Genomic DNA, 144179 nt, shown 5'->3' on the forward strand with positions numbered 1-144179 from the left:
AAGAATAATTGACTATGCGGAACCAAATCCTCTCCATGGCATTCATAATGCTGCTCTGACGCCAACATGCACCAGTTCTAAATTGATAACCTGACAACGAGAAAATGGGAACAACTAGATCTAAGAGCAAGTTGTCCTTCCTCACCAGCCAACAATAAGACAAAATCAGAAGACATGTCACCCTTTGATCTGTGCAAAAGCCAAGATCGCTATATACAGATGATTGGTTGTTACAACCAGGACTAGACAGTATGCATCCCAGGACCAACATCAAAAACAACAACAACAACAACAACAACAACAACAAAGCTCTAACCTAGCTTTTGGTCTACTATCTGCTCAACAAACAAGATCTCCAATTCCAGAGGTCTGACTGAGACAACCACAACTGAATAGGTCTTCCAGAAACATAACGAAAGACTATCCCAGGCTCCATCCTAGGAGCAACATAATGAACAAGAACACCAACTACAGAAGATGGACTAAAATGACACTGAAGAAGCAGAACTGCTAGAACCACAAAGAAAGCCTTCATCATAAGCTCCATTCCTTGAGCTGCACAGTCACAGAGATCTCTAGATACAGAGGTCTGATTTTACCATCCATGATGAAGCAGAAGTCTTCCATACACCACAAAAGCACTGAGGGGAGAGTAAATGATCATGCAAGGAGTCTATAGTTAATCCCATGACAGTATACTTCAGGGGTGGAGAAACCCTGTATCTCCTAGGCCAAGGGTATTTCCTCTATATTATCCCCAATAGTTACTGTGCCTATGCAGGAGGAAAAAGGGAAAAAGCACAAAATAATCATTTTTACACACACACACACACACACACAGACACACACACACACACACATATTGATCAATTTTTTTAGCATCCTTATTTTGGTGTAGATATAGAAATTGATGTCTCCATTTTTATTTTATTTTATCTTATCTTTCTCTTTCTTTTTGCACTCTGGCATGATTTTAATTCAGAGACTATTGTGTGGTGCTTGTCTTTATTGCTGTAGTGCTCACTGGATATTTAATTTAACATTTCTTTCTGTATTGTAGTGGTGTTTCAATTACCTTTCTCATGTCCTCTCTCAAACTGAGGTTAATAACCTCTAGAAGGACTCTGCCCATTTTCAGCATATTTTATTTATTTTATTTAATTTTTTTCTTATTTTTTTTACCTCATTCTATTGCTTTTCTTTCCCTCAAACAAAACCACATAACTCGATGTATCTAGCTCAGCCTCTCAAGGGAGAAACAAGGGAGGGCACCAGGACCAAACAGATATATAATCACCAATAGTAAGCTAGACAAAGAGGAGACCACCTACTCTAGCAGCCTAGGGGGTGATAGTGGGGGATGTGGGTTGCAGGAAGGGAACGGGGATGGGGGGAGGACAAATTTGGTAATGGGCATTCCCCTGATTCAATGTTAATATGTACCTAAAATACTACTGTGAAAGATATGTAAGCCATTATGATCAAAATAAAAATTAAAAAAAAGAAAGAATAATTGACCATGATGATTTTATGTTCTCAGCTTAGTTTTGCTTAGGATTGCATGACAATAAAATTTATAAATATATTATTAATCAACAGCACTAATTATAAGAAAAAGACCCATCTATTGTCTTACGTTACCATGCATAATAAAATTTTCCTTAACTGCTTTCCCTTTATGTCATCTTGGAACACGTAGGTCTCTGGTACTAAGCATTGGTATAGGCAATAGGATTGCCTGCATTATTTTAGTCTAGCAATGAATAATACCAGATTATTAAAGTCACATCATGGATTGGATTTTTTGTTTGCTTTTAAAGCCACACCTAGCACTGCTCAGGAGTTACTATTTCTGGCTTTGTATTAAAAAATCACTCCTATCACACTCGGGGGACCATATGGGGTGACAGGAATCGAACCTGGGTCTGCCTCAGGTCAGCTGCATGCAAGGCAAATGACCTAGAGCTGATCTAGCATTGTGTCCTGGATTAGATATTATTAATGTCATTGGATTCACTACTGTCAGCAGAAAGAATCAGCAGTAGAGCACAAAGACTAAAGCGTAGTTATTGATCAAAATAACAATCATAACAAATGCTCTAAGCAAAATACTTGCTTCTTCAAATTGATTCTCACAAGTGTCAGAAGCAATGAATTAGGAAAGAGTTTAGAAATCATTGTTTTTCTTTTCCGGAATATATCTAATTTGTATTATCTTATATCACAAATAAGACTTTGAGCAGGGTAATTAATTATCTATGACTCTATTTCTTTATCTGAAAAATGAGTCTTTAATAATTGTCCTATGTCATAGGCTTTTACAAGATTTTGATACTTTCAAAAACTATTATTTTAAAGTCAGTGACTTTTAACTCAGTAAGTACTTTCCATTGGAATAGAATAGAAAATGTATATTAAAATTGTTTTATCTATTAGTGTATTTTGTATAATATAAAATGTGCATTTTTAATTATTGCTATATTATTATTTTTATTAAAAAGCATGACCTGTTTAACTTTATGGTTTTTAATTTATGTTTTGGGGCCACAACTGGTGGTGCTCAGAGATAACTCCTGGACTTTGTTTAGGAATCTATTCTGGTGAGGCTTAGGAGACCATATCAGGTGTCACAGTTCAATCCTAGGTTGGCTATTGCAAGGCAAGTACCCAGTGAGGCATCTCACTGCCTTTGCCTTTCAACTTAATGTATTTTGTGGTCTGCACAAGAAGTACTTAGAAATCCTGGGGCCCCCAAATTAGTCAACTAGACTGAATTTTCATTGTTAGTTCCTGGTGCTTTGATGCTTAAGATTTAAGGTAATTTGTGTCAATGGGGGAGGTTCTGAAATATTCAGGGACTTCCATAATATATCTAGTAATGTTCAAGTAGCATGCGGTACCTAGGATTGAATTTTGGTTCTTTACATGCATAGATCTTTACAACCCTAGCCACTGAGTTTTCTTTCTGGCCCCATCAGTTTACTTTAATACCACAGCTATAAGACTGAATACATGTCACCTCATTCATATTTTCTCTTTTTTTGTTCTATTTGTGTCTAATTATGAAAATTATAAAAATAAATTTGATCATATTTCTAACATACATTAAACTTTTACATATAAATCACTTAAAAAGCAAAAAGAAGCAGACCGAAAAAAAAGTTAAAGGAATAAATTGAGCAATTTTGTTATTTATAGGCTTGTCTTCTCCTCCTTGGGCTCACACTTGCATAGACTTTCCCTTGCACACAATTCTTCTTCCCCAACTAAAAATTTTTTTTAAGAATCAGAAGCCAATGTTTATATCTCCTTTTTATAGACTCAAGAGGTTACAGAGAGGATATTAAGTCCTGAACTTTTGGATAATTCTCCACTGTTTTTATTGTGAAGTCTCTCTTTTATTATATGAGTCTCACAGTTCATAAAAATTTCCTTGCAGTTATGTTCATTTGGATTACTGGCATGTGCACTTTGTTCAGCAAGGCAATGTTCGATGCTCTTTTCATCAAACTGAATAGATACTTATTCACATAATGACTGAACAAGCTTTATGTTTCTAATTCAACCTCAGCTGAATAGTTTTAGGATGTAAACATAAGATGTTGATAGGAAGCTCCCTACTGCTTTGTATACTGGTGAGATAGTAATAGTTACACAGTAAATAAAACAACTTACTGCAACCAGTTATATATTTGTGTTTTAAAATAGTTTTTACTGACCACTCTTTTAGGGTGTGAGTAGTTATGCACTATGATGAAAAGCTAGCAATTCAGCACTCATCACCTTGACTTGCAGATGAATATGTTATTTATTATCTTCCTTTTACAACATTATCAATTATTTCAGCAAGACTTCATCTTTCAGTTTTGCTAAGTATTGGGGCAAACAAAATCTGTCGCCTTTGAAGTTGTATGAGTAAAATATTTTGAAAATGAATGTATTGATACATATATTTTTCTCTTATCATTAAAAAATTTCTCCCAGCATTTTTTCTATCCACAATACCTCAATCCTAGTAGATTAACCTCCATCATTTTATTATTCTCATTTTCTTCCTAACCATTTAAATTTGACTTTCATAATTTATTGTAATTATGATGTAGGAACTTTGCTGATATTTCCTTATACCAACTTACATGACTTATGTTATCACTCCATTTATCAGCTTAAACAAAGGCACAATTAAAATTATTAACTTTCCTACACTTACACTAATGAAATATGACAGAATTAAGATTTAAATTTAATCAATGTGATTTTAAAACCACATTTCTAACCATGACACTGAGGATGTCACATAAAAATTTAAAATAATATATTTATTTTAGGGAATATATAAATATATCTCTATCACTTAATATTCTGGTGTTATTCTTAGCAATTTCTATAAGATGACAATATTACTAATGGGTTTATATTGGACAAAACATATTTGTCCAATATGTTTTACTTATATATACTTTATATATTGGAAAGTCTTTTATGTTACTTTTATTGTTAGTTCATCTGAACATGATATAAAAACAATAAATAAGGTTCAATTAAATATAAATATTGTTGGCTAATTGCTTAGCGAGTTATACAAGCAAGTCATTATGACCTAAGGATACATTAGATTTTGATTACTCCTTTTACCTTCCACATTTACATAAATACATGATCACATGGGAACATAAAATTGCTGAGAATACTGCTCATTAGTCTTTAGTTACTCAAAGTTTTAATTTATACACAATTCAGCGTCTTTTGTTTCTAGTTCAGTTCCAAACTGCAAACATACAATTAGAAAAAAGCAGTATTTTAATTATGAGATTTTTTGGTATTTTATTTTTTACAAATTAAAGTCACTTTAGGAAAAAAGTGATAAAATGTAAAATGATAAAATGATAAAATGTATTTCATTTATAAAAGGTTAAGATATATTTAAAATTTTTTAAATATATTTTAAAAATCCTACATAGACAATGCCTAACTAAAGATAGAAAACAAATATTGTTTTTGTTTTTTTTGGTTTTTTGGGCCACACCCGGTAACGCTCAGGGGTTACTCCTGGCTATGCGCTCAGAAGTTGCTCCTGGCTCGGGGGACCATATGGGACACCGGGGGATCGAACCGCGGTCCGTCCAAGGCTAGCGCAGGCAAGGCAGGCACCTTACCTTTAGCGCCACCACCCGGCCCACAAATATTGTTTTTATGTTATTTCTAGAGTATTGTAAACTCTGATAAATATGGAAAATAATCAATTTGTTTATACTTTTATTTGTTATACTTTCATTTATGCTTTCATAACTAAATGCAATTTAATATAAATTATTTTTCCATTATTGATATATTATTTAATTTTTCTCATATACCTTAAAATTCCAGGATGTGTGCATCACTTTAAGCATGAATCTTTTAAATGCATACCACTTATGACTTATATACATATGTCACATACATACAGTACAACAAAATGTGTTTAGTTATTTCAAAAATAGAATTTAATTTTAGAATGAAAACTCTTTCCCATTTTTAATTAGATATTTTTTATGTAACACTCTGATTCTAATTAAAAGTAGGGTGCTATTCATTATGTGTCTGCATTTACTGTAGTTTTGAGACACTTTGTCAACTCATTCCACCTTACCTTTTAATATTTTTCAATTGGTTTACAATAAATGTTTTTCTAATTATACTTAGTTGGAGTGATTTAGTAGTACAATCTACAAAGAACTATTTCTAAATTTAAAATATAAGATCGCAAAGAAAAATCAGAATGTTTATATTCAGAAAGTATATATCCCTTCCTCACATTCCAGTTACAAAACATGTCTTCTCAATAGTTGTAAAATTTCCCTCTTTATTAAATTTGAAGAAAATACAGCACCAAAATATGTAAAGTATGTAAAAAGTAGAATAATTAATCTGATAAGAACAGAAACTATAGCCCCTCCCCAAATAATACATTCCAGTGGCCGAGAAATACCACAATGGTAGTGTGTTTGCCTTGCATGCAGCCAACCCAGGATGGATGGTGGTTCGAATCCTGGCATTCCATATGGTCCCCTGTGCCTGCCAGGAGCTATTTCTGAGCGCAAAGCAAGCAGTAATCTATGGAGCGATGCCTGGTGTAACTCAAAAACAAACAAACAAACAAGCAAAAAACAAAACAAAATGAACAAAACTATACTTGATCTTAGCCAAAAGGCCCAGAAGTGATATGAATTCTACTTAACTATTTTTACTTTTATATAAAAGCCAGATGGGGTGGGAGGCTATATAAATATATGTATTTATAGTATGAGGTCTAGTAAGTAACTCTTCAGAAAAAAAGACTAGGTGGCCAGAGAGACATCACAGTAGATATGGCATTCAAGTTTGAATCTCCACATCCCATAGGATACCCCAAGTCTGTCAGGAATGAAGCCAGTCACCAGGGGTGGCCCAACACAAATAAACAGAACAACATGAAAAACAAAAACAAAAGGCAGAATAAGAATGAGAAATTTGGCTAAAGTTTACATAGTGTTTAAAGCAAATTTTCATAAGGTAACATTGGAAATTTTCCTTGGCTGAATTTTTAACTACATCACTAATTAAATACAATTTTAATATAATAAGTTAGCTGCAACTACTGAACTTTTATGTGCTTCCCAAGGTGAGAGAAAGGGATTTGAAGAGGTTGTTTGATGGGCCAGGGATAAGAAGTATGGGAATACTGGTGAGAATATTGGTGATAGGATTGGAGGTTACATATTTTATGCCTTGAAATCTAATATCAATAACAATAGCAATGACTCAACTTTAATTAAATCTTAAATATCATCACATCACCTTTGTAAAATACCTTATCTGAATTCTATAAATTGATACCTGAATTTATAAAATATTGCTAAAAACGTTAGGAATTGTTTGCCAGAATAAATGATCCTAGGTAAGTATAATTCTTGGAGAATTACTATCACTTGATTATCCTGGTAATCCTAAACATATAAGCGCATCAAAAGACAAAGGGAAGGTAGAGAATACATCATGTTTTATTAAATTATATGCCTCTTTAAAACACATTTTAAAGTGCTTTTGTTACATACATAAAATGAATTAATGTGTCAACTATTAATTGAATAAACAGGTGTTTTTTAAATTAACTGAGGGTAAAATTAAATATAAAATAAAAAATCGAGACCAGTAACTTGGCAACACTTTCTGTTATTTAAATAGTCTACCTTTCTATGATTTGAGCTGAGCTAATGGGTTAGATTCAGTAACTTAATTATACTAATGGGATGATGAATATTCATCCTTCTCAATATTTCTATTATAAATTCAATGACTTTAAATATATACTTGCACTTGATGCCCTATTGCTAATTTTCATAAGATGGAATTTATTAGGGTCAAATTAGTGCAAGTAAATTATTCACTGGCTGATATAGATTTCAAGTTGAAATGTTAGTTATTATTCATACTAAAATTATAAATAATTTTCAGAGGTAGTCTTATTTTAATAAAAATTATTCTTAGTTTCTATATTTAAAGCCCTGGTCTGACAAAATGCTAATGAGTAATTTCACAGGTAAAATAAATCCTTGCCATAATGTAATATGCAAATTAATTACCAAAATTATTCACTGATCTATTTTCTCCTCAAGAGTTCATAAAAATATTCCTAGGTTTCTGTTTCACATAGTTTCACTTTTCCTTCAATTTTAGTTATTGTTTTTTTTAAATTCAATGATTTATGTTCTAATTCTGCATTATAGTACTGGCTAATAATATTTTTCTGGTTAGAATGAAATTATGTTTTTAAAAAGAATTTACCTTTACTCTTTTGTTCAGTAAAAATTATTTAAATAACAATAACCATATACAAATACATACAAGCAAAAAAGTTCCTGGATTTCAAAAAATGCACTTAAAGAAACTAAAATCAATTGTTTACAGAATTTTGCTCTCAACTAATTTGACTGCAGAAAATGGAAAATTGAAATGATGAGTTATTAGAAAAAGTTGACATAAAATATAAATATTTTTAACTTTATTTAAGAACTATGTTCCTACAAGAAATTATTGAATCATAGTTCTTAATAACTTTTCCTGTCCCATTACCTCTGTAATATCAGTTTATCACATGTTGTTCATTTTGTCATATCTAAGGAGAGATATATTGATATTTGTGAGTGTATGTTTCAGAGCAAGTCACAAGGAGAATTTATAGTAATTTTTACTGTACTTCATTTATGCAATTTCACAGGCACAAATTTTTTTCAACAAATTGAAGATTTGTAGTTACTCTGAAGCTAGTCCAGCATGCCATTTTTTCTAATAATGTGCTCACTTTTATCTCACTTTTTAAATCACTAATGATTTAAATATTTCAGACATTTTGGCTACAGTTTTATTATGATGATGATTCATTGGGATTCTTTAGTAATTATATTAATTAAATAATTTGTTTAATTGACTAGTTAAATATTTGGTAAATCGCTAAATGTTTAGTACCAATTAACTATTAGAATTGTTTGGATTCCTATGATTTATGACCATGTAACACTAGCAAATTAATAGATAAATATTCCATGTGCACCAATTGCTCCACCCAAGAGCCATTAATGTTTCCTCCCTTTCTCTCTGAATTTTATTCCCTGAGATAAAATAGTGAAATTAACTCAAATAATAATCTTACAATGTCCCTAAGTGTTCAGTGAAATGAAAAGTGGGGTATCTCTCTACTTTAATAGATATCTAGAAATGATAAAAGTTCAGTAATAGGGGCTGGAGAGATAGCATGGAGGTAAGGCGTTTGCCTTTCATGCAAGAGGTCATCGGTTCGAATCCCAGCATCCCATATGGTCCCCCGTGCCTGCCAGGAGCAATTTCTGAGCATGGAGCCAGGAGTAACCCCTGAGCACTGCCGGGTGTGACCCAAAAACCACAAAAAAAAAAAAAAAAAAAAAAAAAAAAAGTTCAGTAATAAAGATATGCCAACATCTGGGAGACCAAAAGCAGGTATTCTTATGTGAAAAACAGTTGTGAATATAAAGTTGTGAATGTAAATTTCTTGTCATAAAGTAAAATTGCCATTGCAGTGAATGCTGAAAAAAGAAAAAATAAACGACGGGAAAAGGGTTTTTTGTTTTGTGTGTGTGTGTGTGTGTGTGTGTGTGTTTTTTTTTCGGTTTTTGGGCCACATCCGGTGACGCTCAGGGGTTACTCCTGGCTATGTGCTCAGAAGTCGCTCCTGGCTTGGGCGACCATAATGGGACGTAGGGGGATCGAACCGTGGTCCATCCTAGGCTAGCGCTAGCAAGGCAGACACCTTACTTCTAGCACCACTGCACCGGCCTCAAAAGCTTTATTCTTATATAGAAAACTTTTTAGCAGTTTAGTTACAATATCAATCAAGCTCCAATATTCTGCTAAGTAAAAGACAAAACCAAAGCAGGACCTAATTTTCTTAAATATTATGATTGAGAAAGGAAGAAAATCTGAATAACAGTTTGAAGCAATTAATTTAGATCTAAGGAAGGAATATGTCTTTTTAACTAGATGGATAAGCAGCAAATGTTGCAGCAATTAATCCAGAAGATATAGATAAGATCATTGATGTGTTTAGCTATATTAAAACATTTAAAATTTTTATTAAAGTTCCATGATTTATAAAATTATTTATAGTTGAGATTTAGACATACAATATTTCAGTACCAATTCTATCACCAGTGTCAATTTACTGCCATCAGTATTCCCAAGTTCCTCTCCATAAATTTTCCTACCAGCTTGTCATTCTGACAGGCACATTTTTAGGTTTGACTAGTGAAATTTGGGTCCCATGATTTCTGTATTGTTGACTCTGTGGTTTGGATATTTTCTTAGTCCTTATCACAGTTAATCTCTTTGACTCTTGCTTCTCTTACTTATCATCATCATTCTTTCTCCCTTCCTATTTTATTTCTTTTCTTCTAACCCTTATGATATAGTTTTTATAACTAATTTTATTTAATTAAATAGTCAAGGTTTACAAAATTAATTATATTTAAGTTTTAGGTGTATCATTTTTAAACACTAATCTCACCACAAGTGTCAACTCACATCCCCCATCTCTGCACAAATTGCCTGTCACGTGAACAGAAATATTACAAAGCTTGCTGGTTATAATATAGATCTCATGTTTTCAGTGTTGTTTAACCTGTTATTTTTTTAATACATACATATACCACTTAGCCACTTCACCAGTATAACCAAAGCCAAGACCCCTGTTCCCCCATTACTTCACTGCCTCATCTTTTCTTTCCTGCCTTGATTTCTTTCTTTCTCTATAATTATCCTTTCTAAATTCTAGGATCAAGAGTAATCTCAATTCCCTATTTAATACATTACATCTCCTCATCAGCTATTCTATAAACCACAGAAAAGTGAAATTGCCTTGTGTTTATTTGTCTTTTGTCTATGTTTTACATCACTTGATATATCTTTTAGTTCCAACTATGTTGCAGTTGTATAATGATTGCATGATCTCAAATTCCTTGCAGCTATATAGTATTTTGGTGTGTATATATATAGAACCAACTTATATTTTCTCCAAGTAAGAGTTTGTTCAAAAACATTACTGCTCCTTGTCTATATACCTGGTTACCCAGGCTAGATGAAATATACAAGGAAACTAATGTTGTTTGTTTGTATCCTTAGAAAACAAATATACAGTCAATGCTTAATGAATAATTTTTGTCAGAACTTATTTTTAATGTTTATTTAAATGAATTAGAACTATAGCTCTCTTAATTTAAATATAAACCCTAAAGGTAAAAGAGCTAGTCTCATGAGGTAGGAAATATTATTTAAATGCCACATATGGAGAAAGGTGAATGAAATCAGAGGCATTAGCAGTTTTCAAACAGCAGAAAATAAATACTGTGTGAGGCCCAAACAAATACTTAACAACTTATTTAGGATTTTCTAGTTTCCTTTGCTTATTTTTGCATAAAATAGGACTCACTTATCTTTAAATTGCAAGATAATTTTTAAAACCTTAGGCAGAGATATTCGATTCACAAGAAATTTTATGATTCATAGAAATATTATAAAATAACAAAGATACTGTGGTCCCATATAGCAGAACATTAAGTAATTAAGTTAAGGTCAGGTAAATAAAATTGTAAAATAGATATCTGTACTTAAATGTAAGACCACTCTTTAGTAATGATTCTACATATGTAAATAAAATATCTCTTTTGCTCTCTTAGTCTATGAACATTCCTGTTTCTTTATCTTATTTACTTTCTTATTCACTAACTCACTATCTAGTTTTTTTCCTTGTTTTTAATTATTTATTTCAAAAAAATCTCTCTTACCATTCTAATGAACCCATGACTCACTACCAAGTAGTGGTATGGGCCTTACAGTTTATTAATCAGAGGCATCAGAGGGTACAAAAATCCTGAGATTTTTTTTTATTTTGAACTTGAGTTTTTGCACAGGAGAGGTAGGAGCTTTAACCTTGAACTAATCTTCCTACCCAATAAATGTGGTGATTTATTTTTATGTCTTCTAAGTTTTCCAATTTTAATGTTGTGATAGTTTTATAGTTCCTCATGATATCAAAAGGTCATTGAGATGTTATATACCTTCCTCTATATATCTAGACTTTGTGTGTCACAACATTTAATTAATCTTTGAGATTTCTGTGATTACATGAAAGAAATGTATTTCAAAAAATTGGGTAATTTTTTTTTGGTATGTGCATGCCTGTTGACTTCATAACTTCAAATATTTCATTCAGGTTATTTTCTTATTTGCTATGTACTAATGGTCAATCTGTTGGTATAAGCAGTTTACTAAGTTGCTCTTCTATTTTTGTTATCGCTTTATATATTATGTTTAATGTTAATTAATGTTTATATTTAGGTTAACTTTCATTGGTGTATAAATATTAATTATAATTTTATGCCTACTTAGTCACCAAAGGTTATAATAAGAGTTTTATAGCTTTTCTGTATTTCTCACTGATTTTGTCTCCTCTAGATTAACAAACTTGTACTTATCTCCTGGCTTGTTTGCTAGAAATTGTAGGCACACAGTTTGACATAATATAATCTACATGCCTTGGAACATATTTATTTCTTATGTGACCTACTCTTAATATGATTATGTGAAAATATTTTATTTTTTCTAGTACTAGGAGTGATTAGTTACTCCTCACTATACAAAACTTCAATGGCTGTGTTTTATATATGGCTCCATATATTTGATGCTTATTTAATATGTAAAGCTAATCTATAATACACAATTTCACATTTTTATAGTTGATGTCTAAATATGTATTGAAAATATAAACACCCAAGAGAGTTAATAAAAATTGAGTCAAACTTAATAACAGCATGGTTACCATAAAGGCCACTTTTTATTTTTGTTTTTGCTATTATGCTTCTACTGATTTTTGGATTCAGTCCAAATCTGACTTTGCACCAAAGCTTTTCTGTGACTTCAATCCTATTTTCTTATTCTTTTATAATTTGCTGCTGCATCCAGTATCACAAAGTATAACATTGAGTCATTTCATGTAAACCATATTATTGTCTGCAGTCATATAAAAACCCCTCAAATTAGAAACAAGACAGTTTAAATTGTTTTAGTTCTTCTATTGCCATTTTCAGCTCATTCAATCCATGCTAATCTAATATGCTTCAAAAATTCACTGAATAAAAATTTTATTAGCCAAATGTTGAGTCTTATTTATCTACTTAATCTTTTAATAACTCAAAACAAATAAAATTCAGAGGAAACAAATATAATTAAAAAGAAAATAGAAACAGATTAGAGATTTCAATGCACATTTGGAGGACAGAGTACTGTATATAACAACATACTGATTGTAACTCTGAAGTTGAAAACTGTCACATAGAATTATACCAAAAAGAAATTGATTCCACATTAATTCATCCATATTTCATAAAACCTAAGCTACTATAAAAGGATATGATGGTGTACCAAATATTTGTAAGAAAAGTTCTTTGAGAATTGTTGATGTTCTGTTCTTTGGGAGGTATTGATGCTTTGCAGTGCATTTAGGGCAAGTATCAGAGGTGTGCCTGACCTCTAAAATTATTATAAAGGATTACAGTTGACCTTTATGTTTGTTTAATTAGATAACTGCCCCTGAGGCTACAGATATGATAACATATTGTTACAAAAATATTGACTTCTACTTCTTTTTATTTTGCTTTGTCCTGGAGATAGCTGTTTATTAATAAAATTAAGAACTTTATTGGTTACAATCATAATGCATCAAAAGGCATAAACTACTGGCAAGGACCAGAACATGAGTCTCTTGTGACACCTGCCAAAACCTGAGACCTAAAGAAAACAATGTTTAGGACAGATACTGCTGATGAGTTAGATTGAAGCAGAGAAAAATTGCAAAGATGGAATCCAACAGCACTACTTCCTGAGAGCATTCTGTGCCTCTTATGAGTGTGTCTGTATTTGTGTCAAGCGAAAGCTCCTAAATTAGAAAATAACTTTTTTACTTAAGGACTGCGAGAGTGTTTCTGTATGCAATTGATGCACTGATATTGAGTTCTATGTTCAACAATTGTTCCCTAGATATTTTCCAAAATTTAGATATGTTAGTCCCCATTTTATCTCATGCCTAGTGATCCGGGATAGTTTCTGAACACCAACTATGTAAGCTGGTTGCTGAGATATTAAAACATGGATGTCAGACTCATAAAAAAAAATTTCCTTCTTTTGAGATATTAGCACTTAGGAGTGCACAGCTCCTAAGTAGCTAGACTACAAAAATAGATAGTAATCCAATAGCCCATTCACGCATGTTAAATTAGATACCTGAACCTCAGGCAGACACATTAAGGTAATCAAATGAGCTTTTTTCTTGTAAAGTCTAGGAATCTTTCAATAGGCAACTTCTGATCTGTGCCTTATCATCAATTATTGTAAGCTCTTAAGCAGATTTTTTTGTTTGTTTATCCCTGTTGGTCTCATGGACATTGGCAATATTATCACATTGATTTTCAAATATTGATATTAAGAATTCTCATCTCTCAGATGCAGGTCTTAAAAAAGAATGAAGTTTGATATTGAGTACAAATCCTTTGCTCCTCTAAAAATACACTACTTCTGAATTATCTTCTTCTGCAGGTTGTAGTTCCAATAGGGTTATTGAAGGATTATGTAAAAGTATCCAGTAGAATGGTTTTACATTAAAATTCCACACTATAGAGCCATTAGACAGCCAACATGTTCAACAGAAACAATCTACCTAGAAGTTCTCAGTTTAAAAATCTGGTGAAATAGAAACCACAAACTTAATGAAAGTATTTCTTGAACAGAATACTCAGTACAAATGCAATGTAAAAATTTTCAAATAATAACTCCATAAACAAAGCAAATAACAGAAAGTAATGGTAAAACTCATGGCATACATTTCACAATATTCCAAAATATTTAAGTGACTTTAGTTAATATCTGAGATAGTCTTTCTTGCAACCATACTTTGTTGTATCCAGATCTTCCAAGAAAATTTAACAAATTTTATATTTTACTGAGTAATAAAAATATAATTAAGTTTCTTAGAAATCTTCTTTGTACTTCAATCTTGTCATGATAAACTTCTACAAAATATATCATATACCTATACGATGTGATTTCTAAGAATATTTAAAAAGGAACAGTAGAATACCTGTACTTCAAAATTTATTGTACACCATGTTAAGATATTTTAATATGGGGCCGGAGAGATAGCATGGGGTAAGGCGTTTGCCTTTCATGCAGAAGGTCATTGGTTCGAATCCCGGTGTCCCATATGGTCCCCCGTGCCTGCCGGGAGCAATTTCTGAGCATGGAGCCAGGAGTGGCCCCTGAGCACTGCTGGGTGTGACCCAAAAACCACAAAAAAAAGATATTTTAATATTTTATTTTAATTTAATAATTTAATTAACAAATAAATTAAATTTAATAATTTAATTAATATTTAATATTTTAATTGTATTAGCAATTAAATATGTAATTGCTCATGAAATTAAAATATGTAATATATTATCTCTAAACTTTACTGAAGAAATGGCTAGAATGATGCCATAGACATCAGTGACACCACAAATACTTGTTTCTCTATAGTCACCAAAATACTAGCTGCTACTTTGACATTTTTTATGGGAAATCTGAAAAGAAGATATAGTATAGTTATTGTGTTACTGACAGAATCTCTGAGGAACTTGTGAGAGTAGAATCTGTACTACTGAAGAGATAACAACTCAGATTCTGAGTGATACTACTTTGGCTACATAGGTTGCCTTCCATGTGGCCAACATAGATTTGATCATCAGACTATCAGACAACAACCTGACAATTCGGAAACAGCAAAAACTTGATTGAAGAAATGTTGCCTTATTGCATCAGCTAACGGTAAGATGAAATCAGGAAACATGCTGTCCTTTGATCTGTACAAAAACCAAGATCACTAATTACAGAAGACCAATTAAGACAACCATGACTGGACAGAAATTTTCCTGAGACCAATGAGAAAGATTCTAGCCTATGCGTTGGCCTAGGATTTATACAAAATCCATTATCTCTAATTCCAGAATTCTGACTTTGATAACTGACTGAGCAGAACTTCTGGTTTCATAACAAAAGACTCTAGCCTAGACTTCAACCTAGGATCTTTGCAAAAATCGAGATCACTAATTACGGAAGACTGACTACAACAAAGTGACAGAGCAGATTCTCTAGAACGATAAAAAAAAGACTCTATACTAGATGTTGTCCTATTATCTGTTGAAATACAAAGATCTCTAGCTACAGAGGATAGATTTTGTCATCCACAACTGAGCAGAAATTTTCTGGCACCAAAAAAAGACCTTAGGGTTTGAGAAAGAGCCTGTCCAGAGCCTGTAGTTGCTCCCATGACAGTGGGCTTTGAGGGCGGAGAAACTGTACCTCCTAGTATAAGAGAATTCCCTCTAACTTTTCTAATCCTTATTGTGACTATGCAAACACACACACACATACACACACATACACACAAACACACACTCATTCACCCTTGCCACGCCAAACCTTCTTTATTTTTTTCTTTCTTCTGGTTGTGGTTTCAGTGATGATTTTTTTGTTGCCGCTGATGTGTTTTTTTTTCCATTGTTATTTTTTTGTCATTGCTTGCTTTTTATTATTTCCTCCTCACCCCCACCCCCCCCCCCCCCGTTCTTCTTCTGAACTGCTATTTATGGCCTCTAGATGTATTCTTCCAGCGAATTTTTTCTTTTTTCTTCTTTCTCACTTCTTTTTCCAACAGAACCACAGAACTTGAATCATCTTGCCTCTCTCATAACTTGAGGGGAAAAAAATGGGTGGTACCTGGAAAAACCAGTCGTATGAAAATTGAGTGGAAATAAAAAATGATCAGGTTTTAACACCAAACCCAAAATCAATGGCACCAGAATTGATACCTAATCTACAGCAAGCTATACACAAATGAGACCTCTTACACTAGCAGTCCAAGGGGCAAAAAGGGGAAAGTATGGAATGCTTGCTGGGAACAGGGAGGGAGGACAACACTGGTAGTGGGAATGGCCCTAATTCTTTGTCACTATTTACCTTATATATTACTGTGAAAGAGTTATAATTCACTTTGGTCACAATAAAATTATAAAAAAATAAAAAACAATAATAAAGTAACTTACAGGAAAGTTTTCCAGTTCAAAGAGAGCACTAATTATGTGCCATTACTCTGAAAATTAGTAAATCAAACTTTACATTAAGAACAGAGTCTCTGTTTTGTAAAAATCATGAGTTGTAGGGGGATTATGCCTTCACATCCCCTACCATCATCAATTCTGCTATTTTCTTTTTTGGCAAAATGTCTGGGAGCCAGTCATCTACCATTTTAATGACTTTTCAGAGAAAGTAATTTCACATGAGCTATAAACATGATGTCTCTCAATGCACCAAATTTGTATATCTATTCTTCACTTGATGGGCAATTTTGTCATTTCCATTTGACTATTATACGTATAAATGATTTGAATATTCACACATTAGTTCACATACTATTTGTATGTGCATATGAATTTTAAAATTTTTCTGAGGTTTAGTTGGAAATGCTAAAACATATGGTAACTCTATGCATTATTAGTTGAACATCTATGAAATTGTTTTTTACAGTTTTCATATCATTTTATATTCTTTCCAGCAGTGTATTAGGATTCCAATTTTATACTTGCTTAAAAAGAATTTTCAATTTTTAAATAAACATACTAATATTTGTGCAGTATATCTTTATAACTGATTTGCTTTTTCTCATTAATAGTATTGAATATCTTTCCATGTGTTTATCATCATCTGTCTGTCTACCTGGGAAAAATGACTATTCAAAATCTTTGCTGAATATATCTAATTCCACTCAGAAATTTATCAGCCCATCAAATGATGAGCAAAAAATATGGCACATCTACATTATGGAACATTATTCAGTCAAATAGATGAATCTGGAAATAAGTAGTAATATAAAAATTCAGCCATAAAATGGTATGTTATATATAAATTCACTTGTGTGAAATATCCAAACTTAACAAAAAATATCCAGAGAGACAAAACATTAATGATTGCCAGAGAATGTGAGCCAAAGAATGTGAAAGGCAGGGGATTCAGAGTAACAACTATTTGGGCTTTGTTTAGTTATACAAAATTTTGAATATATACCATATGCTCAGTACAATGTAAAATTTAAATTATTTGTCACAAAATATATATGAATCTTATAATTCATGATTATTTTATTTCTAATAAAAATACAAAAAAACCCACCTAACTTAAAACAGATCCATACTCATAACTGTCCCTTTTTTGTCACTTTTGTTTTTAATCCCATAGAGCTTGCTTTCTAGAAGAATGACTGTCAGGCACATTTGAAGCATACATATAATTTTCAATATTGTTCCAACTCATGAAGTATAAGCCTTAGTACTGCTTGATGCAATATCAGAAGTGCTACCCTGGTACAATGTATGAGTACTGCAACAAAAGTTGTATGATTCTAAGATCAGATAAATAGCTTCAGATGGTGAATGCATCCTATGTATGTTGGAGGCACAATTTAGACCCTTGGCTTTGCATGTACCCCTTATCACCCCTGAGCATGATCCCAGAATACTACTGTGTATGGTTCCAAAACAAGATAAAAAGAAAAGATAATACTAAGTGTGTAGACATTCTAGCAAGTATGGCCTTCTAATATAAATAATAAACTAATACTTTTTAAAACATAAAAATATACACTTGGTTTATGTTTAAGTTTAATGTGTTGATGTTTATCTCAGAGCATATCCTATTGAGAATTTTAATGTAAGTGTATTGCAATAACTCAATAAATATTTGTTTTTTTATTTTTAAATTTTATTTAATCTTTTTATGCATACATATATATGCACCACCCATACTTATATTTTAATAGTATCCCACAAGACTTGGTTTATCTTTTTATTTTCTTTATTTCTTTTTTTCTTTTCTAATTGTTATATTGAAAATTTTATTTTGACCTGTCTTTGCTCATAATTTCTTTTTAGAAAATCATTGTTTTTAAGTTTTTTGCTTTATTAAGCATATTCAAATAAAGGTCTATCATTCTTTGATTGAGGAGTATGATATCTGGGTTTTCTCAAGTAGTGTCTATTGATTAATTTAACTATTTTGGGACCAGTTTATGTCATTCTTGTGTGTGTGTGTGTGTGTGTGTGTGTGTGTGTGTGTGTGTGTGTGTGACATTTAATGCTTTGAGTGCTCTTGTTACTATAATTCTTTTCTTTTTGTTGATGCTATCTTTATTTCCTTATGTAAGTGATTACTATGAACAAATGATTCAGTAAATAAATAGTAAATACATCATATTTAAACAATATGACAAATCTTAGTTTAATTATAAAATCAAAGTTATAAAATCACATAGATATTTTTTAGTTTATTTTCACTTCTAATAGTACAGATATATATTCTTTTCACATATACACTGATTGAATGCTTATATGCCAATTTGCTGCAGTTATAATTAGACCATTTTCACAATGTTTTATTAACCATATTAATATGAAGATATATATTAATGTTGTACATATATTATCATATACTTAACAGAATTATAAAGAGATTTCTATTTGTTTTTGCCTAAACCTTTGAGTATCATTCTAATATATACCTTTCTTGTTAATATTCTCTTGTGGTAGACAGATTAGTCCTTTGCAATCAATTTATACTATCAATTTATAAAATGGTACACAGAATATAAATAAAATCCAGTGATCACTAGAGACAATAATCACTAAATCCCATTAGTATGCAGAGAATAGCTATTAATATTATGAGATATAGATATGTAATATGGAGGAAGAAAAATACAGAGTGAACCTAACAACCTTCCTCTGGATCTTTGCGAATTGCTCTATTCAGACCCCAGACTAAAATACCTTAATCAAATGCTTTCCTAATTAACTTTTTCTAAGATTTGATCATTTTTACTAAAGTCCTAGAAAGTATTTTCATCTGGATCTATATTGACTTTCTTTCTTTTTTTTTTTTTTTCGGTTTTCTGGGCCACACCCGTTTGATGCTCAGGGGTTACTCCTGGCTAAGCGCTCAAAAATTGCCCCTGGCTTGGGGGACCATATGGAACACCAGGGATCGAACCGCAGTCCTTCCTTGGCTAGCGCTTGCAAGGCACACACCTTACCTCCAGCGCCACCTCGCAGGCCCCTATATTGACTTTCTTATGCTAATATTTCTTTTCCCATTTTAACCAAAAAGTGACTTTATTACAAAAAAGAACAGGTTGCTTAGGGGACACTGAAGCTACATTTTAAAAATTGTTTTTCTTTAGAATCAAATGAAATCAATTTTTCAGAAGTTATTTAAAAAGTCTTTCTGTTTGTTTGTTTTGGTCCACCTTTTGCAGTGCTAATAGATAACACTTGGTTCTGTGCTCAGGGATCACTACTGCATAAACTCAAAGGACCATTTGGGTACCAGGGATCAAAACGCAGGTTTGTATATGTAAAGTAAGCAGTCTACCTACTATATCATGTCTCCAACTTGCTATTTACATTTCTAATAAATATTTAATATTTAATATTAATTATAATAGTCACAAATACAAACATAGAAATCAAGAGACAAAGAACAGCATTTTTGTTCTTCTAGATTCCCTGTAGCATGGCTTTCATGCTATTCACTTTGTGTGTGTATATTAAGCATCTTTGAAAGGGAATCTATCCTAACCATAAAAATGTCTAGATTAAATCTAAAAGGTATCTGTGCAAATTGAAACTGGACTGCAAAAAACGGATGAATAAAAATGAATCCAAAACACAATAGTTGTAAAAACACTTTATATGTAAATCTAAATTAATTTATATTGTATTAAGGCATAGTATTGGGAAAAATCATAGTAAATACCATATTTTTCAATAATTCAATAGACTTGACTTTTAGAATATTTTGAATGTTTAGTAAAAACTTTTTTATTATTCTTTAAATTGTTATACTTGAGTTTTCATTTTCCTTTGCTGAAACATTTATTCTCCAACCCTATGCCATAGTCAGCTTTTCTTTTGCTTCTCTTAGTATAGAAACAGATTAATTCACCCTAAATAATTGTTTTGCATTCAGTTTCCAGGGAAGTTTAATAGTTTAACATTTTAACAGTTTCTGCTTTCACAGTTTGAATATTTTGTGAATAATGGCCATAAATTTGAGGCTGTCTCATTCTAATTCTGCATTTTCCATCAATCCATACTTTAATTTTTATTTTTTGAAGTTTCTATTTACATACTTAACTTACTTAATGAATAAAAGTTAAATCCAATATAGAATCATAATATCAATTGTCAGATTTTCTAAGGCTGGAGAAATAAATTATGAGATAAGGCACTCACTTTGAATGACCCTGGTTTGATCTCCAGCATGGATGTGGTATTTTAATAAATGAGATGTATCTTTGGTTTTGAATTTTGTTCTTTCCTGACTGTATTTCTTCATGATAGAAGTTTATTATTAAATCATATGTTTTAATATTCATTAAAATCATATATATGATATATATAAAATTTGTATTAAATTACTAATATTTTATGTTTTGTTTGTGGGTTTTTTTCATAAATATAGGAAATGTTTACTTCCTTTGCTATTGTTATGGTTTTGTTTGGGTGCCACATGCAGTAAGACTCAAGGATTGTTCCTGGCTTTGTGTTCAGAGTTTATTCTGACAGTGGAGCTGAAAGGATTGTATGGTTGCCAAGACTACAAACTGTAGTTTGTCAAGTATAAAGTAAGCACCTCTTGCCCTATACTATCTCTAGAGATATAGCTTACCCTTTAATTTTTTAATTTTATATATATTAAGTTTTGATTATTAAAGATAAGAAATCTTCTTCCTAGGTCAATTTCGTTTATGTTCTGTTAATTTGACTATTATTGCTTATCAGTACTATAAATCAAGAAAATCATAAAATCCTCATAACACTCTTTTAGAGATGTAAAAGCAATTAGTGTTCATAAATAAGAATAAATAAAAACAAAGAATTAGTTATTTAGAAAATAGAATAGAATACATCATGAATAAATGATGAAAAGTGGCTACTTTTAGTACAATAACCAGAGAATTTCTATGGTAGACTTTTGAATAGAGAACTTACATATAATGATTCAGGTTTTAAAATAATATGGTTTAAACTGAAAATCTGATTAAATATGAGATATATGTATGCATGTGTGTGTATTTTAAGATTTTGTTAGATACTGGAAAACTACTAAAAAATCAGTTGAAAAACTAAGAAATTTTTTTATCTTTCAAATAAATATTCAGTGTGCATTGAAACTAGAATTGACCTCTCTACCCAGCCATATGTTTGAAAACTGAAGCCCATTGTGATTTATTGCTTCTGCCATTTTTGTGTTGACAATACTATGACTTGAACCCAAGGCCTCAAAAGAGTTTTATATTTCTGATCCATATTTTCTCCCTCACGCTCGGTGGCAAAATTTCTAAGGGATGTATATGTTCAAGACACTTTAGAAAATATCAGATGCATTAATTTTCTTTGTTTCTTTTATTTGTATTCTAAAACCTTCTAAGATGTTACTGCAGAGTCTCCTGATCAGGAATGGAACTCTTATTTTATAGGTATAAACAAAGTTTCTAATAATAAGTGTTTGAAATGTTGAGCCTCATAAGTAGAAGATATTCTGCAGGCAATCAAGAATGTTTGTGAATGTGATATGCTCTTATAGTTATTGAATATTCTTCTGTAAGGCTTTTACAATTAAATGTTTGTATTTCAATTAGAAATTTATTTAAAAACTATGAATCATCTATTAATTTTCTCTTAACTCCTCAGTTCTCATTTGAGAAATGAAGGACTACAAATTAAATTGAAAAAATGCTTTGCACAATTTTACCAAGAAAGCAGATTAATGGACTCAGCATACTGCAATACTGTACTCTGATTGAATCCTTTTGCTTCCCAGAGTTGAATAAAGCAATCTATAACTAGGAACAAATTCTCCTGAAGGAAAAAATAACTAATTTACATTTAAATTTTGAAATCCCCTTTACATTTTTCATTGTAATTGCTAAGCGTGAGTATACTTAATAAATAAAATATTAATAACAGCACATATACAATTATTGGTCTTTCATTGTTATAGCATTTTGGGAATAATGTCTATTTAGTGTAAAATGATTAAATAAATAACGCTAAAATATGCCTTTGGAAGTTTAGAATCAATAAAAATTTCACTCATCAACTTCAAAAAGTCAGCTTTTATGTGATCTGCTCTTAAGAGAAACATTTGCACATTTAGACAAATATTAATTTGTTTCAAATATCTGAATTTCTGATATCCCACTGATTTGTATTACTCAAATGGAAAAACAATAATAGAAAAGCTTATATATAAAGAACTATTAACAATAAATTATATCTAGAATGTTTACAAATACTAATTTTTTTGGCCTGAGCATCTGATAATCTTTTTGTTCTCTTGGGAAGCTGTTTGTTGAAGAATTTCTGATATGAGGAAGCAGATACTTTCCTAGCATGCAGTATTTATTAATTTGTGTTTATAGAGGTAAGATACAGCCTGAACATTTCAGACCAAATTTTAGTTAAATATTTATTAAATTTTAATGTAAATTACAAATGTGATTCACCTTTTATTTTCTAAAATATGTTTTTTCCTCCCAAGAAGTCTTTCTTCTGTAGTTACTGACAGCTAAGATAAAGATGGAAAAGATAAAACAAAACATCTCTCAGACTGTTCTTGTTTAGGATCCTGGTTGAATGAAATAGTTAGATTTTATCAAGAAAGAGAGGTTATACCTACAGTCTTCAATCAGTATTATCAGGGCTTTGGTTCCTTGTTTAGCAGGGAGAGAAAACATTTATTTAGGGTCCTGTTTTAACTAGCCTCAGTGATAAGGGTGGGGAAGATCTATAATTATAAGATTCTTTTCTCTTTTTTTATTTATGTAAGAGAACTTTAAAGCACAGGTAGAGAAAAACCAGAAATCAAACAGAGAAAATTATGATAAATTATTAGAATTAAGTTCCAATCAGTTAGAATCTGTAAGAGGGAAGGCTTCCTTCTTTTTATTTTATGACTGGCACTCTTTAAGTTAACCTTCATTGAAATTAACATATTCTGAGAATGTACCTACCTGGGCTTCAAGCTTGAGATAAGAGTTTGCAACAAACACACACACACACACACACACACACACACACACACACACACGATGAAAATAAAACAACTTTTGAATCTTTTAATGTGTTTTCTGCATTTTTTTCAACTCTTCTTCACATCTTTCACCACTACCAAGTACCTCTCCTTTTTCTATACCTTATTGTTTTCTTCTTCCAAATGATTTTGACATATTACTTTTAAAATTTCAAGGACAAAGTAATATTATAAAATCCCATTTACAATGCCAATAAACTATGACTTTCCAGATCAGAAATGAGCTTAATGACCGGATGGGGCAAATTAGAAAATGGCCAGAGAATGAGAAAAACCAAAAACATAATGAAAAACATGATGATAACCTTTAATTTTTTTGTGTGTAAAAACAAAATAAAGAAAAATATGTAGTTACTTTTCTGATTTTAAAATTTTGTCAGCAAAATTTAATAAACTTCAAGTAGGTTTGGGGCTCCCAACAGTGAATTTTTCAGAAACTTCTTTGAGGAAGATCAAAGTGGGTCAAGCAAAAGGGAACAGTAGCAATATCTATTGAAACTACTGTCCTCCGAAATCCCCACATCTTCCACTTACATAATTTGAGGTATTATTCAAGATGTCCATTTCATTTTTTTATGATACACAGGAAAATGTTCAGTATTTTATTTTCATTAGCCACCTGGTTGAACAACTGGGGGTAATGACATTAAATTTAAGAAATGTCCATAAGTATTTCTGTTCAAACACAAATAATACCAACAGAAATCCTGAATTTAATTATTTGTTCACCATCTTCCTTTCCAAACTTTTTTCTTTTGGGGGGAGGAGGCACACCCCTGACACTCAGGGTTACTCCTTGGCTATATGCTCAGAAATAGCTCCTGGTTTGGGGGACCATAGGGATGCCCATAAATAGACCACAGTCCATCCTAGCCTAGCACGCGCAAGGCAGATGGCCTACCACTTGCACCACTGCTCCAGGCCCTTTTTGAAAATTTTTCATTGAATATTTATCATGCATAAATTATGTCCTGCATTGTGAATGAATAAATATATGTGAAACACTTTAGCATAGTTGCTTGAATGAGCAAATTACAATAGTGCTTGTTTTGAATGGCTCTTACCTTAGGAAAAGTCTGAATTTTACTTGTGGCTTATATAACCCTCACAGCAGCAGATAAAATTAAGTTCTGTGTTTGACTCAGTTTTAAAAATGATAAAACTAAGTCTTAGAGGAATTTAATTATTTATCCAATGCTCTATACAGGTTTGCGATGGACTCAGAAGTCTAATATAGTTCAGTTTCCACATTAGCAGATCTTAACCTTTGCACTCTCCTATATGGTATTACCACACATAATGCAGAAGTGGCTGCTTTGCTGAATCTCAATTTTCTGCTTGTCCTGTGCTGCAAGTCAGCCCCTGAAGAGGTTGACTGATGGAGGGATGGAGGATGAGGTCTTTCCCCTCCAGCTCGGAGCACGCGTCTGCCACCCTGTCCAGCCAAGGGTTTTGAGGTGAAAAGGCAGGTAAACAGCTCGCAGACAGTCAGGCTTGTGGAAATAAAAGCTTTATTCGGTGGACAAGACTGAAGTCCAAAGACTCAGCATCAGTTCCAGCCAAAAGCGTCTCGCCTTCCACAGACCCTTGTTTTTAGCCCCTAGAATCAGATACCGCCCAATGGTGGAAGCAGAATCAGGCACCACCCTAGGGTGGGGGCAGAATGCCAGGTCATACCCTAGGGTAGGGCACAATCACCAACCAGGGTGGGGTCAGTACATACACAATAGTCTTGCCTTCTACTTTTCTAAACTGTTACTTAGGTTGCAGAATGCTTTTTTTTTTTTTTTTTTTTTGCCTAAAATCTAAAACTTTTCTTTGAATGTAAATTGAATAAGATCATCTTTCCAAATGTCATTCAAGAGTCAAGAGTGGGACTGGATGGAATTGGTGCCGAGTGCTGACCAAATGACCATGCAGATTACATAATGCTAATCAGACCTTTATTATTTAGTACTGCATCCTACACTAACTAAACCCTAAGTCTAATACAATATTACATGGGTTATAATTGTCCTGCTGCCATACGATATCTCTGGAAGGATCCCTGACTGCTGGGTTTTGACGAGGAAGCTGAAAATGATGGCAGGTTCTGATAAATCAGTGGTCTGGTTTTTTTGTACTTCGACAGCAGCAACACAAGGGTATAACTGCAGTCAATATGAGGTTGTCAGTTCTCTGACAGGTCAATGTGAGATCACATCTGCACCTCTTTGCCCTTGTGGCACTCTGCCAAATTGGCGGCAGCCCTACCCTACTTTATTCTGTCTTTCGTGTTGCAATTAAACATCGAAAAGTTCTTATCACGCTTGGGTGTTTTCTGTAAAATCTGGTGGCCTGGTTGTGCCAGCTGTGGCTTCCCTCAATAGCATTATGATTCACTCACAGAAGTCTGCCTTTGGGAACTTCTCCTTATGCCAAGGAGCTTCCCTAATTAGCATTTCACTTCTTCATACTGGTCCTGTTGGGGTACCCAACATGCTGTGAGAACAATATTTTCATTGGGTTTGACAAAAAATTTTGAATTTTGAAAAAAAAAATCACTCAAGTTTAACACAAACATATCTCTGTCACAAACATAATTACTAAAATTCTTTCCACTGTACTCCTGTTTTTTATTATCCGTGTGTACCTGACTCTTTAGGTCCCTTAGCTATTTTTAGGCATCCATTACACTTAATCAGTGGTTCTGGAAGAAGCTGGGTTTTAATGTTGTGTGTATGTGGAAGTGCTGTTAACGCTTATAAATTTGCTATTCCCATAAGGACAGGATGTAGAATTCCCTTATTGCATGTTCTTCATCAGAGGATTGAGATTTTTCACTCAGTTATTTTAGAAAGAACCCTTAATATCTTCAATGTTGTTTTTAGTTTTTTAGGAGTTGAATATGTTTTGCTTATTGTATTTGATATAAAATTAATAGTGTCTTTCATATTATTATTATTTTATAATAATGAAACTGATGATGCTGGGCTCATTTAAGGTAGTTTGGCCAGAGAAACAGCAATAAATCTGTGTCACTTCAAGACACATTTAAGGAAAAAGAAATAATATTAGTAAATAAAGCTTATGTACCTATCCTATTTTTTAATATCTTTATTTAAGCATCATGATTAAAAACATGTCATGGTTGGATTTTAATTATATAAAGAAACACCCCCTCTTCACTAGTACAACATTCCCACCAGCAATGCCCCCAAACTCCTTCCTCCCCAACCCCTTGCCTGTGTTCGAGACAGGCATTCTATTTCTCTATCATTGTCATGATACTTGTCATTGTAGTTATTCCTTTAAATGGACTCACTACTCTGTGCGGTAAGCTTCATATCCTGGGCCAGTTTTTCCAGCCCTCATCTATAATGTCTCTGTTTATTACTAAATGATGTCTTTTGTTTTCTTAAAATCCATAGATTAGTGAGATTATTCTGTGTCTCTCTTCCTCTGATTTATTTCACTCACCATAATATTTTCCATGTTCATACTTTGAATGCATAGTATTCCATTGTATAGATGTACCACATTTTCTTTAGTCAATCATCTGTTGTTGAAAATCTGGGTTGTTTTCATATTCTGGATATTGTAAATAATGATGCAATGAATATAGGTGTGCAGAAGGCATTTTTTGTATTGTGTGTTTGTGTTCCTAGTGTACATAATTAGGACTGGAATAGCTAAATCATATAGGAGCTCAATTTCCAGATTTTTGAGGAATCTCCATATTGTTTTCCATAAAGACGGGACTATACAGCAATCCCACCAGTAGTGAGTAAGAATTCCTTTCTCTTCACATTCCTGCCAGGCACCGACTGTTCTTGTTCTTTGCAATGTGTGATAATCTATATGGAGTGAGATGGTGCTTCATTGTTGTTTTGATTTGCATCTCCCTCTTGATTAGTGATGTGGAATATTTTTATTGTGTCTTGGCCATTTGTATTTCTTCTTTGAGAAATTGCTCATTTCTTCTTCCCACTTTTTGAATGGATTAGATGTTTTGTGAAGATCTGTTATACCTTGTATGTAGGGTACCTATCTGAGACCCACCCATTTCTGGGAGAGATCTTGGGAACCGGATAATAGGTGTGACCTTACCTGCAAGACCCAGCCCATTCCTGGGAGGGGTCTTGGAATAGGTAGATAAACCCGGAAGCCAGGGGATTAAGGGTCTTTGCCTTTTGGCCCTGCTGGGCGCTCTGAGGAAGATGGCTAAAAGAGTTTAGACGCAGGATAGCCTGGAATGGCTGAATGCTTAAAAGGTTATGAGATAGGCCACACACACGTGGTGGCTAGGGCCTAAATAAAGATGATTCTTCCTGAAGCCTGCCTGTGAGTGAGTGATTTCGCGTTTCACCTGGGCCTGGAACTCGCCGGCTGGATGGGGGATGAAGCCACGTGGCTGGGGCCTAAGCACAAAGGCCTCCATCCATCGCCATCCAGCCCCATCGTTATTTATTTAACACAACACTTGTATATCTTAGATATTAGTCCCTTATCTGATGAGTATTGGATGAATAGTTTCTCCCATTGTGTGGGTGGCTTTGTATCCTAGGTACTATTTCCTTTGAGGTGCAGAAGCTTCTCAGCCTAATATAGTCCCAATTGTTTATCTCTGCTTCACTTGTTTGGAAAGAATTATTTCCTCCTTCAAGATGCCTTTAGTCTGAATGTCTTGGAAAGTTTTACCTATGCATTGTTCTATATATCTGGATCCGATATCAAGGTCTTTAATCCATGTACAATTGTTCTTTGTGCATAGATGGAGGTCTGAGTTCGCTTTTTTGTAAGTGGTGTCCCAACACCACTTGTTGAAGGGGCTTTCCTTGCTCCATTTTGCATTTCTTGTTCCTTTATCAAAGATTAAGTTATTATAGTCTGTGGAACATTCTCTAAATACTCAAGTCTATTCCACTGATCTGAGGGTCTGTATTTATTACAATACCATGCTCTTTTAAAGACTCTTGCTTAGTAGTACAATTTAAAGTTAGGAAAACTGATGCCTCCCATATTTTTCCTCTAAGGGTTGCTTCAGCTATTTGTAAGTCTTTATTGTTCCAGATGAATTTTAGGAGTGTTTGATCTACTTATTTGAATAATTTCATGGGTATCCTTAGAGAAATTATATTAAATCTGTACAAAGCTTTGGGGAGTATTAACATTTTAATGATGTTAATCCTTCAAATCCATGAAAAGGGTATGTGTCTTTATTTCCTTGTGTCCTTTTTTATTTCTTAAAGTTTCTTTGTAGTTTTCTTTGTATAGGTCATTCACCTTTTTTGTTAAGCTTACTCCAAGGTATTTGAGTTTTGTGTCAATAATGTGAATGGGATTGTTTTATTAGACTTTTTATTTTTATTTTTATTTTTTTGGTTTTTGGGGCCACACCTGGTGATGTTCAGGGGTTACTCCTGGCTATGTGCTCAGAAATCTCTCCTGTATTGGGGGAACATATGGGATGCTGGGAGGGGCGTGTTACTGAACTGCAGTCAGACGCATGAAATGCCCTATCAGTGTGGCACCTCTCCAGCCCTAGATTGTTTTTATAATGTCCATTTATTTCTTCTTTATCATTCATTGCGTATAAGAAGGCCATTGTTTTTTTATGTGTTAATTTTGTAGCTTGACACTTTGCTATATAAATGTATTATTTCTAGAAGCTTTTTGGTAGATATTTTAAGGTTTTCTAGATTTTATCATCCAGATCGAAGCAGAAGTCTTCCATCACCACAAAAGCACCAAGGGGAGAGTAAATGAACTTGAAAGGAGTCTATAGATAATTCCATGACATTATATTCTAAGGGTGGAGAAACCCTGTATCTCTTAGGTCAAGGGGATTCCTGTTTTGAATGACCCCAATATTTACTGTGCCTATGCAGGAGGGGAAAAAAAGAGACAAAAAGGACAAAATAATATTTTTCTTTTTTTTTTTCTTTTATCTAGTTTTTGTCAATTTGTTTTGGGGTGGATATTGAAGTAGTTGTCTATTTTTTTATTTATATATTTACTTTTTCTTTCTTCTTTTCTATTCTTCCTTTTTGTGCTCTGTCATGTTTTTTATCTCATGACCATGGCAATTATGTGGTGCATATCTTTATTGCTGCAGTGCTCACTGGATATCTTACTTTATACTTCTTTTTGAAGTGTTGTGATGTTTCACCTTCTTTTTTCTCCTTTGTCTCTCAGACTGAGGAGGAGATCCTCTAAAAAGACTCTGCCCATAGTTGGCGTAGTTGACTTTTTTACAAGTGGTTGAGTTTCAGTCGTATAAGATGACACCCCCCATTACCAGTGTAACATTCCCATCACCAATGACCCAAATATCCCTCCTCCCCTCCCCGCCCCCACCTGTACTCTAGACAGGCTTTCTAGTTCCCTCATATATTCTCATTGTTAGGATAGTTCGCAATGTAGTTATTTCTCTAACTAAACTCATCACTCTTTGTGGTGAGGTTCATGAGGTCAGCTGTAACGTCCAGCCCTCTTCTCTTTTATCTCTGAAAATTGTTGAGATATGTCTTTCATTTTTCTTAAAACTCATAGATGAGTGAGACAATTCTTCATCTTTGTCTTTCTGACTTATTTCACTCAGAATAATAGATCCCATGTACATTCATGTATAGGAAAATTTCATAACTTCATCTCTCCTGACGGCTGCATAATATTCCATTGTGTACATGTACCACAGTTTCTTTAGCCATTCATCAATTGAAGGGCATCTTGGTTGTTTCCAGAGTCTTGCTATGGTAAATAGTGCTGCAATAAATATAGGTGTAAGGAAGGGGTTTTGTATTGTATTTTTGTGTTCCTAGGGTATATTCCTAGGAGTGATGTAGCTGGATTGTATGGGAGCTCAATTTCCAGTTTTTGGAGGAATCTCCATATTGCTCTCCAGAAAGGTTGAACTAGTTGGCATTCCCACCAGCAGAAGATAAGATTTTTACCCCATTTTATTACTTTTCTCTTCCTCAAACAAAACCACATAAATTGAACTATCTAGTCCTGTCTCTCAATTAAAGGGGGAAGTAATGGAGGTACCAAGACCAAACAGTTATAAGATCACTAAGTAATAAACTAGACACAGAGGGTACCACTCATTCTAGCAGCCCTTGGTGTGAGAGTGGAGAATATGGGAGGCAGCATGGAAACGGAGGTGGAGGGAGGACAATTCGGTGATGGGAATTCCCCTGATTCAATGTTAATATGTACCTGGAATATTACTGTGAACTATATGTAAGCCACTATGATTAAAATAAAAATTATATTAGAAATATAATATCAATCATTGGCAATCATATCTAGTAAGAGCTTGACTTCTTACTTTCCAATTTGGATGCCTTTGATGACTTTTCTTAGCAAGTATTCACGTATTATGTTGAACAGGGTAATGAGAGGGGAAGCCTTTTTTGTGACAGATTTTAGAGAAAAGCCTTTTAATTTATCTCCATTGAGAATAATATTTGCCACTGGCTTGTGGTAATTGTATTAACTATATTGAGTAAAGTTCCTTCCATTCCTATCGTGCTGAGAGGTTTTATTTTTAATCATGAATGGGTGTTGGACCTTATCCCATGCATTCTCTGCATCTATTGAAATGATCAGATGGTTTTTATTTTTTCTTTTATTGATATGGTATATTATTCTGATTGATATATGTATATTAAACCACCTGTGATTCTGTTTCCTACCATTGGTTAAGTAAAGCCTTATACTTCAGAACAATATGGCCACAATTATTTTCATGAAATATAAAGAAATATAAGAAATATAAGAAATATAAGAAAATCTGAACCAAGAAGATTCAAACAACCTTATCATACATCCAGTAGTCTGAATGCTAATACACACAATTAGAAAAATATTAAGGAAAAAATATAAAACTAAGGGGTGTTTACACTCTGAAAACCCCACTTCAAACTTTTTCATGTGTCACTAAATACACTTTTTTCACCAATTAAAAATGCAACATATATTCTAAAAATTTTAGCAATTTGGTTATATTAAATCGTTGTTAGGTTGATTTTATAACCTCTTTGCAATTCTTGCTATAGTATCTATAAATATGTATTTTACACAAGGGGTCCTTAGATAATATCTCAATTATCATATGTAGAATAATCGTTTAAAGAGATTGTTTTGAAACATTAGTAGCCTGCTATTGGTTCCAAAGCGTAAAAAACCAGATATCCACATCATATATACAGGTACTAGGCTATATTTACTTTAATGAATACAAGAGTAATAGACTCTTCCAATTTAAAGACATCAGGGATAAATTGCATTTCCCCTTTTTTCAAGACATCACAAACTGGGTGACAGAAAATAAGATTTGCATATAGACAAGCTTAATGGTGAAATCATTTTTACACCTGAAAATAAAAGAGACAATGTAGGTTGGAGTGAGGTATCTCTTGTGCTGAAGGTAAAAAATGGTACCCACTTAGCATGAGGACATATATAAATGCCAAAATACCTATAGTTTTTTTTTTGGTAAACGAAATATCTTGATTGCCTTTTTTTTATAAGACATGTGTTTTTTATCAGGGCAAGTGATGACAAAACTGTGACATGTCTTCAAATTTCTAATTTCCAAATTCCTATGTAACTTTTATGCAAATTCTATTGTATTAGCAAAAATGAGTCCTTTTAAGAGAATGTGGCATTTATTTTAAGCTTGAAATATATTAACATAATAGACCTTTTTATCCAATGGAGTTTTTGCAAATGATGTAGTCTGCTAAGAGCGGAGGCTAATGCCACATACCAATTGTTTGCTGTGTGACCTTAAACAAACAACTTAATGATTTGGCCTTTTCCTAAGTTTTAAAAGTAATAAGACTAAGGTTCAGAGAGTGAAATTAAATAGTACTAGAAAATCTTATGTCAGGAAGAAGTAACAAGAGATTTCTGAGTAAATTCATCGTTCTTATAAGTTCCATATCAGTATGTCAGTAGCTTGGAATGAGACCTAAACACTGAAAATCAGGTCAGATAAAGTAGTTCTTAATCATTTAACATTGAGCCTTACCTCAGTTCATTTGCTATAATTCCATACTATAGAAAAAATTGTTTATATAAAGTTTCTCTGCTGTTCTCAACAATTAGAAGCAAAATAATTGCCTACTTTTTAACATCATTTAATAATGATGATTACTTAGGAAAAATGTAAATTGCAAGATTAAATATAAAATAAAATGAACTAATGTTGCAAATTCACATAAACTTGCAATGTATAATTCCTAAAGTTTTGAAAGGAGAATCAGTGTTGAAATTTATTAATAACAATTTTACAGTGAAAATATTATAAGTTTGTGTAAAATTATACACTATCAAATTAAAATAGTAAGAATATTTCACAAGTGGTATTAAGGTATGACTTTTGTAAGACAAATTCTATACTGCTTCTCTAATTCATCTGATAGGTGGCTATAAAGTAACAGATTATGGTTTTGATAATTTTAAAGGAATAAAACTGTATCCAACATTAAAATAACTTTGGGATTTTGTATAGTCAAGTCATTATAATCATGCTTGTGAGTGACTATATGCTATAATTTTTTCAGAGAAAGTTACTGTTTAATAATATCTTCATTTTGTAAATATAATTATAAATGCTAAAAAGTTACTGGTAATTTATCTAATTTGTAATATGAAGTACCTCAGCACAGACTCTAAATTTATAGAACCTCTAATAATGGGAAGATCACTAACTTGAAAAACAATATAGTCATATTGAAGAATGATTTCCTTTAGCTAATCCAAGATCTACTGTTCTATCTCGATTCACTACCTACATGTCGAAATCTAAGCTTCCTACATATTGAAATCTAAGCTAATAAACATTTTCATATATTAAACCTTCAATTTAAGCAGTAAGGCTGTTAGCTATTGATTTCTTTTGTGTGTGGTAAATATTCTGTTTACATATTTTCAAAAAGAGGCATATAGATTTCTCAGAAAGACACTGTTGGGGCCAGAGAGATAACACAGTGGTAGGGCATTTGCCTTGCAAGCAGCAGATCCAGGAAGATGATGGTTCAAATTCCTGTATCCCATGTGATCTCCCATGCCTGGCAGGAGTGATTTCTGAATGCAGAGTTAGGAGGAACCCCCTGATCATAGCTGTGTGTGATCCAAAAACCAAAGAAAGAAAAGAAAGCCACTGCTCAACAGAACTTTTGTGTTCTTCAAAGTGTAGAACATTCCATAACTCTAAGGAAATTTTTATTTTAAAATTTTATAATAATAATAATAATAATGTCAAAATAATGTAATTGTATCTATATATTGATACATTTTATTCAAAAAATTTACAAAAAAAACCCTCGAATTCTCATCAGAGTTTTTGTCTGTAACAAATTAGGTAATTTTTACTTTAATGAGAATAAAATAGACAGAATGTCAAGATTCAGCCATGTAGTTTGTTAATTTGACTTCTACAAGAATCTTTTTGATTTGGAGTGAAAATGAGAATACAGTAGTTAGGGCATTTGCCTTGTCAAGGACAGACAATTGGGTTCTATGCCCAGTATCCCATAAAGCCTTAAGAGCCTGCCAGAAGTGATTCCTGAGTCCAGAGCCACCAATGTCATGAAAAAATTATAAAAGAAAAAAAAAACTCTTAATAACTTACTTAGTCTTACAGTGTCCATAAAATTTTAAGGAATATGATTTTCAGAACTATGTCTGACACTAAAGAGGGTCAACTTTCTCTGTCATCTTTTGCTGATTTACAGATTATTCTAGTTTTTAACTCTATCTCATCCATTTTCTCACTAAACAATATATCACAACAAAGATTTCTCAATTTAAAAAGGCAAATTAATAAGTGCTTTAAATACATTTCATATATGTAACAAAAATTAAGAAGTAAAGTGTATATATGCATATATCATTAAATCTGTATTTATATATATTCATTTAGTAGTATTGACCTCAGAGAAAATGTAGGGGAAGACTTAATGACATCAACAGGCAAGTAAATAGCTTGAATATAAAATAACATTTTTATATTTGTAATAATAATAAAGTACTATTTAGTATTAGAAATGAAAATAATTCTAATGCATACTGTAATGTGAATGGTACCTTGAAAACATACATAGTAAAATGTCATGTAATAAAGACAAATATTTGTAGCTTCCTTTTTGAGAACCTAGAATAATACCATTGATAAAGACAAAAAGTAAACAGGGTAAAGAGAGAAATATTGACTTACAATTTTTAAGTATATAAAAGTTACTGTATTTGGTGATAATTCCTCAACTGTAAACTTAAAAAGATACATAAAATGAGGGTGTACAGAGGCTGGCCTGTGGAACTCAGTCACTGTGGATGGGGGTTGAACCACACCATACCAGGTAGAGGGGGAGGGGCGGTTGAAAAAGGCTGACCGGATCTATGGAGCTAAGTCACTGATGCTGGGGTATGAACAACGCCATCTGCAAGGCAGGGGGCGGGGCGGTTGAACAGGCCGACCAGTGGAGCTCAGTCACTGCAGTTGGGGGCTGAACCAGGCCAACTGCCATGTAAAAGGGAAAGGGTGATTGACTCAGGCAGACTAGACTTGTGGAGCTCAGTCACTTCAAGCCAACCCACCAAATGCAAAGAAATATGGGTAAACTAAGGAAGACACTAACAACTGGGGATAGGAAGAGAAATCCTAGCAAGTTTCCAAGTCCACCAAAATGCATGGGTCTAATAGATGAAGAACTAAAACCAGCATTGCAAGCTATGGCAAAAGAAATCAATAAATGACTAGCCAGTGAGTTCAAGAAATCCAGAGATGAACAAATCAACCAAATCAAAGAAAACTTTTACAGAAGATGAGAGAATCCATACAAATGAAATGAAAGGAAATAAAAATGTCGTAGCATGCCATAGTAATAAAATTACACAGATAATCACATAAAGAACTTGAAGAAAAACTACAATTCAAAAATGACAAAGAAACCAATAAGGAAATAAAAGTAAAGCATTTAAAGAAAAAGTTAAATATTTAATAAACAAAGACAAAGGAAATAGGGCCCGGAGAGATAGCACAGCGGTGTTTGCCTTGCAAACAGCCGATCCAGGACCAAAGGTGGTTGGTTCGAATCCCGGTGTCCCATATGGTCCCCCGTGCCTGCCAGGAGCTATTTCTGAGCAGACAGCCAGGAGTAACCCTTGAGCATCGCCGGGTGTGGCCCAAAAACCACACACACACAAAAAAAAGGCAAAGGAAATAATCTACAGATTGTAGAAATACAAGATGGGGAGGAAATAGGGAAATGGGTATAACTAGTGGTTAGGAAAATAATAGCAGAAAATTTACCTACCTTCTAGAAAGGGGCCCGGTACAAATCCAGGAGGTAAGGAGAGGCCCTAATAAAATAGACCCAAATAAACCAACACCAGGACATACAGTAATCCAAATGGCAAAATAAAAACAGAGAGAAATATGAACTCCTTAAAGCAAAAAGGGAGAAAAAAAAACCTCAAAGGAAGTAATATAAAAATCAAACCAGATTTCCCATTTGAAACAATTCAAGAAAGAGAGTGGAATGACATATTTAAACAACTGAATAAAAGAAATTTCCAAGAAAGAGTCCACTACCCAGGAAAACTCTCATTCATATGGAAGGGAGGACTAAAAACATTCTCAGACAAAAATAACTTGCATTATTTGCACAAACAAGACCAAATCTAAATGATCAACTAAGATATGAACTACACAATCCAAAACTGAATCCAGCACTACATCAAAAAGATTATGCAGCATGACCAAGTAGGTTTCATCCCAGGGATGCAAAGATGGTTCAACATATTCAAATCAATCAACATCATACACCACATCAACAACAAGACAAAAATAACATCATCAAGAAGATTATACACTACGACCAAGTAGGTTTCATCCCAGGAATGCAAGGATGTTTAAACCCAGCTTCTGGTTTTTCATCATATATTTAGCTAGCCTGAGTCTTTTGTGATTCCAGATGAATTTTATAATTAATTGTTGTAAATCCTTAAAAATGGTGTTTGAATTTGGATAGGGATTGCATTAGAAGTTTAGGTAAGATAGTCATTTTGACTATGTTGATTCTACCTACCCATGAACATGGATGTTCTTTCATTTCCTTAGGTCCTCTTCAATTCTTTTCGGAAGTGCTTTGAAGTTTTCATGGTATAGGGCTTTTTACTTCTCTTGTAAGGTTGATTCCTAAGTACTTGATATTTTTGGATACTGTTTTAAATAGGATTGTCTCCTTAATCTCTTTCTCCTTCACTTCATTGTTTGCATAGAGTAGTTCTACTGTCTTTTGTGTATTGACTCTGTAGCTGTCCACTTTGCTGTATTAGTTAATTGTTTCTAGGTGTTTTACTGTGGACGCCTTAGCACTTTCGATTTATATCATCATATCATCTGCCAAAAGAGATAGTTTCAGTTTCTCTTTCCCTATTTGGATTCCTTTAATTTCCTTCTCATTTCTGATTGCTATTGGTAGGACTTTAAAACTATATTGAGTAAGAGTGGAGAGAGTGGACAGCCTTGTCTAGTTCCTGACCTTAGTAAAAATGCTTTCAATTTTTCACCATTAAGCATAATGTTGACTGTGGGCTTTTCATAGATAGTTGTAACTATCTTGAGTAGGTTCCTTCCAGTCCTACTTTTCTGAATGTTTTCATCATGAATAGGTGTTGGATTTTGTCAAGCATCTTCTCTGCATTGATTGATATAATCATGTTATTTTTGTCTTGTTGTTGATGTGCTGTATGGTGTTGATTTATTTGCATAAGTTGAACCATCTTTGCATCCTTAGGATGAAACCCACTTGGTCATGGTGTATAATCTTTTTGATGTAGTGCTGGATTTGGTTTGCTAAGATTTTGTTGAGATTTTTGCAACTATGTTCATTAGTGAGATTGGTCTATAGTTTTATTTCTTGGTAGTGTCTTTGCCATCCCTGGGAATGTGTGTGATATTAGCCTCATAAAAGGAATTAGGAAGTATTTCTGTCTTTTCAATGTTTGGGAAGAGCCTGATGATCAGCGGTAGTACTTCTCAGAATGTTTGATAGAATTCACCTGTAAAACCTTCTGGAACTGGACTTTTATTCTTGGGGAGTTTCTCAATTACTGATTTAATTTCCTCAGTTGTGATTGGCCTGTTTTGGCTTTCTACATCCTCCTTATCCAGTCTAGCAAGATGGTATTTTTCCAGAAATCTGTCGGTTTCTTCTAGGCTCTCTAAGCCAACAGAGTATAGTAGTTCATAATAAGTCCTCGTGATGTATTGGATTTCTTGGGCTTCTGTTGTAATCTCTCCCCTTTCATTTGTGATCCTATTTATTTGGGTGTTTTCCCTCTTTTCTTCATGATTTTTTTTTTTGGCCACATCCGTTTGATGCTCAGGGTTACTGCTTGCAAGGCAGACACCTTACCTCTAGTGCCACCTCACCAGCCCCTTCTTGGTGAATCTTGACAGTCTTTTGTCAATCTCATTTATTCATTCAAAAAGCAACTCCTGATCTTATTTATTATTTTGTTTTGTTTTCTTAGTTTCTATGTTGTTTATTTCTACTCTGTTTTTTATATTTATTGTCTTCTGGTTGTGTTTGGGTTTCTTTGCTGCTATTTTTCCAGCTCTTTAAGGTGTCCCTTTAAATTGTTGATTTTTTTCCTTTTCTTCATTCCTGACTTAGGCCTGTATTTTTATAAGTTTCTCCCTAATTACTGCTTTTGCTGTGTCCCACAGATTTGGACAATTTGTCTTTATTATCTTTTGTCTCAAGGAATCTTCTTATTTCTTCCTTGAGTTCCTCTTTAATCCAGTGTTGTTGAGCAACATGGTATTTACTCTCTTGTTGTTGGATTTTTTCCATAGCTTTTTTTACAGTCAATCTTGATCTCTGTTGCATAGTGATCTGGATCTGATAGGGTAGTTCTAATAAACTTTATATTTGTGACTTTATGAAAGTTAGATTTAGATCCTAAGGCCTGATCTATTCTGGAGAAGGTTCCATGTGCACTTGAGAAGAATGTGTATTCTGCCATCTGTGGTTAGAGAGCCCTATATAAGACCATTAGCCCTAGTTCTAATTTTTCATTTACTGCTCTTATTTCTTTGCTAGTTTTCTGTCTGGTGGATCTGTCCAGTGGTAATTATGGAGTGTTGAAATATCCTACTACTATCATATTACCTTCCATATGTTTCTCCAGGTTTGAGAACAAATGCCTTACATATTTTGCTGGCTCTGCATTTGGTGCATAAATATTGACCAGAGTTAGTACTTTTTGGTCTAGTGTTCCCCTGATCAGTAAGTAGTGACCCTCTTTGTCTATGATCAATTTCTTGAGGTTGAATGCAATTTGGTCTGATATAAGAATGGCTGTCCCAGATTTTTTTGTTTTTCATTGACTTGAATAATTGATTTTCATCCTTTTAGTCTAAGGCTGAGTCTATCTTGTTCAGTTAGGTGTGTTTCTAACAGGCAGTAGAAATCCATTTTTTGTTTTCTAATCCAAGTCTCTACCAATTGTCTTTTAATAGGAGAATTAATGGATATTATTGACAGAGAGAACTGTTGTGCAGTTGTATTTTGTAGGTTTTTTTTTTTGTTGTTACAATCAGGGTTTTGGATTGTGTAATTCATCTCTCAGTAGGTCATTTAGATTTGGTCTTGCTTGTGCAAATAATGCAAGTTATTTTTTGTCTGAGAATGTTTTTAATTCTCCCTCCAAATGAATGAGTGTTTTGCTGGGTAGTGAACTCTTTTGGAAGTTTCTTTCATTCAGTTATTTAAATATTTCATCCCATTCTCTTCTTTCTTTAATTGTTTAGAATTGGAGGTGATATGTTTCTTATGTTCCTTCCTTTGTATTTCAGTTTTATTTTCTTGCTTATTGCTTTAAGGTGTTCAATTTTCTTTTTGTTCTTTTTTTTTCCCTTGCCATTTGGATTGTGATATGTCCTGATGTTCATTTCTTTATGTCTATTTTATTATGGCCTCTTCTCACCTCCTGGATTTTCACTGAAGCCTCTTTCTAGAGAGTGTGAAAGTTTTCTGCTATTATTTTCCTAACAACTTGTTATCTTCCCTTTTCCCTATTTCCTCCTATTCTTGTATTACTACAATCCGTAGATTATTTCTTTTGTCTTTTTTCATAAACACTTAACTTTTTCTTTTAATGCTTTACCTTTTATTTCCTTATTAGATTGTCATTTTTGGTTTGTAGTTTTTCTTCAAGTTCTTTATGTGGTTCTCCACCTGTGTAATTTTGCTACTATGGCTTGCTATGACATTTTTATTTCCTTTAATTCCATTTGTATGGATTCTCTCATCTTCTGTAAAAGTTCTTCTTTGAGTTGGTTGATTTGTTCATCTATTTATTTCTTGAACTCGCTGGCTAGCGATTCCTTGATTTCTTTTTTAATGGTTTGCAATGCTCTTTTAGTTCTTCAGATTTGGCTTATGCATTTTGGTGGACATGAAAACTTGCTAGGATTTCTTTCCATATCCACAGTTGTTTTTGTCTTTCTTAATTTACCCATTTATTTTTTGCATTTGGTGGTTTGGCTTGAAGTGACTGAACTCCACAGGTCCAGTCTGCCTGGCTCAACTGTCCCTCCCCCTCTACCTGGCAGATAATGTGCTTAAGCCCTCATCTGCAGTGACTAAGTTCCACTGATTTTCTATGTTATAAATGATTACAAGACTTGCAGACCAGGTTTGCATATCAAATCAGATGTGTTACTTAAATTTTGTGGGCATATTAACTATGTTTATTTTGTTTATATTATATAAAACTTTTATTATGCTATATTTTACTTAATTTTTGAAAGAAAAATATTTGATTCTAGAGAAGAGATAGTACAAAAGTTAAGGTGGTTACCTTGCATACATCCAACCTGAGTTCAGGCCTAAGCAACATATATAAACATCTTAGAACTGTCAAGAGTAACTTTTTGGTACAAAGCCTAAAGTAAGCCCTGAGTACTATTCTAAGTAACACACAAACACACACACATACGGTCTTTTTGGGCTCATTGTTAGTAATCTTCATAGAATTTTTTATCTTTAGAGTTCAATGTAACTATATGAGAAATATTGTCTAAAGAATAAAAAAATCTCTAAAAAATATCTGAAGATTTATATCATTATATATTTGTTTAAAATATTATTTTTATGTCTATAGGTATCATCCAGTTACATTCCATTTATATGATTACATACAAATGTTAGATATTTATAATATAAGAATCTTATATAGATATATTAATTAAAACATGTTAAATTCCTTTCCTAAAACCCTTAAATTGTTTGAAATTATAATTTATATTAAAGATAATACCTCCCAGTAAAATAAAAAATGTAAATTGCTTCTCAATTTGCTAAGTATACCAAGCTTTAACCAGCAAATAAAACAATTCTTTCCTCTCCAAATAGCAAATGGTTCAATTAAATAAAATTAACAAGCCACAAGCAAATTGTAAAATAAACATGTATCTTGATAAGATTTTAAGTATTGTTTTATTGTTTAGTATAATATATTTACTTTGTAATATACTAAATTTGTTTATTGTTTTCTGTCTGTTTCTTATAAATATTTCATTGCATTGTTTGGTAATTACAGTTTGCTTAGTGATTTCTAAATGCAAGCATTAATTAATTCTCTGTGTGAAGAAACATTATGCTATTACTAAAGATTGCTGAGGCATTCTCAACCGTATGTTTTTGTCTACATCTTCAAAACATATCTACATAAAAAAGTTAAGTCTGATAAATACAGACAAATATGTGACCTGAATATGACAGTCCTTATCAAGACCTCTAGCATACTAGATCTTATTTTTAAAAGTATATATGATTAATTCAGGAATAGCAAACATTTATTACAAAGGTGGAGATAGTAAGTCTACTTAGTTGGGTAATTAGAACATCTTTGTCACAAATATTCAATTTTGTCATTGCTGCAGTGAAGCAGCTAGAGATAATATGCAAATCAATGTGTATGGCTCTGCCCCAGTGAAACTGTATTTACAAGCATTCAATTTAATGTAATTTTAGGTGTCATAAAATATTATTTTTATTCTGACTTTAGTTGCACATTATATAAACTTCTTCACTCAAAAATATCCTATTGAACTATTGAGAACAGAATAATAATAACAGTGGTTTATTTTTGGTGGGATAGGATTGAGACCTCATTAATCATCTGAATTATATTCACATAAATAGTATTCTTTTTTATATTTTTGTCATGAAAATTATATTGACTTATTTTAAATATGATTACTCTAAAGAGCATGTATCAAATAACTGACATAGTTGATCATAATATATTTGTTTCCAGGTAAGTGAAAGAGACATTATAAAAAAATTAAAAAGTAAGGAAATAAAAGGAAGAGAAAAAAAGAGTACAGCAACCAGAAAATTTGTGAATATTGTATCTCAATCTAGGACATTAAATCAGTGTCAGAAAACTTAGTAAACCTTTGTTGCTAGTTGACTATTCTGTTTCTTCATTTGTTTCTGGATGTAAGATGACTTCAGATACATACTGACAACTAACTTAGTGTGGTCCTACTGGAATGACAGTATTAAATAAAGTCTTCATTTTCCCCAGATTCCAAGAACTATGCTGATACTTCTGCTGGCATGTTTTCTGAAGTAGAAGTAGACAAAGGGAGGATGTCCACACAGTCAAAAAAAAGTACTGTTGATATCAATTTAAATATTGGCATTATTGGCAAACCTGGAGTTTTGGTCAGATTGGTTACTCAGCAGAAAGCAATAGCAAACTGATACAGGGAAAGTAGGTCCATTAGCAAAGCAGCAATTGTGGGTGATAGGTACAGGAAGCATGAATTCAGCAGAGTGGGAACCTGGCCTGTCCTCTTCTCCTGAGGTTGCCAGCCTTCAGCTGCTTGTCTGATATATCCATAATTTTTCACAGCTTGTTTTACATCTCTTACAAGAATAGAGTGAGGACTCTATGAAACTAGTCAAGTGAAGACATTGTGACTGCATTTGTAGGCCTGGTTTCAGTAATTAGGGCTACCAGAAATTTGAGAAGGCAGGGAGAGGGTTTCCACACTCATTCCAAACAATGTCCGGGTGATAACATCCCAAATATGTTTGTTTTGCTTTCATTTGTTTTATTTTTCTTTGAAATCATATCCAACTGTTCTCTTGGCTCATGAACAGTGTCACTCTTGGTGACGTTAAGGGGTCATATGTTTGACCAGTGAATAAACCCTGGATGATCACACACAAGGTAAGGTCTTAATCTGCTGTACTAGTTTTTTCTCCCCTAAAAAAATGCTCTACCAATAATATAGAATATAAAATAAATAAACATATTTATAAAACTTGTTCTTAACTAATAAAATAATGTGCATATCTGTAATAGCTCCATCCTATGGGGTAAAATAACTTTTGCTGTTAACTTCTGTATTCTTACTTCCTTTAACACCTTTCTTACAGCATAATTATATATAGACATATAGATATATACATATGACATATTTTCATGCAATTTAGTTCTTGCTCTGTGAAAATGGTACTTTTTATATATTTGTTATTAGGAATATATGTATATTTTGTTAATGTTTCATCTTTGAGAGACACAGTAAATACATGAGAGGGAATATCTTGCATATGAAAAATTGACAAATTGAGCAATTAAACTGATCATGAAAATATGAATCTTGGATAAAAATTTATTCATATTTACCTTCCCCTCATTTTATCTTCCACTCTAATTACTAAAAAAAAACAATATTGTCTTGCCAAATAAATAAAAAGTGGGAAGGCCTGAGGACATAGTTCCTTTGGAAACCATTGTAGAAACTCATTTTACTGTATACTATAAAGCAGTGGTCCCCCCCAATTTTTAAACAGGGAGCCAGTTCACTGTCTATCAGACTGTTGGAGGGCCAGATATTGTAAAAACAAAAACTAAGAACAAATTCTTATGCACACTGGATATATCTTATATATAAGTGAAGAAATAAAACAGGAACAAATACAATTTGTGGCTCATGGGCCAGATATTGTAAAAACAAAAACTAAGAACAAATTCTTATGCACACTGGATATATCTTATATAGAAGTGAAGAAACAAAACAGGAACAAATACAATTTGTGGCTCATGGGCCATAGTTTGAGAACCACTACAAACATATATTCTCAATGGTAGGAGGCATGCTCTGTACATATGAAGCCCTAACTTTGATTTCTAGCACAGACACACACACACAGAAACACATTTCTTAAAAAAAGATTTAGTACATTTATTTTATAATATAAAAAGGGTCTGGATCCATAGAACAGAGTTTAAGATACTTGTTTATATGAGGCTGACCCAGTTTTTATCCCTGGTACTCCCTAACTTCTAAAGTCCCCCCTAACTTCTCTAGCATTAATACTTGAGAGCAGAGCAGAGCAAGAAGTAACCCTTGAGTACTGCAAGGTGTGGCCACAAAAAACCAAAACAAAAACAACAAAAGTTGATAAAAAAAAAAAAAGTTGAAACAATGTCCTAAATGCAATTAAAAATCATCCTAGGTCTGGAGAAAGTACAGCAGTTAAATTTAGATGCTTGGTTGCCTTGCACTCAGTCAAATGTGTTTCTATTCTTGGCTCTTCATATGGTGTTCTGTCTGTCTACTGCTGAATGTTACCCATCTCTCCCCATCCTCTGCCAAATTTTAAAGAAAAAAAAGGTCTACTTAATGTAAATAAACTAAAACTTTAAAAATTTCTTGATACAAATCTAAAACCAAAATTGAAATAAATTATTACAGAACTGAAATTATCATGAATGACTTTCAATGATTTATAAACTTAAATTTATAAACAAATGAGAAAAATCGTAATTCTTTAGGCAACAAAATTTAAAATAATGAAACCAATGGGTATCATAGAGCAAAAATAATCTAAAATGTCTCAGTAGCTGTGTTTAGGGGTAGATTGGTATATTTGAAGATAGCTATATTGAACTTTCTTTAGTGGTAGACTGGCATAATTGAAGATAGCTATATTGAACTTAAGAAAGGAATAAAATTTACACAATCTTAAAAATATAAACAGAAAAAATGTGCCCAAAATAACCCAAATATTATATTATCAAATACGAGAAGGAGATATGAGTGTGCATGGGACTGAAGGATTATTTGGAAAAGCAATCATGAAAGGTTTCCAAATTCAAAAACACTACAAAGTACTTGAATGAACCCTAAAGAGAACAAATCTTAGGCATTGATTTTAAAATTGATCATAATTAAATTCTTGAAGGCTCAGGAAAAACTTGAAAATAGAGAAATGCCACATTATTAATAAAAGAACAACAATTAAATGACAGCAACAATATTTAAATGAGGCGTCAGAAGAAATTGGCGCAATAATTTTCAAGTGCTAGAATTATGTTACTATTCATGAATTCTAAATCTGCTGAAAAATGCTTTTGGAAAAAAAGAAGGTTAAAGCATTTTAAGACAAAGGCAAGAACAAAAGTCAATAGTAAACCTATTCATAAAGAATTGCTTGACTGAAAGAAAATCTTTAATTTAAAACATGATACATAAAACAGGTCAAGAGATATAACTCCGGCTGATAAAATCCTCTGCACAAAGGTGGATGTGGTTTACTTTTTGGCCAGTGCACCATTGTTCTTAGAATATTGTTCATGAAACATGGAACACAGAGTTGGGAGTGAGTTCTAATCCACAATGAGTGTGACCTCTAAAAGCAAGCAAAAAAAAATCATAAAGTTAAAATAAAGAAAGAATTAGAAAGAGTAAAACAGGAGAAAATAAGTTTCTATCTGATTTCTTATGTGTATCATGTAATTTATTATATATTTTTGGTTTATTTTTTATTATATATTAGTTTTGGTTTTTGGGTCACACTCGGCAGCGCTCAGGGGTTACTCCTGGCTCTATGCTCAGAAATTGCTCCTGGCAGGCTCTGGATACCATATGGAATGCTGGAACTCGAACCACTATCCTTCTGCATGCAAGGCAAAGGCCTTACCTGCATGCTATCTCTCTGACTCCTATTAAATACATTATAATTACATATATAATATAGTATACTATAATGTATATCATTATAATATAACATACATATATAGCATAGTATAAATATATAGTATAGCATACCTAATGCTATACTAAATATATAGGTAAATAGTAAGATTCACTATAATTTCATGTGATACTTGAAATAATAATTTCTAAAGTGAAAAATGATAAGAATTCTAGATAGAAATGAAGGTTATGGGCCACAGAGATACCATGGAGGTAGGGCATTTGCCTTGCATGTAGAAGGATGGTGGTTCGAGTCCCGGCATCCCATATAGTACCCCGGGGCTATTTCTGAGTGTAAGGCCAGGAGTAACCCCTGAGCGCTGCCGGGTTTGACCCCAAAAAACCAAAACCAAATAAACAAAAGGAAATGAAGGTTATACACGTCTCAAACTTATAAAGTGTTCAGAACTCAACACTACTATAAATACATATACTATATATGCCTATATATTTGCATATTATAAAATATAGATAACCAATATAAAAAATAAAGAAAGTTATTGCTAGAAAACACTATGAAAATCAGTGAGATAGAATGAAACACTATATGTAGTAACCTACAGGTAGCAAGAAAAGGGATAAACGGATTCTTAACAGCAATAATAACAAAGCTAATAGACTACATTTTACAATTTATGTTATTCATGTCTTACATGTATGAACAGGTAACAAAAATTTATATTTAATGATTGTCCTTGAAATATCATCAGGTCATAATGCAAATATTGCTATATTTGTAGAGTAAACAAATCAACATGACACAGAAATGTGCAGTATAGAAGAACCAATTTAGAATCCCATGATATAGAAAGATTAAAAATAAAAGCCATAGTAAAATTATACACCATGGAAATATAAATAAAAATGATTGGAAGTAGAGAGTGGGAATATCAGCACTTGAAAAGGAAATTTTAAAGAAAACCACAATAAATAAGACTTCATATACTATATAAATAAACTTTGAGATGCAAATCAAAACAAAAATGAGGTACCATTTCACAACAGAAACTTGCGCATATCATAAAGAACAAGAACAATCAGTGCTGGCAGGGATATGGAGAGAAAGGAACTCTTATTCACTGCTGGTGGGAATGCCATCTAGGCCAGCCTTTATGGAAAACAATATGGAGATTCCTCAAAAGACTGGAAATTGAGCTCCCATACGATCCAGTTATACCACTCCTAGGGATAGACCCTAGGAACACAAACATACAGTTTTAAAATCCCTTCCTCCCACCTATATTCATTGCAGTGCTATTTACAATAGCCAGACTCTGGAAATAACTAAGATGAATGGCTAAAGAAACTGTGGTAAATATATATACAATGGAATATTATGCAGCTGTCAGGAGAGATGAAGTCATGAAATTTTTCTATATGTGGATGTACATGGAATCTATTATGCTGAGTGAAATAAGTCAGAGGAAGAGAAACAGACACAGAATAGTCTCACTCAACTATGGGTTTTAAGAAAAATTAAAGACATTACTGTAATAAGGCCAAAAGACAATAGAGTTAAGGGCTGGGAGGGCTGGAAGAACAGGCTCACAATTTTAAACTCACCACAGAGTCATGAATGCTGCTATGGAAATAACTACACTAACAACTACTTTAACAATGTTAAAGAATGAGAGAAATAAAATGCCTGTCTCAAATATAAGCAGGGGGCAGAAGGAGGCATTGGTGGTGGAAATGTTGCTCTGGTGAAGGGGGGTATTCTGTTTATGACTGAAACCCAACCACAATCATGCTTGTAATAATGTGCTTAAATAAAGATTTTATATAGCAAAATATAAATAAATAAATAAATGGAAAGAGAAAGATAAAGGACTTCATGTAGTCAACCATGATTTTAAATATGATCACACCAAAATCTAGAGCCACAAAATAAACGATTGATAAAGTTGTTAGAGCTGAATGAAGACATAGCTGAACTCTCACAATTAAGTTCTTTAACAGTATCCTTGTCACAATTTTTAGAATTACTGGCTTATAGAATCAGATAGCTATAGAAGTTATAGAATAATTAAATTACTCAACAGTAAATCATTAACATATATATAATGCACCACACAACAAAATAATGATACATAGCAAATTAAAGTGCCCATAAAACTCTCATTATGATGGGCCATATACTGGGCTTTAATAGTTTCCAGTAATTAAAACAAGTAATTCATTTTGAATGTTTTTATTAAACATAATGTAATCAAACAATTAGGTAACACATTATTACTGAAATACTAGTAAAAGCATGAAAATTAAATAATGTCTTCCAAGTAATCCTTACATGAAAAACATAAAAACAAAACTAAAACTCAAAGTGCTGTGTTATGGGCTTTACATATAGGATTCTTGTGTTCCATCACTGTACGTCTCCCCAAACACTACTTGAACGGCTGCTGTGTGTCATCATATATGTTAATGCTCAAATTAGTGAGTGAAATAAAACAAAAACTTATAAAAATGATCAAAAACTAAATGGATATGAAAGTACAACTTAACAAAACATATTGCAAAATGATATCAGAGTGTTGATAGAAAAATGTATGGGATTACATTTTTAAGTTTGAGATGAGGGAAGATCTTCAATCAATAATCTGATATTATACGTAAAAAGATTGAAACAAAGCAAGTCAAATAAAATGTGAAAAAGAAAAAAATAATTAGATTTTAGTAGTTAAAAGTAAAACTAAGTAAATTAAAAGTTTGTTTATCATTAAATAAAATAAGAGGCTCTGGCCTGGAGTGATAGCACAGTGGCAGGATGTGTGCCTTGCATACAGCTGACCCAGAACTGACCCTGGTTTGGTTACCGGCATCCCATATGGTCCCCTTAGAATACCAAGAGCGATTTCTAAGCGCAGTCAGATGTAACCCGTGAGTGATGCCAGGTGTGGCCAAAAAACAAAAACAAAAATAAAAACAAAAATAAGAGGCTATACTGGGCTAGGAAATACATAAAAATAGTCGAGTTCAATTGTAGCTATTCTAAAAACTCTCTACCTGCTTTTTCTTTCCTCCTCTCACCTTGTTTGAATTGTAAAGACCCACCCAGGGTTGATTAGGTATCCACCTAGATTTAATTAACATAAGTACCCTTAGCTACAATAACAATGTCCCTCAAGTGAATTAATTACCTTTATTCTGTTAACCTTGGCTAATAAAAGATAGCAGGGAGGTACCCAAGGCACTGGCTGACTCAGTTTGATCCAAGAGGCTGCTCAACTCTCTGTCCCTATTAATCTGTTTCCTATGTGATGCCCTTTCTGCTGGCCCGTCCATTCTAGGGTTGAGATTAATAGGAGTGGAAAAACTGAAGCAGTCTCTGCACCCAGGTCTGGCTGTGAAGGAGCTGAAGTGTCTGAAGCGGGCTTGCTGGAGGACCGGATTAAAAATGTGAAAACTCAAAACAAAACAAAAAAAAGAATAGGAGTGAACTGCTGCAGAAGTGCAGAAGGAGTGATGGTGCAGCGATAGGGCATTTGCCTTGCACGGGGCAAGACATAGGGCAGACGGCAGTTCGATTCCCCCAGCGTCCCATATGGTCCCCCAAGCCAGGAGTGATTTCTGAGCACATAGCCAGTAGTACCCTCTGAGCGTCACTGGGTGTGGCTCCCCCCAAAAAAATTAAAAAACGAAATCTCACAAAAGTAGCCAAACAGGGACATGAAGGACTTCAAAACAATGAGTGGGGTAGCAAGTTTTCCAGGAAACTGCATAAATAACAAAAGTGGTATCACCATGACTTCCTTTCATACTTCACTGAATGTGTTACATACACCCTCTACCAGAGTGTAATCACACAAAGAGTAATCACCCTATTTCTGAATTGCCTCACACTGCTTTGGAGTATTTACCCAAAAAAAATTTTTTTTACAACAAACTGAACATAGCATGCCTTTTCCAAACTTTTCCAAACCATACAACAACAGATGCAGTGAGCTCTTACTTAAAACTTTTCTAGATCAGATACTGAACCCAGCAGGGTGATCAAAATTGCATTAATGATGTTTGACAAGTGCATCCAGGATACAATAGTGAGTTATCACTCAAAAGATTTTTCCCAGGACTGTACTGGACATAGTGGGATGAGCAAAATAGAGAAGTGAGTGCTGGCAATCCAAGTCTTAGGTACTGTTAAATGATTCAACATTTGGAATGGTTAAGGATTCATTTACAGAAATGACAGTAAGGAGTATGTCTTCATTCACCAAAGAGCTAGTAAGAGAAACAACACCAGAAGGTTTTTGGAGATGGTTGATTATGGAGTCTGATATTATGAAAAGAGAAAGAGTAGTAACTTTTAATATAACCAGGCGAGGGGAAGTTCCAGTAAAGGACAGTGTGGTCCATCTTTGGCAAGGGCTTACAAGGCAGACGCCTTACCTCTAGCGCCACTGCTCCGGCCCTGTTATCTTCATTCTTATGAAGAAATCTATTATTCTAAAATTCATAATTGATTTTGTTCTCTTTTCTGTACTTGTCTGTCCTCTCTCCCTTTGCACATACATTTCTAATTTACCAAAATAAAAGTAAAATCAAATTAGGTCACAGGAAACAATGCTTACTATACACTTCTTTTTCAACCACTTACTTAAAAGAAGTTGCATCTCTTGCTTTCTTTTGATTCCTGCATAGTAGAGACTGTGAACAGTATAAATGTATCTACATAAAGTAACTTCCTGAGTGAAAGTTAAGATAATGAAATAATGAAATTGGACAGATTTGAGGGATACAAAATGTGGGAATTGAGTGACCACTTTGTATTCTCCACCAAGATAAGTTGTAGTATTTGCTTATCTATAGCAGCATAAAGAAATGTTAGAATGTAATGGGAAAGTTTATTGTTGTGGATTTATTAAATGTGACTTATTAGCTAGCTAAAGCACAAAAATGAAAGTTTATGAAAATCAATAGATGATATAAAAGTATTAGAATAATTTAACAAACAAGAACAAATGTCATTAAAACTTATAGAACTTGCTAAACACTTATGATTTTTATTTGTTTTGTTAATAGGTAACTGTGGGAGAAATTTTAAATAGATCTTAAAACTACATGTTGATTTATATGTTAATTATCTTACTCTACTGATTGCTTAATGCTCTGAATGTCACCCCTGGGTTTTCTTTGCTGTTAAAACACTGACATAATTGTGGGAATTCAAATGTTAAATAAGAGGAATAATTGCTTACCATCATCAACCATTATTATCAAAGTATGAATTAAGTACTTTGTATTATACAAGCATTTAACAAGAGCCCAGGGAATCAGAGCTAGAATAAACAAGCTTTGAGTATTATAGAGAAAAAAGGTATGTGTGGGGAGAGGTGGAGTGGTGGTGGTTTTAAAGAAAAAAATAAATATTTTTCTAAAGAGAACATAAGTACTGAATACTTTTTGTAGGAAAAATTCGAGGGAGGTCACAATCATGGACTTGGAGAGCAGGAATACACAAGATACCAGAAAAAGAGAAACCAGAACATACAATTGAAGAAAAAAGACTTCCTAGATTTATCACGCAATTTTAGATGAATATTATTTCTGCCCAGGTGTAACTGCTTTGTATCAAGAACCTATTAAAATATTTTATCTAGGACAGAAAAGGTGATGATAATAGTGAATAACTTCTCATTATGTGGGTTTTATAGCAGGCTTTTGTTCACAACGAAATCCTCTTCATGAGAGCTTTAATGTAGTAGAGAAACATATTAAACCGAGTCTCATAATTTTATGTGTGTAAAGATGCACTGAGAGTTTAGATATAAATGTAGAGTTTATTATAATAAAATCTGTGGAAATCAAAGAAAGGGTCCATTTTATTTTATTTTAGAATTTAGAAAAAACAAAAGCATAAATTGGTGATTTTCACATACCTCTAGCTTAGTTCAATGCATTTTTTAACTCTGGATTTGTCTGTATTTGCACCTTCCAAACTCAAAAATATATATGATCTAATCATGCTTAGAATTTAAAATCTAATATGGTTTTGTGAAGAATGAGTAAATGTTCATAAAGGAAGCAATATTTATAATTTATATAGATTTTTAAATACATTTAATTATTTACTTTAAAAATGGGAAATTTTTATGAAAGCAATATTTTAACCATTATTAACAATGCATTGCTTTGTAATTTATATAATTAACATAAATTTATGATTTTGTCCTAATTTGGCAACCAGTACATCAACAGTATTTATTAAAAATGCTTTCTTACCCAAAGTAATAATCTTGTAAACTTAGATACTATTGGCAATATATATAGAGGTCTTTCTATTTTGTTTTGGTGGTTAATGTGTTTTTTTGTTTTTTGTTTTTTTTTATAATTGTACTGTTGCAGTGTGGGAGGGGGATGATTCAGGTACTTGGTATTTTAAACAAAGTATTAAGTGAAAAATAATATAGCAGGCAGAAAAAAAATTTATTATAGTTTACTCTTTAAAGTGGACCTTGCAAAAGCAGTTCAAAACACAGAGCAAAAAATCCCTTTTATTCTTTGCAAAATAAATTTTTACAAAATCCACAATTTAAAGTTTTTGGTGCTTACTTATAGTTATACAAAGTTCTCCCCAACTTTAGTTTTGAATGAGAGTTCAAAGGACTCAGGATGAATGTGGTTGAGGTAGTAATTTCTGAGAAGCCAGTAACACTGAAATACTAGATAATCTAAAAGTTGAAAGAGATGACAGGTCTTTGCTCTCTAACAAAATGAGAAAAAAGGGTTACAGATAAATGGTTTAGGTGACTCAGGCTGTCATTGAGGCAAACAAGCCCTCAGAGACCAAAGTGGAAAACAGCACTTTGAGAATAAGAAAAATTATCATAGAAGTTTCAAAAGAAGCAAAACATCTGAAGTAGTGACTTTTTGGTATGAATTTTTGTATGAATTATACATTGAGTAAATGCAAACCTCATTTGTTCTTCTTATAAATAAATTGTGCTCAGATGGAGTACATTACAAAAATACAGTGCTCTATGGATCTATAGTACATAACTTCCAGGTCTTAAAAGAACTGAATAACCTTTCTGGACCTTAAGTGATTTGTTGTTTGATACATAAGAAAGATCAAGACTGAAGAACGAGACATCATCATGCCTTCAGTCCATGACTGAATATTAAATGACAATTTATTTAAACTTTGCTCAGTTTAAAACTTTGGGGAAAAAAAAGAATCAATGTTTTCCAAAGTAAGGGAATTGTGGTGACATAGAAGATGAACCACAGATATAACTCTCAATGAGGCAGAAAATGATAAACTTGATGACTTTATTTTAATGATGGCATAGTATTGTTATTGTCCAGTTCACTTCAGGTTTAGGCTTTCATTTTGCATTATGGAAAATATTGTGTATTTATATATGAAAATATATCAACATATTATTTAAGGCTTTATAATTATGAAAACAAGTGATTAACATTACTGTAAGAAATGCTAAGGTTAAAATTTTCCCAAATATTTGTGAATTTAGTTATCTCTCTCATATATATGCCTGAATATTTTAAAGACTATAAAACAATGGCCAGAATCTCTTAAATTCAACCCAGAGTAGGAATAATAAAAATTTATCATTTATTTAAGATCTAGAGTGATAGTAGAGTGTTGGGGATATTTGTCTTGCTCAAAGCCAACCCTAGATATAATATCCAATGGACCCCCTGTGCTGCCAGAAGTATTTCCTGAGTGTAAAAGTAGGAGCAAGCCCTGAGCAAGTACACCTGGTTGTGTGGCCCAAAAGGAAAAAAAAGATCTATCACTTAATTGACACAATGACTTTTTTCAGATAGATCTAGAATATCCACAGTATATTTAGGCTTCTAATTTTCTAATAGGGTAATGCAATAAACAGATTAACTAGTTCTGTGTCCTTTTTCTTTTTTCTTTTCTTTTCTTTCCTTTTCCTTTTCCTTTCCTTTCCTTTTCCTTTTCCTTTCCTTTCCTTTTCTTTTTTCTTTCCTCTTTCCTTTTTCCTTTCCTTTCCTTTTCTTTTTTCTTTCCTCTTTCCTTTCATTTCCTTTCCTCTTTCCTTTCCTCTTTCCTTTCCTCTCTTTTCCCCTTTCCTTTTCCTTTACTTTTCCTTTCTCCCTTTCCCCTTTCTCCTTTCCTTTCCTCTTTCTCCTTTCCTTTCCCCTTTCTCCTTCCTTTTCTTTCCCCTTTCTCCTTCCTTTTCTTTCCCCTTTCTCCTTCCTTTTCTTTCCCCTTTCTCCTTCCTTTTCTTTCCTTTTTTCCTTCCTTTCCTTTCCCCTTTCCCTTCCTTTCCTTTCCCCTTTCCCTTCCTTTCCTTTCCCCTTTCCCTTCCTTTCCTTATTCCTTTCCCTTCCTTTCCTTTCCCTTCCCTTCCTTTCCCTTCCTTTTTCCTTTCCCTTCCTTTTTCCTTTCCCTTCCTTTTTCCTTTCCTTTCCTTTTTCCTTTCCTTTCCTTTTTCCTTTCCTTTTCTTTTCCTTTCCTTTTCTTTTTCCTTTCCTTTCCTTTCCTTTCCTTTCCTTTCCTTACCTTTCCTTTCCTTTCTCCTTTCCCCTTTCCCCTTTCCCCTTTTCCCTTTTCCCTTCCCTTCCCTTCCCTTTCCTTTCCCCTTTCTCCTTTTCTTTCCCCTTTCTCCTTTCATTTTCTCACCTTTCTCCTTTCCTTTTCTTACCCCTTTCTCCTTTCCTTTCTCTTTTCTCCTCTCCTTTCCTTTTTTCCCTTTCTCCTCTCCTCTCCTTTTTCCTTTCTCCTCTCCTTTTTCCTTTCTCCTCTCCCTTTTCTTTCTCCGTTCCCTTCCTTTTCCCCTTTCTCTTCCTTTCTCCCTTCCCTTTTCCCTCCCCTTTTCCCTCCCCTTTTCCTTCCCCCTTTCCTTCCTTTCTTCCTTCCTTCTTTTTCCTTCCGTTCCTTTCTTTCTTCCTTCCTTTTCTTCCTTCCCTTCCTTCCTTCCTTTTTTCCTTCCTTCCTTTCTTCCTTGCTTTCTTTCTTTCTTCCTTCCTTCCTTTCTTCCTTCCTTCCTTTCTTCCGTCCTTTTTATCTTTCTTTCTTTCTTTCCTTTCTTTCTTTCTTTCTTTCTTTCTTTCTTTCTTTCTTTCTTTCTTTCTTTCTTTCTTTCTTTCTTTCTTTCTTTCTTTCTTTCTTTCTTTCCTTTCTTTCTTTCTTTCTTTCTTTCTTTTTTTCTTTCCTTTCTTTCTTTCTTTCTTTTTCCTTCCTTCCTTCTTCCTCCCTTCTCCTTCCATCCTTCCCTTCCTTCCTTCCCTTCCTTCCTTCCCTTCCTTCCTTCCCTTCCTTCCTTCCCTTTCTTTCCTTCCTTCTTCCCTTCCTTCTTTTTCTTTCCTTCTTTCTTTCCTTCTTTTTCCTTCCTTCTTTCTTTCTTTCTTTCTTTCTTTCTTTCTTTCTTTCTTTCTTTCTTTCTTTCTTTCTTTCTTTCTTTCTTTCTTTCTTTCTTTCTTTCTCTCTCTTTCTCTCTTTCTTTCTTTCTTTCTTTCTTTCTTTCTTTCTTTCTTTCTTTCTTTCTTTCTTTCTTTCTTTCTTTCTTTCTTTCTTTCTTTCTTTCTTTCTTTTTCCTTCCTTCCTCCCTTCTTCCTTCCTTCTTCCTCCCTTCTTCCTCCCTTCTCCTTCCATCCTTCCCTTCCTTCCTTCCCTTCCTTCCCTTCCTTCCTTCCCTTTCTTTCCTTCCTTCTTCCCTTCCTTCTTTTTCTTTCCTTCTTTCTTTCCTTCCTTCTTTTTCTTTCCTTCTTTCTTTCCTTCTTTTTCCTTCTTTCTTTCTTTCTTTCTTTCTTCCATCCTTTCTTTCTTCCTTCCATCCTTTCTTTCCTTTCTTTCCTTTCTTTCTTTCTTTTCCTTCTTTCTTTCTTTCTTTCTTTCTTTCTTTCTTTCTTTCTTTCTTTCTTTCTTTCCTTCTTTCCTTCCTTCTTTCCTTCTTTCCTTCTTTCCTTCCTTCTTTCCTTTCTTCCTTTCCTTTCTTCCTTTCTTTTCCTTTCTTTCTTTTTCTTTCTTCCTTCCTTCCTTCCTTCCTTCCTTCCTTCCTTCCTTCCTTCCTTCCTTCCTTCCTTCCTTTCTTTCTTTCTTTCTTTCTTTCTTTCTTTCTTTCTTTCTTTCTTTCTTTCTTTCTTTCTTTCTTTCTTTCTCTTTCTTTTTCTTTCTTTTTTCTTTCATCTGTGTATTTCCTTAAGTTTAGATTGTTCTTTAATTCAGTTCAATTTTAAATAATCGATGATGCTATATTTGCAGTAGTGACAGTATGTTATATTTTGGCAGTAGTAATTGTGGTAATAAGACTTATGGTAAGCAAATGAAGCATTTTTTAATCCCTTATTTTTTGATCATTAATTCCTCAATACAACCTACAGGTTTTATATAAATTCCATGTAATTGATTAAGATCTAAAGCCAAAGAATTAAAAACAAATTTAATGCTACAGTCATTCAAATCTCTATCCATTTAAGTAGGAGCCTATACTTAAAACAGTTACCAAAATTTATAATCTCAAATTAGCCAGCAGTCTGACATTAATATAAGTTCATGAGCTCCAGTTCAAACTTTATGAACAATTGGAGTTTGTGCTCAGATGATGGAAATTAAATAATGTATAATCTAATTGCCAGATATGTTAGGGCCTACATGTTGCTATTATTTGTGCCATTACCTAGCTCTGCCCAACAGTGAGTCAGTGTCCAGGTCCCTGGGACTTTATTCCTTCTACTCTACATACTATAAACAAAATTTATGAGAGATGGTGGCAGTTTAGATAAATCTAGTTTTTTGGTCTTTCTCCTTACAATATTATTAGTGGTCACTCCTGACAAGGGAGTCTTTATTTGTTTTCAGGATCAAGCCCTGTCAGAAATGTGCAAGGTGTATGCTTTCCAGGTATAACCTCTCTCTCTCCTCTCTCTCTCTTTCTCTAAATAATATATTTAATATCTTTAAGAAGAATCACAAACTAGTTTTTCTCTTTTTAATGTGCAAGGTGAAGGGTATTAATCTCTGATTAGAGCTATGATATGATTATCTGGGGCAATAGTTTTTACCATGATTAGCTTTATATCTTGTAGATAAAAAAATGTACTGCTCACTACAGAAAATAAATTACTTTACTAATGCAATAAATTATCATCTTATTAGTGAAATCTGTTGAATATTATCAATAAGCAGCCATTCAAATTAGCATAAAAAGAAAAAGTTTGAAACTATCATCTCCATAAATATGAAATTACACTGGGTTCTAATAATAATCATTTCATATGACTTATTGCTAGATGTCCTCATCTGACATTTAAGCATATAGCATCTTAGATTTGTTTTGTATATGCTGCCTCTGGCAATAGGTAGTAATTTTCTGTGATCTCTTTAATAATTAAAGTATTATATTCTAATTGCTTACAGGAAAAGTTAGAAATAATAAAATAAAATGATTAAATATGCTTTATATAAAATAGGCTTTAATATGCTACCTTAAAGATATTTCTGTTTCTGGGGCTGGTGCGGTGGTGCAAGCAGTAGGACATTTGCCTTATGCATACTAACTCAGGATGGACAGCAGTTCAATCCCCTAACATCACATATGGTCCCCCAAGCCAGGAGTAATTTCTGAGTGCATAGCCAGGAGTGTCATCCAACAAAAATATATTTCTGTATCTGTTTTTGTGATAATAGCATGAATGAACGAGGCTGAAGAAATAACCATCAGACACTGAATGGCAGAAAAGTATAAAGTTCTATGGATAATTCAATTCTTTCTCATAAATATACACAATCACTGTTAAATATGACAAAGCCATTTTCAAACCCATTTATAAAAACCCTAAGAGGGTGATGTTATAGAGCATCTATTTTCATTGTTACTATGTGGTATGTATTTTCAACAATGGTCTAATAATCCAACATATGATGTTACCAATTTTTGTCCTCAAGTTACTCTCACACTCAAAAAAGTCATGAAGTTATTAATTAGTAGAATAATCTCCATTAATGTTTTGGCACCAGTTTTTGATTCTTATTATTTAACTGAAAATTATAGAACAATATTGTTAGCATATAATATATCTTCTAGTGTATGAATATTTGACACACATCACTAAATGTTTGGTTACTTAGAAAAAGTTACTATATGCTAAAAAGTAAAAGAATTGGAGTTATTGCTATTTTTTTTAAATTATGCAACCCAGGTTAGTCAATGGATTACTCTGTGGTATGCTACTTGACTAAAGCTGAACTTTTTTTTTTTTTTTGTAATTCTCTTATCAAACTCTTACTTTATGCCATGAAGCTAAGATACAGAGAAATTTATACATTGTCTTAAACTGGAATTAGAATAGATCTCTAATTTTGGAAGTTCTGGTTTCTGAGCTACAAATATACAAAACAATTAAAGATACAATACTGTGATAATGTCCTTGTTGAAAAATTTTATTTCTGAAGTTGAACCATAGCAGGATTATATCAAAAATAATAACTCTTTTCACAAAAGGGTGAAGCCCTGGAACTAGAGAGATAGAAAAGCAGATAGGGCAATTACAGGTACAAGCACAGAATCAACCCTGGTTTGAGCTCAAGAACTATATATTTTCCTGTCTCAGTCCAACTCTAATCTCTGAGCACATAGTAAGGAGTAAGCCCTGAGCACCACTGACTGTAGCTTCAAAACAAAACAAAAATAAGGTGCTTCTCTTTTTTATATATCTTTATTTAAGCACCATGATTAAAAACATGTTTGTAGTTGGGTTTTCCTTATATAAAAGAATATCCCCCTTCACCAGTATAGCATTACCACCACCAATGCATTCCCAACCCATGTCTATATTTGAGGCAGGCATTCTATTTCTCTCACTCACTACATTGCTGTGATAGTAGTCAGTGTAATCAATTCTCTAACTAGACTCACTACTCTTTGTGGTAAGCTTCATTTTGTGGGCTGGTCCTTCCAGTCCTCATCTCCATCATCTCTGTGTATTATTACAATAATGTCTTTTGTTTTTTATTAAAACCTATAGATGAGTGAGACTATTCTGTGTCTCTCTAAATCTGACTCACTTCACTCAGCATAATAGTTTCCATGTCCATCCATGTATAGGAAAATTTTATGACTTCATTTTTTTCTGATGGCTGCATAGTAGTCCATTTTGTAAATATAATATAGTTGCGTTAGTAATAAACAAAATCAACAAAGAAGCTGTTTTTAGAACTTCCTGCACCTGGGTTACCTCCAAAAAGTCAACTATTTCCTAAGCTAATCTTTTGACTATTTGTATTAGTCATTTTTTACTACTTAAATTGTGTTTTTTCTGTATGCACCCATTAGTTTTGTTTTATGTCTTACTGCAAACAGAAAATTTTATATATAATTTTAATACTTGTTTGTGCTTTCCTGAGGAAGAGCATTTTAGAGTTTTGAAAGTTCTCAGATATCCTGGTGCATGTTTCCCAATTGCTATGTTATATTGTGTATCTTACGTAATAATTTATATATATTTCTCTGTTGTATCCTTGTTATAGACTTATCAATAACGCTTCTGTAATAATACAAAAAATATGGAGAAGTGGATATTCCCTCCCCAAACTTCTTATTTATCCCACCTGAATGATCAGAACTGGTCACACCTGGAATGGGCGGGTAGAGGAGTCTGCATGTGGCAGAGAAAGGGGATAAGAAAGAGAGTTAGAGAGAAGTGTATGAGTGGTATCATCAGAGATTCTGCATCACATTCAGTATCACCAATTCAGCATCAGATTCAGCATTAGCAATTGAGCATCATCAAAGAAGCAGCAGAAGCAGTAGTATCACCAAAGGGAGTTAGTCAGCCTGGAAGGCAGTTAGGAAGCCTGGAAAAAAGCAGCTGAAAGGAGACTAGGCCGAGAGAGCCAGAGGGAGTAGAGAAGTAGCTGCTAGGAAAAGGCTTAGTATACGAGGCCATGTGAGGAGGTGTACATGGCGGAAGGGACTGTGAAATAAAGCTGGCTGACTCCTGGAATTTCATCTGACCGCTTTGTGAATCTCTCTGCCCTCACACTGCAACATTCAGACCTGCCAGACCATAGGGACTGTGGGAGCTGGGTTGAGCCCAGAAAGGCCTCCCCATCCTCACACCAACTCTAAAACTGACTAATTTATATTAAATTAAATATCAATTAAATTTATATTAAATTAGTCTGGCATCTGGGTTGTTTCCAGATTCTGGCTATAGTATATAGAACTGCAATGAATATAGGTGTGCAAAAGACATTTTGTATTGTGTTTCTGTGTTTATAGGGATTGTTCTCTAGGATTGGTATGGTTGAATCATATGGGAGTTCAATTTCTAAGGTTTTTTTTTTTTTTTTGCTTGTTTGTTTTTGGGCCACACCTGGTGATGTTCAGGGATTCCTGCTGCGCTCAGAAAGAAATCAGTCCTTGTTTGGGGGTCGCCGGGGGAATCGAACTACGGTCCATCCTAGGTCAGCCTCGTGCAAGGCAAACGCATTACACTGTACCACCACTCCGGCCCCAATTTCCAGTTTTTTTGAGAAATTTCCATATTGTTTTTCCATTAAGGCTGGACTAGATAGCATCCCACCAGCAGTGAATGAGAGTTCATTTCTCCCCACATCCAAGACAGCACTGATTTTTTTTTTGTCATATGTGCCAGTCTCTACTGCAAGAGATGGTGCCTCATAGTTGTTTTGATTTGCATCTCCCTAATGATTAGTGATGTAAAGCATTTTTTATGTGTCTTTTGGCCATTTTTATTTCTTGAGAAAGTGTTCATTTTTTTCTCTCCATTTTTAATGGGGTTAGTTTTTTTTTTTTCTTGTTCAGTTCTGTCATTACCTTGTATATCTTAGATAATAGCCCCCCTTATCTGATAGGTATTGGGTGAACAGTTTCTCCCATTCTGTGTGTGGCCTGCTTCACCTAGAATACTGCACCCCACGAGACACACGTTCATGTTTGAAGAAAATATAAATAGCTTCATGGATAAACAACAGCTCAGAAATTTTACAGACTCATAACCAGATGTAAAAGAAAAACTGAAAGGTCTACTTTAAGACAGGACATGCCAAGAGACACACCAAAGTCCTACATAAAGATGACACTATATCTATCTCATGACAATTATCTCTCTCAACATCAATGGACTAAATGCACCAGCTAGAGTCACAGATTGGATCAAAAAGCTGAATCTAACAGTCTGCTGCCTACAAAGTAAGGGACTTCTCATTCAAGAAACTTACTGTGTTCTTAAATACATGAGGGCTATCTAAGAAACCAGAACCAGATTTTTGTGGAAAATGGTAGCATCTATTTTACTTACAAATCTCTGTTTACATTCACTGGCTGAGTGATGAGCCTGTGATGGATGGTGGTGATTGATGCTGTGGTTCACTGGCTCACAGCTTCACTGACAAAACTGGATAAATCCATTTCTACTTTGGCTAATCATTTATAAGTTTGGCACTCTTTCTGTACCCTCAGTGCCAGCATTAGAAGTGCTGGCATCATTTGATTTCATTCATAAGAATAAGTATAAAATGAAAAATGAATAAAGGACATTGCCTACAAGCACGTAAACATTTATGTCGTGTTAGAAAATGAACCTCAAATAAATAAGTCATTTGATTATCAGTTTATCTTAGTCACACTTATCTTACTTGAATTTTTATGGAATTATAATCTCTTGCATTAGTTTCCATTTTTATATTAGGACACATTGATGTTTATGTGTGTTAGCTAAATCCATATATTGATGTAACTTTCTCTTGAAGCATAAGTCTAAATAAATTTAAAGAATGTAATGTGTATTTATTTACTTTTAATTTTTTTCTCTGAAATGTAAGTGGCTCAGATTTTTCTTTAAAACGTTAGTTACTAAAATATAAAATTTTTATTAAGTGCCATAATATTTTTAAAGTTACTTTATCTTAGTCTACTCTAATTGTAAAATTATGTTTAACCTTTATAATACAAATAATTCTGAACTCTGAAAATGGTAACTGATAACATTCAATCAACCCAATTAAATCATGAGTTTTTGCTTTTATTATAAATTGAGGAAAATTTATCTATGGTTTAATATGTATATCTAGAACTCCAAAATAATTTTTATGTTATTTTATTTCTTTAGTAAATTTAGCATAAAGATTCACACATAAAATAATATAGTCTTAGTATTTCTGTTATATATGTTTTGTTTCACTATCTTATTGTCTTTATTTTGTCAACTTATGAGCTAGACATAACTATGGATAGCAGTGGTGGTGACAATAAAAGATCAGCAGAGGTATTTTTAACTTATTATTATTGGAACTACAAAAATAAACTATTCAATCTAAGCAATGATGGGTTTGAGCTTTGCCAGCATGCTTTATGTTTTTGTAAGCTCTGCAAGAATATAGTGGTTAGATACTTTATCCTATTGTGGTTAAAAGTAAAATATGTGCCAAACAGACATGGGTTTGGCCTATATTAGACCTACTTTTATGACAAAATTTATTTTCCAAAATTTTTAGTATAAGAAAAAAAGGTTTACCTGAATATCAGGTACCTTTAATAGAAAGTTTACAATACACTATTGTTTTAAAGGTACCATTTAAGAAAACTGAGTGAAGAATGCTCACTTTGTATTATTTGTTATAGGCACAGAAAATTGGCAGTTTTTTAAATTAGCTGCTAACTAACAGTCTAAAATATGATTTTTGATTCAACATTTTTTCCAAAAACTTACTACTCTCCCCCAAGAAGCAGAGCATGCTCTCTCTCCTTAAACAATGTGGAACTTTTAAAACAGAGTGTTGAACAGAACATGGTAAAAATGCTATTATTTAACTTTAGAGGATAAATCATATTGGTCAGTATAGATTTACCTTAATCTCCCTCAAACTTCCTGGTTTTGAAACCAGTCACTGTAGTGTGAGAAATCTCAAAGAATGCATCTGATGTTGGAGAAATAGAGAGTACCAACCACTGGACATACATAAGTAGGCCTTCAGATGATTTACACAGAAGGTACAGAAAGTGTGCCCTCTCTATGCCCTTTGCAAATTCTTAATATCTGTGGATGTCTTAACATGTGTGGATCTGTTGTCTAAAGAACCGACTACTTCATCTTATTGTCTTTAGGTTATATAGAACATCAAAACTAAAGATAAACGTAGCTTGTCCTCTTGCTAAATTTATTGTATTGTTTCATATGTCATTATTTTTGCTTAATCATAAATATCATTAGCTTCTCATTGTTATTATGAGGATCTTAATATAATATGCATAAGATTTTTAAGGCTGACTCTTACAAGGCATGAAGTAACTATAAATGATATGATATTAATATGTAATATGAAAATATCTTGTTGAACACAGACAGCAGGCATTATTTAAAGTGCTTTTTAAGGTGTTGGAGAGATAGCTCAGTGGACTAGAATAAGTATTTAGGTGGTCTGGGTTAGATCCTCAACACCACATGATTTCCTGCATCCTGCTGTAAGCAGTTCCCAATAAATAATTCTGAATAACTAATGTTTGTTTCCATACTGCTCAACCTCTATCAGCTTCACATAAAAATTTATTAGATTTTTTTACAAGGCTTATTCCTAATAATGACCTTGTTACTGGACTTATTATTAGTATATTCTTTTAGAGAACACATTCTATATTATCCATACTAGAAGCTATTAAATATACATATTCTTAAACTGAAATATATTGAGTACTCACAGCATTGATAGTTCAGTCTTTCATAAAGTATTAAATGTTAGCTTTCACATGCTATTCATGAGATAATGCAAGCTTTACGTAAGTTGGGATTTGGTTAGCCTAAGTTACAGAGGTAGTTAGTGTGGGGTTAAGTTAAAATTCAAACTTGAAAGCATCATACTAGTGACCTTTCTCCCAAAGAAGTAAAGCTCTTTGATGTAATAAAGATTAGTTTTCAAAACATAATTAATATATTTTATCTGTATATTATCAAACTTTCATTTTAAAATACATCTTTAAGTAGGACTGTCTCACCCAAAATACAGTATTAATATAAAAATACAAAAGACATAACTCAGTAAATATTTGTTATCTTTATAATCAATTGTTATACTACTGCTTTTCCTGCATTCTGCCAATCTGTGTACATTTACTGACAAGAGAAATACTCTCTGAATTATAGGAATATCAGAAGGAAAAAAGAAAAGGGAAAGAGGAAGCAAAAGTAGTGAGGAAAATAATAGAAAAATATTAAAAAAAAACCTTGTAAAAGAGGTTTTTCTACAAATCCAAGAGGCATAAAGAGTACCACACAAAATAGACCCTAACAAAACAACACGCAGACTTTTAGCCATTTAAATGGCAAAACACAGAGAGATGGATTCTTTAAAGCAGTAAGGGAGAGAAAAAACTCAAGTATAAAGAAAAAATAATGAGAATCAAACCAGATCTTCCATTTCAAACACTCAAGGCAAGGAAGGAGTGGAATTACATATTCAAACTACTGAGTGAAAGAAATTTTCTATCTAAATTCTACTACCCAGCAAAACTCTCATTTACATGGGAGAAAGGATTAAAAACTTTCTTGGACAAAAAAGAACTTGTAATATTTTCACTAAAGAAACTGACCCTAATTTGTATAATTGACTCAAAGAGCAGTTTCACAAACCAAATTTCCAATTGTATCAACAACAAATTTCCAATTGTAACAACAATAACATAATATAATAGCACCACAGCTCTTTCTGTCAAGAGAGTCCTTAAATGTCAAATGTCTAAACTCTCCCTTTAAAAAGGCACAGAGTAGCAGGTTGTATCAGAAAAAAAAAAAAAACAAACAAACAGATATCTGCCACCTGCAGAAAATACACTTAAAATTTCAGGATAGATACAGTCTCAGAGTAAAATCAGTTATACAAGCCATTGGAAAAAATGTGATATTCATATTCATATCAGACCAAATGCATTCAACCTTAAGAAAGTACTAAGGGACAAAGATGATCACTACTTATTGATTAGGGGAACAATAGAGCAAGAACTACTAACTCTAGTCAGCATCTATTTACCAAATGTAGAATCATCAATATATGTAAGAATCAATCTCTCAAACTTAGAGAAACATGGAGATTTCAACATGCCATTATCACAACTAAGACAGATTCACTGGGCAGAAAAATAGCAAAGATAGAAGAGCCCTAAATGATAAGCTAGAATAATTAAGACTAATGGATGCATATAGGGTGTTTCATCTTCAAAAAGCAGAATACATATTCTTCTCAAGTGCACAAGGAACTTTCTCTCCAGAATAGACCACATTCTAGAAAACAAGTCTCACCTACAGAAAGTCAAAAATGTACGAATTATATCAAACACCATGTCAGACCACAATGCCACAGAAATGAGCATTGACTGTAAAAAGAAGATATAGAGAACATCTAACACCTAAACTTGAAGCAATATGCTGCTTAACAGCTGGATCAAAGAAGAAATAAAAAAAATAGATTATTTGAAACCAATGATAATCAAGAAGATAATTGGCAGAATATGTGGGACACAGAAAAAGGAGTAATTCATATCAATACAGGACTAAAGTAGAAAGAAGAAAATGACAAAATCAACAACCCAATGGCACACCTAAACATCTGGATAATCAACAGCCAAGGAAAGCAAACACAGCAGAAAAAAGAAAAGAAACTAGCAGAAATGAACAATATAGAAACAGAGAAAACAACACACAAAATTAATGAGACCTGGAGCTATTTTTTTGTTTTGTTTGTTTGTTTGTTTGGGCCACACCCATTTGATGCTCAGGGGTTACTCCTGGTTAAGCGCTCAGAAATTGCCCCTGGCTTAGGGGAACCATATGGGATGCCGGGGGATTGAACCTCGGTCCTTCCTTGGCTAGCACTTGCAAGGAAGGCACCTTACCTCTAGCGCCACCTCTCAGGCCCCAATCGGAGCTTCTTTTTTTTTTAAAAGAATAAATAAGCTATCTTGTTTTTTTTTTTTACCACTGGAAGACACACAATGTGAAAAGGGAAAATACTCAAATAAATGGGGTCAGAAATAAAAGGGAAGAAAGTACAACAGAACCCAAAATATCCAAGACATCATGAGAGCTTATTATGAACAATTGTGATCAGTAAAGCTAGAGAACCTAGGAAAAAATGGACAGTTACTTCATGAAGAGAAAATGGAAAGCCAAAACAGGCCAATTACAATTAAGAAAATTAAAACAGCAATCAGAAAACTACTCAAGAACAAAAGTCTAAGCAAATGGATTTACAGGTTAATTTTATAAAGCATTCACAGAAGAGTTATCACTATTGATCTTTAGACTCTTTCAATATATTGAAAAGATTAAACTAACCCTGATAGATTCAATGAAGCTAATATCAGTCTCATTCCCAAAGCTGACAAAGATAACATCAAGAAAGAAAACTACAGACCAATCTTACTAATGAACATGGATGTAAAAATTATTGAATTCTTAGCAAAACAAAACTAACAACATTCAAAAGTTTATCCAAGTGAGTTTTATCCCAGTGATGCAAAGATATTTCAATATATGCAAGCTAATCAGCTAATTTTTGACAATGGAACCAAGAATATTAAATGGAACAAAGTCTCTTCAAAGAATGGTGTTGGAGCATTTGGATTATTATGTTAGAAATTAATTGATACATATCTCACAAGTTACAAAAAATTCAACTCAAAGTGGATTAAAGATCTTGAGATTAACCCAAATCCATGAAGTTAATTGAGTAAAACAGATGCCACGGCATGCAAAAACATCTCCATTTTAGGAGAGCTCAGCCCATCAGATGAGTCCCTGGTTTTCCCTGGTGTGGAGATGCTCAAAAGACCCGCTGTGGACGTCTGTTTTCTTCTGTGGATAGTTGAGGAATTCCCGAAGAGATAAATTCATGCTTGGTATTTGCTTTTTTGTCATTATTTGGCTACCTCTCCTTTGTAAAATCTTAGGCAAAAATTGTTCTCAATCAAATTATTTTCAGAAATCCCAGCACCAAAGATTATTAAGAGAATCCCTCTCCGAGACAATATTTAGCACTAAAATCAAAAGACTTTTTTTTTCTCTTATGTCCTTGCAGCCTCAGTGTCTAATAATCAAGGGCATAGTCAGAATACAGATCCTAGACTATTGACCCTTCTCAGAAAATGGAAACTCACCTTAGGGAATTTGACCCCTTCCTTGACTTCTAAAAAAATAGAGTTCTTCTTAGTTGGGACCATGTTCCTAGATATTTTTTCTACTTCTAGTTTCCCTTGTTTTGCATTTGAGGTTGGTTGTTAAAAGCTCCCCTGAGTATGACCTTTTCTTTTGCAACTCAGAATTGTTACAGCTCACACCCAGATGCTTAAGTATTATTAAACTTTGCACTTGTGTCTGGCTTACCCTTATAAAACCCATTTGGAAAAATTAAACTTTTCATACTCCTGCCAGAAGATGTGTTGACCCCACATACTCTGTGTGTGATTTCATTATTTCATATTTCATATTCGTCCACTTGTGTACTCGCATTCCTCTCATGAAGGATTTCATGCCCACTAGAGATACTGAGATGCCTGCAGCACATAGACAGAACACTCCAAGATTAGGACCTCAAAGAAGTTTTTGATGATAGAATGCCAAAGGCAATAGTTACAGCATCAAACATAAATGAGACTACATTAAACTAAAAAGTTTATGTATGGCAAATGAAACAATAACTAAAATTACAATGCTACTGATTTGAGAGAATTTTTGCACTCAGAACATTAAATAAAGGTTTGCTATCTAGGCTATACAAAGGACTCATAAAAATTTACTCACAAAATGTAAAACCCCTACCAAAAACTTGGGAGAGGAGATAAATAGGCAATTCTCTGAGTAGGACCAACAGATGGCCAACAGAAGTATAAGAATTGTTCATCATCACTTATCCTGAGGGAAATCAAATCAAGACAATAAGATATCATCTTACACCAATGAGCATGGCACATATCAAAAATACTGTGAACAAATTCTGTTGGTGAGGATGTCTTGAGAAAGAAACTCTCCCTTATTGTTGGTGGGAATGCTGCCTGATCCATCCTCTATTAAAGAGTATTCAGGGCTCTCAATAAACTCAAAATTAAGCTTCCATGTGACCAAAAATGGAGGATTGTTGGTCATATGGAAGCTTAATCTTGTCTCAGGAAAGAAAAACATTCATGCAAAAGAATGTTTGCACACTGCTATTCATTGAAGCACTCAGTACAAAATAGCTAAGACTTGGAATTAACCTAGATGCCAAACAAAAGGTGAGTGGATCATGAAGATGTGGTTCATATATACAATGGAATACTAATAGCTGTAAATAATTATGTTATCATGCAATTTGCAGCAACATGGATGAAACTTGAAGACATTATGCTAAATGAAGTAAGCCAGAAAAAAGATAAATACAGAATAATATCACTTATATGTTGTATTTAGAATAACTGCATGAAGCAACACAATGGTCTAATTGATAGTTGTTTTGAACACAATTACCCCCAGAGTATAGATAGGAGAAAGACTGGAAGAGGAGAAACAGAAAAATTTGTATTCGCTTCTATATCTCAAAGAGAGCTTTAACAATAGATAAAGCTGTGTAGATTGAGCAGGTGTCCAATAATCTGCCCAGAGATAGCATGGAGGTAAGGTGTTTGCCTTTCATGCAGGAGGTCATCGGTTCAAATCCCGGTGTCCCATATGGTCCCCCGTGCCTGCCAGGAGCAATTTCTGAGCCTGGAGCCAGGAATAGCCCCTGAGCACTGCCGGGTGTGACCCAAAAACCACAAAAAAAAATTTATATAATAATGTTCAAATGCTTTCATCCACAGAAACTGGTGAAGAATGCAATTGGAAGTTATGGACTCCCACTACAGTGCTCACTATAAGAAGTTTTAGAAATTTAATTTTTCTATGTAATAAAATCTTTGTCTTTTGATCTTTTTTGTCCACGGTGGTACTTGGGAATATAGGTTAGTCATGCTAGTTTCACATTGTAATGCTGTACTAGTATACTCAGAAGACAGTGCTCATTAAGATAATGTCTTGGGGCCGGGCGGTGGCGCTGGAGGTAAGGTGCCTGCCTTGCCTTCGCTAGCCTAGGACGGACCGCAGTTCGATCCCCTGGCGTCCCATATGGTCCCCCAAGAAGCCAGGAGCAACTTCTGAGCGCATAGCCAGGAGTAACCCCTGAGCGTCACAGGGTGTGGCCCAAAAACCAAAAAAAAAAAAAAAAAAAAAAAAGATAATGTCTTGACAAAAATTTCAATTTACTTATTTTCTACTTGATTATGCTTGCTAATATAATCTAATCTTTATATCCACAGATAACAATGAAATATGCAACTTTATTTGTTTTCTTTTATTGAATTTTTTTGTATTTGTTTGAGGGGGACACTCCTGATGATGCTCAGGGGTTACTCCTGGCTATGTGCTTAGAAATCGCTCCTGGGTTGGGGAACCATTATGGGATTCTGGGGATCTCATCATAGTCAACTTAATCCAGAGTGGGTTCATATTACACCCTGACAAATAGTAACATCCAACAACCTGGGCAGGTTTCTTTTCTGCATTGCCATCTATAGTGAAATGAAACCAGAAGATTTCCATGTCACCCTGACTTCCACATAGAATCTGTAAAAAAAAAAAAATCAGGATCTCTAACAACAGAAAAATGACCATGATAACTGATTGTGAAGAGCTATTACTGGGACTACAGAGAAAGACTTTGGGGTTAGACAACTTAGTATGCCTGGAGCCTGTAGTTGGTCTCATGCCAGGATACTTCATGGGTAAGGTCTCCCTTAGCCAAAGGTTTTTTTTGTTCTATATGCAAAAACAAACAAACAAAAACCACCTGCCACAAGCACACCTTTTTTTGTTTTTGTTTTTGGATCACAACTGGTAGCGTTCAGGGGCCAGTTCTGGCTCTACACTGAGAAATCGCTCCTGGCAGGCTTGGGGGACCATATGGGACACCGGGATTTGAACCACTGCCCTTCTGCATGCTTTTGCAAGGCAAAAGCTCTACCTTCATGCAATGCCTCCGGCCCCCACATACCTTTTTTATTGTATTTTTATTTCTTATCTTTTAAATTGGGGTTCCCACCATTTCCTTAGAACCTTAGGATACAGATTATTTTACCACATATTCCCACATTTTTTGTTGTTGTTGTTGTTTTTGGGTAACACCCGGCGGTGCTCAGGGGTTACTCCTGGCTGTCTGCTCAGAAATAGCTCCTGGCAGGCACCGGGGACCATATGGGACACTGGGACTCGAACCAACCACCTTTGGTCCTGGATCGGCTGCTTGCAAGGCAAACGCCGCTGTGCTATCTCTCCGGGCCCATATTCCCACATTTTTATATAAAAATAAGAAGAAAGAAATATAGAAAAACTAGTGGTCTTGGAAGCATTGGCAAGGAGATAAATAAATAAGGATAGAACTAAATATCCAAGCAAAAGTCAATGTTAATAGAATCGAGGGACCTAAACTTTAACCATCTAAATTTAAATAGCCTTGTTATACTGGCAAATGTTGGTGCTATAGGATGCTTTCTGAGTCCATTAGTGGAGGGAGGTTGAAATGGTGGGAAGGCCCTTACTAATTATATATCTAAAATTCAACTATGAATGACTCTGGAATCCAATTGTTTCAATAAAATACTTTTAAAATAAAGAATCTTGGTGTTATAATATTAAATATAAATGGCAGTTCCCTAATTAATAATGAGATACAACCTATAGAAACCTTTCAAAACATTATTGAGATACTTATTTTATAAAAATGCTGTATGAAATTGGATAATCACAAATATTTACAAATATACTGGGTCTATGTTTAAACAAAATAAACATTTAACTTCAAAGAAACTTTAACCATGTTGTTTTTATCCTAATTCAAAATAAATTTTAGATTTTATTTATTTATTGTGCTACTGATTAGTGCTGGCAGGGATCCCATGAGTACATAAAGTAAATTGCAGAGCATATGCTCTGCTTGCATGCAGGAAATTTTGTTTTAATCTTCCACTCTACCCTACCCGGTGTCATAAGCACCACTAGAATCAATCCTCCAGCACTAAACTGGGTGTCACCCTTAGGTACTTAGGACATAATCCCAAAACAAAACAAAAAAATACTTTTGTTTTGATATTTTTAATTGCCAAGATATTTTTCTCAATTATGTAGGCATTGTTTTCAATTGCCAATTACAGACTTTATAAAAACTATTAAATTTTTCTTCTAAAAATTAAACTTTGTTAATATTATCATGAAGTTGCTGATCATATTTGATTGTAAGCAGCAAGAATCTTGATCATAACTTGTTCAATAATGTTCAAAAAAGGAACTTTTTTGTTGTGTTCTGGGTCACAATAAATGTACTCAGGGCTTCTGACTCTTGGATTGTCACTTTGAATGATAGTACATGATCATCAGTTCTCAATATATACTATGCTAACCTTCTACTTCATTGTTTATCCTATGACTGCTATTCATAATAGATATATAAGTTCTTTCTTTCCTTTTTTATTTTTGGGCCACACCCGGTGATGCTCAATGGTTACTCCTGATTATGTGCTCAGAAATCGCTCCTTGCTTAGAGACCATATGGGACACTGGGGAATCGAACTATGGCCTGTCATAGATTAGCATGTAACAAGGCAAATGCCCTACTGCTTGCTCTGGCCCCCAAATAATTAATATGAAACTCCTTGAGCCATTGACTTTTTTTTGTCATACTTCTACATACAAATATGAACTTTTGAGCTATCTAAAATTGTTCTTAATTCTCTACAATGTATTACATAACTTTATTCATAACTTCAGAGTCATGAATAGAAATCCAAACAATATTTTACACATGTAAAATTCCAATATTCAGTTTCATATATTTCTGCTTTAAACACAAAGAAGTTAATTTGCATTATAGTTATATGACAAGTTGAAGCATATTATATATTTAATAGAAGCAGTTAAATCGCATTAGTGTTTTAAGTTCTAGTTTTTTGAGTGCATTAATTTATAGAACAAAATAATTAATAAACAGTAGCACTAAGTTATTGTTCTTATCATATTTATATTATCTCTTAGATTTCTACTGCTAGGGAAAACTAAGCTTTTAAGGGGGGGCTCAGCCCACCAGATGTATCCTCAGATTTTCCTGGTGGGTAGAACTAATTTAACCCCTATGGTGTTCCTCAAAAGGCCCGCTGTGGACACCCTTTTTTTCCCCTGCGTAGATGGTTGAGGAATTTCCAAAGAGATGCCTGGCATTACATTTTCAGCCAGTATTTAACTATCTCTCCTTTGTATAGATCAGTCTAAATAATGGCATCTAGCAAATAATTTGGCTCAGAAATTCCAGCACCAAAGTTTATTTGAGAAGCCCTTTTTCTGGATATAGCCAGCCCTAAAAACAAAGACAATTTTTCTCTCTTTTTCAAATATGTCCTTTGCAGCTGCAGTTTCTGGTAATTAAGGGCATAAACAGAATGCAGATCTTGACTATTGACCCTCCTTTAGAAATAGGAAATCTCATTCTTGGGGATTTGGCTCCTCCCTTCACTTAATCTCTAAAACAATAGAGTCCAGCCTAGAAAGATCAAGTTTCTAGATTATCTCCTACTTCCTCCTAATCCTGATTTTACATTTGAAGTAAGCTTGCAAAGAGTTACCTTGAGTTGTGAAACTTCTCCTTTGTAACCTAGAATGTTTACAGTCAGACTGATAGCTTGGATATTGTTATTGTTGTACTAGGCTTTGTGATTACAATCATTCTTTACCTTTGGCTAATCTTACCCCTATAAATTCCCCTGCTCAAAAAATTAAACTTGTCACACGCTCCTCAGACGTGGGTCCCCATACTTCGTGTGTGGTAATCATTTCTGCAATATTATTCTGTTCGGCCTCTAGTGCTTCCACTTTCTTTTCATGAAGTATTATGACCCACGAGAATTGCTGAGACACAACACGTCTGCAGCATTCTACCATTTTGTTCCAATGCCCAATAATCACTTTTTAAGAGGTCAAGAATTATTGGATTTCTGCTTGATATCCTCATTGAAATAAATATTAAAAAATAAAGTAAAAAATGCTAGTACCAAAAAGGTACTGAAAGAAAGGACTTGGATAAAATTTAAAAGGCAAGTGTGTTTTTTTTTTTTATATTTTTAGGTTTTTGGGTCACACCCAGCGGTGCTCAGGGGTTACTGCTGGCTGTCTGCTCAGAAATAGCTCCTGGCAGGCACAGGGGACCATATGGGACACTGGGATTCGAACCAACCACCTTTGGGTCCTGGATCGGCTGTTTGCCAAGCAAATGCCACTGTGCTATTTCTCTGGGCCCCACAAGTGTGTTTTTATTTCCAAGTATCCTCACTCTTCTTTCAGAGATGCCTAAAACTAGTTTTCCTGGATCCTGACTCTCCTTTATATAACTAAAAACTTAAAATAACTAATAATACTTACCCTACATTTGCCACAAGGTTTAGGATCTTATAAATATTATCATATTTTTGTGATCCAGACTCAACAAATAAGATATCACTGTAAAGCTTATATAGCACAGTTATTTTCCCTTTGGTTAAGTTTGGTACTGTGATCAATTTTTCAGTCCTACAATCTAGTTCTTTCTATCATAAATGATGTTCTGAGGGGCCAGCACAATGGTGCAAGCCATAAGGCTTCTGCCTTGTGCACACTAGCCTAGGATGGACCATGGTTTGATCCCCCCAGTGTCCCATATGGTCCCCAAGCCAGGGGTTATTTCTGAGCACATAGTCCAGAATAACCCGAGTGTCAATGGGCGTGGCTGAAAACCAAAACCAAAACAACAAACAAATTTTGTTCTGAATCTCAGTCAAAATCACAAAGATCTCTCCCTCATGAGATCGCAATGAGACCACAACCTTGTATCCTCATGATTTATCAAATAATTACACAAAGAATATAATAACACCAATAAGTTTCATAAAGATAATTTAATATTTTATAATCATATAAAATATCTATTCTAATTAGAGAATATGGGTAATTTTTAGTCATAATGATTGAGATACTATGTTTATAATTGGTTAATATAAGAAGTTGAGAAGAAAGCATAGAGAGATAGTGCAGTGGGTTGGGCTTTTGCTTTGTACCTAACCAACTCAGACAAGATTTACTCCTTGGTGTCAATCATTTCTCTCCAGACTGCCAACACTGCTCCCTGAGCATAGAGCCAGGAGTACATACTGAGAAGTGTTGGGTTTCGGCCCCAAAACAAACAAAACAAAAGTAGTTAAGAGTAAATTTGGGGCTAGCGCTAAAGGTAAGGTGTGTCTGCCTTGCAAGTGCTAGCCAAGGAAGGACCCGGGTTCGATCCCCTGGTGTCCCATATGGTCTCCCCAAGCCAGGGGAGTGCTTAGCCAGGAGTAACCCCTGAGCATCAAACTGGTGTGGCCTGAAAAACCAAAAAAAAAAAAAAAAAAAAAGAAGAATAAATTCTCTATGACCAAAGTAAAATAGCATAAATCTGAAAAATTAAAAATTACAGATGAATTCTAAATGTATACAAATATAATATATATGTAAACTTGTAAAAAAGAAAAAGAGGAAAGGAAAGGGCAGGTAAGGAAAGAAAAAAGGAAAGAGAAGAAAAGGAAAAAGGAAAGGAAAGGAAAATGAAAGGAAGAAGGGGAAAAGAAAAAAGGAAAAGAAAAAGGAAAGGAAGGGAGGAAAGAAATAGGAAAGGGAGGAAGAGGGAGAAGGGAGAGAAAATATGTCAGAGTAAGTGTAAGATCAAGTTGTAGACAGAAGCCAAATCATGTAGGTCCTTGTACACTGTTTTGTGAATCTGACAGTTTTCATAAAAAAATTTTTTTAACTGTGAGGAAGGTCATAGCATTTTCTTTTCTCAAAACATCCCTCTGACTTTAGTATAAAGAACAAATTGGAGGTCAGGAAAAACAAAATTACATGGAGATTGACCATAGGGTAGGTTGATCATCTTCCTAACTGAAAGCTCTGTGTCAGGTAGAATATGCTGCTAGTACAGTAAGACTGTGTTATAATAGAGGGATTTTCTCTGTTCCTAGATAGTTTTTTACTTTCTGAGTTTAATATTTGAGGAATATGGTTTTTTTGGCTTCTCTCTGTTCTTGATACTATTAAATGTCTCTTCAGAAAAATGGAACAATCTTTTCTCATCATTGTTTTTATCTAAAATGTTTTCAGTTCCTATTTTAGAGGACTTCTCTTTAATATTTTTTTACCTGTGCTCTTGTGAACTATGGATATACATATAAAGTTCAATTGTCACAAGTGTTTAGTCCTGAACTCTATAGGAAGGACAATGCAATGTAGACAATAGGATTTACTTTATCCCCAATTACGTTTCCAGCTTTTTCTTTTACAACACTTGGAAGCATTGCAGAATAAAAAAGTACTTAAATATTTCTCTGCCTTCATATAAACATATTTTTACTAGAGGCATATTTTAAATAAAATTGAATTTTAAGTCATATTTATTACATCCCTTAGTGACCAGGCAGCACACATGAACATTGTTTAAAAGCTTCAAAAGAAGAGAATTATTTTATTGAATTAATAGTCCTGCCTCTCTTAAGTTTTATTTATGTCTGTCCCTCCAGTTTTCCTGAGTTTTTTTTTTTTCTTGTATGATTTTCAGCATTGAAGAACACTCCCAGTCAGATTAATCCTTTATTGTATTGGAGAATCCATCTGTATCCAGTAGATGTAAATCTTTTTGTGGTCAGAATTGTCTACTCATACGATTTATTTTTATTCCCTAATAATATTCTCTTTGCTAATTTTCTTATTATTTAATCTCAGTTGCCATTTTATCTCCACTATATTTAAAATCATTAAGGTTCCTCCTTATATCCCTTATACCCACTGTCCAACTAAAACTTCTGAACCATAGCAATCTAGAATTGATGGCTGGTCATCAGTCTTGTATAATTTATCTTATTGTGACACTAACTGCTTTCTAACTTTACTGATTTAAAACTACAGTTTTATTTTCTCTCATAATTTTAGATGGGATTTCAGGAAAATATGGCTGGCTGATTTATCTCTGTCTGACCCATGAGACATTACTAGTGTAACATGGTCTGGGAGCTCCATGTGCTAAAGAAATTTTTGCTTATACAGTTAGAGATAATTGTTCTTTATACTCCTTTTTCTCTTTATGTATATTTTACTCTCCATAGCCTATGAAACATGCCTTGATGTTCTTCATAAGGAGATTTCATCTAAGAAATTCAGTTTATTTTGGATCATCGCAAGGATTTTCTTACCTCACTCTGAAATCATGCAGCATACATTTGTCTTATGAAACTAGTCAGAACATGAGTCATATTCAATTCACATTGAAAGGTTCAAGATGTACTGCAATAAGAAATCTGATTGCTGTCTTTATTGTGGATGTATGGCTGCATGGGTGCAGGGTAGAAAGGTGCATCTTTGGAGGCTGGATACCACATTTGCATTCTTTATCGAGTAGAAAATAACTTGTTCATTTATTTGTCTTGATTTCTACTAAGCCAATCATACATAAGGCTTTATTACTCTTCCATGGAGACCGCATTGAGGTTGTTAATGAAATTCAAGTACAGGTATATGATTGAACACATTTTAACTAAACAAATTATCATTTATTTTTTAGGAGAATAGGATACTTTGAGTAAGTGTTAAAAAATGAGCATTAATTATTAGCCATGGATACTTAGTAAGATCTGATCATTTGCAGAGATAAGTATTTTAAGACTTGATTATCCATATACTCTGTGGATCATGTAAAGTTTGAAGACTAGGCTGCTATGTTTAGTCATATATTCTGTGGATCATAAAAATTTTGAAGACTAGGCTGCTATATTTCTAACTTTGATTTAATTTTCTAAAGTAACTCATAAAGTTATGACTATATTATAGTCAAGGAAAATTCTACTAAAATAACTGACTAGATAACAATTGAATTAAATAATTTACATATATTCTCAAAATAGAGCTTAAAGCAATTGGCTGATTCAAGTAAAGAAAACATTAAATCGTTCAAGTAAAACATACTAGAAAAATCAAATAACTTTTAGAAGTGACAAGAGTGATAGGTTGTCCATAATGTTTAAAGAAACATGAGGTGACCTTTAGTATTTCTTCAAATGTCAGTTTTGTGTTTCATTTTCTTTCAGTGTCATTCATTGACGCTAAATACATCGAATATATTAAAAACTGGAGAAATACATCAATAGCCATTTGTCTGTCAAAAGGTTTGTGAAGTACTGTTTTTTATTTAAAGTTAACTGTTTTGGGGCTGGAGTGGTGGTGCAAGCAGTAAGGCATCTGCCTTGCACATAGCTGACCTAGGACAGACAGTGGTTTGATCCCCCAGCATCCCATATGGTTCCCAAGCCAGTAGCAATTTCTTAATTTATGGCCAGGAATAACCCAGGAGGGTCACTGGGTATGGCCCAAAAACCAAAAGAAAAAATAGTTAACTATTTTAAAAGTTGGAAAATTTTCTTAGAGTATCAAAAAATAACATTTTTTGAGGCTGATACTCTATCACTGCTCTATTTATATTAAAAACATGAAAAATGAATGTGTGACTGTGCTGAAATAAAATTTATTTTATCTATTAATTTGTTTATTTTGTGGAGTTGGGACCTCAGTGGTTTCTCCTGGCTCTGCACTCAGAAATGTCTCCTCATAGGCTTGGGGAGCATATGAAATGCTGGGAATTATGATATTCCTGGGTCAACATCCTGCAAGGTAAACACCCTATCAGATGTGCTATCACTCTGGCCTCTGAAATAAAATTTGCTTACAAAATCAACCTGCAGTCCTACGGATCAATAGCTTAAGGATCCCTATATGAGTACAATATTTTAATTCATATTTTGTTTGTGCTTAGTCTGTTATTTGAAAATAAATGCAAAAGTGATTTTAGACCTAAGATCAGGTTATAAATTACAGACATAAAAACATAATGAACATATACTAAGTTTCTAGTCCTGGTAGAATAAAAATGTCAGTGGGGCCAGTGAGATTGTATTTGGTAGAGCATTTGCTTTGCATGCAAGTGATCCAGGTCTCTCAAACACCCTGGTAATCTACATAGTCTCACAAAAAAGAGTGGTGAGTGAAGTTAGAGAAATAACTACACTAACAACTATCATGACAATGTTTATAAGTGAGAGAAGAAGAATGCTGTCTCGAATACATGCAGAAGCAATCTCTAAGCACATAGTCGCATAGTAAGGAGTAACCCCTGAGTGCAACCAGGTGTGGCCCCAAAACAAAACAAAACAAAACAAAAAACCCAACTATAAACATGCTTGTAATCCTGGTGCTGGTGGGATGTGGAGAGAAAGGAACTCTTATTCACTGCTGGGGGAATGCCATCTAGTTCAACTTTTATGGAAAGCAATATGGAGATTCCTCCAAAATCTGAAAATCGAGCTCCCATATGATCCAGCTATACCACTGCTACGGATATATGCTATGAACAAAAAAGTACCGTACAAAAATCCCTTCTTCAATATTCATTGCAGGGAAACCACTAAAAAGCCCTTCAGCAGATGAATGGCTAAAGAAAATGTAGTACATATATATAACGGAATATTATTCAGCCTTCAGAAGAGATAAAATCATGAAATTTTCCTATACATGGATGTACATGGAATCTATTATGCTGAGTGAAATAAGTCAGAGGAAGAGAGATAGATACAGAAGAGTCTTCCTCATCTATGGGTTTTAAGAAAAATAAAAGATATTTTTGCAGTAATTCTCAGAGACAAAGCGAGGAGGGCTGAAAGGTCTAGTACATTTCACGAAGCTCACCACAAAGAGTTGAGAGTACAATTAGAGAAATAACTACATTGAGAACTATCATAACAATGTAAATGAATGAGGGAAGTGGAAAGCCTGTCTAGAGTGCAGGCAGGGGTGGGGTGGGGAGGAGGGAGATTTGGGATATTGGTGATGGGAATGTTGCACTGGCAAGGGGGTTGTTTTTACATGACTGAAACATAACTACAATCATATTTGTAATCAGGTGTTTATTAGGATAGCACTAAAAATTAGGACCTAGAATACAAAATCTACCCACAAAATTTGAGAAACTATTCACCCAGTACCCATAAGACAGGAGGCTAATATTTAAGATATACAAGGTACTGACATAACTTAAAAATAAAAACATCTAACCCCATCAAATAATGAGAGAAGAAATGAACAGACACTTTCTCAAAGAAGAAATACAAATGGCCAAAAGACACATGAAAAAATTGTCTGCATCACTTATCATCAGGGAGATGCAAATCAAAACAACTATGAGGTACTATCTCATGCCAAAGAGTGGCACACATCACAAAGAGCAAGAACATTTTTTTCATGTGCCTTTTGGCCATTTGTATTTCTTCTTTAACAAAGTGTCTGTCAGGGAGATGCAAATCAAAACAACTATGAGGTACCACCTCACACCACAGAGACTGACACACATCACAAAATAATGAGAATAAACAGTGTTGGCAGGGATGCAGTGAGACAGAAACTCTTATTCACTGATGGTGGGAATGCTGACTAGTTCAACCTTTCTGGAGAGCAATATGGAGATTTCTCCAAAAACTGGAAATTGAGCTCCCATATGATCCAGCTATACCACTCCTAGGAATATACCTAGAAACATAAAAATACAATACAAAAACCTCTTCCTTACAGTCTCTCGAAACAACCAAGATGCCCTTTAACAGATGAATGGCTAAAGAAACTGCGGTTCATATACACAATGGAATATTATGCAGCCATCAGGAAAGATGAAGTCATGAAATTTTCCTATACAGTGATGTACATGGAATCTATTATGCTGAGTGAAATAAGTCAGAAAGAGAAAGACAGAGAATGGTCTCACTCATCTATGGGTTTTAAGAAAAATGAAAGACATTTCTCAACAATTTTCAGAGACAAAGGGAGGAGGGGCTGATGTTACAGCCGACCTCATGAATCTCACCACATAGAGTGATGAGTTAGAGAAATAACCACATTGCGAACTATCCTAACAATGAGAATATATGAAGGAAGTGGAAAGCCTGTCTAGAGTACAGGTAGGGTCGGGGAGAGAGGGAGGGATATTTGGGTCATTGGTGATGTTGCACTGGTGATGGGGGTGTCATCTTATATGACTGAAACCCAGCCACAATCATGTTTTTAACCAAGGTGTTTAAATAAAAAATATAAAAAAAGAGCAAGAACAATCAGTGCTTTATATAGGGAGAAAGGAACTCTCATTCATTGCTGGTGGGAATGAAGTCTAGTTCAGCCTTTATGAAGAATAATATGAAGAGTCCTCAAAAAACTGTAAATTGAGCTCCCATATGATTCAGCTATATAAAAAAATACAAAAATATTTTCCTCACACCTATATTCATTGCAGTGCTATTTACAATAGCTAGACTTTGGAAACAATCAAGATGCCCTTCAACAGATAAATGGCCAAAGAAACTATGGTACATATATACAATGAATTCTATGCAGCCATTAGGAGAGATGAAGTCATAAAATTTGCCTATAGATGAATATACATGGAATCTACTATTCTGAGTGAAATAAGTCTCACTGGTCTATGGGTTTTAAGGAAAATAAAAGACACTATTTTAATAATGCTCAGAGATTAGGGCCAGAAAGACTGATTCATGATATGAAGCTCTCCACAAAGAGTGGTGAGTGCAGTTAGAAAAATAACTATACTAACAATTACCATGACAATGTTAATGTGTGATAGAAGTAGAATGCCTTTCTTGAATACAGTCATGGGTGAAGTGGAAAGAGATGCAGGTCTTTGGTAGTGGGAATGTTGCATTGGTGAATGAAGCAAGTTGTTCTTTTTATTACTGAAACGTAACTACAATTATGTTTGTATTCATGGTGTTTAAATGAAGATTTTATTTAAAACGTTAAGATTTCAGGTGTAATTTTGGGAAATAGTATATAGTAGACACATTGGATTTTCTCAGATTTTACTCCTAGCTTTGTGCTCAGCAACCACACACCTAACTGATTCATGGAGACTCTATGATATTATGGCAATCAATCCTGTTATAAGGTAAACACCCGTTCTGCTGACCTATTGCTCCAGTTCCATGTATATTTAAAATGTTAAGACCCTATTTCTTAAATTGTGTTGTTACCGATTCGGAAGCTAGCCAGCGAGCCAGTGATTGAGTAAGAAATGGCTGCATGTGGGGGTTTCCAGGCAGAGTGCTGATTGCTCTACCTGCAGAGTCTCCACCTGGCTGTGCTCCTTCTGAGGAAACTGAGGACCTGAAGGGAGCCCTGTTCTAATCTTCTCTGTCTTTCCTGAACTCTGGAAGCTCACCTCAGAGCCCAGAGAAGCGAAGCCCCAAAAAACTGAAGCTACCCAGCAAGTGAGTGAGTAAGAAATAGCTGGATGTAGGGGTTTCCAGGCAGAGTGCTAATTGCTCTACCTGCAGAGTCTTCACCCGGCTGTGCTTCTTCTGAGAAAACAGAGGACCTGAAGGGAGCCCTGTCCTGTCTTTTCTGAATTCTTGAAGCTCTCCTCAGAGTCCTGGGAAGCGAACCCCAAAAATACAGCATTCTGAAGCTGCCCAGCAAGCGAGTGAAAACTACGCCTGTCCAGTGGGGCCCAACTGTGAAAAACTGTGAGTGCTCCCTATGTGTGTCTCTCTACTACCCTGTTGCAAGAACCTCTTGAGAGTGGGCTGAAAAGAGGCTCCAGAAGGCACTTAGCTCCACTTTGCTACACAGCCGTGCACTCTTTCTAAAAAAAAGAACACCATCACAAGAAGAAAAAAAACCACACTAAGAACTGTGTTGGATCACAGAAGCAAGAATTTTTCTCCAGACTGTCTTCTCTGCTGCGTGCTCGGGCCTAAGATTTGATCCTGTGTGAGGCTTCATCCACGGAGGACTCCCCTAACTTGGAGGCAAGTCGGCCCATCCAGAAAGGGCGGAGCCAGAGAAGTGTGATGCCTGCATCATATAACCAATGACTACCACCACAACACATAGAAAAACCCACAATACAAGTGTGACAATGGGGAAACAACGCAGACCAGCATCAGACAGAGAGAAGAAGATGACAATTCTGATGACCAGTTAATGACCAACCAACTAATCAATCTCTCAGATAAGGACTTTAGAGTAGCAATATGGAAGATGCTCAAAGACCTCAAAGAAACCATGGATAGAGTGGAACAGAACACTAATAAGAATCAAGAAAATATGAAGACAGAAATCAAAAAACTCCAAACTGAAATAACATATCAACTAACAGGCCTGAAAAAAAATCAGTAAACGAAGTGAATGACAAAATGGATAAGCTCTGGGACAGGGTATCAGAAGCTGAGAATAGACTTGGTGCTGTGGAAGATGAGATACATAACAATTCCATACAGCAGGAGAGATTGGAAAAAAAAACTTAAAGCAAATGAACAGACAATGGAAAAATTAGTCAAAGAATGGGAACAGATGAAAATAGAAGTCTATGATAAGATCAACAGAAACAACTTAAGAATCATTGGAGTCCCAGAGACCCAGGAAAAAATTTCCAGGAAGAATCAACGGTCAAGAACATCATTAAAGAGAAACTTCCAGAGCTAAAGAATATATGTGATCAAATCCTGCATGCTCGAAGAGTACCAACCAAAAGAGACTCAAGAAAAACATCCTAGTCACAATGACAAATCCCACAGATAGAGACAGAATTCTGAAAACAGCAAGATCAAAAGGGGAAATTATATTCAAGCAAGCATCCTTGAGATTTACAGCAGACCTGTCACCAGAAACACTCAATGCCAGAAAGCAGTGGTGGGATATTGTGACAAGACTGAATGAAATGAGTGCTTCACCTAGAATACTGTACCCAGCAAAACTCACTTTCCGGTTTGACGGAAGAATACATGGTTTCACAGACAAAAAACAGCTCAGAAACTTTACAGACTCAAAACCAGTCTTAAGAGAAAAACTGAAAGACCTAACTTAAAACAAGACTAACCAAAAGACACACCAAATTTCGATATAAAGATGGCATTAAATCCCAGGAAAATTCTTTCTCTCAACGTCAATGGACTAAATGCACCAGTTAAGAGACACAGAGTGGCTAAATAAATCAAAAAACTCAGTCCAACCTTCTGCTGCCTACAAGAAACGCACCTGAATAGTCAGAACAAACATAGACTCCAAATAAAAGGCTGGAGAAAAATTATCCAAGCAAACAATACCCATAAAAAAGCTGGAGTGGCCATACTAATATCAGATAATGCAAACTTTATACTCAGGAAGGTTGTAAGGGACAAAGATGGACATTTTATATTAATCAAGGGGTATGTAGAGCAGGAAGAAATAACTCTCCTAAACATATATGCACCAAATGAGGGGCCAGCAAAATATTTAAAACAACTGTTGACAAATCTGAAAAACAATATCAATAACAACACAATAATTGTGGGGGACCTCAACACTGCTTTGTCAACACTGGATAGGTCAACCAGACTGAAACCCAACAAGAATATACTAGACCTGAGGAGAGAAATGGAAGAAAGAGGCCTAGTGGATATATGTAGGACACTCCATCCCCACAAACTTGGATACACATTCTTCTCCAATGTACATGGGACATTCTCCAGGATAGACTACATGCTGGCACATAAAACATACCTCCATAATATCAAGAGGATAGAAATTTTGCAGACTACCTTCGCTGACCACAAGGCTCTGAAATTATTTGTGAATTCCAAAGGGACTCAGAAGAAAAACTTTAACACCTGGAAGTTAAACAACCTCATATTCAATAACCAATGGGTCCGAGATGAAATCAAGGAGGAAATCTAAAGGTTCCTGGAAACAAATGACAATAAAGACACAAACTATCAGAACTTATGGGACACAGCAAAAGCAGTACTGAGAGGAAAATTTATAGCTTTGCAAGCACACATCAGGAAGGAAGAAGGAGCTTACCTGAGTAGCTTAATGACACAGCTAATAGAACTAGAAAGTACTCAACAAAAGGACCCAAAAATAGGAAGACAGAAGGAAATAACAAAGCTGAGAGCAGAAATCAACGAAGTGGAAACCCAAAAAACAGTCTGAAAGATCGGTGAAAGCAGAAGATGGTTCTTTGAAAAAATAAACAAGATTGATAGACAACTGGCAAATCTAACAAAGAAAGAGAGAGAGAGAAACTTGATAACTGGTATTAGGAATGAAAAAGGAGAGATCACTACTGATATGACAGAGATTCAAAGGTTAATCAGAAACTACTTTGAAAAACTCTATGCCACTAAAAATGAGAACCTGGAAGAAATGGATAAATTTTTGGACTCTTATTATCTTCCACGGTTGAAAGAAGAGGATGTAGCATATCTAAACACCCCCATCACCATTGATGAAATAAAAATGGCAATCAAAAGTCGGCCCAAAATCAAAAGCCCAGGCCCAGATGGATTCACTAATGAATTCTTTCAAACTTTCCAAGAGGAACTACTACCAATCCTGGCAAGACTCTTTCATGAAATTGAACAAATGGAAACACTCCCAAATAGCTTTTATGAAGCCAACATCACCCTGATACCTAAACCAGACAGAGATGCTACAAAAAAAGAAAATTACAGACCAATATCGCTGATGTATGCAGATGCAAAGATCCTCAACAAAATCCTGGCAAATAGGATTCAATACCTCATTAAGAAGATCATCCACTACGATCAAGTAGGTTTCATCCCAGGAATGCAAGGATGGTTTAACATCCGTAAATCTATCAACATAATACACAACATCAACAACAAGAAAAATAAAAACCACATGATCATATCAATAGATGCAGAGAAAGCATTTGATAAGGTCCAACACCCATTCTTGATCAAAACTCTCAGCAAGATGGGAATGGAAGGATCCTTTCTCAATATAGTTAAGGCCATCTACCACAAGCCAGTGGCAAATATTATCCTCAATGGAGAAAAACTAAAAGCCTTCCCTCTAAATTCTGGCACAAGACAAGGCTGTCCTCTCTCACCACTCCTATTCAACATAGCACTGGAATTACTTGCTATAGCGATTAGGCAAGAAAAAGATATCAAGGGAATCCAGATAGGAAAGGAAGAAGTCAAGCTCTCACTGTTTGCAGATGACATGATGCTCTACTTAGAAAACCCTAAAGACTCTACCAAAAAGCTTCTAGAAACAATAGACTCATATGGCAAGGTGGCAGGCTACAAAATTAACACACAAAAATCAATGGCCTTTCTATACACCAATAGTAATAAGGAAGAAATGGACATTAAGAAAACAACCCCATTCACAATAGTGCCACACAAACTCAAATATCTTGGAATCAACTTGAGTAAAAATGTGAAGGACCTATACAAAGAAAATTATAAAACTCTTCTCCAAGAAATAAGAGAGGACACACGGAAATAAAAACGCATACCCTGCTCATGGATTGGCAGGATTAACATCATCAAAATGGCAATACTCCCCAAGGCATTATACAGATTCAACACTATCCCTCTAAAGATACCCATGACATTCTTCAAAGAAGTGGATCAGGCACTTTTGAAATTTGTTTGGAACAATAAACACCGTAGAATAGCGAAAGCAATCATTGGGAAAAAGAATATGGGAGGAATTACTTTCCCCAACTTTAAACTTTACTACAAAGCAATATTTATCAAAACAGCATGGTATTGGAATAAGGACAGACCCTCAGATCAGTGGAATAGGCTTGAATACTCAGAAAATGTTCCCCAGACATACAATCACCTAATTTTTGATAAAGGAGCAGGAAATCCTAAATGGAGCAAGGAAAGCCTCTTCAACAACTGGTGTTGGCACAACTGGCTAGCCACTTGCAAAAAATTAAACTTAGACCCCCAGCTAACATCATGTATGAAGGTAAAATCCAAATGGATTAAAGACCTCGATATCAGACCCCAAACAATAAGATATATAGAACAACACATAGGCAAAACTCTCCAGGACATTGAGACTACAGGCATCTTCAAGGAGGAAACTGCACTCTCCAAGCAAGTGAAAGCAGAGATTAACAGATCGGAATATATTAAGTTGAGAACCTTCTGCACCTCAAAGGAAATAGTGCCCAGGATACAAGAGCCACCCACTAAGTGGGAGAAACTATTCACCCAATACCCATCAGATAAGGGGCTAATCTCTAAAATATACAAGGCACTGACAGAAATTTACAAGAAAAAAACATCTAATCCCATCAAAAAATGGGGAGAAGAAATGAACAGACACTTTGACAAAGAAGAAAGACAAATGGCCAAAAGACACATGGAGAAATGCTCCACATCACTAATCATCAGGGAGATGCAAATCAAAACAACGATGAGATACCACCTCACACCACAGAGAATGGCACACATCACAAAGAATGAGAACAAACAGTGCTGGCGGGGATGTGGAGAGAAAGGAACCCTTATCCACTGCTGGTGGGAATGCCGTCTAGTTCAACCTTTATGGAAAGCAATATGAAGGTTCCTCCAAAAACTGGAAATCGAGCTCCCATATGATCCAGCTATACCACTCCTAGGAATATACCCTAGGAACACAAAAATACAATACAAAAATCCCTTCCTTACACCTATATTCATTGCAGCACTATTTACCATAGCAAGACTCTGGAAACAACCAAGAAGTCCTTCAACAGACGAATGGCTAAAGAAACTGTGGTACATATACACAATGGAATATTATGCAGCTGTCAGGAGAGATGAAGTCATGAAATTTTCCTATACATGGATGTACACGGAATCTATTATGCTGAGTGAAATAAGCCAGAGAGAGAGAAAAACGCAGAATGGTCTCACTCATCTATGGGTTTTAAGAAAAATGAAAGACATTCTTGCAATAATAAATTTCAGACACAAAAGAGAAAAGAGCTAGAAGTTCCAGCTCACCTCAGGAAGCTCACCACAAAGAGTGATGAGTTTAGTTAGAGAAATAACTACATTTTGAACTGTCCTAATATTGAGAATGTATGAGGGAAATGCAGAGCCTGTTTAGAGTACAGGCAGGGGTCGGGTGGGGAGGAGGGAGATTTGGGACATGGGTGATGGTAATGTTGCACTGGTGATGGGTGGTGTTCCTTTTATGACTAAAACCCAAACACAATCATGTATGTAATCAAGGTCTTTAAATAAAATAAATAAAAAAATAAATAAATAATAAATAAATAAACTGGAATGCCCCTGATTAAAAAAAATTGTGTTGTTACCACAACATATATTTTTGAAACCATGTATCTCACTTTCTAGTTAACTACGTAGCATTAAACACATGGGCTCTCTCAAAGCTACTATGCTTAAAAATGTTAGCTTTAGTTGTCTAGATATTGTAGATTTGTTCTAAGAAAAACAATTGCTTTATGTTTCTTGTTCAAATGTCAGTATTTTCAGAGTTACAGTTCATCATACTCAAGCACCCTAGGAAACAATTGTCCACAACATGAACTCACAGACCCAAAGTAAAAAATGTTTTTACCTGACATAATAAACATCTCCTTGTAGAGTTGAAGATTAAAGGGAGACATTTATTTTACTGGGCTATTGACTTTATTATGGGTTCCCTGAAATTCCCAGGGTGGTTCACAATGAAAGTGACAGTGATATGTTTGTGTGTCTTTAAATATGTACCATTGTGAATGCCAAACTGCAAAGACAAATCTTTTTGAGGAATAATAGGAGCCTTTCAGCTCTGGAAACAAATAGACCACTGTGGAACTATGTCCTAGGTACAAATAAAAAGGCATTTTTGTCTGCTGCCTTAATATCATATTTCTTTATCATTGCATTGCTTTGAATTAAAAGCAATCTGTCAATTTCTCATAATTAATTTTTTCTCCAGATTACATAAATGTATTATATAAAAGTATACATATTAACCTGAACACTACGCCAAAGGAAACAAAACAAAATGAATTTCAACAGAAAAAAGATCATTATTCAATGCTGCCCACCTGTACCATTTTATGTCATGTTTTACATGACATATATGTTTATATTACCCACATGTATTCTCCAGAAAAAATTTATTTCATAATTCATGATATATAACAGAGTACTTTTATTTTTTCTCTTCTCACTTTAGTCCTTCTGTTGACATAGTATCAACTGAATAGCTTAATTTAATGGAAGGTGTGACACAGAATGCCTTAACACTCCATATTATATGGCCAGCACAGTTTATTCACACAGTAAGTAATTAATTATTATAATATTGTTACACAAATAATTAACCAAGATTTAATAAGTTACATTGCCTTGACGAGGGAGTAATAGGGTACATGCTTCAGTATTCATATTATCTCATGGGGCTGAGATCGAACTCAGAAAATCTACATGCAAATTATGTCCTCTAGTTCTTCATGCTATATCTCTGGCCTCTGTTATCACCTAATTTTTTCTCACTTATTTATTTCTCTGGAAAAATGTGATACTCCTAAGTGTGATAGGACTGTGATACTTGTCCAATATTTGAACAACAACAAACAAAGCAAAAAAAAGGGATACTTCAAACATTCTTCATGTATGTAGAATTAGCATACATAAATATTTATATATTTTCTTACAACCTATTATTTTTAAGCTTTCTACCCTTTTTCATTTCCCAAGATGTAGTAATTATCCCAGGTAAACATTTATATGTAGAGATATTTTTTGTATATTTCTGGTGGTGTTTTAAAATAATAGTTGTTCATAAGATACTATGATTCTACAGTGCTTCAATATGTATATTACCACACCACAACCACCACTCAAATATCTATATCCTACCTCTATTGTCCATTGGTCACCCTCCATACTGTTAAGTCTCTCAAATATTCTACTATAGTAACCTTAGTACTTCATTATGAACTCAGGTTAGTTTGTTTGTTTGTTTATCTTTGCTTGGTATTTTGATTTACTTCTTTAATCAAGATATGAAGGATATTTATAAGTATCCTGATTTACATTGCTTTTCAAATCTCTAAATATATACATACTGTTACAAAAGCTGACATTTTATTATTTCTTATAGCTGAAGATATTACAAAGATATGTTTTGAGTAACAGGTTGCTTACTTATATAAGATATTGTAAATAGTGTGACAATAAATATATATATCTCCATTTATATTTATTTATTTTCTTCTTTTCTTATGTGCTCTGCCACATTTTTTTTATTTCAATATCATGGCTTTTATATGGTGATTACCCTTTTGTTTTGTTTTGTTTTGTTTTGGAATGCTCACTGGATATTTTATTTGACAGTTCTTTATGTACTGTTGTGGTGTTTCACCTTTTTCCCCCTTCATCTCTCAAACCAAGGATGAAAACCTCTAGAAGGACTCTGCCCATTTCCGGAATATCTGATTCTTTTTTTCTTTTTTTTTTTCCAGGTTATTACTCTTTTTTCTTCAAACATAACCACATAACTTGAACTATCTACTCCCGCCTCCCAATGGGGGGAGGGAATAAGAGAGGTACCAAGACCAAATAGGTGTAAGACCACTAAGTAGTAAGCTAGGCACAGAGGGGACCACTCATTCTAGCAGCCCCAGGGGTAAGGGAAGAGGATATGGGAAGAAGGATGGGAACAGAGGTGGAGGGAGGACAATTCGGTGATGGGAATTCCCCTGATTTTATGTTAATATGTACCAAAAATATTATTGTCAATGATATATAAGCCACTATGATTAAAATAAAAATTATATTTAATAAAAAAATAAAAATAAATAAATATAGCTATGTATTTTAATTGGTTATTTTGTGTACTTTTAATATATACATGAGATGAAGCTCTAGATTATATGATAGATCTATTATTAATAATTTGATAATGCTCCTTAATCTTTACAGCAATTTATATTTTCACTCTAGAAAGAGTTCCTTTCACCTTATACACCTGCAGCACTTATTTCTAAACAAGTTGGTATAGTTCATTTTCATGGGTATGAGGGATAGCTCATTATAGTCTTAATTTGCATTTTCCTAATAATAAGTGATAATGAGCATTCTTTTCATGTGTATATTGGTATCTGAGTGTGCTATTTTCTGAAGTATCTCTTCAGAATTTTTTTCTGTTTTTGTGTGTGGGAGGCAGAGATTTTGTTTTTCAGGTTTGTAATTCCATATAACTCATAAATATGAGACCGTTTAGAAATTGAGACTAGATCAAAGATCAATATTAGGCAAGGACAACAATTCTTGTTCCAAGCCTAAGAACAGAGTAGTGGCATTTTATTCTATTACCCTAAGAACTTTATCTTTACAATGTTTAGGGTTGCACAACAAAATGAATGTGAATTAGGGTCCAAGTCTGCAAACAAGTTTATATTTTTTTGTTTTTAAAAATATGCAACCCAGTCTTTCTTTCCCATTTTACCTAACAATAACAAAAACAATAAACTCTGACTACTTGTGCAAGGATATTATTTAAGTATACTTAATTCCTGCCATCTTTTAATTTGAAAATTCAACTTTTTCTCTAGAACCTTCATGGTGACAATATGGATTATAAGCAAATATTCAATCTAATTTAATATTTTAAATTACAAGTATATTTTTAACTTATATTTATCGCACTGTATGGGACATTTTGATGCAATACTACTTGTTTCTTTGCTTTTTCCTACCATTGTTTTCAAATCCAAAACAAGATCACTGAAGCTACAAACATTAAGACCCATGTCTCTGGCTAGAATATCAAGTGTAAACTCAGATCAGCACCCAGCCCTATACAAGATCAGACATTAATCTCTAGTCCTCACAGTTTCAGACATAAGACATAATTCAATTAACTCAACATAGGAATATAAAAACTCATGATGAACCCTAAATGAGAAATATTATTTAAACTTCTGATTAAGATTTCTAAACCATAATAAAAACATTTACTGAATTGAGATAATATAGAAATAACAAATCCAAATTAAAATTGTGAAAAAGTATAGTCAGAAATTACTACATAGAAAAAACATTAGTGGTGTATATGTTAAGCTTAAAGTAGACTTTAAAGTTATAGTAATCCAGGAGTCAGAGATATAGCACAGCAGATAAAAGTAATTGCTCCACTACTTAACTAATATAAGTACTTATCCAGGGTAAAATACTTATCCAGAGTTTGATGCACCCAAATCTTATTTGATCCCCAGTGCTACTTATCAAATTTTGTCCCCTGAAGAATTATTCTTCAGGAATTATTCTTGAGTACAGTGCAATAGTAAACTCTGTGCATAGCTTGTGGTGGCCCAAAACTGAAAAACAAAGAAAACATTAGAATAATCAAATTTGTAATATGAAATAAAAGCATACTTTTACCCTAATGGAATAAAAATAAATGAAAGCTGAAATTTAAATTCTATTTGTCATCACATATCTGAAAGGAGTCAAGATCTAACATACATAAACACTCAAAGAAAACTCAACAATAAATAAAGAAACCCTCAGACTCTCATTCACTGCTGGTGGGATGCCATTTAGTCCAGAATTTCTAGTAAAAATGTGGATATTTCTCAAAAACCTGAAAATTGATTCATTATGACCTAGTAGTACCAATTCTAGGAATAAAACCAAGAAAACAAAAACACAACGCAAAAATGCCCGCTTTACTTCAATGTTCATCACAACAACATCATTTACAACAGCCAGAATCAAAAGCAATCCAGGTAGGTGTCCGACAACAGATGAGTGACTAAAGAAACTGTGATAGTTCTACAAAAAGAAATACTATACAACCCTCAGAAAAAAATAAAGTCATAAAATTTTCTTATACATGAATGGACATGAACATTATTATGCTGAGTGAAATGAGACAGAAGAAGAGAGATAAACATAGAATAATCACTCTGATCTGTGGGATATAAGGAAAGTAAAAACCAGTTTAGGGATATATTGAGAGACAATAGAAATGTGGATTAAGAGTACAGGTTCATGGTGGATAGTGTCCCTTTAAAAATACCCATGACATTTTTCAAAGAAGTGGATCAACCCTCCTGAAGTTAATTTGGAACAATAAACATCAGCGAATAGCTAGAACAACCCTTGGGAAAAGGAATATGAGAGGAATCACTTTCCCCAACTTTAAATTGTATTACAATGCTATAATCATTAAAACTGCATGATATTGGAATAAAGACAGATCCTCAGATAAGTGGAATAGACTTGAGTATTCAGAGAATGTTCCCTAGACATACAATCAATTAACCTTTGATAAAGGAGCAAGAAATGCAAAATGGAGCAAGGAAAGCCTCTTCAACAAGTGGTGTTGGCACAACTGGTCAGCCACTTGCCAAAAAAGTGAACTCAGACCTCCATATAAATCCATGCAAAAAGGTCAAATACAAGTGGATTAAAGACCTTGATACCAGACCAGAAATCATAAGGTATATAGAAAAACACGGAGGTAAAACACTCCATAACATTGAAATTAAAGGCATCTTCAAGGAGAAAACAACATTTTTCCAAACAAGTAGAAGCAAAAATAAACAGATGGGACCATATTAAGCTGCGAAGCTTCTGCGCCTCAAAGGAAATAGTGCCTAGGATACAAATGCCACCCACTGAGTGGGAGAAACTATTCGCCCAGTACCCATCAGACAAGGGGCTAATATCTAAGATATACAAGTTACAGACAGACTTAATAAGAAAAAAAATCTAACCCCATTAAATAATGGGGAGAAGAAATGAACCGACACTTTGTCAAAGAAGAAATACAAATTTCCAAAAGACACATGAAAAAATGCTCTGCATCACTAATTATCAGGGAGATGCAAGTCAAAACAATTATGAGATATCATATCATGCCATAGAGACTGGTACACATCACACAGAACAAGAAAAATCAGTGTTTGATAGGGGGAGAAAGGAACTCTCATTTATTGCTGGTGGGAAGTGGGAATGCAGTCTAGTCCAGCTTTTATGGAAAACAATATGAAGATTCCTCAAAAAAACTGTAACTTGACCTCACATATGATCCAGCTATACCACTTCTACAGATATGCCATAAGAACAACAACAACAACAGTGGAAAATTATGAAGCTGTCAGGAGATGAAGTCATAAAATTTTCCTATATATAGATGTACATTGAATATATTATGTTGAGTGAAATATCAGAGGCAGAAAGATAGAGGATAATCTCACCATCTATGAGTTTTAAGAATAATAAAAGCTATTATTGTAATAATGCCCAGAGGCAATATACATAAGTGCTGAAAGGACCGGCTCATGAGATGAAGCTCACCAGAGAAATAACTTCACTGTGACAGTGTTAATGAGTGAAAGAAGTAGAATACCTGTCTTGAATGCAGGGGGTAGAGTGTGTAGGGAGGAGGGAGATTTGGGACTTTGATAATGGGAATGTTGCACTAGTGAATAGGGGGTGTTCTTTTTATGACTAAAACTGAACTACAATCATGATTTTAATCAAGTTGCTTAAATAAAGATAATATATATTTAAAATAAAAACAGGAAGAGAAGACAGCTAGAGTAGAAAAATTCTACTATGAAAGTCAGTTGGAACTGAAACTGATCACTCTGAACAAGAGCTGAGTGCTGAAAGGAGATAAAGTGACAGGCATGGACCCCTTTCATTAACAGTAGTTAAAACCACAGTGTCAGACAGAGAGGGGGTAATGGAGGGAGGGTGGGTGGGAGAGCAAGAGAAATAAAATGCCTGTCTGAGAAGCAGGTGGATGAGGATGGGTGAGAGGGAAGAGGACATGGGGTGGGTGAGAGAGAAAAGACATTGATAGTAGAAAATGTGTACTGCTAAAGGTGTTGTACATTATATATGACTGTATCACAATCATGGATATCTTTATCTGTAAAAAAAAACCTGTAGTATGTAAAACCTTGTAACCACTTTTTTAAATTTAAAGAATCAAATACAAAATAAACCTCTCAAAGGAAAGTGTGTTAACAGGTACTATTCAAAGAAGACAGAGAACAAAATATTTAAATTGTATTAATTGACACTTTAAGTGAAAATTTAATTTAAATTAAAGTGAAATTAACAAAAGAATAAAATATAACTTTACAATAAGGATATAAATCATGAGATATCCATTAGTGCTTCAAAAGTTAGGGAACTACATTATATAAATTGATGCTTTCTTTATTTTGTTATCCTTATGAAACATTGCTTCAAATATGTAGCAATGTTTCAAGAGTTTTTATAAATTAAAATATCTATTTTTTAAGTCTTTAAGTGATAAGTATATTATTTCCCCACTTCCAAAGCTCATAATATGATAATCTAAATTCTAACAAGGTATATTAAAACTATTTATAAATGTATTATATGTTTTATGGTTTATTTGTATACTACTACACAAATTAATACTTGTATTACTATTATTATAATCTGTGAAAGAAGTTTCAGTTCAAAACACTTCTCAAAACTTTTCTTTTTTTGTCTTTGGCAAAGAAGGGGTTTCGATGAATATTCTAGTAGATAAAGGGTTTGTCTTGATTGTGTCTGATCCAGGTTTGTCCCCAGTATCTAATACTGTCCCCTGTGCACAACCAGGAGTGATCTGAACACAGAGCCAGAAGAAGCCAGGAGAACCATTCAGTGACCCCAAAATTCTCCACATACCCCCTTTAGTTTCTGACAATGTGAACTGGTGAACAACATACAGAACCTAGATCTCCTATGTCCTATCTCCAAATTTTATTTGTATTTGTTACCAGTGACTATTCCTTGACCACTATATATGAAACTGGTCATTTCTGATGCAAGGAGAGACATCTATACTCATATTAGACTCATATTAGATTCGTTTAGACTCATTCCTTTAGACTCATTTAAAATCAGAAATCTACATAGGAAAGAATCTCTGTCTTGTGGACAATGAAACACATTAGGATTCAAATGCCTGACTTTCTGCACCAGGAGAAAGCCAGTTTCCCCATATTTGCTTTATTTAACGAAGAGAAAAAAGAACACATATTTCTTTACATTATCTAAATGTGTGGGTCACAGTCATGAGAAATTCTCAGAACTCTTACTTAAGCCACTTTTGATGTTTCACATAGTCATCTAGAGCATGTTAACACTCACAATTAGCCACGAGGACAAAAAATTTTAAGAGATTTCTCATGGTATTGTAAAAGATTTGTATTATAGTATTTATGACAGAACTGTATGAGGAACTGATTACATACTGCAAAAGCTGCAATGATACTTTCTCCTTTTGAGTGTTTTCAAAATATTTCTCCAGTCTTATTCTATAAGCTAGATGTCATAACTCACAACTACAAATATCATATGCTTGACCTTCACTGCATTTCAAGGCTATCTAGTTACTCTCCACAACTGATTATGCCTTATTATCCAAAAACTGACACCAATATCTCTAACTAATAGTCACATAATTTAATATTCCAGTAAGAGAAGCTGTTGGCTCTTTGTTTACCATGAAAAAGACTGAACAAAATAATATATAAGCATCAGTTACTTAATATCATAAAGATTTCTTAAGTAGATATTCCTTCCATTTTAAGTGGACATCACTTAAGGTATTGATATGCAGAAATGTGGAATATTTATAAGATCCAGAGAGAGAAGTTAATATGATTTACCTCCTTTGTATTATATATTATCACCAACAAACCATTCAAGAAAGGACATTCAAAATTGATTTTGCCCTAACTAGAAAACAGAAAATTTTGTAGGCAAAACTATTTAGTAGAGAATATTATATTACTTAGAATTAATTACCTTACATAAATAAAATTACTTAGTACAAACTGGTGGTTAAGTAACTATCACCCATTGATTTAAAATGGTACCCTTAGTTTATAGAGACTATAGAACTGAATTTGCCTGAATTAAGCCCTGGCATTACATGTGGTTCCCCATGCACAGAATCAAGAGAAAGTCGTGAGCACTGCAGAGTGTGACCTAACAACCCAGTTCATTGTAACCCATAATATTTTCCCCAAGAGCACACTCTCATATTTAACAGAGATATTAAAGAAAAGAAAGAATACCATACATGATAGTCATGACTTTTAAAGCAAAATAATGTTACTATTTTCAATTTTGCTTTTGTTGTGCAAAGTCTCAGTGAAATTCAGTGTTCCCCAAATTACATGTTTTAAATTTTTTGCCTGGATTTTTATTCTAATATGATAGGCATTTTCTTCTTTTTTTATTCCTCCATTGTTGCAATAACCCCTTAGGATGGACTTGGATGGTGGATGGAGGCCTTTGTTTTTAGGCCCCGTCCATGTGGCTTCATCCCCCATTAACCGGCAGGTCTGGGTCCAGGAAAGCGATGGGTATTGAATTCACTCACAGGCAGGCTTCCAGAGAAATAACATCTTTATTCAACCCTAGCCAACAGATGTGGCTGCTAACCATTTACGCATGCCATTCTTAGCTTGCCCTGCGTCTTAACTCCTTTCAGCCATCTTCCCTCTGACCTCCATGCTGGCAAAGACCAAAAGCCCTTGGGTCAATGCCCTTATCTAACCTTCCCAACACCCCGCCCATGAAATGGGCGGGGTCTTGCAAGTAAAGTTACAGGTCATATCTGCCAAAGACTCCTCCCATAAATGGGAGGGACTTGCAGGTAGTTACCTGTAAACCTGGGTGGTTACACTCCATGACATTCTATTGAAACTATTATTTTACAGAATTATGTAAAGGTTATTAATAAAAACTTACTCTATGTCAAGAATCTTGTTGTTGAGACTTAACAATTTATAATTACCCAAAGCAAAACAATATGATATAATGGACAGTTTCTATAGCAAATCATTAACAAGTTATTTTAGACTATTGAGTTCTGTCTTAGAAACAGTTCCAAAGGACTGGCAGAGACAACTGTAACGGAATGGGGCTTCTGGGAACGCAAGGAAAGGCTCTAACCTAGGTGCCATCCCAGAGCTAGTGCCAAGACCAAGACCACCAACCACAGAAGATGGACTGAAGTGACACGGAGGGAACAGAACTTCTACAACCACAAAGACTGACTTCATCATAAGTCCCACGCCTGTAACTGTGCAGATACTGAGATCTCTAGATACAGAGGTCTCACTATAACACCCAGGATGGAGCAGAAGCCTCCCAAACTCCACAAATGCACCACCGGGAGAATAAAGGATCATGAACAGAGTCTATAGTTGATCCCATGACAATATACTCCAAGGGCGGAGAAATCCCATATCTCTTAGGCCATGTGAATCCCTATTTGAATGACCCCAATATTTACTGTGCCTGGGCAGGAAGGGAAAAAAAAAAACACATTGTTTATTTTTCATATATTACGTTTTATCTTCATGTACTACTATTATTATTTTTATTTACCTATCTATCTATTTTTGGTCGATTTCTTTGTTTTAGTGTGGTTATTGAAGTTATTCCCCCCCCACTTATCTTTTTTTCTCCTTTTTTTTTTCTCTTTTTTTTTCTTCTTTTCAGATTTCTGGGTGGCACCCGGTAGTGCTCAGGGATTATGCCTGGATCCGGGCTCAGAGATTGCCCCTGGCGGGCATGAGGGACCATGTGGGGCGCAGAGATTCGAGCTGATGACCTCCTACATGAAAGGCAGACACCTTGCCTCCATGTGATCTCTCAGGCCCCTTCTTTTCCCTCTTCATGGGCTCGGCCATGATGCCTTTCTCAAGACCACGACATTTTTTTGTTTGTTTGTTTTGTTCTGTTTTTGGGGTGCTTAGCATTATTGTTGGAACTCTTAATAGATATTTGACACTTCATCTCGTAGGGGTGGACTGTTTCACCTTCTTTTTCTCCTTCGTCTCTCAAACCGATGGCGAGAGCCTCTAAAAGAATTCTGCTTATTCCTGGTGTATTAGACTTTTACCCCAGTTTATTATTTTTCTCCTCTTCAAACAAAACCACATAACTTGAACTAGCTAGTCCTGCCCCCCAATTAGAGGGGGAAATAAAGGAGGCATCAGGACCAAACAGGTGTAAGACTACGAAGTAATAGGATAGGTACAGAGGGGACCACATATTCTAGCAGCCCTGGGGGTGAGGGAAGAGGATATGGAAGGTAGGACAAAAACGGAGGAGTAGGGAAGACAAACCGGTGATGGGAATCTCCCCTGATTTTATGTAAATATGTACCTAAAATATTATTGTCAACAATATGTAAGCCACTATGATTACCTTAACATGTTTCTTTCTTTCTTTCTTTTTTTTTTTTTTTGGTTTTTGGGCCATACCCGGAGATGCTTAGGGGTTACTCCTGGCTGTCTGCTCAGAAATAGCTCCTGGCAGGCACAGGGGACCATATGGGACACCAGGATTCAAACCAACCACCTTTGGTCCTGGATTGGCTGCTTGCAAGGCAAACGCCTCTGTGCTATCTCTCTGGGCCCACGTGTTTCATTTTTAATATTAAAACCTAATTATATATTCCCAAACCACTGACAATATAAGTGTTCCTGGTTGTCACAGCACCAGAAATGCGTATTTTTAAAGGTTTATTTCTATTATGTATATAATCCTGTTTGTATTTTGATTTTCAAATTATAGGAGTAGTGGAAGGCACTTTTATTACTATGTGCTTTGAGAATTCTGAATATTTTAATACAATCTATTAGAATCGATGTACTGTATCATTACATATTATAAACTCATATACCACTAATGTGAAAAGGGTTATAAAATTGAAATAGAATAACAATTTTTTCTTATTTCTCCAGTGCTCTATTCACTTCATTTACTAAAAAACATAAAATGGTCAGTAAAATATTTACTAGGACTTTGAAAGTCTCTAAAAGCATAAATTGGACAGTGCAGTATCTTCAGTTTTCTATGAATCACCTTGCTTTATAATACAATAGTCCAGGAATATATATGTAAGTATATACATATTTAATATGAAGAAGTGTTTTTGAAAGCCAATCTACATTTATTCAGCAGTAAAACATTTCCACATTTCTTTGGAGTTCATAAAAGATTCTATATGATTTACTAACAATAATATAATACTAAAAATAAAATATAAATTGATTTGTATTTAATTTAAGTACTATCTTCTTGTTTGTTTTTGGTATTTTGAGCCACATTGCCTGGTTGTTAGGGCTAACTGCTGTCTCTGTGATCAGAAATCATTCTTGTATTTTATCAGGAAATATGGGGATTGGGCTATCAAAAAGAATAGACCTACTCTTTATCCTTTAAACACCCTGTCCATATTTTACTTTATTTGTCCAAAATAGAATAATTAAACCAATTTTTATTTTAATATTAACATTACTGAAATGAAATGTAGCCAATAGTTTCCAATACTAACTTCTCTTTAATGTCATTATATTGTTTTTTGTTCTCTAGAATATATTGTTCTGAAAGAGTTTTCCTCCCAAAATGCATTTATTAAATTTTAACTTTGGAAGATGAAAGTACTAAAGTAGTGTTGCCAGTGGCAAGAGCAAGCCATTGAGATTTCTGTTCAAGAGAACTCAGGCTTAAGACAGCAAGCCCTGAAAGGCTTATAAAAGGTTTTATACATTTCCTGCAAATAGTTTGTTCCTAGAATTCTTTGCATTGAAATGTGTCTGTTGTTGTCACAGAAAAGTCTTACAGTTATGTTATAATTTTTTTCATAATCTTAATGATTTTTCCGAGGCTTTTTCTTTTATTAGGAGCCCAGCCTTCTTCTGCTAGACTCTGGGTGGTGCCTCAGGGCATCTGGCAGGTTTCTGTTTTGTTTTTGTTTTTTTTCTCCTCAAATAAGTTCAGGATTTGCATGCAAAGTGGAGGTGGTCTCAAGCCTTTGGGCTACATCAGGGCTAGGGATCCAGTTTTTTAATATTTTTCCCAAAATCTTCTTACCAGATCTCGCTACTTTTCTACCTGCAACAGTAAAAATCTTTGAAAACACTTAGATCTTGGAAATGGACCTGTCAGGAATAGTTCTGTTTGTTTTGGGGCCACATCTTCCAGAACTCAGGGCTTACTCCTCATGATTCACTGAGAAGGCCTGACAGAGCTTGGGGGCTCATATGGGATGTAGGGATCAAACCTAGGTCAGCAACATGCAAGGCAAGCCACTATATTGTTGTTCATGGTACATAGATATGAATTTATACAAAAAATTGTGTCGAGTGAAGCAGGGTAAAAACTTTACCAGGATACCTCAGATGAAAATATGTTAATACTGGTTGGTTCGAATCCCAGTGTCCCGTATGGTGTGTCCCCCCCACTCCCCACCCCGTGCCTGCCAGAAGCTATTTCTTAGACGACAGCCAGGAGTAACCCCTGAGCACCATCGAGTGTGGTCCAAAAACCAAAAAAAAAAAAAAAAAAAAAAAAGAAGAAAGAAAATATGTTAATACCTAGAACTAGGATTTATCAATATCCAGACATTGAGCAATAAGTTTGTAATGTTGGAGCCACAGACATAATAAGGTGGGAAAGGTGTTTGCTTGAATACAGCCAATCAGGTTTTGGTGCCTTTAGCTGTGGCAGAGTAACAATCCTTGATTGCAGATCCAAGAGAGCCCATAGCACAGTCAGGTGAGACAAAAAATAAAAATAAAAAAAAATCCAGAGCGAGTGGGGAGGGCATTTGCCCTATCTCTAATGCTGAGTCTATATGATCTCTCATCCAGCCAATAGTGATCACTGAGCACACGGTCAGTAGTAAACCCTGAGCATTATAAGGTGTGCCTTAACTACAAACAAACAAACAAAAAACAAATGGCAAGTGTTTATTTTAGTTTGGTTTGGTTTTTGGGCTGCAACTGGTGAGGCTCAGGGGTTACTCTTCACTGCGCTCAGAATCGCTCCTGGCAGCTATTTCTGAGCACACAGCCAGGAGTAACACCTGAGCAACGCCGGGTGTGGCCCAAAAACCAAAAAAAAAAAAAAAAAAAAAAAAAAAAAAAAAAGACGCTCCTGGCTTGGGGGAACATGTGGGATGCTGGAGGATTGAACTGTGGTCATCCTAGGTAAGCACGTGCAAGGCAAATGCCTTACTGCTTGTGCCACCGTTCACAGCTCAGGCACAATGGCAGGTGTTTCTAAACTACTCATTCTGTGATATTTTGTTATATCACTTGAAAAAAACAAAACATTGCCCTCTGGTTCTTAATTTCCAGAACAAGGGGTATGTTATTTAACAAAGAAAAATATGAGTATCTGAGGTTTATTTAATCATCTGGTTACCATATGGACAATAATTTATCAGAAAATTAAAGTCTTTCAAATTACATTTTATCCTCTTTATCCTCTTGTCCTCTTGATTCCAGATGATTATAGATCATCTAAACAGAATACAGAGGTGAAAGACTGATCCATGGCTGTATGTTTAGTATCATATGCTCATTATATATCTGACATGCAATCATTTGGATTTGTTTGATAGACAAAAATGAAGCACATTTAAATATTAAAAACAGCTATAGTCTCAAATTAAAGTTTTTATTTCCTTTTTTTTTTTGGTTCCCATTCTTTTAAGTATATCACAGTACCCAGATAGTAGATGGATTTGATTTAAAATTTCTTTAACTTTTTCAATTATTGTTATGGTTTGTTTGAGGACATACTTCTGACTGCACTTTAGGTTTACTCTTGGTTCTATGCTCAGGAATAACTTCTGATAGTGTTCAAAAAACAAATTTATGGTCCTGGAGATTAAACCAGCTGCAGTGCATTTAAGGCAAGTGCCTTACCAATTGTACTATCACTTTGGCCCCAGTGACTTTTTCAACTTTTAAACTAATTCTAGAAAAATTATAATTTATGGTATTAAGCATTAAAATTTATGTATTTTAGAAATCTTTACATTACTTTATCTTTCTTGAATGTCAGCTACAATTTCTATAATCAATATTTATGATCTTTTCTAATAAATCTGGCCATTTATGCTTTAAAATGCATAAGTTCCATCCATAACTTTTTAATCACTATGAGTTTATGTCAAAAAGATTCCAGTAATTGTCAATTGTTTACAGATACATTTTAATAAGTTATATGTTTCATAACCAAATGACACTTGTATTTACATAACTATGTATTCTTTTTAATATATAAAATATTTACTTAGGCACCATGATTACAAGCATGATTGTAGTTGGGTTTCAGTCATAAGCAACATTCCCACCACCAATGCCCCCCCTTCTCCCAACTATGCATTATTGTATTTACAAAGTTGGCAGAAGAGGGAAACATAAATATCAATTTAAATAATGATTATTCAGAATCATTTGTTACTAGTAAGGAACACTGTTATTCAAAAAGAATATTTAAAACAATCAAAACTTACATTATATCCTAAAAATTCTGCAAAAAATATTGAAAAGTTTGTGTGAGCTTTCTGGGCAGTATAAAGTATAATTTCAATCTTATTTACTTATATTTATAAATCACATTGTATATCATATTATGTTTTAGAATACTCTTAGAAGTTGTAGCTTAGGGCCGGGCGGTGGCGCTGGAGGTAAGGTGCCTGCCTTGCCTGCGCTAGCCTAGGACGGACCGCGGTTCGATCCCCCGGCGTCCCATATGGTCCCCCAAGAAGCCAGGAGCAACTTCTGAGCGCGTAGCCAGGAGTAACCCCTGAGCGTCACAGGGTGTGGCCCAAAAAACAAAAAACAAAAAACAAAAAACAAAAAACAAAAAAAAAAAAAGAAGTTGTAGCTTAGCTTATATATTATCTTGCCTGAAATATGTTTGTATGTAGTTAATTTTCTATCTATGCACGCCATCAAATCTTTCAAAGCTGAAAGTGGGTTTACATTATTTAGAAACGTTTTTAGAGCCCTGTTTATTAGTTTTCAGTTAGAGTAATATATTTTTTTATTAATTTCTATGGCATCTTCTTTTTATATAAGTAGCAGATGTAATAATAAAAGTGTAATGTACTTTGTTTTTATTTGCTTTTCTAGACTCTTGGTGGTTTTTTTTTTTGGGGGGGGGGACACCTCGTGGGTCTCATGGGTTATTCCTGCCTCTGAGATCAGAAATCACTCCTGGAAGGTTGGGAAGATCATATAGGATGCCTGGGATCAAAAGTGGTCAGCAGGGGCAGAAGAGATAGGAGGTAGGGAGTTTGCCTTTCATGCAGAAGATGGTGGTTCGAATCCCAGCATCCCATATGGTCCCCAGAGCCTGTCAAGAGCGATTTCTGAGTGTAGAGCCAGGAGTAACCCCTGAGAGCTGCTGGGTGTGACCCAAAAACAACAACAAAAAAGTGGTTAGCAGTGTGCAAGGCAAACACCTCCCTACCCACAGTACTATCACTTAGACCTATAGACCATATGCCTCTAATTTTTCAATATGTTTTCTGAATAAAAATTATGTGAATGTTCATATAAATGCATGTTACCAATACTTATTTTTATTATTTAATGTAACCTAAAATATTAGTCTTTTATATTAGAGAGTTTTGAGTAAAAAAATCAGAGAAATTTATAGGATTTTGACAATCATAAAATAGATAATTTATCTCAGGGTCATGAAATATTAACAGATGAATTTATTTTGACTACCCCAGATGAATTTTTTTATAATCCATAATTTTGCATGCATTTTTTAGCAAAATCATTGAAAAGTTAAAATATATATATTTTGTCTTAAAATGTGGTTGTTGGGACTGTTATCTTGCATGCACCCAACCCTGGTTTGATTCCCGGTATATGAGATGATTCCCTGTGCCTACCAGGAAATAATTTCTTTTTTTTTTTTTTTTGTGGTTTTTGGGTCACACCTGGCAGTGCTCAGGGATTATTCCTGGCTCCAGGCTCAGAAATTGTTCCTGGCAGGCACGGGGGACCATATGGGACGCCGGAATTCGAACCGATGACCTCCTGCATGAAAGGCAAACGCCTTACCTCCATGCTATCTCTCCGGCCCCAGGAAATAATTTCTAATATGAGTACTGGGAATAACTCCTGAGCATCACTGGGTGTGAAGGCCCATAAACAACAAAAATGTCATTGCAATACTTATGTTAAAATAATTAGTATAATAGGTCTTTTTAATATTAATTTTCTTTAATTTTGTTTGAAAGTTTAATTTAATTTGTAATCAATTTTCTATTGACATACTGAAGATAAAAACAATAAGTAAACAATCTCCTTACTTACAAATCTATTTGTAAATTATGACTAGAGATAAAGAGCAAATTATTATAAAATAGCATTTTAATAGTGCTTTATTTGCTTTCTGTAGATGTATGCAAAATGATCACTACCCATTGTCTTTTTTTTTTTTGGTTTTTGGGCCACACCCGTTTGACGCTCAGGGGTTACTCCTGGCTATGTGCTCAGAAATCACCCCTGGCTTGGGGGGACCATATGGGACGCCGGGGGATCGAACCGCGGTCCTTCCTTGGCTAGCGCTTGCAAGGCAGACACCTTACCTCCAGCGCCACCTACCCGGCCCCCACTACCCATTGTCTTAAAGAAAATCTTATTATCTTATAGTTCTATGAGCAAGATGATGAAATATAATAGTGTTGAAAGCTACACTCTCTCAGCATAGATGATAAGTGCAAAATCCAAATTATTTTCTTACTTTTTCTAACTTCTGCTACATGCTGCTATGTCTTGGTGTTCCTTGGATTATAGTGTAAGATTTATACTTTTATCTTTCACTTCAGATAGCCTCCAATTTCTCTCTACACTGTAACACTATGATTTTCTTTTAAAATTGCTTCCATAATGACATTTAGGAACTACTTGGATATGGCAAAACAATAATTGTTATTGCAATATACTTAGTACATTAAGGAACATCCTCAGATTCTTTCTCCAAGTGGGCTAAATTGTAGACTCTGGGTATTATGTTTATTAGACATATTTGTTACCCACTATCAGCCTACCAAAATGATAGGAACTAAGTGCAAAAATAATATAACTGCAAAAGTACCACTTGTACTTGGAGAAACTAAGAAAGATAATATATTTCCAACTTATTCTGTTTCACCTTTTCCCTTTTAGCAAGAAACTACTAACATATCTTTGAATAACTGACAGTGAAAACTAGAAGAACTGGATTAAAGGGAAATATATCATAAAAAATAGCTTCTATTTAATGTTAGAATATATAAAAAATGATAAAGGTTTATATGAGTAAGAAGAATATTTTAATTTGATACCTCAACTTAGAAATGGAAGAAAGAACTGACAATGGAAACTGAAACTTGCCCCCCAAAATTAGGAACAGCAAACTTCTCTTCCCTCTGCACAAAAGCTTATAGATAAAGAAAATTTATACTGCATTTATCCATCCCCACAAGCTTAACCCATTACTTGTTTTTGCTAGTAGATAAAGTAGAGTGAGCTTCAGAGGACCAGCGCACAAGGGAATTTTATTGTCCATTTGGGTGCCCACTAGTCTCAGTCCATCATTCTTCCCCAATAAAAGCTCCTTCTTGTCATCATGAGGACAGATTAACTTTAAGGATAAGAGTCTACTATATTTCAGTTTGTCAGCATGTTACTTATAAAATTCTTTTAATCAGTTAAAAATATAAACTAAAATAAACTTTTACAATAACAATAATATATAAGAACATTATACTGAAAAAATTAGAATAGTTAACCTACACTTAATTTGAAGTCTACCTGATATCAAATACATTTCATACTTCTCAATTTGTATATATACAAATATATAAAATTAAATTGGCAATAGTTTGTTAACTTAGTTCTGCATATGTGTGTATGTGATATGCTGCTGAAAAATCATATCATGGACTTCAGATATGATGCTTTGCCATTCAGGTCCTTGAGGATCATACCTTGTAGACTTCAGGGTTCAGTGCTCAGGGAAATTTATGGTGCTAGGGATTAAATCTGGACCTCCTGCATGAAAAGAATTTTTTCCTATCTTTAGAGTTATCCATTCACTGCACTCTGAATTGAATTTTTAGAGTTATTTTGCATTTTTAGGCACTAGTCCAACAATGTTATTTAATAAGCAAACCCAGATTATATAGACTTAAAAAATGTAAGCATTGTTTGAACATTCATGTATGAATTGACTGACCCCAATAATATGTCTCATTCACTTTGTTTCTGTGATTGGTAGAGAGAGCAATAACCCTACCTGCTGTGTTATTGCTCCAGGACCAACAACCACATTTTCATGCAAAATAACTATGTTCTTTTAAACTTTTCAATGATTTTGCTAAACAATGCATAAAATGTGGATTATAAAAATTAATCAATTAGTATTTCATGACCTTAAGATGAAACATCTATTTTAAGCTTGCAAAAATACTGATACATATATTTAATTACTTTTACTCAAAATCACTAATTAAGACACAGAGCACAAGGACAGTCCAGGAGCGAGAGGTAAGGACCCTGCAGTCCGGCAGGAGTGAGGGCTAGGAATACTGCCTCCCCCAGCCTCTGTCTGGTCTATGACATCACTGTTCCAGCCAATTGTCCCAGGGACATCACAATGGTCCCAGTGGTTTCCCAGACCTTGTCCAGGGCAGGAAGCTCCCTGGCCCTGAATTGATATCGGAGGGGGAGGAGAACAGTCACCTGACATGGACGTCCATCCACAAGGGCACCTCTTCTCACCCAAAAAGCAGTAACTTGGCTGCAGGGAGAAAGGGTGCTCCTCAGAGGTGGCAGCAGAGCTTCTGTTGGGATCCGGAGTGATGCCAATCAGCTGTCTTTAGCCCCAGGATCTGCCCAACCAACACAATCACTCACAGAGATGCCTGCTTTCGGACAAAGGCCTATTAGAAAACTTTGGGATCCCACAAGAGCCTGGGAGTCTGAGAGGACCCGTCATCCAATCACTCACGCAGAAATTGTGACCAAAATCCGGAGGCACAGTGCCCTGTTCCCTACACCTTCCACCTGAGGGGCACCCCCACTGCCTTTCATGAATGCCTAAGGATGGGTCAGCGGGACTCCCCAAAATTCCCTCAGGTCTGTCTGACCTCTATCATCTGCTGCTCCTACTGGGGCCTTGAGAGACTTAGGGTCAGTGTCTACACTAACATCCTCAGATTTCATGACCTGGGACTTAAGGGCAGGGGGAGTTGGATAAGTTGACTCTACCTCTCAGGAAGCGGCTCTCCTCCGGGCTGCCCTCCATTGCTAAAAAGGAAAAGAGTGATGTGGGGGACTCTGGGCAATTTAAAGAAGTCTCTGCTGAACAGCACAGGAGGACTTCAGTGAGCACAAAGTCGGTGTTTTTCCTGGATTGTTTATAATGATACTATAATAGTTCCATTCTCCTCAGGTCAGGTCCATAATTACGATAAATAACAGCAGGTTCTGACAATGAAATTCCTAGAACGAGGACCGTGATCCATGGACTTCCTCAGGGATGACCTTGGTATCCTTTGCTGAGAGATTCTCAAACTCATATCCACTGTCCTGAGCAGCCCAACAAGGGGACCCCTGTGAGTGTGGCCCACACACGTTGGTCTGTCTGTGACTTGTGCTATGAGAGCTGAAACTTCAGAGAAACAGCTAGTTCTCGAATAGTACTGTGGGTTTTTTACCTCAGACGCATCCACAGCACAAGAACAGTCCCTTGAACTTGAGGTAATAGGCTCCCCCTGAACCAGTTGAACCCCTAGCCATGGCCCTCTGATTATTCTATCATGACTTTCAGACTCCACAACTTTAGTGTATCTCTGAATTGTGTCTGTCTTAGACACTGGCCTGTAACGAAACCCCTAGGAACTTGCCCTGAGTTATTTTTTTTCTTTTAATATCTTTATTTAAGCACTGTGATTGCAGACATGATGTAGTTGGGTTTTATTCATATAAAGAACAACCCCCTTCACCAGTTTAACATTCCCATCACCTATGCCTCCAATCTCCCCCTCTCCCCATACACCTGTATTAGAGACAGGCATTCTACTTTTCTCACTCATTGACATTGTCACCATAGTTGTCGGTATAGTTATTTCTCTTACCTTGTACCAGAGATGATTTTTCTTATTCAGTCATCAAGGATAGAAAGGAACAACATGGAACATATGATAGCATACAACAAGGTTAGAGTAAGGAGTTTTGCCTATAGAACATTCATATGGTATTTGGTTATAGTTGGTATAGAAACACTCCAAATTCATTCTGAATTTAAAAACTGCTTGCCAATGCAAATGAGCCTAGAACACATAGGCCCTGTTTATATAGTTATCAGTGACATCAATGGCCACTGAAGTCACAAAAGGTCACAGTGTGGGGGAAGAGATTTCGTAATCAGGGAGACCAAAGATCAGAGACGTTTATGATTTTTAAACTTTCTTTCCAGTATCATTTTAGTCACATTTATTTATTTTAGGTAGAAGTCTTTAGATAACTCTGCTTCAATAATTGATTCTATTAATTTTTTTTAAAAACTTCTTTGTTTACTGGTTATTGGGGGAGAGTAGGATCTGAGGTGTTTAGTGGCTTACTTTATGTTTTGTGTTCTGGGGTCACTCCAAGCAGTGCTTGGGGAACAATATTAAATGTCAAGGATTGAAGGCATGATAAGACAGTGTGATTCTGTTTTAGCATTGAATCTAAATACCTTATATTTTGAAGGAAGATAATGTTATAGAAGCAATGCAAGTAAATGATTTAAATTTTGAGTATTTTTTGAAATTAAAATTTATTTTAAAATGTTTACGTGGTAAACTGTGGCATAATTAGATTCTCTCTGAATGAGAGAATTTTACCATTTTACTATGCTCCTATTTACCAATTTCCCAGAATTAGAGAAGCTGGGCATGATTTCTGATCTCCTTGTCAAGGATATTAGTGGTTTTATCTTCAGGAAAGGTAAGAATGACTACTAAAAATCTGTTTTAGACAGAGTAATTTGATAGGTTCTCAATACAAAGGAATCTAAAGATACTCATATTTTATCTCTACCTCATACATCAACATTTGACCTCACTTCTCTTTAGTTGACTCTGATGGGTAACCCTTCTTTGTGCTGAATTACTCTAAGATTTTATGTGCAACAGTATAAAGGTTCTATCAGGTAGTGTTATTTTTTTTCCTATTTAGGTTGTTAATTGAAACAGCTATACATATATACAGTGTATTACTTGATAATTTTATAACACTTATCAAATAAAAATATTTTATAAAGAAAAATAGCAATGTAAAAAAACAGAAATGTTGATATAATGTTGCAATACTAAGTCTGTAATTATTTTCAAGATATTTCTAATATCAGCAATGACAAGATAATGGAAGCTACATCCTGAAATTCCATCCAGCATTCTTTCTTATCCTCACACCTTCAGTCCCTCAGAGTTGCATGATCATTGGTGGTGGTATTTCTTTTTCTTTTCTTTTTTTTTTTTTTTTCTTCCCGGGTCACACCCTGTGATGCTCAGGGGCCACTCCTGGCTATGCATTCAGAAATTTTTCCTGGCTAAGGAGACAACTTGGGACACTGGGGAATTAAAGTCCGTCCTAAATAGGCCATGTCTAAGGCAAATGCCCTACCACTGTGCTATCACTCCTGTCCCGGTAGTGGTATTTTATTCATTAATTTTATTGTCTTTTTTAAATTGAAACCATTGTGATTTATGATTCATTTAGAGTGTCCTGACTTTAGTACCCATTAGTGCCCAAAATTAGTGCTGAACTAATTGCTGCTACTTTATTCTTTGGGAACTTGCTGTGGAATCGTTATTCCCAAAACACATAAGCTTTATATGAAGTATATAATAGAACCAAACTGATTTTTCCATTGAACTCAGAGATGAGAGAAATGCATGACTAAGTATTCCATATGAACTACAGATACATGCAAATATCAATAATGGAGTTTTATTTATTTTTTCATTGTAAGAAATTCCCATACTACATTTTATGTCAATGTCACAGTTTTCTGTCACTTGTATTCTCATATGCATAATTTATTAGTTATCAAAGAAAGATGAAAATCAGAGACTTGTCAGAATGCATTTGTAAAATGCTGAAATATTATAGTCAATACAAAATTGACTGTTAATCTTTCTTTTCTACTGCATATTACATTAGTATTTGTATACATTTGTTTTGTGAGTGAATTTTGAGAAAAGAACCATAAGAAATTTAATGAAGTTAAATAATTTTAGAAGATGAGTGAATAATAATCCTAAACTGTTTGGGATCTATGACATTAGTAATGAAATATTTTACAGGAAAATGCCTATATAAATATATTTATAAAACCTTGAAAATGATCTAATTTTGTATCTTAATACAATAAATCTAAAACCTTTTGGGGGGAGATTATTTGGGCCACACCAGCAATGTTCAGGGGTTACTCCTGGCTCTGCACTCAGAAATCTCTTCAGGCTCAGTGGACCATATGGGATGCCAGGGAGAGCAATCCTGCTTCTGTCTTGGGTCAGCCGTGTGCAAGGCAAATGCCCTACCACTGTGCTACCCCTTAGCCCAATCTAAAAACTTTTTGCTTAATAAATTTTGAGATAGGACTTTGCTTCTTGGGAAATTCTTTTCACTTTTCATATAGTTGTTAACACAACTATTTTCTTCATAATTGTTCCACATTTATTTTAGAAAACACATATAAAAAAGATTGTATTTACACATTGCCTACTTTGCCCCTCTTTTTTTGGACTTCTTTATGCTCTTTATGGCCACGGCTACCAATTATGATAAAATTATCTTTCCATTGCAAATTATTTACAAGATCTAAGTACAGTCATGAGTAGATTTATAGATTACTAAATCAAGTTGTGGTTTCAGGATAGATTTGACCATATCCGATTGTTATAGTACTTCAAATAGAAAATTGCTTTATATATTTTACAACAGGATATCTTCATGATTTGCCACGCAGTTTAAGTTTGTTATTTTTATATATGCATTTAGTTTTTATATCACTTATTGTTCTGGATACAATTGTAACTAATAATTCTGGAAGACATCTTGCACATTACATGAATTTAGAGCTATATAACTACTCTCCAGAAATATGTTCATTTTAAAGATATATGTACACATAGATGCATACATAGCAAAGTAACATTCTCAACTACTTTAATAATTGTAAGTAGTCTATAAAGCATGCACGTCTCCTCATTTTGAATATATTTACCTTTACTATATAACTTAAAAGCATTAGAAATATTTTTACAGAGCCCTCATTATAACCATATAACTTTTTTTTTTTTTGGTCACTCCCAGCAGTGCTAAGGGGTTACTCCTAGCTCTGCACTCAGAAATCGCTACTGGCAGGCACAAGGGACCATATGGGATGCCAGAATTTGAACCACATCTGTCCTGGATCAGCTGTGTATAAGGTAAATGCCTTACCACTGTGCTGTAGCTCTGGCCCCTACCATGTAACTTTTATAAAATTTTCTATATCAACTTTTTAGATAATACTAAGATATTAATAATATAAGTGTCATACCTAGTAATGTAAAAACAATAATTGGCAGTTGTAATTTTGAAATATTGCATAATTTAATTGTATAAAATGTGTCCAAGAATCTTGCAGAATTTTATCATAACGCAGATTACCCCTCTATTAGCAGGACTCTGCATTTGTCACAATTAATTTATAATTCTACATTTGTATTAACTAAAACTCAAATTGCTTTGTGTTTTCCTAATTACTTCATTTTTTATTTTGTTTAATTATCTAGTCTGTAAGATTTTAAAATTAGATTCCTTTAATTTAGCTGGAAATTCTTAGCTTCTCAGAAGCTGATAACTTGAAATGAGCATTACAGTGGGCCTGGAGAGATAGCACAGCGGCGTTTGTCTTGCAAGCAGCCGATCCAGGACCAAAGGTGGCTGGTTCGAATCCCGGTGTCCCATATGGTCCCCCGTGCCTACCAGGAGCTATTTCTGAGCAGACAGCCAGGAGTAACCCCTGAGCACCGCCGAGTGTGGCCCAAAAACCAAAAAAAAAAAAAAAAAAGAAAGAAATGATCATTACAGGATAAAAAAAATACTGATTAATTTTTTACCTTTTATTATTTATTTATTTTTTAACATAATTTTTATTTTAATTGTAGTGGCTTACATATCGTTCACAGTAATATTCCAGGTACATATTTACATTGAATCAGGGGAATTCCCACCACCGAATTGTCCTCCCACAACCGCTCCCATCCTGCCTCCCATATCCTCCACTCTTCGCCCCAGGGGCTGCTAGAATGCATGGTCCCCTCTGTGTCTGGTTAATTACTTAGTGGGCTTATAACTGTTTGGTCTTGGTGCCTCCATTATTGCCCACACTAGTTGGGAGGCGGGACTAATAAGATCAAGTTATGTGGATTTGTTTGAGGAAGAGAAAGGTAATATAATGGGGTAAAAATCGACTACGCCGACTATGAGCGGAGTCATTCTAGAGGCTCTCGTCCTTGGTTTGAGAGACGATGGGGAAAAGAAGAAGGTGAAACACCACAGCAGTTCAAAAAGAGGAATCAAATAAGATATTCAGTGAGCACTGCAGCCATAAAAATATGCACCACATAGTTGCCATGGTCTTGAGATAGGAAATATGACAAGGCGCAAGGAGGAAGAAGAGAAAAGAAGAAAGAAAAAGTAAATATATAATTAAAAAATGTACAACTACTTCAATATTTACCCCAAAACAAAGAATTCGATCAAAACTAGATAAGAAATACAAAATTAAAAAATTAAAAAAAGGAATTTAAGCTGTGAAATGTGTTAGACATCCATATATAGGAGACTCAAAGTACTCCAAATTTTTTTTAAAAAATGGCACAATCAAAACACTCTGTAATTAAAATAATAAAAGTCAGAAAAAAGATCATCTTAAAGCATTAAGACCAAAGAGCAAATCTCTTAATATTGTTTCTTTTTTTAATCTATTATTCACAACTTAATTTGTGATTGTCTCAAGGTATGTGATTATCCTTATTGAATATCTGTGCAAAATTTTCCAATACCCTTTCATTTCACTCCTCTAAACTCCAGTCTTATTATTTTAAACATTTTGAAAAGGCCAAATCATTAATTTGTTTGTTTAAGGTCACACAGCAAATAAGTGGTATGTGGTATTAACCTCTGCTCTAAGCCGTATACATAATTTGTGAAAAAGTGTCTGCAACATAACATATAATAAGGTGGAAATAAAAAAATGCCAAATTTACTCCAAATCACTTATTTTTGCTGATTCTGGACACAACAAATTGCTTAAAGAAGCTCATGAATCAGAATATGAAAAATACCTGACATGTTTAGACTATTTAAAATGGTATAACCTCTCTGATCACTTTCTTATTTTATTGTCTGCATGTAAGAACGCTAACAAGTTTTGGGCATTGAGTTTATAGCTGACAAGTTTGCTGCATTGATTTATTGTTTCAAAAATATTTTTGTGTACTTTTTTTTCTTTTTTTTATTGTGACTAAAATTCATTTACATAGAATTATTCACGATACATAGTGACAATGAATGAAGGGCATTCCCACCACCAATGTTATCCTCCCTCCACTCTTGTTCCCAGCATGTCTCCCACATCTCCCTCCTTTACCCCCCAGAATCCTACTGCAAATGGTCGCCGCCTTACAGCTTGTTATGGATTAGGTATCTTGTCACATCATCTCAAATAGAGATAATTTGAATTCTTTTTCAGCTTGGATCCCTTTGTTTTCTTTTTTTTGCCTAATTGCTCTAGCTAGGACTCCTAATAATATATTGAATAAAACTGGAGATAATTTTATTTCCCTTTGTGCATTTTTAGATTTTTTTCCCATTTTTTACGTAGTATTGCTTTAATTTTGTAAAATTTTGACTTATATGCTTTTAAGTTATGTTTCCAGAAGAAACCATGGAGGATATTTTTATATATTTTATACAGTATATAAAATGTTTGGAGATAGAAATACATGGTTTGGGGGACGGTGCAGTGGTGCAAGGGGTAAGGTATCTTCCTTGCCAGTGCTAGCATAGGAAGGACCAAGGTTCCCCGACATCTCACATGGTCCCCCAAGCCAGAAGCTATCCGAACGCATAGGCACAAATAAGCCCTGAGTGTCACTGGGTGTTGCCCAAAAACAAAAAACCAAAACAACAAAATAAAAAAGAAAAACATAGTTTGGGCTAAAATAAAATTATGCATCTGGGTTAGATAAATTATAGCCTAATTCTTTTGTACCTTAATTTTGATTGTTTAATTTGTGTCTATATGTTCTAATTTGTTTACTAGCTTATTGTTCCAATCTTTTTATACTGTTCAATTGTTTATCTATAATTTTAGTCAATATGGCATTAAATTTGGGAGGTTTTACAGAGTGCATTTGTTGTTTATATAATCTTAAATCATCTAATTATATAAACTTAATAATCAAATTTAGTAGCCATAGATCACAGACTATTTTATTTCAGTTTTCTTCTGTTGACTATGGAAAAGCATAATAAAGTTTCATTGCTTCCAGGGAAAAAAGATGAGTCTTTATTTTTGAGTTAGAGAAAAGATAAGTCAGTATACAGTACAGAGATATTTCTTGTTAGTTCCTTCACTACTACTACCACTCCAATATAAATCCCAGTTTATATATCATGGATTCAGTCAGAATATTTTCAATATATAAAAAATTATGTCATATGAACATCTTAAATTGATAGAAAGTATAGGTGCATACATATATAGTTCTTAGAATCCTGGTTAAGCAAGAAAATGCATATTTTGATCTCAAGAGATCAATAACTCTGAGGCAGAACAATTCTAGGTGAGAGGAAATAAACATAATTTTTAGTGGACATTTGGACCATTACAGCTGATGTGCACTATCTCTTCAAATTGCCAAGAGAAAGATACAGTATAGAATGCCATGGGTATGTAAGACTTTTAAAAGTCCAAAGAAAGGGTTATTTTTATTACTTCTAATGCTATTTTAAAGTCTCTGCAAAAATATATTTTGTATTGTTCATTTTATTTGACAATTTTTATTTTGTAAGAAATTTATTCTGCTTCTTATTAATAAAATAATACTTGTTCATAAAATCATTTCTTAAAATGATAATTTAAAATAATAATATTATATAGAAATTTAATATTTATGTGAAGCAAAAGTTTACTTTATTTTAGGCAAAAACATAATTATACTATACTATGAGACTTAGATCTCTATAAATTCTAATAAAATGGTCTGGGGTTTCAGAACAAGAATTCAAAATAGGATGAAAACCTAATGTTATATTTTTTCCTCATAATACTATTCAAATTTCTGTTAATAAATCAGCATAGTATATATCAATTTTTTCACTCTTAAGCATCAATTTTAAAATAAATATGTAGTATATTTTGGTAAGTTATAGGAAAAGGAAGATTCTTTTTCAGAATATTTTATTTTAATAAAATCTTATTCAAATAAGACAGCATCAAACTGAAAATAATTAATTAATTACTAGTTAATTAATTAATATTCAATAGATATAAGCCAGAACAAATAAAGTATAGAAGCAAAATAATCAACTAACAATAGTATGTTTAGGTTTTGTTTGTTAGTTTTTTTTGTTTTGTTTGTTTGTTTGTTTGGCCATGCCCAGTGATGCTCAGGGGTTACTCCTGGCTATGTGCTCAGAAATCACTCCTGGCTTGAGGGACCCTATGGGATGCTGGGGAATAGAACCGCGGTCTGTCCTAGGCTAGGGCACACAGCACAAGGCAGATGGCTTATGCCGGCCTGTGCCACTGCTTCGGCTCCAAGTAGATTGTTTAGTTTTTTTAGTTATCTTTATTTTTATGTATAGACAATTATAGGTTTTGGTTTTAGGACACAGCTATCTGAAGCTCTCATGTTATTTAATCCCAAAGACCTTCTTACTTATTAATTAAAACATAAAAATCTAAAAACAATGCTTGCAGAATTTTTGAATATATTAAAATATAATTATATAGATAAATTTACAGGTCTAATTCAAGTATTTGGCAATATCTCATATAGCAAACAGAAAGATACAGTAAGGAATTTTAAAGAGTGAAAAAATATTTCTTAATTTGTTTTGCTTTTTTGGGCAATACTGAAAGTACTCAGGGCTTACTTCTGGCTGTGTACTCAAAGATCATTATGGGTAGGACTCCAGGGATCATGTAGGATGCCAGAAATGAAACTGAGGTCTCTGCATGCAAGGCTTCCAGTTCCATACCTCAACAATGAAAAAGGCTTATAAATAAAATAAGTGAGACAATTTCATTTGTTTGTCTTTTTTAATAACTTAACATTGATCCTGATCTTGGTTCTAACCCTAAATTGATTCCTAAAGGCAACAATTATTATCAAATAATGACATTTCAGGCAAGGCTACCTTACAATAATTGTTATCAATTTCAGACAAGGGTATAGTTGTTTTGGGACAAATGGAGTGGTCTTTTTATGTATACTACCTTGCTGTCATTAGAATGATATAAATGATATAAATCCATAAATAGGAATGATTAGAACTAAATTTATGTAAGAATTTGAAACTAAAATTAATTATAATACTAAATCTTATTTAAAATAGAAACAGATAAATGACTATGTTGGGTTCACTTTTATTTTCTTTTTGTGACTTTTTTTGGGGGGCATACAGGTTGACGCTCAGGGGGTTATTCCTGGCTATGCACTCAGTTATTGCTTCTGGCTTGGGGGACCATATGGGACACCACGAGGTGGAACCACAGTATGTCCTAGGCTAGCGCTTGCAAGGCAGATGCCTTACCTCTAGTGCCACCATGCCGGCTCCTTTTTGTGACCTTTTTTATTATGTATATAATAATTGAGAATATACTGATGCTGACAAAAATATTATAAAGAATTAAGCAAGGTGAAAATCTTGGTCAAATGAAAATATCAATCACATTTATATAAGATTGACAAGTAATGAAAATATTTTCAGAATATTATGACTTTCAGTTACAACAAAAGCCCAGAGAATAAAAACTGTTATTTATCTTGAATGTGTTCGATGAGTAACAAATTATAAAAATTCTAAATATATCAACATCTTCATCTTCTCCTCCTTCTACATTTCCTACTCCTCCTCTTCCATCTTTTCTCTCCTCCTCCTCTTCCTTCCCTCCTCCTTCTCTTTTCTCTTCTTACAGTTTCTTCTCCTCCTTTATTCAAGATACACCCATTGCTTAGGGCTAATTCCTGCCTCTCTCCCTCAAGAATAATCGAATAATTTCTGTTGAAACTCAGGAGATTGTATATGGTGTCTTGTCCTTCACAGTCAAAGAAAAAATACCCTACCCTTTGTATCATGGTTTCATCTCCCAAATATGCACATTTAACATAAGGATTATTTTTAACTGATTACTTTTGAGCAATTACAGACAGAGAGCTGATTATTTTTGAGAAACCTCAGGCTTACAAGCATCTATAAAATAGCAACATCAACAGTTATATAAAGTTTACAAATGAATTCACATTATAAAAGGAAACAGATTAGAAGAGTTGTAATTAAAGATACATTTTCATCAGATAGATTCAGAGATTTGTCAACATGGCCTATGTTTACCAAACATTTTCTCACATATTGTTTCTGTTTTCTCTCAAAAATCTTTCTTTTGTCTTTTGCTGAACACATATATAAAGTAATCAGTATTATTTCTGAACCTTCACTTTTCTGTGTAACTTTCATATATGTTTGAGGAATGCATTTTAAATTGTTCATTTTTTCTTTTGCTAACCTATTCTTTATTATACTGTAATGCCTTAGCCAAGGACTCAGTAGAGAGTTTATTCCATATAGAATACTCACTTCACTGAGTATTTTAGGGCAAATTAACACCTCAAAATTTATAGAGACAGGCTAATCCAAAGAAAACAAATGAGTTGTTTTTGTTTTTATTTTTACCTGTAGTATACGATTCTGGAATCAGAAGTAGTTAGGATCTCTTAAAAAAAAAAGTGATATACTTTTTGCCTTTTTTTTCCCTCCTGCACTGGCACAGTAAATATTGGGGTCATTTGAAAAGGAATTCACTTGGCCTTAGTGCTATGGGGTTTCTCTACCCTTGGGGTATATTGTCACGGGATTAACTATAGACTCCTTTCAGGTTCATTTACTTTACCGGTGGTGCTTTCGTAGTGTTTGGAAAACTTCTGCTCCGTCCTGGGTGATGAAGTAAGACCTCTGTATCTATAGATCTCAGTATCTGCACAGGTCCAGGAGTGGGACTTATGATGAAGTCTTTCTTTGTGGTTCTAGAAGTTCTGCTCCCTCAGTGTCATTTTAATCCATCTTCTGTGGGTGTTGGTCTTGGTCTTTGCACTGATCCTAGGATGGAACCTAGGATAGCGTCTTTCATTGTGTTTCCAGAAGCCCCATTCCGTTGCGATTGTCTCTGCCGGACCTTTGGAACTGGGGATCATGGTTATTGTGCGGGTCATAGTTCAAACCCTAGACTAGGGCTTTTCTTTTTTTATCTTTTATATATTATTTTCTTCATTTATTATTATTATTATTATTATTATTATTATTTACCTATCTACATTTTTGGTCGATTTCTTTGTTTTGGTGTGGTTATTGAAGTTGTTGTCCCCATTTATATTTATATTGTTTTTTTTTCTTTTCTTTTCTTTCTTTAGGTGCTCTGCCATGTTTTTTAACTCAAGACCATGGCTTGTGTGTGCGTGCGTGCGTGTGTGTGTGTGTGTGTGTGTGTGTGTGTGTGTGTGTGTGTGTGTGTGGTGCCTATTGTTATCATTTGAGTGCTCGCTGGATATTTGACTCTTCTTTTTGTACTTTTGGGTGTTTCACCTTCTTTTTCTCCTTCATCTCTCAAACCGACAATGAGAGCCTGTAGAAGGATTTCCCCCATTTTCGGCATATTAGACTTTTACCCCAGTTTATTACTTTTCTCTTCTTCAAATAAAACCACATAACTTGAACTATGTAGTCCTTCCTCCCAGTTAGAGGGGGGAATAAGGGAGGCACCAAGACCAAGACTACTAAGTAGTAAGCTAGGTACAGAGGGGACCACAATTTCTCGCAGCCCTGGGGGTGAGGGAGGAGGATATGGGAGGTAGGATGAACACTGAGGTGTAGAGAGGACAAATCGGTGATGGGAACCCCCCTCATTTTATGTAAATGTGAACCTGTAATGTTATTGTCAACAATATGTAAACCACTACGATCAAAATAAAAATTATATTTAAAAATAGTGATATATAAAAAGTTGCTGTCAGCTGAATATGTTCCAATCAGGGCAGCAAGGCACTCCCAGTTTTGGAGGAACCTACTTTATTTGGGATTACCTTCAAATGCACCAACATTTCTCTGAGAGATGATTTAGACGGGATTAAATAAACCTGATTCCTCTGGAAGGGGAAGGAATAATTAAAGAAACAAGACATGTATAAGTGGTTTGGTCTTCATTTCCCCCAACCAAAATTTAGGAGAACCCTGGGGCTTGTTCTGAGATGTGTAGGTGGAGGATGTCACAGTTTCTGGAAAACCCACTTTATTTGGTCAAAACAGCATCTAGATACTAAAGGACCCAGGCTCTGGACTGGACTATACTGGTAAATTAAGGCTGAGCAATAATGTCCTCATTTTCCATTACCATATTGTAATGAAACCTAGTAGTATTGTACATATTTTTTATACATGTGATGTAATGACCATAGTATAGTTCTCTACTTTACATACTTCTTTTTCTTCTATGGTCATTACCCTAAAAAAAGCCACTAAATATATGTACATTGTTACATCATTTAAATTCTACCAAGAATAGAATCAGAGTCACTCTTTTTTCTTAGAAAAAGGTACTGTTAGATATTGTTCTCAGCTTAAACTATTTTCTTTCCAATGAAGTTAATCTTTTCTTTCAGTTTTACTGTTTTTATCTGTCATATTTTATGTTTCTATTTCCTTGGCCCTATTACTTATCTTCACATTAACAGGACTTCAGTATTATAATGTATTAGATATAAAAAACTCTAGTGCATACTTTCAGCAGTACAAGGAGAAGTCCAGAACAAGAGAAGAGGCCAAGACAGGCATTAAAAGAACATTAAACCTCTGCAATTTATAGTTACAGAAAACTCCAAGTTAATTTTGTAGCCAGATTAAAATCAGACCTTAGAATAAACTTAATATTAAATTTTATTATTAGATTAGTCAATTATGACTGTCAATACAATATAGTAAAGCATTCCTTATTCATCACAATGTGCAATTTGAAGAAACAGAGCAAATAATTGAATTGTGATACAACTGCTAGAATTACAGAATGAGGATTTTAAATAACAATTCTGAGTTGGAATCTAAAGGGAAAAGTAAAAATAAAATGTGAAGAAGTGGTGGATAAAATAGAAAGAAAGACCAAAATCCTAATAAATAAAAAAATCAGAATAAAATATTAAAATACTATAAATAAAGATTTCCTTTAGATGTTCATCAGTAGAATGCGAATAGTGAAGAAATAAAATCATAAAATTGAGAGGAATTCTTTAAAACAATCCTAAACTAGGGGCCAGAGTCATAGCATAATAGTATGTCATTTGTCTTGCATGTGGCTGTCAGGACAGACCCTTGTTGGGATTCCAGCATCCCATATGGTTCCCCTAGTCTGACAAGAGCAATTTTTGTATGCAGAGCCATGAGTAACCCTTGAGTGCTGCTCAGTGTAGTCACAAAGACCAAAAAACAAAACAAAATTAAATTAAATTAAATTAAAGAAACGTTAAATTAAAAAACAGAAGAGCACTAAATAAAAACCATTATGACCTGACATTTTTAGAAAGGTAGTGACTTTAATGTAATTGGAATATTAAAAAGAAAAATATAGCAAAAATAAATTTAAAGTCATAATAGTCATTAATTTTTCTTAATTAATAGCATCAACATTCATACTTTTAATGCCTGTTGATGATAACAGTAAATATGGCAACATTTCTGAATAAATTATTTGTGAGTCACTTACATTCTTATTTGCTACATAACTATACTATTGATATTCCTACTTTTCATTTCTTGCTGAGACAAGAAAATATATTATGAGGTATATTATATGAAACAAATCGTGACAAGTAGATTAATATATGTTGCAATTCCAGAGATAATATTTCAAAAATTATAAACTCTAGTTCTGCAAGGTATATTATTATCAGACTACCACAGGGTTCTACAACTATGAAATCATGTTTCAATACGATTTATGGCACTATGATAGTAATTATACAGACTCATGCTTTTAAGTCATTTTTCTGCCTCATGTATATTGTTAACTATTCTCACTATATAATTTATCATATTGTATAAATAATATATATTATGAATGTTAGATTATATGCTAATAATATCTTAATTTACTAATATTATTATTATCCCCATGAGGTGAGCTCTAGTTCTTGAAACTTGAGGGTAAATAGATGTCATCAATAGAGAAATAAAAGTATATAGCCTCCTTAAGACCCAGAAATTCCAATTGTTAGCATCTACGCCAATGTCCCAAAACACTATATTGTAAAGACATCTGCATTCTTTGAAAAACTATTTATAGTAATATCTGGAAACAATAAATGTGCCAAAGCACAACTGACTGGGTATATACAATTAAACATTCCTGACTGTCAGGAGAAAAAGAAATCATGTACTTTCAACTACATGGATAGAACTGGAGCGTCATTCTGCTTGAAGTCCGTCAAGAAGAAAGCTTACTGCTACAGCAAGAGGACAAACCTATTGCTTTTATGTTCACTAAATTAGAGAATTGACCAATCAGAGGCTGGAGCAATAGCACAGAGGGTAGGGTATTTGCCTTGCATGTAGTTGACCCAGGTTCAAACACCAGCAACCTGTATGATCCTCTGATTACTGAAAGAGTTTATCTCAGGATAGAGCCAGGAATAATCCCTGAACATCACTCGGTGTGGCCAAAAATGAATATAAAAAAGAAATAAATTAGGTGACATGTGTATCTCAAATTTAAAAACATAATCTCATAAGAAATGGACTAACATAAAAAGCTACCTGTTTTCCCAGCACTAAAATTCTTGAATATTTAGATTAAACATTCATGTATTTCATGTTTATTACAGGCAGCTCCAATGATTCTTCTATCTTACCTGAAAATATTTTTGTAGAGAGTCTGTGTTGAAATAAATACTGACCTGGTGAAAAAAAAAGAAGAAAGGTCACAAATAAAAAATTATCTCCCTGATATGTGGGTATAGTAAAACATAGTAAGGGAATAACAAAGAACTGGAGACAAAGGGAGAAATGGTAGGAGAACTGGGAACTGGACCACAGAACTGATCTTAACTGGTGAGATGGGTGTTTAGGATATCGGTGAAGAGAAACAGACTTTCTGGTGATGAGTGTGGTGTTGGAACACTTTATGAATAGAAGACTATCATTAACAGCACTATAAATCACAGTAACTGCATATGTGTACAAACTCTATAAAAAATCTATAGCTAGGATTTCTGTTTTTTGGGTCACACTTGGCAGCACTTAGGGGCTACTCCTGGCTCTGCACTCAGAAATTGCTCCTGGCACGGGACCATATGGAATGCCGGGATTCAAACCTAGATGGGCTGTGTGCAAGGCAAATGCCCTACCATTGTGCTGTAGCTAGCTTTTTAGACTTTACTTTTAAAGATAAGTCATTGAATGTTTCAATTACAGAAAAATTAGAATAATTTATGCATTAATTTCAGAAAAATGCAAAGTACCCAATGAGTATAATAAAGAAAATAGAAAAAATCATACCCTCATAAATAGATATAATTAAGATTTTGATATTCCTGCCACTTGAATTATAAAAATGAAAAGAGATGTAGAAAAATGGTATAAATAAATAACAGTTAAAAGCTTTTGAACTTGGTAAAACCAACAGATTTGCAGATGCAAGAGGTTAAAGGTACATAAAATCAAAGAGAAATACACAGACAATGAAAATCAAATAAAAAAAAACCTATATTAACATTGAAATATTATGGGTGAACATTGTAATTAATACTAAAATATGCAGAACACCACATAGAATATAATTTTGTCTTTTGCTTATTTTTCAAAGCAATTTGTCACATTCAGACCAATGTGAATTAGAGGTCTTTCACAGTTATATTTAAGGTACATAGTGACAGTGAATTGGGACAATTCCCACAACCAGTATTGACCACCTTCCCCCTGTTCCCAGCATGCATCCCAGGGCCGTTCCTGTCAGTCGTCTGTATTTAGTGATCTCGGTTTTTGCACAGATAAAAGGATGGAATGTCTTCTGATTCCATTTCACCAATAGGTGGTGAGGTGAAGCAAGTTTGGTGCCAGAGCTGTATTACGGTCTCCCCAGGGTGTATTTTAATTCCTGGCGCTCTTGCGGGGAACTGTGTAAGTTTTAAGTTCAGGATCCAGGGTTTGGTGTTGGATGGTCGAAGTCCGATCATGTGAGGTCTAAATCGAGTTCCTGTGACAAATATTCAGGATGGGAAAAGCCCTGTATTATAAATTTATCCCTAGTTGATAAGAGCTTGCTTTTATACATAAAATTTTCTCATTTTAATGTTCCTATTCTAAAATGAACGATGCCATATTATATTGTTGGTGCAATAGGGGGTAAAATGTCAGGCTATACAATCTCTGTGCCCTGGTTTTGAGCTGAGCTTTTATCCTAAGCAAGACTTTTGTTCTAGACTCCTTGGAATAGGCAACATGACTATCCTAGTAATTTATTTTTCAGTTTTTAGTTAAAACTTATTACAGAGCAGCGATAAGAGAGGGCCTCACAAAAAATATATACTCCAAGTTAAGTTGTGGTGTATAGTCACCTCTATAATACTCTTGTAATATTTGTTTTGTTTTTTGGGGGGACACACCTGGGGCATTCAGGGGTAACTCCTGGCAGGATTGGGGAACCATATAGAATACTCGAGGTAAACCCTAATCAGTTGTGTGAAAAACAAACACCCTACCTGCTGTGCTATCACTCCAGACCCTTTGGTAACATGTTTGATGTGTTTAGTTTTGTGTGTTTCAAAATCTATTTATTAACTTTTTAAATTTTATACACTTTGTGAAGTATTCTAATTTAGTTAAACAACTTAAGAAACAAAGTTTAATGATAATAAGTATTTTAATATAATTAATAAGCACCCTCTACACACATATACACATACACTAAGTAGCATTAAGAGGACTTTGAATTTTAATTATGGTCCCTGCCTATTATTTTTTGTTTTACTGTTTGAGAAGTGATAAAATTCATGTCTTTTTTCTCATAAGGACTGTTAAGAACACTAATACCAAGATGTTTCTGAAAGTATACTGCAGATGTATTGCACAAAGAAGTCATTAAACATTAGTGCTTATGAGAGCTGGGAATATACTTAGACCAAGTGATATATTCTGTAAGAGTAAAATGCACCTAGAATCTCATAATCTGGCACCATAAAAGTATGCAAAATATTTCATTACAAACAAGCTTGGGGGTTGGAGCGATTGAACAAGTTTGTTTGTTTTGGGCCTATACCTAAAAGTGCTCAGGATTTACTCATGACCTTGTGCTCAGAAATTATTCTTGGTAGGTTTGGGCAACCATATGGTATGCCAGGGATTGAACCTGGGTCTACCACATGCAAGACAAATGCCCTTCCCTCTGTACTATTGCTCTTGCTGGAACTAAAACTAATTTTTTTCTTTATCTTTGGATCAAATTTATTTCAAAATTTATTCATCTCTCTGCACAGGGGTTGGAACTTTACAATATTCAGGCAACCAAGTGAAGTGCTATGGATTGAATATGGGTCAAGTGGGAGCAAGAAAAGTCTCTTACATCTTGTACTATCTCTGTGGTCAAAGCAAATAGCTTTGTATTGGCTGTATTTCAATGTAATGGTGATTAGAAAGCATAGCTATGTTGTAGGAAGTCACTGATTTGATTAATAATTTATTTTTTCAATTGACCGGTGCCTATCATTCATTTGCCTTATTACAAAACACATTGCTGATTTTAGATAAAATTCAGAAGTTATTGTTATAGTTTCCTGATATCTGACTAAGATCTAAATATCTATAAGATTTTATACAAATGACATGATTGTTATACTTAAAATAAAGAGTAAATGATGCTAATTAAAGATAGATAATAATCCATATGCACAATGTGAGCCATAATTGGCTCATGAAATACAAATTTTTTTTTATTTAAACACCTTGATTACATACATGATTGTGTTTGGGTTTCAGTCATGAAAAGAACGCCACCCATCACCAGTGCAACATTCCCACCACCAATGTCCCAAGTCTCCCTCCTCCCCACCTAACCCCTGCCTGTACTCTAAACAGGCTCTCCATTTCCCTCATATATTCTCATTATTAGGAAAGTTCAGAATGTAGTTATTTCTCTAACTAAACTCATCACTCTTTGTGGTGAGCTTCCTGAGGTGGGCTGGAACTTCCAGCTCTTTTCTCTTTAGTGTCTGAAAATTATTATTGCAAGAATGTCTTTCATTTTTCTTAAAACCCATAGATGAGTGAGACCATTCTGCGTTTTTCTCTCTCTCTCTGACTTATTTCACTCAGCATAATAGATTCCGTGTACATCCATGTATAGGAAAATTTCATGACTTCATCTCTCCTGACAGCTGCATAATATTCCATTGTGTATATGTACCACAGTTTCTTTAGCCATTCATCTGTTGAAGGGCATCTTGGTTGTTTCCAGAGTCTTGCTATGGTAAATAGAGCTGCAATGAATATGGGTGTAAGGAAGGGGTTTTTGTACTGTATTTTTGTGTTCTTAGGGTATATTCCTAGGAGTGGTATAGCTGGATCATATGGGAGCTCGATTTCAAATTTTTGGAGGAATCTCCATATCGCTTTCCATAAAGGTTGAACTAGACGGCATTCCCACCAGCAGTGGATAAGAGTTCCTTTCTCTCCACATCCCCGCCAACACTGTTTATTCTCATTCTTTGTGATGTGTGCCATTCTCTGTGGTGTGAGGTGGTATCTCATCGTTGTTTTGATTTGCATCTCCCTGATTATTAGTGATGTGGAGCACTTTTTCATGTGTCTTTTGGCCATTTGTATTTCTTTTTTGTCAAATACAAGGCACTGACAGAACTTTACAAGAAAAAAACATCTAATCCCATCAAAAAATGGGGAGAAGAAATGAACAAATTTATTCTGTTAAAAAGAAAATATTAAGGTATTGAGTAGCAATTTGCCCTAATAAGCCTTCTAGTTGATTTTCTTTCCACTAACTTTTGAGAATTATGCTCACAAGTAATTTAATAACATTTCTTGTTAAGGGAAAATATCAACTTTCTGGAATACTTTAGTTGATTTTATGATTATTTTATGAGAGTTCATCTTGAGATGGATATTCTCTTCAGAGAATTTCCTTTTAACAGAATTATACTCCAGCCATCATAGCAAAATTAGGTTAAAGAAATGATGTAACCATGTGTGCTCTCACAGCCACTATGGGAATTTTATTCATTAGGGTGAGTGAAGACAAATTGCACAAGAACTCAATGGCAGTGTGGAAAATCGCAGAGATCTGCAAATAGAAATATGTTGACCACCAATTTCTCTTTCTCATCTAGTAGTCTATTAGAGAATTGTGAGATGTGATAAGCATTAATGTCCAAAATTATTAGAGCAGAAAATTGATGACAGAATAATTCTGTCAATACACGGTTTCCTTACCTTTCTTTATCTTCCTTCCTTCCTCTCTCTGTTTCCTTCCTTTCTTCCTTTCCTTTCCTTCCCTTTCCTTCCTTCCTTCCTTCCTTCCTTCCTTCCTTCCTTCCTTCCTTCCTTCCTTCCTTCCTTCCTTCCTTCCTTCCTTTCTCTCTCTCTTTTTCTTTCTTTCTTTCTCTCTTTCTCTTTCTCTCATTTTCTTTCTTTCTTTCTTTCTTTCTTTCTTTCTTTCTTTCTTTCTTTCTTTCTTTCTTTCTTTCTTTCTTTCTTTCTTTCTTTCTTTCTTTCTTTCTTTCTTTCTTTCTTTCTTTCTTTCTTTCTTCTTTCTTCCTTCCTTCCTTCCTTCCTTCCTTCCTTCCTTCCTTCCTTCCTTCCTTCCTTCCTTCCTTCCTTCCTTCCTTCCTTCCTTTCCTTCCTCCTTCCTTTCTTTCTTTCTTTCTTTCTTTCTTTCTTTCTTTCTTTCTTTCTTTCTTTCTTTCTTTCTTTCTTTCTTTTGTTCTTCTTTCTTCTCTTGCCTTCCTTTCTGCTTTCTTTTTTGTTTTCTCTTTTCTTCCTTTATTCTTTATTTCTTTCTCATTTTTCTTCCTTCTTATCAGAATAATGCAACAAGAAATGAACTTAAGATGGAATATATTTTGTTAAACGTATCATGCTTTGATGTTTTCTGTTATTACTACAAAGTAAAATACTTCTTAAATTTCAGTTCTCCTAGAAAACACTTATGGAACCTACTAAATTGAAGATTTTATGAGTATGATTTTCTGTATTTTTAATAAATATAATTTTTATTTTTATTTTAATCATAGTGGCTTACATATCATTGACAATGATATTTTTGGTATATATTGACATAAAATCAGGGGAATTCTCATCACTGAATTGCCCTCCCTCCATCTCTGTTCCCAACCTACCTCCCATATCCTCCTCCATCACCCCTGGGGCTGCCAGAATAAGTGGTCCCCTCTGTGCCTAGCTTACTACTTAGTGGTCCTACCCCTGTTTGGTTTGGGTACCTGCCTTATTTCCCACTCTAATTGGGATATGGGACTAGATAGTTCAAATTATGTGGTTTTGTTTGAAGACACCATAACTATAATAATAATAATAATAATAATAATAATAATTAAAGAAATGAAGACTAGCCTTTTTTAAATTACTTGAGTAGACAAAACACTTTGGTAATACAAACAAAACTTAATTTAACTTATATTTTCAACATTAACTTAGCCTGAGTCAATCCTGTCTTATGCTTCTAAAAATTATAAATAAAGCTTATAGGGTTTCCAAAAAATTGTATGCATTATCACTAGCCATTTCCCCATACATGATTTGAGAAGTTCTTTTAATATTATAATAAATAATTGTGAAGAATTAATTGTGCTTTTTTCTTACCATTTAAGCTGCTTTATCATAATATATCTCATAGCCTCAGTTCACATATTGGTGTGATACTTCTAATTTGTAAACCATTGGCTATTATTGTTGCTATTGGGTGAGTGATGATCCATTACAAATTATTATTTTGATATTTCATTGGTTTTACTTCTGTTATTGTTGATTTTGATATTATGAATCATAACAACATCTCAAAATGGCTGTCTTAATTATATATTATTTAAAATTGCCAGTAGTTTTAAAAGCAGGGAATCCTGTATCCCAGTTCTTATCAAAGACAAGAGAGAAAAAATGCACAGGACTACTCTCTCTAATCACTCTTACCAGCTTTGAAAGAGATAAAAAGAATGGGATCACCTATAAAAGAATAAAGGTGATTTGAATAAGGGAAAATGGTAATTACGGCTTTTTATTTTAACCACACCTCATAATATTGAGAAATTACTCCTGAATTTGTGTTCAAATATTACTCTTAACAGTGTTTGGGGATTCTGTGCCATAACTACTAAAAATCCACTTTTGTTCCTGCAATTGTACAGCCTCCCTGCTATTTCTTCTGAATATCTTATTGATATTACTAAAGAAGTTTGAAAATATCTTACCAGTTTATCCAGTGGATCCTGTTATTGACTACCTTAGGTGCGACATAAACGATGAAATGCAGAAATAAAAGAGTAAATTTTTTTTTATTTAAAGACTAGATATATAGAATAGGTCACCTTGCACACAGCTGACTTGGATTTTATTTCTGGCACCACAATATTCCTCTGAGTACTACCAGGAGTTAATCTTGAACATAGCTCATTTACTAAAAACCCTAACAAACCAATTAAAGTAAAACTAGATAAAAAGTTTTATAAAGATGTATTAATAAGCAGCTAGAAAATAATTATTTATATACAAAAAAGCACAGAAAACACAAAGGCTTTGTCCTAAAAAATGAGTTAAGTGTATCTTCCTTACAAAATTAAGTAAGATGTTCAATTATGCAAAAGGAAGAGCATAGAGTAATGAATACAACAAGGGTTAATGCAAAAATGAATGATACAAACTTAAATTTAGCAGCAAATGGAATGAAAATGATAAGTTGTTTGAACAAACAGATGCCATCAACTTTCTAACGTGTCTATTTGTAAAAGTAATCAAATACGTTTAATGGGTTATAACATACTAAAACTTTGATTTTCCTTCATTGTGAATCAATAATATAACATTTAGATTATCAAAATCTCTATGCTGTACAAATTCATGAGTAATGCTTGCTATTCTCTGGGATGCATTAGATCCATTAGTCATGGAATAGTAGGAAAACAGGTAGATAAGATCATTAAAAAGAAGTTAAATGCATTCTGGAATACAACTATAATAGTACCATGGGAAATGGTAATAATTCTATTTGTAATTCTTAAAAACTACTTGAATCCCTTCTTGCATGATTTTTCATGATCATTAGATGCATAAGCATTAAATAGATTATTCCAAAATTGAACTATTCAGAAAATAATCTGTAGAGAAACAATAAAATTAGAAATTATAGATAATTACTTAGATTAGCATAGACTGAAAGGACATAAAAACTTTACTTTTGCTTATGATATACTTTAATTTATTGTCCATAGGGAGTTTTAGGTCACATGATTGATATTCAATGATCACTTCTGGCAGTGATTGGGTTGGTAAGTAAAATGTAAGACAAACACCTTCACCCCTTTTTGTCTCAGCACTGATTCTAAATAATTGTAATTTTATGGAACTTCTATAACATATTTAACGAATATAAAGCTACTGAAAATCTTTGCTAAAAAGTTATTGATTACAGTTCTAAGGTACAATTATTGATAAAATTATATTATTATACAATTATAATTTAAAACTCATTTTAATTGCTACTCCTTTTTGGAACAGAATAAGTACCAGTTTCACTTTATGTTATTACTTGAATGCCTTCAGTGGATATGGTGCAAGTATTATTTGCCACTTTGAGAAAGACTGCTATATGGAAGTTAAAATTATAATATATTACTAAGCTATTCCCTAAAATTTAACTATTATACTGCTTTTGATGCTTATTTTTGCCATGATATTTGAGTTAGAAATATGCAGTGAAATATGGGAAAGAGATTGACATTTAATTCTAACATGATGCAGATTAAATTGGTTGGTCTATGTATAGGCATCATAAAGCATATATTTTCAGAAATTTCTATAAATATCTATTGTTGTATATTTATTATTTTTAATAATAATTAATGTGTATTAAAGTTATAGGTTGGTAACATTAGTTTATAAAAACACTTTTATGAAAAATTATCAGAATCATCGTGTGACAAAACTTTAACTTTTAAAAAATTAATTAATATAAAACTCTATAGATGGTATAAAACCATCTAGCTTATTAAAGGCTGGTTATAAAATCCAAAATATATTACAGGAGATAGAGTGCTAGCCTTGTACCCATCAGGTCTCAATTAGATTCATTGCACCACATGTGGGTTTTCAAATCCCACCAGCAGTAATTCCTGTCTACAGAATCAGAAGTAAGCCAGAGCATTTTGTGTGGCCCAAACAAAGAAAAAATAAAAATCCCATTTTTAAAAAAATAATCATTATTAAGGTAGTATAGTTTAGAACAGTACTAAGGTTTATGTTTTGGGCATATAATGTGTTAATGCCCAGATGCCACCACCAAATTTTGAAGCCTTATTTCAGAACCCAATTGGTCCCTATTTTAGTATGATCTTCTCCTTCTTCACTCTCCCCTCACTTTATAACCTCAAATGAGAGTCAAGGGTTTGTATGCATGTGCTTTACTTCCTTGTGTTGTACTTATGTTTCTTTATGTGTACTCATGAATGAGATCATACATTATTTTTCTTCTACCTCAAAAGAAGTTAAAAATCAGATACTTTTTCATGATGGAAATTCAATTACTAGTTAATGTTATTTTAACCAAATTAAAAATGTAAATGCATAAAATAAATATATCTAAATCCATTTATCTTATTAGGATTATTTTAAGAATCTTTTAATGGCTGAAGCTTAAAATTTTCTGTCAATTTTTAAATTGCTATAGCTACTACTTCTTAAAAAAGATTTCTCAAATAAACCCAGAGAGAGGAATGATTCTTGTATTTGTTTAGTATATGCAGAGAAATAGAATCATTATGATAAGAGTAGGTATATCTATATCTATATATGATTATATTTGCACACATATGTGCATGAATTACACACACTCAGAAGAAACTTAGTTTAATAAGTGGTACCTTCCCAGCCACCCTGTATGGTCCCTTGAAACTTCTAGGAATGATCCCTGGATGCAGTGCCAGAAGTAAGCCCTGAGAACTACCAGGTATAACACCTATATCAAAGACAAAAACAAATAGACAAAAGTTTCCTTTAATTATGAATACTAGCATATAATCAGAGAAATATACTAACAGCTGGAAGTTCAAATAGCTCATGTATAAAGTGGATTAAACTGCTGATTCAAGAAAGAGCTTTGGATTTATGTTCAAATACAAAATTTATCAGGCCACCATACATATGTAGTACTATCATATCAGTGTCCACAGCTAATTTTTTTTTGCTTTTGAAGTACCATCATTTTTTTACTCAGGCAGTCATCTCGTTGAATGATACCCAATCACAATATGAATGGCAAATTGCATAACACAAAAATTACCTTTTAGATTTTAAGCTGATCAAAATATTATCACAGGAGTAATGTTTCTGAAGCAAAATAAACATGATAAGATTGTGTTTGGACAACCCCAGTTTTGAGCCCCAAAACCCTAACATTCCTAAGAGTACTTTCAGGAGGGATCCAGAATACAGGGCCAGCAGAAGCCCTGGGAATTGTTGGACATGACACTCCAAAAATTAAAGAACAAAAAACCTTTTTACTTTTAATATAATCTTCTCACATATATTGTGGTGCCAATACATAGTTCATTTCTGAGTGCTTATAATGTAACCTAGTACCTATATTAGTATTTTCAATTCAAATAGTTTATATTGAATTGTATCCCAAACAACTTATAAAGCAAGTTGCTTGTACCTTATAAGCCTCAGCTGTATCATGTGTGCATGAAGGAAAATAAGTCATAAAGTTAAGAAAAAATTTAATTAAAATATACTCAAAAAGGTTGTGTTACTGTGAAAGTTCTACCTCAACAAATCAAGCATCTTTGCTGTTTTCTATGTATGTATTCTTACATTTTTAGGAAAAATATATAAAAGCTATATCATATTTTTAATTGACTATGTGACAGGGTAATGACATAGCAAATAAATAATTTTAATGACTCATGTCCTCTCATACGGATTTTTCTTTTCTTTTTGCTTATTATATACTATATGAGTTAAGAATTAAATCAAAGAATTATTAAATTCAATGATTTTATTGACATTATAACAATATACTATCTATATCTATATCTATATCTATATCTATATCTATATCTATATCTATATCTAATATAAATGTTATGCAACATTTCTTATGATCCCATGAGGACCAAAATTAGAAACTCTTGATCCCACAAGCATTACCATGTGCATTTCTAGAGATGCCCAACTATCACTGGGATCCCTCAGTAAGTAGCCCTTTCTTCTCAGGATCAAACATTAAACTACTAACCTGTATGACTGAGAATCCCAAAATATTTAAATCTGCTGAGCACTTCTTGGGAGACATTTCATTCCCCCAAAAAATACATATTATATATAACAGAGCATCCTTGCTTAAGACAAAGTTGTTGAAAATAAAATAAATTTTAATGTAATAATTTTGATATTATTTTGATATCACAATACTGTAAGTAATAATACTATTTTTGAAAGAAATTGTAGTAGTAAAATAAATTCTCAATTGTTTAGTTATCACTCCCTTAATTTAAATAATATCAAAGCTTAGATGCCTCAAATATACTTTTATTTTTAGCTACACATTGAAAAAATGCAAGTAACTCTTATAAATCTTAAAGAATTAAATATGACACATAAATATAAGAACTGCAAATGACTATGAAATAAATTTACCAAATACTATTCTCTTATTTGGAGAAAGTTAGGGATACATCTATCTTTTCCATAGTAATCAAAATGGCATTATCTGCAGAAAACGAGTACCTTAACCCCCTCTTGCTTTCTTGCTGGTCATCACAATTAATATGGTCTTATTTTTCAGTATCTATGAAATAAAGGTTTCTGGCAATTAAGAAATTGTGTTTCAGGGCCGGAGCAGTGGCGCCGAGTGGTAAGGAATCTGCCTTGCTGGCGCTAGGCTAAGATGGACTGCAGTTCTATCCCCCTTCATCCCATATGGTCCCCAAGCCAGGAGTGATTTCTAGGCACATAGCCAGGAGCGTCAAAGGGTGTGGCCAAAAAATTGTGTTTCAATTTTGATTTCTACTTTTAGTTTAGTATATGTTTTTGATTCTACTATTTTCCTTTCTCCTAAGAATTAAGGGTGCATAGATCCTGAGCATTCCTACAAGATAGCCATACCCTTTGAATCTCTGAGCATTGGTTGAGTAAAGAAAAAAAAAAAAAAGTAACATTTTACATTCAGGATCAGAAGCAATGTCTCAAAAGTTCAAAGGAACAATGCCAGAAAAATAAAGAGTTCGACTTATTTTAGGCTGATATGTTCATATTTATAGCTTAAAAGACTTTGATTTTGTAAAATTACTAAATTAGCAACAGCAGAACAATTGGAAGATGCAAAAAATGATTCACATGATAAAACAGAGCATAGGGCTCTATAAGTAATATGTATGCTGAGTTTTCAATTAGTATAATTTAGGATGTTCAATACAAAGATAATCAAGTGAAACATCAGGGTGCTACTAATCAGAGTTCTATGCTCAGAAATGATTCTCATATTTTTTTTACAATTTTGAAGCTAAGAAGAAAACCATATAATAAAAGGGTTATTATTTTATAAGTTTGAATTAAGTCCTTTAAATGAGAAGTATTCGTAAAGCTATAGCTCAGTGGGTAAGGTTTTTGCTTTGAATACAGCTGACTTTTAGTAAAGCCTAAAAATTATTTCAGTAATAAACCCTGAGTATAATCAGTGTAATCCCCCCTCCCTCACTAGGGTGATATGTGTAAAATAAAGTAATATCCACAATATTCTAAATACAATTTTTAAAGTTTTGTTTGTTTTTTTCTGAATAATTTATTTTGTTTCTATCTCTTTGCCCTGTTTCAGCTCTTGGGGCCCTCAGTGTTATTATATTCAAATCTTCATAAAGGACTTCCCTTGGATTATATTTCTAGCTTGTTTTGTCCAGACCAGATTGATTTAAGTAGACAACTGGTTTATTTTGGCCTCAGTAGATTCCCATGGCCACTCTTAGGGGGTATAATTGCTTGGAGTCCAGGTAATGTATATGACTTGATGGTGACAGGTGAATCCTGCTGCTAAGTGGGATAAAGAAATAGCTTTAAAGATAATCTGACACCTGGAGTTTAGTATTATTTTCTCATAGTAAAGGGATTTTTTATCACTAGGATAAGAGCTGAAGCTAAGCAACTTATATCTAAAAAATTCTTTTTATTTATTTCCTCATCAGGATATTCTATATTTACTACACCTGGGAATAATTGTCAGTGAGGAAAGTAATTTTGGAATGTGTTCAAAACTAAGTGACAATAGGACAGATTATAAATAAGATTGGTTTTCTTTGATGTTTCTGTACTTACGTTTTGATATAAGCTTTAGGTAAGAAATCATATATGACAGAGATCATGCAAGAATAGAGATATAATGGAATAATGTTTCATTTGATTTATAACTCAAATGAAATTACAGACTAAATACAGCATTTAGTATCTTTCTCTTATGTCTAAAGTAGAATTATTCAAGTGCTCTGATTACAGTCATTTATCTGATCCAGGAAATTACATAATTATCAAGTTAATTTAAGATAGCCAGCATTTTAATTCTGTAAATTATTATTTTTAATTTGGAGAAGTCTGCACACTTTCTTGATTGCATTACTCTCTTTATTTATCCTCTCCCTCCCCTTTCTCAGTAACTCTAAATAAAACCTATTTTTACATAAAAGTAGTTACACCTGTTTCATATATACTAGGAATACAACTATAGTATATCTTTTTGATTTATTTCTTTTGGGGCTACACCTTGCTATGCTGAAGCTTACTAACAGCTCTTTTCTTTTGGGGTCACCTTTTAGGGCACAACAGCTCTTATGTGGTGCTAGAAACCATAGCCAGCTGTGTACCTGAACATAGAGGTTTCTTCCAGCAGTGCACAAAGAACTATTTGCAATGCTTGGGGGTATTGAACCAGTTTGGCTGCTTGCAAGGCAAGCATCTAACTTGCTGTACTATCTTTAGGGCCAGAAATGTATTCTTCATACAAAAGAATACGTGTCAGTATTTTAACTGTAAAGATAAATATCAGAGAAAACATAAATAGGCATTCCTAATGAAAACTGTATTAAGTAATGTAACTTTTGATAATTATTTTAAATTTTTTTATTTAGATTGGGTTATTTGGATAGGAAAATTTTAAATGACAGTGATAAATGAGTACAAACCTGTATTTTACATTCTATATTCCCTTATATATGTTATCAAATTAATTAGAAAACTTACAAATTGGTACAGCAGGTAGGGCATTTGCCTTGCGCACAACTGATCCAGATTAGATTCCTGGCATCTCATTTGATACTCAAGTACTGCCAGGTGCTGTATGATCTCTGTAATCTCTGATCACAGAGCCAGAAATAAACCCTGAGTATCAGCCTATGTGACTCCAAAACAAAACAACAACAAAGTAAACTGATGTATAATTCTTCCATTATCACTGTCATGTAGCCTTTCATATTGTTAAGATATTGAATAAAGTCATTTTTGAATATGATTATCAAAATCATCTGATATATCTATTAAGTCAGAAATGATCTTATTATTGGTGAGCCATGAAAACTTTAAGATCAACTCTTAGCAACTTTCAAGTTTCAACTTGAAAGTTTCAACTTTAACTTTCAACAAACTAGTATTATCTATAATCACATGTATATATAAATTAAATCTCAAAAATGTATTCCTCCTTTAATTTTATTATTGATTATTATTACTGAACAATTTCCTCAGCATTGAGAGCCTCCATGACCTAGTGATATGCTCTATAAATGCAGTTCTCTATAAATGCAGTTCTTTTTAAAGTCCACACATCAGAATATCACAAAACACATTTGTATTTTTTTAACTTATTTTTTTTGGGTCACACCCAGCAGTGATCAGGGGTTACTCCTGGCTCTATGCTCAGAAATCGCCCCTGGCAGGCATAGGGGACCATATGGGATGTAGGGATTCGAACCATCATCCTTCTGCATGCAAGGCAAACACCTTACCTCCATGCTATTTCTCCTGCCCCCATATTTTTAACTTTCTAAAAATATATTTTCTAAATGCCACGACTGCTGTGGCAAATAGCAATATTTTCCCTTTATCTCCTATTTATATTTTAATCAATTTCCAATGTTTATCAATTTCTATATTGACAAATAGTGTGATACCAGTTAAAATTACTGTAAATAATATATTAAGCATGAGGGCATATATTTTTTAATTTTTTTATTTTACACACACATATATACATATGTACTACAAATATACTTGAAAACAGGGTTGCTGAATTGCAGATATATTAAGGTTTTTTTGTTTGTTTGTTTGTTTGTTTGTTTTTTGGTGGGATTGAACTAAACCTAACAATTTTGGTTGCTGGCTACTCTTGGCTCTCTGCTTGAGGTTTCTCTGGAAGATGGTCAGGAACTTCTGTCAGGAATCAAACCAGTGTTAGCCGCATGCAAATAAAGCACTTTAATCTTTGTACTAACTCACCAGGCTATTTTCAATGTTTTGAGGTATCTTAATACATTTTCAAAAATGCGTTATCATTTCATATTCCCATCAACAATGTACACAATTTCTTATATCTCCACATTCTTGCTTAAATTAATTTTGTGTCATTTTGATGAATCCCTCCTCCAATTCATTTAGGATTGCACTGTGCACATGTGGGATGTATGCCACACTCTCTTAATTCCCTCCTTTCTGTCTCTCTACTCTTCTTATTCTTGGACAGGGACCCTCAAACTATGGCCCACCAAAAGCAAATCCATATTTCCCGTTGAAATACTGGTAAGTTTGTTGGTTAAACTTTACTTGTTCTTTATTTTTAGATATTGTGTGTGTGTGTTTGGTTTTACTTCAAATAAGATGTGTGCCATGTGCAGAGAAATTTGATCAATTTTTTTTTAATTCTATAATCCATCCTTCAACGATCTAAGGGAGTAAACGGGCCCCTTGTTTAAAAAGTTTGAGGATCCCTGTCTTAGGTATTACTTAGGGATTCTTGATATCACAGCAGTATTTACAATAGTCAAGATCTGGAAATGGTCTGGAGAGATAGCATAGCAGTAGGGCATTTGCCTTGCACGCGGCAGACCCAGGACGAACCTTGCCCGGTTCAATACTCTGGCATCCCATATGATCCCCCAATACAGGAGCAATTTCTGAATGCATAGCCAGGAGTAACCCCTGGCCATCACTGGGTGTGGCCCAAAACAAAAACAAAATACATACAAACAAAAATATCTGGAAACAAACCAAGTGTCCAACAATACAATAAATGATTATCTAAAAAACTGTTATGCACAGTCACACACACATACACACACACACACACACCACATTGTAATACTATTCAGTTCTAAGAGAAGTTAAAATTGTGCAGTTTAGTGCAAAGTAGATCTTGATGGTGGAATACCTAGTGAACTGAATCAGAAAAATAAAACAGATAGTTGCAGAACATAAAGAAATAAAGCAAGAGAATTAGACTGAAAAATTGACCTTGAAACATTTTCTTAATCATATCTATTACTAAACTGTAACTGAGACATGGTCTGACTGAATCTGTAAGCTGTTTGTTAAGGGATTGTGGGAAAGAACCTTAAGATAATGGTGGAAAGATCCTTTCATTCTTGTGATGGGCATGGTGTAGCAGCACTGCAAATATAAAAGGTAATTTCAGTAATATAGCAAAATGTCACCAAATAAAACTTGATGTAAATGTGAATTATTAAGTTAGAAAATCTATAAGACTAGAAAAAAGATATGTACTACACTGATAGACAGCGGATATTGAACACCAGTAGAAAATAATAGCAGTAAAGAAAGAAAGACTGGTTTATCTAGTGGTTTATAAGAACATGCTAATAGCCTTTCTTTAAGTCACTTGATTCATAAAATAACTATAAACTCCTTTAAAATGGATTTCATGATTTGCTCTTTTGTTAATTGATCTTAATCCACATTTTGGAAATATCTAAAACTGACATTACAAATATTTCATATATTGCCTCTATCGTCTGTTTGTCTATATTTTTCTTGAAGCAGTGAAGACATTTTTGTATAATATATGTTTTAAAGCATTTTGCATTGCTTAGAAACCTATATATATATTCATAACAATTACTAAAGTAATGCTACAAATTTAAATAATTAAATTGAATTCCATAAAATTCAACTATACCAAACAAAGTCAAATGGCTTCAAAGAAACTAAAATGACCTCTATAAAATGTTCTTTACATTTTTTGAGCATTAATACTTTTGACTTTTCTGACTTAGAAAGAACAGATCATTTTTTTTACTCTTCCTGAAACATAACGTACTGTTAGTCATTGGCTTTTAATTTCTCCCTGCTGCCTCCTATTATTCTCATTATAACTGCATTATTTAAATCTATTAAATATTTAGGAGTACAGTATAAGAGATGTCATACAAAATAAAGTTTTATTATTCCAGTATATAGGTACACAGGTATATTATGTTCAAAATCCAGAGAAAGATAATGCCCCAAGAGAGTCTTTTATCAGCCTGCACTCATATATTTTACCTTCTTTTCTCTCTGGATTGGATATTACCATAATTATTTATGTCTTTCTGACTGCCAAACAGAATGACTCACTTATGAATTCTGAGAGAGTACAACTCAGGGATATTCAGAGAGCTAGGTAATTACGTCCATTTTCAGAGAATCAATCTACCAACTGAAGTAAAGTTTCTAGAATCATCTATATATCTCCATATGGCTGTATTTTTAAGTGGTTTTAAATTAGTCTGTAACTCAGGAAAGGTAGCAATATGACAAATTGATGTGACAAAGACCAGAACTATACTTTTTTGTTATGTTTTGTTTTGAAGCCAAACCAAGAACTGTCTAGGGTTTACTCCTTTTCTCTGCTCTCGGTTCACCTCTGGCAGGACTTCAGGGGACTATAGATAGTGCTTAGAATTAAACCTAAGTCAACGCTGTGCCAGGCAAGAAGACTGATCACTATTCTATTTCTCTGGCCCCCAAAATATGCATTAAATAATCTCTCATTGAAGTTTTATTACATATATCATGCATCTTCATTATTAATTTTTCCTTTTCAATTATTGAAAGCATAACAAAACATTTCACATGACAATTTTAGATAGTTTTGATAAAGTAATATTGAGCAATAATAGCAGACTGTGATAACTTTCTGCAAATTAATTATAAAAATAGATGGATCTCATTTATTTCTACTTTTGGTGCTCCATCTCTCTACCTACCTTCATGTAAACTAGAATTGAGACATGGTATATAGTTAATGCATGGTAATATTTAGTTACCATTTATTTTTGTGAAGTGTTAATTTAGTTGACTTTTCTGCTAAATAATACATCAGTCATGGAAGACAGAACGATAAATGAGAGAAATAATACTACATGGAATGGGAGAAACTCTTCACCCAATACCATAAGAGAAAGGGTTAGTATATATACAAGACACTGATAGAACATAGCAAGAAAAAATCAATTCCCATCCACAAAATGAAAAGCTATAAACAGACATTTCCTCAAAGAAGCAATACATATAGTCAAAAGGCACATGCAAAATGCTCCATAACATTAATCAGAGAAATCCAAATCAAAACAACAATGAGGTATTACCACCTTATACCTCAGACCACTGAGAGTGACACTCTACAACAAGAACAAGAACATCCAGTGCTAGGGTGGATGCATGAAGAAAGGGACACATTCACTGCTGGTGGGAATGAAGACTGGTTGAGTCTTTATGAAAAACAATATTGATTTTTCTCGAAAAATTAAAATGAAAAAACAAAAAACAAAAAAAAACTAGAAAAATTAAAATTGAGTTTCCATATTATCCGTCAATACTTTTTTAGGGATAAACACTGGGATTCCCAAAACATCATTCAGAAAAGACCTATGCATTCCTATATTTTTCACATCACTATTTACAATAACCAGAATCTGGAAACAACCCAAGTGCTCAAGAAATGATGTGTGGCTGAAGAAACTGAGGTACATCTCCACAATGAAATACAATGCAGCAAATTGGAAAAATGAAGTCATGAAATGTGTTTAACTTGGATGGGTATGAAGATGTTAAGTGAAGTTAATCTGAGGGAGAGGGATAGACATAGAATGATTTCACTAATTTGTGTGGTACAATTAAAAATGATAGTATAGTAATATACAGAAATAACAGAAATGAAGAACAAAACAAGTCCATGGTAGGAAGCTTGCCAGAAATAGTGTTTCAGTGCAGTTAAGGTAGAGAATAAACAACTATGAAAATGATAGTTGGAACTGATCACTCTGGACAAAAACAGGGTGTGAAAAGGGGATACCACTATATGCATGATTCATACACCTTTAGCAATCAATAGTGCAAATCACAGTGTCAGAAGGGAAAGAACAGGAGAGAAAGAGACAGACAGAGAAATGGAGAGAAAAAGAAGTAAAATGTTTACTAAAAGGCCGGCAGGAGGGAAGTTGAGAGAGGGTAGAAGGAAAATGGGGACATTCAAGGGAAATGTGCTATGGTGAAGGGGTACACATTGTATAAATGAAACTCAGTCATGAACATTTTTAAAACTATGGTGCTTAAATAAAGTAATTATGAAAATAAAATAAAATATTAAAAAATCAAAAGGAGGGGTCAGAGTGATTGCACATTGTTAGGGCATTTGACTTACACAAAGCTTGGCTGCCCAGGGTTCCATCCCCAGTGTCCCATATGGTCCCTTGAGCCATGGGTGATTTCTGAGAGCATAGCCAGGAGTAATCCCTGAGTGTCACCAGGTGTAACCCAAAAACAAAACAAAAGAAATCAAAATGATTTTGGCACACCTTATAATTTAAATACTTGTAACTAGTATGCAATTTTCTATAAAATATAGGTAATAGAAAACCTTTATCAAGCATTAAATTGTTGAGTATAAATATTTCAATCCAGTAAAGGCAACCAAATAATGTTTCATAATGTTAGTCATGTGACTCATTTGGTTGTTTTCTGTTATTTGCTAGCTTTGAAAGCAATATATATAATTTCTTATTCTATGTTTTCTATGTATTTCTTATTCTACTTTTCTAGTAATTACCTTAAAATAGTGACAATAAAACTTATAATTTACATTCATTTTCCAAATATTGAAAAATACATTTTGTATATTCTGTTACACATTTCATATTATTTCCAAAATAAAAAGTTCATTCACTTTACAAAAAAGAAACAATACTTTCACTTACTAAACAGAGAAAAAAACATATGTTAAGGAAGTGCATAAGTACATAATTTTTACAGTTAAGAAAAACAAACAACAGAAAGTTTGGAAGAGGCATTTATGGGATGTCTAAAATGTGTCTGCTTCCAAAGAGATAACATAATCACACTTTATTTTTTCAGTAGTAAAATTATAAATTAAAATGATTAAGTAACTTTTTAAAAACATTAAATGACATGATAAAATATCACTATTGTAAATATAATAGCTTTCATGGTTGTCCCAGAGCTGTTCAAGTTCTTTTACCTTTTGAAAGTTATTTTACAGATTTGTAGGAACATAGAAGATGTGACTAAAGTTAAGAACCTTGAAATAGAACCTGAGATAGACCTAATCTAAATGTATTGATATGTTCCTGAAAATGGGAAACTAATTCCCTAATTGTTCAGAATAAGATCTATGAGAACAGAAACTGCACAATATAGATGGTAGCATGAGACTCATTAAACCATTGCTCTGATTCTTATGATGAGTGGAAGATAGTGTAAGAAAAAAGTTGACAGAACTAGAATAGATGAGGAAACAGACTCATCTTGAGATATATTATATCCTTCATGCAAACACTTTTATATCACAGTGAGACTGATTGGATTTCTGACATGCAGAACACAAAGAGTTATTTTTGTGTTGTTTAAAGTCAATGAATTAGTGACAATTTGTTTCCAAAGCAATAAAAACTAATATTATTAGCAAGTTAACTAGTGATCAATAGAATCAAACCATAATTACTTTCACATAATCCTATTTGTTCTGATTATTTCCCAGTTAACATTATATTATTCCTTCAAAATGATTTTAATTTTGCTGATAAATAATTCTTTTGAACCATTTGTAGTGTTATCACATGGATGCTTTGAAGCATGTTAGCATCTTCCTTAGTGATAAATTATCATTTATTGGGGCCATTTTTATTTAGAGTTACTATATAAGATAGATGCATAGCTTTCATGTAGCTGACCAAATATTGATTCCCAGTACCACATGTTTCTGGAACATCATTGTGTATAGTGCTGGAGGTTCTAAATACAGAAGGAGTGGTGAAGATAATCCCTGGCATTGTAGCACTCAAGTAGCTTGAAAGAACCCTTTACTCCTTCCAAATCATCTGTTAAAATCAGTATCAGAGACTAAACTCCTTGTCTATTTTCTGTAGGTATAATATCTGGAAATTTAGATGAATTGAGTAATTGAAGAATACTGGGAATCAATGATGAACATTTGGGATCATTGGGCCAAGGTTTAATGGATAAAAATGCTGAAATAGAGAGGGGTAGAGTACATTATGTGATCCCTTTGCATACTATGGTTTATCTCTAGCTAAGGCCTAGGGCCACATGAAGATATTAATAAGGTTAGTGGCCTTGATAAAATTACCCTTCATTATCCTTGGGGTTGATGCATAGAATTCAAGTAGGTCAATGCCAGAATCAATAAAAGGCATCATTAGAAATTTGAGTAAAGTGCAGAGAACCCCATAGGCTTAAGTTAATGGAAATGACTGGAGAATGTTAATGAATGGTAAACTTTCAAAGGTCTGATCTGAGCCAAAAGAGAATTTGATATTCAAAATTGGAAAAATTATCATCAAATAGTGGGTGGCTTTTTATCCTACTTTTCTGTGTTCTAACTATACACATTGTAATTTATCACAGTATTAAATTTTTTTAACTGTTTTCACTGTTCTTATATTTTTTTTCCTCAACTCTGTTGCCATCCCTTGCAGCTTTGTATCATCTAAAGTTTGCTAAATTTTCCATTACTGAGTCAATTATTTTCTAAATACTGATGCAATTTCAATGATTTTTCTTCTTTTCTAAAAATAAATGCATTTTTAAAACTTACCTAGTCTATTTTGGTCCAGGGCAAAAAAAATTAAATGAATATCAATTGAATTATTTATTATTTATCATAATAATACACAGTGCAATTATATTTAATTATCTATTAATATAAACACAACTATATATGTATAATTACATAAAATTACACATAATTTACATGTTATATTATTTATATGCAGTATATTATATATTATATATAAATGATTATTTATTTATCAATAAGTGTTTTAATTAATAAAATTAAATTACATTGTGAATAAAATTTCATAATTAAGTTATTATATATTTGAATTCTATTCCTCTCATATTTGGTGTGAAAAAGATTAATATAATTAATACAGTATAAACAGTAAAATAATGGACTAAATTATTAACTTTTGGTAAATATATGACACTATTATAACATATTTTATATTTCACATATATGGATAAACATTTTATATATATTTATTTATAATGTACTGTATTTTTTTAGTCTTGGGCCATATATAAGCAGTGATCATGACTTATTCATAGTTCTTTCTGTGCTTAGGGAATAATTCTTGATGGTTCCCAAAAAGCTGTTGGTGTTGAGAATTTAACTGGGTTTGGCAGTATGTAAGACAAGTGTAACCACTATTTCTGTTACACAACAAAACTTTAATGTTTTTTTCATGTCTCTTTCATTAAAACTGGATTTTAGATACAGTATAAAGCTGTATTTAAGACATATCAATCAATTTTAGATAGTTGTGTAACATCGAAAATATTTGAGGCTACTTACATGTTTTTTCTATTCTGTCAGATGTAGTCAGAGACTTATCATCTACCATTTTATTCTTCACAATATGCCCACTAAAAAGCTAGCACTTCTGGTAATTTGCACGATACAATTCTGAATCATGTGAACAATCTTATGAT

The sequence above is a fragment of the Suncus etruscus genome, chromosome 5 (genome assembly GCF_024139225.1).
Source record: "Suncus etruscus isolate mSunEtr1 chromosome 5, mSunEtr1.pri.cur, whole genome shotgun sequence".
NCBI classification, from domain to species: domain Eukaryota; kingdom Metazoa; phylum Chordata; class Mammalia; order Eulipotyphla; family Soricidae; genus Suncus; species Suncus etruscus.